This window comes from Lemur catta, chromosome 1 (assembly GCF_020740605.2).
Source record: "Lemur catta isolate mLemCat1 chromosome 1, mLemCat1.pri, whole genome shotgun sequence".
In the NCBI taxonomy this organism is placed as follows: Eukaryota; Metazoa; Chordata; class Mammalia; order Primates; family Lemuridae; genus Lemur; species Lemur catta.
The window spans coordinates 206,133,263-206,277,441 of record NC_059128.1 but is presented as its reverse complement, the minus strand read 5'-3'; the positions used below and the strand labels follow the sequence as shown (position 1 = coordinate 206,277,441).

The 144,179-nt window shown below is 36.1% G+C and overlaps 3 protein-coding genes across 3 annotated transcripts; 1 reads left to right on the top strand and 2 right to left on the bottom strand.

Annotated features, from left to right (window-relative positions):
* Positions 1 to 40,327: 40,327 nt before the first annotated feature.
* LOC123630295 (40S ribosomal protein S4, X isoform-like) lies at positions 40,328 to 41,201 on the bottom strand. Its single transcript, XM_045539742.1, has one exon. It carries the CDS (start codon positions 41,167 to 41,169, stop codon positions 40,378 to 40,380), a length of 792 nt encoding a protein of 263 aa, XP_045395698.1. The 5' UTR covers positions 41,170 to 41,201; the 3' UTR covers positions 40,328 to 40,377.
* A 345-nt stretch (positions 41,202 to 41,546) lies between these two features.
* CCDC39 (coiled-coil domain containing 39) lies at positions 41,547 to 117,378 on the top strand. Its single transcript, XM_045539740.1, is given in 21 exon segments — positions 41,547 to 41,758; positions 53,631 to 53,750; positions 55,349 to 55,495; positions 57,007 to 57,165; positions 58,492 to 58,584; positions 58,681 to 58,752; positions 58,754 to 58,810; positions 70,585 to 70,776; positions 76,499 to 76,602; positions 79,233 to 79,365; positions 82,186 to 82,380; positions 83,319 to 83,483; positions 86,774 to 86,911; positions 88,897 to 89,105; positions 95,278 to 95,401; positions 108,466 to 108,625; positions 109,064 to 109,170; positions 111,315 to 111,455; positions 111,586 to 111,765; positions 111,916 to 112,001; positions 113,674 to 117,378. Coding segments are annotated over 21 exon segments (2,826 nt in total). The 5' UTR covers positions 41,547 to 41,668; the 3' UTR covers positions 113,828 to 117,378.
* TTC14 (tetratricopeptide repeat domain 14) lies at positions 116,910 to 127,117 on the bottom strand. Its single transcript, XM_045539741.1, has 12 exons — positions 126,821 to 127,117; positions 126,233 to 126,357; positions 125,917 to 126,116; positions 124,605 to 124,689; positions 124,317 to 124,446; positions 123,834 to 123,989; positions 123,351 to 123,422; positions 122,826 to 122,945; positions 122,599 to 122,721; positions 120,210 to 120,327; positions 119,158 to 119,267; positions 116,910 to 118,342 (listed from the first exon to the last, which is right to left on the bottom strand). The coding sequence occupies exons 1-12, from the start codon at positions 126,979 to 126,981 to the stop codon at positions 117,421 to 117,423; spliced, it is 2,322 nt and encodes a 773-aa protein (XP_045395697.1). The 5' UTR covers positions 126,982 to 127,117; the 3' UTR covers positions 116,910 to 117,420.
* Positions 127,118 to 144,179: the final 17,062 nt, after the last annotated feature.

Genomic DNA, 144,179 nt, shown 5'->3' with positions numbered 1-144,179 from the left:
TGGAGTGGTTTGGAAAAATGTAGTGGGAAGGGAAATACAGCTCTCTTTTTCTCATCTCTGTTCCGAATCCAAACCAGTCATTTCCCTTCTTTTTTGGGAGAATTCTTTCAAACAAAGGTAATGAATGTATTTAGGGTATTTAAAAACCGACTTTTAAAAACAATACCAAGTAAATAAAACCTAGCACCACAACTCAAAAGGAATATAAATGATTATCAAAATGATGCTGCCATAAGATAGAGTAAAATATCATTTCATATTTGTCCATAGCAATTTTCAAATATTGTCATCTCTCCTTCTGGTAAAGTTTAATGACAAAATATTTGTTCCTTGAGAGCACTGGATGAAAAATGCTATTTATATATCCAGTATTATGACTTCTAAAATTTCATTGTATAATTATATAGTTTTATGATGCTTTTAAAATAAATCTCTTCTGAAATTTGCAAGTTGAAATTTACCAGCACTAGAGCTTTGTCAAACGTCTCAAAAAGACAGAATACAGAGTTTTGAGATCAGTCACCTACTTAGACCATGATACGTGAGTCCTGTTCATAAAATGCTTAACTAACTGAAGCTTCTTAGATGTCTTGTTTTGATCTTGACAATGGTGATTTGAGCCAAGAAATCCCATGAAGACAAATAATTGTGGTTATTCCGAGACGTCCACACATAGTCTAGCACCTGTGTGAAAAGTGAGACATCCATTCCTTTAGCTAATTTAAGGTATCAGCATGGTTGACATTGCATAGACACAGCTTCTTATTAATTCTAAGGGTTGTGGAAGAGGAAGAAACTTAAATATAAATTAAAAATAGAAAATGAATCAAATTATCAGGATAATTCAGATAAAAAGACAAAATAAAATTTTGCAAATAAACCAATCACATGCTATTCCTGAAATCTTGATTTTTATGCCAGATGGTTTACTTTTAATTAGTTCATCATTTAATTGATCAGTTATGTCTCTGTAAATTGCCTGAGAAGCAGCATGCATGGAGTTTTGAAAAGTTATAAACTTTTGAAGCTAACAGACTTAGATTTGAAATTTATCTATGGCTTTACCTAGCTGCCCTATTTTGGCTAGATAGGTAACCTCCCTTGAGCTTCAGTTTCTTCATTTATAAAAATGTAATGACAGTAGCTTACTCATAGTTTGTTGTGAAAATTGAATGAAATCACGGGTGAAAATGATTTACAAATATGTAGGTATTCAATGAACAAGAGGTACATTTAATCAACTGTAGGTATTTAAGACTTTTTGTGTGTGTGCTTCAGATTTTATATATTTTTTGTAGTATTATTGGTATGATTTGCACACATAACTCTTTAGTTAACTGTAGGTATGTGAAACTATTTTTTTGTTATTGTACTTTAGATCTTATATGTTTTTGTAGTATATTGGTATGATCTCCACATGTAACTCTTCAATATGTACAACATGAGTGATACAGAGAATGATTTGTTTCTCAAAAGAGAACTGGGACTTTGAAAATATGAAGCATTTTAATATCATTTGAAACAAGAAAACCCTTGGGATGCCATTGTAAAATATTTGGGAAACCCAGAACAATATAAATTAAAAAATAAAAATCTTTTTTCCTTCCATACATCAAAGATATTTGAATGTGCTGTATTCCCAGCTTATTTCTATACATATACCCATATTTATTTTACAAAATTGAAGTCATATGGTATTTGCTAAGATATGATAGACATTTCCTTTCCTTTTTTTTTTTTTAGAGACAGGGTCTTGCTCTGTCACCTAGGCTGGAGTGCAGTGGCCTGATCGTAGCTCACTACAGTCTTCAACTTCTGGGCTCAATGCAATCCTTTTACCTCAGCCTCTCGAGTAGCTGGGACTACCGGCACATGCCACCATGCCCAGCTAAGTTTGAAATTTTTTTGTAGAAATAGGGTCTCACTCTGTTTCTCATTCTTGTCTTGACCTCCTGGCCTCAAGCAATCCTCCTGCCTTGGCCTCCCAAAATGCTAGGATTATAGGCGTGAGCCACCACACCCGGCCTGCATTTCATTTAATAATATATTAGTGCTTTACCATGACTTAAATATTTTTATTTTAAATTATATTTATATTATTATGTTTATATTATTATATTACTACATTTATATAATGTTTTTATTATCAAAGCATCATTTTTAATGGCTGCAAAAATATTCAATTGAGGGAACATACAATAATTTATCAAACAATAATGTACTATTTTTGGATGCTTAAATTGCTTTTAATTTAGGGCTACTATATAAATTTAATTAATGACGTTCTTGTCTGAATTTCTTGTTATCTTCTTGGATTAGATAGTTGTCAACAAATACAAACATTTTTAGAGGTATTTAGGATTCAATAATAAACTCTAGAAGAGTTGTAGCACTTTACATTCCCATAAGCAAAATGTGAGAATGAATAGTCTTCTCAAATTCCCCTTTTGTAAGTTGAACATGTTATTTTTCAAAACTCTTCTAAACGTAATAATTAAAAAATTCAATTTCTACCAAAAGTGTATGAGTATCAGTGTTCTGTAAACCACATCAGCACTGAATATTATAAACAAAACAAGATATTTTATTTGTTTTGACAAAATTTATTTTTAAAATGAAAGATTTTTTTTTTTATTAGGACTTTTTTATTGCTAGTGAGTTTGAACTTTTTTCTTCTGTGTTTATTGAAACTGGAATGCCTTCTTTGGAGAAATCATGTTTTCTTACCCTTTTTTCATTTATCTTTTGGTGTGTCTTTCTTTTTTTATTGACTTATGAGAACTATTTATATATTAAATATAAACCCTTTATCATTTTACACTTTCTGGTGTTTTAATATTATGATGTTTTAAAATTTACATAGTTTTATATTTTTATAGTGAAAAATAAGTCCTTTCCTTTATTTTTTAATGTTATAAATTTTAGTACTTTTATAAATATTACTTCTAAATATTTCACTCCTAGACAGCAGAAAATTATTGCTTAAACTTAATTCTAACTTTTTATAGTTTTTTTTATGTTTTACAAAAACCGTCTGAAATTTATTTTTGAATTTAGAAAGAGATAGGATGTTAATTTTATTTTTCCACATAGTAGGCCACTTTTTCCAACCCCTCATATTGGATAAGTTTCATTGATTTATGATGTTTTCTGACTTCTTGGCTATTTGGATCTATTTATCTTTAGGTATTTTCCCCTAATATTGTGCTCTTTTATGTAGTACAAACCTTAGTTATTTTATTACTATTTTGGCAATAATAATAATGATTATAATAATGATAAACATGATGATGACAAGTATTATTTCAGTCAAATCAATGACCCAAGATAATCTTGGGTAAGTTACCTTATTTGGGTAAGTAAAATGGAAATGACCTGTAAAATGGGGAGAATATTATCTAGTGAATGTTCTGGTTGAATTCTCAATAGTCATTCCACCCCAACTCTTTAGTGGCCAATTATGATAGTTTTATCACACTTAACAGAAGTTGGCTTGGATAAGGTTCTGTCTAAGCCAATTTGAGCCAATAAAACTTGAGAAAAGTCTTGCTCAGGCCTTCTGGGGACGAAGCTTCCTGTATTTTAAAAGATGGGCAGGAATGGTTTTTCCTATGTCTTTCTGGCACACACATGCACACATCTACACACTTCCCTTAAACATGAGCAAGTAATCCTGTTGCTCTGGCTACTATTGGCAACCATCTTAAGATCGCAGGACAAGCTTTGAAGACAAAGCTGACTCAAAGAGAAGAAAAAAGCTAAGAAAATAACATGAAGTGGAGCCTGGAGCCTTGATATCCCTTTGCCTGAAGCGTGCATTACGTCTGGTTGGTTACTGTTATTTACAATTGAAAACATCCTGACCGATACATATTAAGTCTTCCAAGTCTAGTGTGATAATAAAATAAGAGCATGATTCCATTGTGCTATGAAATATTGCCAGGAACCTGGTAACATATGGTTGTTGTCATTAAGATGTCTCTAGGTACAAAAATGTTGCTGTCATTATGCATGAGTTAGTTTATCACACATCTTGATTAGCAAAAAGTATTTGAGTATGCAGCTTCAATATATTTATTAGGAGTATTATCATACACAATATATAGATATAATATATGTAATGTATTAGATTATATATTATATACATTATAAAATTCACAAAATAAAATGGAATAGGAAGAGATAAAAATGAAATAATTAATTTAAAAATAATTTTATTTTGTTCACTTATTTGTTACAGAAAACCCTTTTTCCCCACTAACACCATCATCAGCATCATCATCATTAAATTTATCTATTTTATAAAAATACCTGCTGGGTCACACCCCAATGCCACTTATCATCTCAGAAAAGGTCAACAAATTTGGAACAGTTGTTTGAAAAAAAGTCACAACTCATTTTTAAGTCGAACTACTCTTTTTTTTTAATTTCAAATTATTATGGGGGTACAAATATTTTTGGTTACATGAATCACTTTTATAATGTTTGAGTCATGGTTATAAGTGTGCCCATCACCCAGATAGTGTAAGTACTTTTTGAAGAGACTACTAGCAAGCATCTGCAATATATCAGGACTTTCATGATCACTTGAATGTAATTCTAGATATTGTAAAGATTCTATTGTTTAAAATAATATCCGTATGTACATTTAACCTCATGCATAGACTGCAATAGATCATAATACACTGAAAGCTTGTAGATGAATTAGGGATCTACTGTCAACCTTCTAAAATCACACACTTCCCTCAGCCAAACTGACAAAGCTTTTATGACAGACTAACCTATTTTGGGTGCCAGTGTCAATTGCATATTAAATGTTAATAGAGTTTATTTTATTCCTTTTTAAGATAAAAATAAAATATAAACTCATGATTTCTTTCCACATGTCAATGAATTGTCTTGCGCCCTCTTGGCTTGTGAGCACACACAGTGGAATCCATTGATTAAATATCAATTGTGAGCTGCTTAAAAAAATTAACAAAGCTTATATACAAATCTAATTTTTTTTTTGAGACAGAGTCTTGCTCTGTCATCTGGACTAGAGTGAAACTATAAATTATTCTTTCTAAAAATAGCCATCATGAGACATGTCAAAAAATTGGAAAAGCAAATCCTAAGGAATATACTATTCTAGCTGATAAACTGTTATGAATGTAGTGGGTCTCATTATTCTAGCCATAGTATTGATTACAAACCTTGTAATCATAGTCACAAGCACAAAAATAAGAGTAGTTGATGATAACATAGAAGTTGGAGAAAAACAATGTTAAATCAATGATCACTTCTGCTAATTAGGGGATAGAGCTAGGAATTTATCATGGTGTAACAAAACCACATAAAATATTTTCTTAAATGCTTTCAACAGAGAACCAATAATATTTATTTATAGAAAGTTCAGCTGGTTTTAAAATTAAGGCAAAAATATAGTTACACTTGAGTACTTGGAATTCTTGGCAACAGAGATGTTCTACAAAGCGAAACTGTTGATTCTTAAGGATTAAACTCTCAACAATCAACCCTTGAAATGTATTTTAATATAATTCTTTTTTTTTTTTTTTTTGGAGACAGTCTCACTCTGTTGCCCGGGCTAGAGTGCTGTGGCGTCAGCCTAGCTCACAGCAACCTCAAACTCCTGGGCTCAAGCGATCCTCTTGCCTCAGCATTCCAGGTGTGAGCCACCGCACCTGGCCTATTTTTAATAATTCTAATCAAAAATTTTTCTAGTATGAGTTTCAATCATTTATTTACTAACTACACAAGCCTCAGTAAGTATAGAGGGCTCCTTTGAGGTCTAAAGACCATTTACCACATCCTTAAATGACTCCAACACCTGCCCTTTTTGAGCTCTTGCTTTACATTTTATGTTTCTGTCTTTTCTTTTTCTTCTATGCTGTCATTTCTTGTACCAAAGTATAAGAATATACCAAAGTCTCTTTGTAGGAGATATCCTTCTATAGCCCTTCTCTCCTTTCCTAATTTGCTGCTTCAAATCAGTTTTGACCCTGAAACAAGTTAGAAATGTTGATTAAGAACTAGATTGGTTTTTGATAACTGGCATAAGGTCTCTCCTATGAGCAGAATATGTAAATTCTACTGTGTGGGTGTTATAATGTACATTTCAATTACTTTATTATTTATTTATTTATTTATTTATTTATTTATTTATTTGCTTTGGGACTGTGAGGAGGCCAGAGAACCAGGCTTCAGAGTGGATAGACTGTTACTTAGGCACACAGTGCTTCCTGCTCTTGCTTTTGACTTTATGTCAGTGGATCCCTTCAACCTTGTCATGTCACTATATTGATTGGTAAGCCTTAATTCTTGCAGAATAACACATTTCCTGTTTTCCCAGGAAAATTCCAATTTTTTTTCTCAGATTTGGAAAAACATACAAACTTCCTAAGAAATGCCAGGAAGGAATCCCACACTGAAGCACTGACATGGTATGCTATGGAATTTTTGTAATTTCTTCAGTCTTTTTTTTCCACTTATTTTTTGTTTGTATATATTCATGGGGTACAAGTGCAATTTTGCTACGTTGATACATTGCGTTGTGGTGAAATCAGGGCCTTCAGTGCCTACATCACTGAAACCACACACATGGTACCAACCAAGCAACCTCCTACCATCCACCTCTCCTCCCTCCACTCCTCGGTGTCTAAAACCAAATTTACAGAGTATTAATTGACTAAGAATTGTTTCTGTTTTACTTCTAGAAACTCAGGGTGATTGCCTAAATTTTTGGCTGAAGTAGAGTAAGAGGTAAATGATTGAAATATTAAACAAATAAAATATATTTATTGTTTGTCCCATAATAACTTTCAAATTATTTGAATATTTAGCAAAATTAGAGCTGGCAGTGCTCAGTTGATATTTGAAACACCTTTTGTAATAGATTTTATTTTTTTGCAATTTAGAAATTGAGAAAATATTTCTTTGGGAAATTATAGAAATATATATATATATATATATAGGGAGAGAGAGAGAGAGACAGAGTCTCATTGTGTTGCCTGGGCTAGAGTGCCGTGGCATCAGCCTAGCTCACAGCAACCTCAAACTCCTGGGCTCAAACAATCCTCCTGCCTCAGCCTCCCGAGTATCTGGGACTACAGGCATGCGTCACCATGCCCGGCTAACTTTATACATATATATATTTTTAGTTGTCCAGCTAATTTCTTTCTATTTTTTAGTAGAGACGGGGGTCTTGCTCTTGCTCAGGCTGGTCTCAAACTCCTGAGCTCAAATGGTCCACCCGCCTTGGCCTCCCAGAGTGCTAGGATTACAGGTGTGAGCCACCGCGCCCGGCCAGAAATATATTGGTCATACAGAATAAAGTCCAATAATACTACTACTTTCTGTCTGCTTAGTATTTTACAATTTCCAAAGCATCTTTTTCATGATTTAATTTATTTAAGTCTTAGAACAATGCCAAGAGGTAAATGGGGGCAGTGATCATAACTATGTTACAGATGAGCGAACTGAGACACATTAAGGCTGTGTCTAAGAGACTGACTAGGTCATGTTAGACAGCTTGTAATTGGCAGAACTGGGTATGAACACTGACTGTAGTCCAGTGCTTGCACTTTGGATACAGTTCATAGAACTCCAGATTTGAAAATGAATGTTTAATAAAACTTGATTGATTGACTCATTGATAAACGAGCAAGTCTTCACTAACCGAAGTAAAGAGAGACTGTCAAAGATCTCAGAATAGACCTGGAGAGTACCTGGCATGTGCCTGTGTATTTTTATTCTCAGCCACTTTTAGCTCCTGTTTCTACCGTCCACAAAATGGGACCAGGAATACTCCTTCCCTGGCAGTGGCACTAGCATTTGCTATTATATGTGGACAAACTCTCCATTTAACTAAGATTAAGGAAGGACCATAAGAATGTGTAAAAGGGAGTTATCTCCCTACTATATAGGCTGAAAAAAATGTTAAAGACTCAGGGTAGGTCTTTGGTGTCCTATCCATGTGGAAAAAGAACACTGGACTAGACAAGGAAGTCTACCTTGCCCCTTTGAATCTTGGGAGAAGTCTTAAGGATGATATACCACATATCAATACATATAGCGTACCAGTCTCTTGTCCTCAGAAGCTAATTTCCCTTTTTTTTTTTTTTAGCACAGGACATATCCTAGAAACTTAGTAAAGGGCATGCTACAATATTAAGAATTCTATAATTAATGTTGGACAGGATTTGAATTTAAATCCTTTACTTTTCAGGGTCTAATTAAAGTCAGACATTATTGTGAGTAGAATGAGACATTTTCCTGACCAACCGTATATGAATGGTTTAATGTGTAAGGGTTTTATGTTAAAAGTTTAAAATATATTTGAAATAATGTGTTTCCCTTTGAAGTCAGGAAGAGTGAAAAGTTATCTTGTCTTAACATAAAAGGAAATCACCTTTGATAAAAGTGGCCTTATAAGGGCACATATTATTTTATCTCTTTACAATTCTTAGTAGCTCTAAAATACACTGCAAGATTGTAAATATAATTATAGACACTATACCAAGATAACTGCTGTAGTTTAGTGGCCTTTAGTTCTAAATTATTAATTCATTGTAGATCATGTTTTAGCTGTTAAATCGAACTCTTTAGGGAATGATGTTAATATCTGCAGATAGCTTAACTGCAAAGCTGTTGATATGACATAATTATGTACTCAAGTGCTTAATTTCAGGTTTTACTTGGACTGTAAATGGTAGTTTAATATATATCCTAGAAAGTAAGCTATGAGAAAATAATCATCTGTTGATGTGTACAGTGGAAACTAGACAGGAAATACTGTTCATTTTTAGTCAATCATTTTTTTCAGAATTATAAATTATATGTGTTAACAGCATTAATACTTGAAATGCCTATGACAACTTTTCCCCCAATAATTCAAGTGCTTTTATATCTATTATTTCATTGTATCTTAACACCACTATATGTGCTTCATTATATTTCAAACCCACAAATCAATGCTCATTGAAAATAGCACTATTAAACTGAACCTAAAAGAGAAACACATAATCTTTGAAATCTATAAACTATAAAAATTATAAAAAAGCAAATCTCCAAAATTATTGTTTCATAAAAGAATATTATTCAAATTCCACAAAGAGGAAAACATTAGTTGGATTACTTAAAATCCATCCAACTAATATTGAATGAAATCATAAGGCATAAATAAAATAGCCAAAATACCATACAATAAGCTTTCAAGTTTTATGTAAAATAAGTGTGTTTTCATGCTCATGAAATCTTATAATCTGCTGCCCCACTTCTTCTCTGCTCTTAGGAAGAAAGGCTCAAGTTCTTTTGCTTTTTTCTCTGTTTTGTCAAAATAGAAATCACAGGTCTTAGGAGAAAGGAAGCAAGGAAGGAAATCCAAGGACAAAGCTGAGGGCCAAGGAGACTGAAAAGAAGGTGAAATACATTTTCCCAAACACAAGTGTTCTCTGGAGTTGGCTTATCAACGTCTTGTGTAGTAGTCATATAATTGTCACTCATTTCTATATTCTTCCTGAAACTAGAGAAATGGTCTATTAATTTTAGGAAGTGTATAACTGTCACAAAGCCCTCAGATTAAGGCCCAGGGCACTGAATGGAATGTATGAGTACTCAGAAATGTGTACCTTAAGACTGAACTTGGGCAATTTACCTTTTGATTGTCACCACCAGCAAATCCTAAAGTTTGATCTCTTGAAACTTACTATGTTTAGTTTTAGCAGCACAGGGGTTAAGTTTCCTTCCAACTTGCCGTAGGCTTTTCTTAGGAACTGGGAAAGCAGTTCTCCCAAATCCCAAGTAAGTTATTCAAGACAACATAAGGCATAGCTAAAATCTTCTGCTGAAGAATTTATCATGACTCAAACCATAAGGAGATCTAAAGAAGGCTGCCAAACTGCTTCGGTGCTGCCCCCCGCCACCAAGAAAGAAAGATAAAAATGGAAGATTTGCAAAGCAAACTACAGCGTATGGAATATATACATACACACACACAAAATTTTTTTCAACCCACCACTTTGTCTTATTTGCATGAGCACAAATCACTTTCAACTTAATGCCAGAGAAAAAGGCAACATTCCCTGTGATGACTTGCTGAAAAGCTCACTGTATTTGTTTGATAATGGATTTTAGTTCATTGTCATGTACTTCACTCTTCATCAGCAGGAGCACTTCAGGGTAAAGAAACAGGCTTTTACCACACTGGAACAAAAGCTATATAAGGGGAAAAAAATCCTGAGCAGATGGAATATTATTTGCATTTGCACAAATAGTGCTTTTTAGCACAATTCATATTACTCCATTGTGAGCTAAAGTAAGCCAGATGTGTCTACAGCACGCTGCAGACGCAGAATCGGCTTTTTGTTTGTCAGACTCAGAGGTCCTAACCTTATGATATCTTTGTACTTGTATATCCATTAGTTTTATTTCAGTTACTTATCAGAAGGGAAAAGAAGAAAATGGCACTATGCGGTTATGAGGACCATTGCATAGAGGGCCAAATTAACTATTTTTTATTTTCTTGAATGGGGATCAAATAGGTTTCAGGTATCTGAATGTCCATCTGGAGATCTAGATGGTGATGTAAAATTAAAATGCAGAATGTAAGTGTTAAAAAAATTGTTTCTCCATAATTACATTAAATAATCTTTGACATGCATTGTTTTTTTAAGTTTTTATAATGCAAAGTAGATCAGCATGTGATCCGACGTGATTAAATAGACTTTTAGATTTGACAGGGATTTTCTACGCTATCTAGTCCAACTTTCTTATCCCAAAGATCAGGAAACTGAGGCTCTGGAACTGAAGTGACTTGTAGGGAGTGGTCTAGACATGATTGGAGCCTGGTCTCCTGACCTTGAATCCAATCCTCTACCCATTTTGGTAAATTTTCTAAAATGTTTTACTTGGGCTCCAAGTAAAAACAGGTTTGATAATCCAGGCTTCGAAAAAGTTAAACTAACAAATTTTTCTCAGCCTTTAGTATGTGCCATTTGTATTGTACGTCTCCAAGGGTAGGAAATAATAACCATACTTCCCAAAGTTACCTAGATGTCCTTTTTTCGCAATACACACCAAGATCCACTTGTTCTATAAAATGTCCTTTTGGGGATTACAGCAATGGAGTACGATACCTCCTACAATGGAAAGGTAAGGAACAAAATTAAGGAAATCACAGGGAAAAAAACATGGATGACTTCAAATTCTGGTAAAGATAAAATAAATATCCTCAGTTGAATTAAAAACAATGAGTGGTATTTTTAATGATTGTTAGAAATTACTTAATTAACATTTATTTATTTCAGTTCTTAAACAAGCCTCCGATTTCCAGGTTATATAGTATGCTTTACGTAAAATAGTGTCTCATACTCCATAATGATAGTGAAATAGTAGATATCTTCCATCTGTGCCACTGGTGGAATAGTGGTTGTTCTCTGCTTGTGCTAACCCAGGGACTAGCAGGTAAACCAAGACCCATTTTTATTTATATTTGAGATGCCTTCATTCATTTGTCCATTTAATCTTTCAATCATTCTATGGTATGATTGAGTCCCTACTGTATATCAGGCACTGTGGTAGGCATTGAGTCTATAGAAGTAAATAAGATAGGGAATTTCTCCTTAAGCAGTTTAGCCCAGTTAGGTAGAGGCCAAAAAACAATCAAATGAAATGCAAACAAGTAAATAAACATATCAAAGAAAAGTAGTTATGGTAACATGCTATACACTATACTCCATATCATATCTTATTGTAGCATACTTTATGATATCATAATTTACATTGAGTGCCTATGATAGGATGCCATGGGAGCAGGAAGGATATTACACAGACCAGGAGGCCAGGACGAGCTTCCTAGAGAAAGAAATATCCATGCTAAGACCTGGAGGGCAACCAGATATCAGCTATTGCTAGGCACAGAGGAAAGAGGCAAAAGAAAAGCACTCTAGGCATTAAGAACTCATCAAAAGGTGAGGGAGGTCATAGCATGTTCTAGGGGTTCTGGTACAAGTGTTTCTATGTCTTGGGGCATGAAGTGTGACAAGGAAGTAAAAGCTACAAGGCTGGAGAAATAAGTGGATCTCCAAAGATGAGGCTTTCATGAACTGTGTTAAGGAGTTATCCGCTGAACAGTGGGTATGGGAAGTCTCTGAAGGTTTTTGCTTTGTCAGATTTGCACTTCAAGATGACCATTTTGCTTGCTACATGAACTAAAGGTGGTGAGGGGTGGGCAAGGCTGAAAGCATGCAGACAAGTTCAGGAGAAAGGTGGTGGTGAACTGAACTAGCATAGTAGTGGTGGCAATGAAAAGAAGTAGACAGATTCAAGGACTATCAAGAAGGGAATATGTACAGTTCTTAGTGATGGATGACTTGTATGGCCCAAGAAGAGACAAGACACTAAATGACACACATGATTGGGGCATTGGCAGATTACTTAATTATTAGTTATATTTGGTTTAGGTTATTTCTCTGGTCATCTGATAGCAAAGGAGAAAAAGAACCTTTTAATTTAGCAGTGCATTTTAATTTAGCAAATGTGCATAATTGTAAAAGTAGAAAACAGAAAATTAAATAATCTCTCATCCCGCAATTCAGAGATAAGTACTCTTGTTATTTCAATATACAGGTATTTCTAACTGTTCAAATTCTTGTTATTGAATTCAGGAATGGAGATGGATTTGGATAGCATGGAACATTTGTATTTCCTTCCAGTCTTTTTATGTATACATTTCACAAATTGGCTACAGACTGTTTGTGTAATTGTGCTCTGATTTTCTATTTAACATTATGTTGCATACATTTCCTTATGTTCTCATGTAATCTTTAAAAACATGATTATACTGACTGGACAGTTATCCCCTATACTGTAATATGTTGAACCATTTCTCTATTGAATAACATTTAGGTTATTTTTGTTTTTTTCACTATAATGTAGCAAGGTACATGTTTTAATGCGCTATTAGCCTTTGATTGTTCCTTAGGGTAAACTTCTAGAAGTGGAACTGCTAAATCAAGTTATTCACATCTTATAGTCTCTTAATAGATAATGCCAAATTGACCTTAAGAGTTTACATCAATATTTCAAGTGTGCCCTATATTCCCAGGAAACTGTGAAAACAGAAGCATTTCAGAAAATGTCCTTAAGTCAGAGATACATACTAGATATTTGGAAAAAGAGAAAATGTGACCATTTCCTCTGTTAGTCATTTCAAATAGGGCAGTAGTTGTACCTGTCATAATAAGCCAGTGCTTAGTGTCTGTTCACACCAACTGAACATGTAGTACCCTCACAGCACAACAGGCTGGGATGGCCAAAGAGACGGAGTATGAGAGGAGCTCATCATTTCGTGATACAGTTAGTGGAGAACAAATAAGACAATACGTGATCAAGCATTCTGACTTCTTATCTACTCATGTGTTAATTCAGCATACATTTCCTGAGTGACTGTCAGATGCCAGATACTTTGTTAGAGAACAGAGATGTGAAGATGAAGTGGACAGGACCTGCATCCAAGAAGTCTGGTAGGAAGAAGCAGACTCATAAACAAATAATATCTACAGTATTTTCTGTATGTCAGTCACTATACCAAATACTTTACAACCTTCTGAAGAAGGTATTATTCCTTTTCCTTTTTTTTTTTTTTTTAAATAGGAGAAAACAATGGCTCAAAAAAGATTAGGTAATTTGCCCAAGGCCACATAACCAGTGAATTGTAGAGTGGAAATTCAGTCCAGATCTGTACAAAGTCTGAAGTCTCTTTTCTGGTTCCCAGTGCTATAGAATAAGAATATTACAAGAACTATAATAGGAATATTATTGTACAAAGACCCAGGGGCCTAGTACAAAGGCCGAAGTGTCCAGTTCTACTAGAGGATGAAGAATAGAAGATCCAGCAAAGCCTTGTGGAGACACTATGATTGTTTGCTGTCATTTTAGATGAATATACATTCACAAAATGGACAAAGGGCAAAGAGTACTCCAGTTTGAGGGATTATCATGAACAAAGGCCTACTCTTTAAATGCTGACATTTCAGAATATAGAGTCCATCTTCTGCCGTCTTTTACTTCTCATTTTATGGGCTGTGAACAATCTTATCTACTCCAGGTATAGATTTGTGATCTCAAACCTATATATTTATTGTGACCCTCCTAACAGCCCACTGGATGGCTCCACTTAGATATTCAACAAGCACTTCAAATAAAACATGGATTGTTCCTTTCCAGCCAGGTTTTCCTCTATACTTACTTAAATTAACCTGATTTCAGAATCTTCTTAGAATTCTTACTGTTCCTCAACATGTAAAATCTTTTGATAAAATCACCAGGATCTATTGCTTCTCTTTCTTAAGTTTCTCTTGAATCTGTCTTTTCTTCATATCCTCACTGCTGTTGCCTTAGTTTAGGCTTTTGTTGTTTCTCACCTAGAATACTGCTTTCTAAAGGTGCTGAAACAATGTGGCATCGAGATGGTAAAGTGGAAAGAGCATAGGCTTTGGATTTGAATAAACCTTTAGAATATCATTTCCAAATTTTAACAGTTAATTAAACTTTTAGAAGTTATTTGACTCATGGTTTTTCCCTCTGTAAAATGGAGGATCATAATATCTACTTTTCAAGGTCATCTTAAAGATTTAATATGATAATGTGCATAAAGTACCCTGCATAATGCCTGGTATGTAATAAATGTTTAATAAATGGCAGGTACTTTTTTTTATCAGTCAGGACTTTTTTTAGTTGTTGAATCAAAGAAATGCAGTTCAAATTAGCTTGGGCAAAACAATGATACTGACATGTGTAACTGGGATTTTCAAGACACCATCAATCCAGGACTGAAGCAATGTCAGTAGAGCTCTGCCTTTCTTCTTCCTTTCACTTCTGTGTTTCTCATAGGTTAGCTTCAATTTTACAAAGACCCTTTCTAGTAACGGCAGGATGGCTGCTGGGAACTCTTAGCCTACATTCTTAGAGTATGCTGTCTGAAAGGATTCAGGTGTTAAACCTCAGAGGGAGCTCAGAATGGCCCTCTTTGAATTATGTGCTTACTCATGAACCAATTACTACATCCTAGGAAATGTAGCATTAACACAGGTCCAGCCTTGTGGTTATAGGGGACACTGTGATTGACACTTCCACCAGAACTCAACAAAGTGGAGAAGTTCTTCCCAGGAATTAATGCTTTTATACAAAAACAACATGCCCGTCATAACTTTCCTACCCAACTCCTTGTCTCCAGCTTTTCTGTCCAGTATATCCTTGACGGTATAATTAGAATTATCTTTCTAAAATATAGAGTATATGGTGTGACTCTCAAAACCTTAAAAACCCATACCTTGCTTAGAGAACATAGTGCCAACTTCTTTATAGGTCTAAAAGATGTACATCTATCTGACCCCAACGAACCCTCCATCCTTTCCTGCTGTGTTTCACCAAAATCATCCATTCCCTCAACACTCACTGAGCTTTCCCTTTTCTTGTCTTTGCTCAAACTCTTTCTTCTGCTTGGAATGACCCTTTTCTCCATGTCAGCTCAATAGTGGCCAATCTGTCTTTGCAGACTGTAATGGAATTCATTCTTTTGGTTTACCTAAGCCCCTCTTCCTTTGAGAACCTGCTTCTCTCCCACTGCAACAGTGTGTTTCTAGAAGTTTTGCCTATCACCATAGTGACCCAATTCTGGCTACATGATCCAGACCAGACAAATCATCATGTTTGCAGCCACAGTGATTGATCCAATGATAAGCAAGTAACCCAATGGGGTCAATTGGAGTCCTTCCTAGATTGAAGGTAGGCAAGAGTTACACTTTCCTTCTGAATCATTAATTTGGAATGATGTTAGCCCAAAGCTGCCAGTGACCATATTCTCCAATACAAGGAGAAAGCCCACATGCAGTAGGAGACAATGAGGCCAACACGCAAGGAGAATCAGAGAGATAAGAGAGCCAAAAAGACTGAGAGAATCTGGGTGTTTCAGACCTTGTTTCAACGGCACCAATCCATAATCTCTGTTTTGTTTTGTTTTCTCTTAGACTACTTTGAATTGAGCTTCTGTCACTTGAAAGAAATAGTCTTCCAGATCCAACTTAAATATTTCTTCCTCTAGGAGGCCTTTCTGGACTGTGTCCATATAGTCCTCTTTTATTATACTTATTTCTGTCTGTTTTTTATATCAGTATTTACCCATTCCACTAGGTTCATTCGTCCAGTAACTCTGGCCAAATGTTACCATGTTTATGACTGTGCCAGACTGAGGGTTTGATTCCTACTCCACTTAGCACAGGGCCTGATACATAGTAGAGTTTTGAAAAAAATGTTCATTGAATGGAATTGTCATCGAAAGAAGGATTTTCTTCCCATTGTGCCTGATGACATGTATTTCACTCTCCATTCCAAACTCTGCACTGATAATAGAATCACAAATTATTTAAAATATATTACTGAAAATGTAAGTTTTGCAAAAATATGTGAACAACTGGAGAACGCGAGCTACATTTGAAGCGGAAAAAGGTTAGGTTTTCAAATAATGAACTCAAGCCATTTCTGTGTCTTACCTCTAAATAGCAGGTACAAATGGGTTTATTTGCATTTTCTTGGTTAATTACACATTTTGGAATGATCTTTCCATGTGGAAGTCATTGATAACAGGATCTAATTCCAGAGACCAAAGTGCCATTAGTTTCATTGAATTGAAGCATTTTCCGAGGTTGGAGTCAAAGCCTGGGAATTAGAAATCGTGGGTCTTAATTACATCTTGGTCACAGATTGGTTGTTTTCTTGGAAGCACACAATCTCAAAAAAATTCAAGTGCCTGTAAAATGAAGATGAAAATCTTTGCTGCCTTCAACATTAGACCTTTATGTAGTTTAGTGAAATTTAGCTATAAACACCTTTGAAATCCTAGGATGGTATGCATTATTTTCCTGAGCCCTTAAATAGTGGGCTATTTTAGTATCATGGACCAATAGGTAAATTGAACTGTGCTATTACAGACCTCTTTTATATACTGATTACTGTTTGCTCTGATCAAGGTCTCTGGTCTAATGGTATATAAAGTCTAGTTGTTTGTAAAGGAGGCATAGGAATAGGGAAGGAAAAGAAGCTGACCTGAATTGGGTGCCTACTTTATATTAGTTAGGTGTTGGGCTAGGCTCTTTACCTACCTTTAATCCTTAGAAAATTTTTATGAGATAGATAAAACATTTTACCCATAATGAAACTCAGCCTCAGATACCTTGAATAATTTTCTTCAGGATCATACAACGAACAACTGAATGGTCTGTGTGCTGTTCTTTTGACGAATTCATAATGATGTAAAAAAGGGCTATGTGTTTGGTTCTGGCCGACTAAGCCACTTACTTATAACATTTAATAACAACTAGGCACCCATTATGGGCATCTTATCAAAAGTAGTGCTATACATTTTATTGTTAATTATTGTCGACTATAAAAGAAATTTGAGACTTTAGGGTGTTTTTGCTTTGTCAGAGTGGCTCACTAACTAGGAAAGTTAGCCTTGAGTTTGTCTCTAGTTGGGACTATAAGAACACTGTGGGCAGCCATTTTCAAACTACAGATTAGGCTCCACATTCACTTTTGAAGCTTGTGGAAAAACCCAAGCTTGAATCCATTTCATGTAGACTCTGACTCTGAAGTGTGTGTGTGTGTGTGTGTGTGTGTGTGTGTGTGTGTGTGTTTATATAGTCTCCTCCCTGAGATAGGAAATTATAACCCAAGAATGAAAGATTTCTTTTGCCTCCCCTGGGAGACAACTAAAGCCAGTCCTGTGTAGGTGCATGAGTGTATAAAACCTAAGTTCTCTTTAAGATAACCTGGATTCCAGTGGCAGGTATTTCTAAAGGGACTTCAGAATTGACTTGGTGTTCATAAAACCCATTTGGCAGAGTCATCACTTGGTCCTGACATGTCCTGGCCTTTCATTCTGGAGCAGGTTGGAACAAAAACAGTTAACAGAGGCGAGGAGGCAGCACTCTGGGTAAATATGTGAAGCAGCTAACGTGAGAATCCTCTGGCAACAAGCCAAAACCTTACCATGAAGGAGGCTGCACCCCATTCAACCACCAGATAAGACAGGATAATACCTTCATGTTTCACTTGGCCAGTTCATAATGTGCCACTCAAAAGGAAGCAAGTCTGTCAAGCTTGTGCCTGCATTATCTGATTTTCCCCACACTGCTCCTGCCATGCCCCCATTGTGTCAGAAGTGCATTACTTGTTGGAGCAGTGAGGCTCAACCAACATGGAGAGTGGGTCTGGGAGGATTATGGTGAAGGGCAGTGAGGCTCAGCTAATGTGGGGCGTGGGGAGAGGTAGAGCGATGTCTAACAACACAAGCTCTGCTTTACCTCACATGACCAGACCGGGTTGAAAAGCTGGTTCAGATTTTGGTGTAACAACTCTATTGGCAAAAGACAGCTAGAGTTTTTCCAAAGCTGTTTCTTTTGAGCTTGGAGGAAGAAGTGTTAGAAAGAGGTGAATGCCACTCTCTTGATTTTATTTATTGAAAAAAGGTTTGTGTATATGTGTGCATACTTGTGTGTTCATTCATTATTCCATACGCTAGCATGAAAACATGGAAGAAGTCTCTTTTGGAAATAGCCATAGAATGCTGTGGAATAGAGCTATTTCACTGATATTTTTTCTTGCCTATAAGACATATAATTTAACCTGGTAATCCTTTCCCATTGAAACTGGCAATAGTCAAACAATATAACATGGGTGTCTGATGAGGATTAGGAAGTGTGAGGGTCCACATCTTGACTTGAGACTTTATCTATATGTAAAAGCAAACAGTCTATGGCATAGTTAAAACAACACACACACACATATATATACCATAGGTTCTAAATAGTTTCATTTCATAAAAATTATTATTTCTTTCTTAATCAAAATAGGTGTACTAATCACACTGATCATGAAAACTGGCCTTAGGAAACCACAGGATCATGTAAAATATCAAAAGTTTAACAAATTTAAATAGATCTGTTCATAGATGATGACCTGCTATTCCTTATCTCCCTGCCAAAGAAAAAATTTTAATTCTTCAGTCAAGAATACCAGGTAAAAAGTGCTAGAGAACTTCACATTCACTTTTTAAAATGAACATTGAACAGCAGCAATCAGTATTAATAAAAATAGCTACCATTGACTAACTACCAAGTGCCAGACACAGCAGTGTTTTACATGTGTAATCTCAGTTAATTGTCTCAAAAGCCTTATAAGCTGATGAAGAAAATAAAGTCTATGGAATTCAAGGTGACACAGCTAAAGTAAGTGGTAGATTTAGGAATGGAATTAAAGAGGCCTGGTGCCTGGAACCTGGCACTTAACCAGCACTCTATCCTAAAATCACTAACACCATCAACATAACCCAGAGATGTAGCAAGAGGAGATAAATGGCTTGTTGTATTGATGGATCTAGAGCAAGATTTTCCAAATTAATAAGTTAGGAGTTGTTTCCTAGGTCACATAGAATCTGTATCAAAACAAATCAGGTAATCTTCTTGTTTGCTAGCCTGATATAAATAAAAGATGGACAAGGGAGATTAGATTTCCAGTTAAAGTTTGTTCCAAACATGGATGTTCATATAAACTTATATAATGTGAACACCACCTCACTATCAAGAAGACCTCAGAGATACTCCATTATAACCTCCTTAGATTACTTTTTAATTAAGAATTGCATTTAGAAATATTCTTTCATTATTTAAAAAATATATATGTTTAGATACATTCAAGAAAAAAAAAACCCATCATCTCATCACTCAGAGACCACTGTTTACTTTTTTATTGTTTTTATATTCTAGTTTGTTTTCTGTGCCCATATATAAATATCTATTTTTAAAATAAAAATTAGATATGTCATAATATTATTTCATTTACTGTTTTTATTATCAATATATAATATTAATATGTTATGTTATTAATGTGTGTTTCCTCTACAAAAGTATTTATTGGTTACAGAGTACTATATGGAATTTTGACCATGTTTTTCCATGTTTTTGATTACATTAACAGAGCTATAATGATAACTTCTTGTGTATATACATAATTATTTCTCAAGAATTAATTCCTAAAATTAAAACAACTGGTTAGTGCAGTGACTAAGGGCATAGATTCTGCAGCCACAACACAGTTTCACACCTTATGAATTGTGAGATTTTGGGAACATTACTCAGTTTCTAAGTACCTCAATTTGCTTTTCTATAAAATAGAGATGTTAGTATCTACTTCACAGTGTTGTCATAAAGATTTATTTTTTAATATTTGAAAAATGCTTAGAGCAGTGCCTAGCACATTGTAAATGCCATAGAGATATTTATTAAATGAAAAAATTAAATACTGGAGCAAAGGATCTGAACCTCTTTAAGGACTCTGATATGTATTATCAAGTTACCTTCCAGAAAGACACTACCAATTTACACTCCTTACAGTGGCACGTAGTACCCATTTTCTTGCCCCCATGGCATAGTGGTTAAGAGTATGGGAGATCACATCACCAGATCTCGAAATCTGACTCTACTACCTAGTAGCTGTGTTATCTTGGGAAAGTTACTTGACCATGCTAAGCTTCAGTTTTCTTTTCTGTAAAATGGGGATGATAATAAATATCTACCTCATTGGATTGTAGAGAAGCAGAAATGAGATGATATAAATAAAGTGCTTAACACAGTGCCTAGCATAGAGTAAGGATTCAATAAATGTGGTTAGTATATTTTTGCAGTCCCTTCATTTTAAAGATGAGGAAAATTAGGACCAGAAAGTATGGCATTGACAGCTGAAGCACTAAGGTGGATCAATATAGATTTTTTAAAAGAAGCCAGGATGTGTTCCTTTGTTAGTGCTCAGTGTATATTAATTAGTGACAGGGACAGTGGAACTGGAACTTGCCAGTGGGAGTGTGAAAGGGAAGGAACTTCATCTTTAAAGAAAGAACCAAGAAAATACGATTCTATGAGGCAAATTAATAGTTGTCTATGTATCAGAGTCCTCTGAAGAAAAAAATCCATTGCCCAAGTACTAGGCGTGGAATGAGTGACTATGCTTAAGCCAGCCAGCAATAGTTGTATTAGTTGTTCTGCACAAAACAACAACAAAAACCACTTGACAACAAACACAATTCTGTAGAAAAAATTGACCTAGGATACTTGAGTAGATAGACTGAAACTAGGTGGTGTCCTGCTCTTTTGGGGCACCACTGGTCAGCCTTCTATGTAAGCTGACAGGCAGGACTAGATTTCCTATTTAGAGATGATCTTGCAGGGCACAGGACTCATCAGATGAGACCTACTCTACCAATGGCTGGAAAGATAAAAGAATCTAGCATTATTCACCTTGAGGAATTTAAGACAGCTAATTTTGTTATTTTTTTTCAAGCACAGGCAAGACTTTTAGGAAAGTATACTATTGTTTATTTCCCCTGAGAATAGAACTGTAGGAAGTGAATTTCAAGCTGCCGCATGAAAGAATTAAGTTAGAATGATTAAAAAAATTTATTTGCAGTATGCACTGAAAAACACTGCAAATGATTACCAAGGAGAGCTATGCAAGTTCTTCAGAAGCATGTAAAATAGTACATCTTTTTTGTAGTGGTTTCAAATTATTTTACTGGGTCCTAACTAAAGGCAGGAGAATAGGCTAGGTAGACTCTCAAGGTTCTTTTTTGTGATTTGATGATTAAAAAAAAACTTGATCCTATAAAGATTGCTCTGGTTTCTTTTCTATTGCAGCTACCCAAGGAACAGCTGTTGCCTTGACAACAAGGGACATTCTTAGGTTCCTCATATGCTAATAGGAAAACGGCCAATTTTCTTGTTCATAAAAGAAAACTGTTGGTTAATGTGTGCATCTTTCTCTCTGTCTCTGTCTCCCTCTCTCTTTCTCTTTCTCTCTCTCTCCTCTACTATTACTAGGTACCCTTCAATGAACCTTAGTGAGAGGCAGAGTTAAAAGAAAATAAAAAGGGCTAGAATAATTTGTATCTTCAGAAATCCTCATTGAAACTTAAGGGACTCATTCACAAAGGAGTTTGGAGTAAGATAGTAATATGGGAATAACAAGAAATCAGAATTCAATGTGGAGAGAAGAAAAACAATGGATAGCATAAAATTCTTAGTCCACACTAGGACATGAGCAGACACACTAAACAGATTCCAACAGGAAGGCTCAATACACTTTCACAGATATCTCAATATGGAATGGCATCCGTAAGACAGTTTTTCAAAAAACTACTTCTAACTATCTAGGTACATAGTATATAGACATCATCCGCTTTTAAATAAACTGACTGGATTGTACACAGATTTAGCTTTACACAGAATGTACGTGACTAATACCATAGAATATAATGGAATAGCAATTACTTCTACACACAATTCACTAAAGTAATAAGCAACAATTAGTTCCCCCAGGGCAAAAGCCATGGAATAATCCCTGCTTTCTCCTTTGCTACCTGAAATGTAGCCAAATGCAGGCTAAGAAGTAGATTGACAGCTGATAAAAAGTGCTTTGAGTAAACTTACCCATATATTATGTGGAGAGCTATAGCTCACAGAATAAAAGCAAGCCACCTCTCTGCAGTGTCTCTTAAAGCCTTAACTGTAAAAAAGCCAACTGTCTTAGCCCAGTGGAGGGGAGGTTTTTTTTCCATATAGCAGCATGGAAGTTTCAAGCTGCAGCCTCACATCAGCCTTGTTTTTGTGCTGTGCTCACATGGATGGTGTGTACAGTATCATGACAAGCACACATTTCCTTGTTTCTTTACCCTACATTTTTCTGTATAGTAGTTACATGGTGGGTATGTTTTTTTGTTTGCTGTTTTTACTATTCCTCATTACCTCTAAGGATTCTTTTTTTCTGGCATATTATTGTTGTTAAAAAAATATTTTTCTTCTGATTATAAGAGTAATTCATGCTCATTGCAAAGAATATGAAAAAAGTTCAGAAAAGAGCAAAGAAGGAAATGAAAGCCTATATTATTTTGAAGAGCAAAACTGAAGGCAAAGAAAGCCACTGCTAGTATTTCTTTTTCTAATTCTAGTACAGCATAAGACACAGGGTATAGACTTTCTGCCCTTTTTCTTTCCCTGTTTTCTGTGCTGAGGCCTATGCCTACCATGGATCCTGGAGAATCAGAATTACACTTTACAAGGTAATCTTAAGGAGGTTTTGAAAATTTTGCTATTTGTGGCACAATATTGCTGGCAGATTTGGGGGTTGGTTTCTTCCACCCCAAACCCACTGGTCCCCATTGTCTCCCACAGAATGAGAAGACCATCCTCTTGGTTGGCCTCATATCTAAATAGTCATAAAGTCTTATTAATACCTTCTGCCTCTTTTCTCTTACCCTATTTCATATCCTCTTTACTACTTATCTGTTTTTCCTTTCATCTGTCCCATTTTAAATTATTCAATTTATCCCTATACTGTACAAGAAAATATTTTTGTGATCTGGTACCTTTCAACTTTTCGTACCTCATCTCATGTCACTCTCCCAGGCAAATGCCACCCTGCAAAAGTTACCCCATGACCAGCAGTGTTGAACTTGTAATTCTGTACTAACCCCGCCTCCCCTTCCTCTACCAGCCAAGCTCAGGATTTTACGCATTGCCTTTTTATTTCACGTTCACCTCAACTTTTCACCAGCAACCCTTGTATCCCAACCTTAAAAGTTTCAGATGAGAGCGTTTTCTTCCTGGGTGGCTCCTCTGCCCTTGCCCACCTCCCACCTGGAGACATAGACACACTTTCCTTCATGAGTCCTGATAGCGTTGCCATAATGTGGGCACTTGTTCTGCTTTAATTCATTTAACAAATGTTCTGGAAGGCAGCATCCTAGTCATTTTTGCTCATGCATACATGTCCCCATCACTCACTGCAGAGAGCTTGTCACAAACTGGGTGCTCAGTGCCTATCAATACAATGAATGAATGAATGAATGAATGAATGAGTGTCTACTGTGTACCTAGTGCTGAGGAGCCAGTGCTAAATAAGTTACATGCTGTCTAACTTATGTTGCTCACAGTGTAATAGGGGCCCTGGAGAAATAAAAAGTTTAACAAGTGCTGTGATCACGAAAATATGATGCTAGAGGAGCATTTATAGTTAGAGAAGGTAAACATTAACTGGGCAAATATGGGAACAGATGTGTGAAAGCCTGAAGTGAGAGAGAAAGTGAAGAAAAGGAAACAAATTGAATTGGACTAGAATTTCCGGTATAAGGTGAAGGAGAGTGAAAGGTGGGGCTGTGGGGGACGCAGGGGCCAGTTCAGGAGGGCCGAAGCCTTGTTAGGCGGGCCATGGAGGAGCTTTCATGGGCAGGGGGTTGATGTTCCCAGACTTGAGGTTTAGAGAAATCACTTTGGCAGAAGTGTGGGGATGATATCAGTGAGATCAATTATGGAGGTCAGGAGATCAGCTAGGAGGCAGCTTCTGTGGTCAGTTTTCCACTTGCTGATAAACTGCTTGAAAGAAAAGATAATCATTTTTTCAATGTTGTAACTTAAGGGCTTAGGACACTGTCTTAACAAATGCGATGTTTCTTTTATAAATGAAGAACTCCATTTTTGCCAATTATCATACCTCAAAGAAGAAAAAATTCAAAAAAAGCCAGTTCCTTTAAAAAGTTGTGTCCCTTCTTGGCTCATCTAGTCATTGGGTCGGTGCTAATCTGATCTAATCAGCTACCTCTAGGTAGGCTAGTTACACAAAGGAGATGTTAGCAGCAGCCCACTCTGACCTCACCTCCCAAGAGATACTTTTTTTTTTTTTTTTTGGAAACAGAGTCTCAATCTGTTGCCCAGGCTAGAGTGCCATGGCGTCAGCCTAGCTCACAGCAACCTCAAACTCCCGGGCTCAAGCAATCCTTCTGCCTCAGCCTCCCAAGTAGCTGGGACTATAGACATGTGCCACCATGCCCGGATAATTTTTTATATATATATGTTTTTAGTTGTCCAGCTAATTTCTTTCTATTTTTTTAGTAGAGACGGTGTCTGGCTCTTGCTCAGGCTGGCCTCGAACTCCTGAGCTCAAACGATCTGCCGGCCTTGGCCTCCCAGTGTGCTAGGATTATAAGCGTGAGCCACCACGCCCTGCCCCAAGAGATACTTAAGTTGATTTATGTTGCTCACCTTGCCTATATTATAATTGACCATTCAAGTTATATATTTTTTTTGTCTTTTTCATTAAGGTGACATTCCCTAGATTAAGAACATGTGATTTTTCTATGCTGTATAATGTAGTTAGAAATAACCAATTCAATCCTGCCTCCTTGAATTTGTTCAAGGACTGGTAAAAGAGTTAATGAAGATAGGAATGAAAGAAAGCATAGATGACAAAATAGTCATCTGAAGTATACTTCTGACTTCCCTGTATTTGTATTAGAATCTAGTCCTAAAAGGGGTATAATTCATCGAATAAAACCATTTTATTGAGCCTTTGGCTAGCAGATCGTGAATACCTGTGTTATGTATAACATTCATTAGTGACCATAATTCTCATTTTTTTCTGATACAATGAAAAAAGTAAAATAATTTTCAAAGGATGTGAAAAGGCTTCATGAAATTGTGTCATAGTTAACTAAATCAAAATTTAATACAATAAAATAATACAGTAATGAAAATGTTCTAATTTTTGTATTAGCAGTTGATGTCACACTTATCCTTGATTTACAATACAATGTCACTTTCAAAGCATTTTGAATATGTGAGCAGACAGCGTGTTATAAATCTGCAGGATATAAGAAGGCAAAAATGGATAACTTCTGACTTAGATTATATGTCAAGTTTAGTTGCTGTATTTAGAATAAATAAGTAGCATAAATTAATTGTAAGTTGCTGGATGCTATGGGTTATTTGTGCTGATACCTAAATACAGTCCCTACTTTTCTAAAGTTTTCTGTCTAATGATTCATAAAGAAACATTAATTTATATGGTTAGCTTGATCACTGATTCAACAACAAACTTCATGTTTATAAATTTTCACATACCTAAGTTTTTAAAAATATATTTTATCTTCTTAAAAGGTTGATTTACATGTTGATCTATCCATTTCAATCCTAAATTTAAACTTTCATTGTTAATTATTATCATTATTACAGTTGCCTTGCAATAATAGTTACTAGCAGTGTTTAGAAGAATAAGAGGAACTATGATTTTGCACCTGTACATTTTTAATGGAGCAACACAGAGTTGTGTGTGAAGCCAAAGATTTTGTCATTTTAGAGGGAGAATGAGCTGAGGAAAAAAAATGTCAATAGATTGTTAGGTTGGTACTTGGTCCACGACTATGTCTGGGGTGTTTCTTCTTAAGTAGATCTTTAACACTGTACCCAGAGATTTGGCTCAGATGTCGGGAATAATGATCTTCATAATAATAGCAGACCTTGATGAGAGTTCTGGCTCAAAAAGGAAAAGAAAGGAAAGAAAGGAAGAAAGAAAGAAAGGAAGGAAGGAAGGAGAGAAAGGAAAGAAAGAGAAAGAAGAAAGAGAGAGAGAAAGAGAGAAAGAAAGGAAGGAAAAAGAAAAAGAAATAAAGGGAGGAAAAATAAAAAGAAAAGAAAAAGAGGGAAAAAAAGGCACTTGTGGTACTTTACATCTACAGACATGTAGCACCATCTACTGGATTAGAGTAAATGAATAAAATCAGAAAGATATGTTTTTCCACTAGCAAAAGTGTGGACCTCTGAATAGCAAAGCTTCTTAAAGTATTGGTCAAGCAAATTCTTTTGATTTTTAGTACTGTTTTACTTATAGGTGAGAATATTTTTATATAAAGGGCCTTCTTTGCTCCTTTGTCCTGGCTTCTAGAAAATAGTAATGGAAAATCGTTAGCTGTTATTTCAAGTCACCCATCTACAGCAATCAATTAGACATACACACACATGTACATGCACACGCCCCACTGTACCCAACTTAATTACATAATAACACACATATATACTATTGTACCCAACTCATTTAAATTATATTTTTTACAAGGTTGTTATGGGCAAAATAAATTTTGTGCATGTGTATTTCCTAGAAAGGGATATTAGAGAGTCTATAATTAGACAGGTCTTTCCTCTACTGTTCCTCTGCATTAGAGAAAATATTCCTAAAAATATAGTCCCTTGTTATCAGGAGAAATAAGTCTGTAAGAATAATCCATTCCTTAATTCATTAATTTAGCACGTATTAATCAAGAGATTACTATGTACCAGAAACAATAATAAAAACATTGAAAAAAACAACGATTTCAGAAATATTGCATAATATTTGGCTGTGAGCTCAATGTTTTTTTGGAAGGACTTACACTTACATCCGTTTCTTTCATTAGTGGTGCCCAATGGAACAGCCAATTATCTGATACAGCCTCATGAAGTATACAAGTTTTCAAAATATTATAGAAACTGGTCAAGATACTCACCACTGAAAACTCATTTTGTGTAAGTAAGGAAAATGTGAAACAGGACAACTATAGGACCCTTCTGACATTCTTCCTCTGAGACTTATTTCATTATCCAAGTCAGTATTGATTTCATTATCTATTGTAATAAAATGCATTTCCTTAGAAGGTAACAATTACCTAATCAGTAGAAGTGTAAAAGCACTGCATGTTGCTGATGGACATCTTGTAGTGAGGGACAATCTTAGAGATTTCTTCTAATTCTGAGGTGAGGTTGAATAAATGCTCTGAGTCTAGTCATATGACTAGATTATATTAAGAATTAATTACATAAAAGAAGATCAGAATAAATTGAGACATTTATAGTATTTCTTGGTAGGAAGACAGTAAAATAAAAGTTTCAGTTCTTCTTAAATTTTTCTGTATATTCAAGGAAATTTTCATGCAAATTCCTCGGGCCCTTAAAAAAAAATTGGCAACTTGATTCTAAAGTTTCAAACTTCATCTGGAAGTTTAAATGTTTGAAAACAGTCAGAAGAATAGTTGTGATGGTGGTGCTAGATGGCCCTACCATACTAAAAAGCTATGCTACTTGGAACCTTGTGGCACTTTTGTAGAGATAAATAAATCGTTGAAATACTAGACATCTGGAAACATAACTTTGCATATATGACAATTTAATATAAAAAAGAATGAATTTCAAACCAAAGGAGATAGACTATTTAATAAATAGTCTATTGATACCTGTTTTAAAAAAGAGTTATGAACCTACTTCCTCTCACACACAAACTTAAATTTTATGTGCATTAAAAGTTTTAATGTAGAATATATAATTATAAAAGTATTAGAAGAAATTATTGGAGACCTTTTTTCTAGTCTTCTGGGAAAGGCACCAAACATAAAAGTTATCAAAGACTGACAGATAAAACTACATAAAAATTTAAAACTCTTGTTATTTCTGTATCTAGTCTCACAACACATTTTTATTGAGCACTATCATGTCCCAGGCATTGCTCCAGTTTCTGAATATAGGGTGAACAAAATGCATATGTTTTCTACTGTCATTCATCTTATAGTCTAGTGGCAAAGATAGAAAACAAATAAAGCAGCAGATAAAAACATGATTACTAATTGTATTGAGTTGTTTGAATGTAAATACTAAATGTAAAAAGGTTGTCATGAGAGAAAATAACGGGGAAAAACTGTATTGGATTAAATAAGCAGGGAAGGCCTCTCTAAGTTTATATGTAAACTGAAGAATATGGAGCCCTAAAGAATAATATAGAACTAGCCATTAAGGAAGGAAAATGTTCTAGGCAGAGGGACCAGCACATCTGAAGACCTTGAGGCTGGCAGACTCCTTGGTTTTTTGAGGCTCTGGCAAAACAATTTAAAAAATCCAGGGTGGCTGAAACATAGTGAGTGAGGGGAAAGATGGCAAGAGATGGGGCTGGAGAAACAGGTTGGAGTCAGATCACATAGGACTTTGTAGACCAGCTAGGGAGTTTGGATTTAATTCTAACTAAAATGAGAATCCACTGAAGGGTTTTAACCTGGGAGGAATCTGATTTAAGTTTTTAAAAAGATAACCCTTAAAATGGTACAACTATTTTAGAAAAAGGTCTGGCATGTTTTTATAAAACTAGACATACACTTATGATCAGTAGTGACACTCCTTGATATTTATCCAAGAGAAATAAAAACATATGTCCATGAAAACACTTGTACTGGGAGCACAGGTTAATAATTTTGAAACGACTAGTGTATAATGGGGCCGAAGAAATAAGTAAATGGATTATGGATGGTGGGAGTGAGATTTCTCATCACTGGAAGGAAAGTTACAAATAAGTAAGAAGGAAAGGCTAGTGTGAGCTCTCTGGTACTGGGTCAGAGTCAGAAACAGCAGTATGTGCTAATGTTTAGTTTATACAGATAGAAGCAAAACGGTATGAATTCATGGGCTAATATACATACACATGTTATGTAGCTCTGTCTCCTGAGAGGACTCAGAATCAATGACACCCCCATAATGATAAACATGTCCAGAGCCCAGATCTTGGTTTCTAAACACCATCCTCCAATAAAAGGAATCAGGGCTCCTTGGAGAAATGGATGATTTTGGGACTGGGTCAGGAAAAACACAAGATGAACCTGGAAAGTCTTGCAGTGCCAGAAAGTAAGAAGGTGCTCAAAAAAACATAAGGATGGAGGCATGGCAAGGACACACAGGGGCCAATGGCCAAGGCTGGAACAAATTGAACAACAAAATAAATAGTGCTGTTTAGATTATAACCCAAAGTATAAAATGCACATGAGTCTATAGTGACATTAAAATGATTGAATAAATAAGTAAGTGGAGAAGAGATAGTCTTACTTGCAGAAAAACTTCAAATAATATATGTAGATACTCTCCCTTTAGGAGGTAGAACTTGATCTCCCTCCTTCAAGGGCAGGCTGAACTAAGTGAATTTTTTCCAAAGAACAGAATATGGAAGAGGAAAGATAGTAACTTCAAAGTGGAGAAATTTGGCAAACATTACTGTAACAAAACGACTGAGGGTAAAGTCACCAGTGGTGCCATGGGGACATTATATGCCCTTTATATAATGTGATGAGACGAACACTTCATCTCAGTGGTTTTCTTTCCAAAAACCCATCATTCCAGCCTAATCATATGACAACCATCAGAGAACACCAAATTGAGGGACATATTATGCAATATTTGGCCAATAGTCAATACTGTCAAGGTCATGAAAAACAAGTAAAAACTGAGAACTTATCACAGCCACAGGGGAGATGAAGGAGACATAACAACAGAGTATAATGTGGTTTGCTGGATTGGATCCTGAAACAGAAAAAGAACATTAATGGAAGAACTGAAAAATCTAGAGTTTAGTGTATAGTAATGAATGTATTAATACCAATGCTGGCTTCTTTCTTTTCTTTCTTTCTTTCTTTCTTTCTTTCTTTCTTTCTTTCTTTCTTTCTTTCTTTCTTTCTTTCTTTCTTTCTTTCTTTCTTTCTTTCTTTCTTTCTTTCTTTCTTTCTTTCCTTCCTTCCTTCCTTCCTTCCTTCCTTCCTTCCTTCCTTCCTTCCTTTCTTTCTTTCTCCCTCTCTCTCTCTCTTTCTTTCTTTCTTTCTTGACAGGGTCTCACTCTGTCACCCAGGCTGGAGTGCAGTTGCCCAAACATAGCTTGCTGCAGCCTCAAACTCCTGAGCTCAAGTGATCCTCCCATCTCAGCCTCCTAAGTAGCAGGTACTACAGGTGCATAGCATTGCAACTGGCTAATTTTCTCATTTATTTCTTGTAGAGATGGGATCTCTCTATGTTGCCCAGGCTGGTCTCGAACTCCTGGCTTTAGGTGATCCTCCCACTCTGGCCTCTCAAAGTGCTGGGATTACGGGTGTGAGCCACTGAGCCTGGCCAGCTTCTTCATTTTGACAAATGTACCATGGCAATGTGAAATGATACTTGGGGGAAAACTAAAACTGAGTGAGGGGTGTACGAGAAATCTCTGTACTATCTTTGCAAATTTTATGGTAATCCAAAATTATTATAATATAAAAAGTGTATTGAAAAAACTTGTACAAGAATATTATAATAGCTTTATTCATATTGCTTGAAACTGGAAACAATCCAGCAATAAAAAGAAACAAACTATTGATGTATACCACAATATAGATAAATATCAAAAACATTATGCAGTCTCTTTTGTGCTGACATCATTACAAATAAAAAAAATTTTGAACACATTATGCAGAGTCAAAAAAAAAGGCATCTTATATCAAAAGGTACATACTGTACTTGTATCAGTCTGGGTCCAGTCGGGAAAGAGAAACCACACAGTAATTTAATAGAGAAAGTTTAACATAAAAACTTGCTAACTATAACAGAGAATTGGAGTCACAATGCTTGGCTGTTAAGAAGTAAAGAAAACTCATAAGAATATAGAAACAGCAGATGTAAGGAGCAGCCATTATCTTGAAAGCTGAAATAGAGAAACCAAGAAGAGGCCTCCCTGGGGCTCACCGAAGGGCAGAGAAGTTGTTTTGGTGCCGTGGAACTTGCTGAAAATCTGTTCTGAATGGTGCCAGGGAAATCTGTTAATGAGGAGAAGTCTCACTGGAGGCAGTCTGCTATAGAACTGCCCAAGTGGAGGTCCGAGTGAGGTGGGGATGCTAAGAATAGCTGCTGGGTGCTGCTGGCTAATGTGCACTTCAGGAGCTGGGAACTGGAGAAGCCACAGCATTGCAGGAGCTTGATGCTGGAGAAACTGCTCATGATGAAGGTGCTGGACGTTGAAGAAATTACGTGAGCCAGAAGGCGGAGAAGCTGTGCATGCTACAGGAGGCTGCCAGCGGGTCTGAGCTCACTGGAACCAAAAAGAAAGAAAAATAACTGCTTTCTTCCTGCAATGTCTCCCCTATGTCCTCTACTGCTAAAGCTTGATGTTATGCCAACTGTCAAAGGACTTTTAAAGAGCCCATACTGTTTTCACAGAATAGGCAAAGTAAGTAAATTCAAAGCTGAGATGCAATAGATTGTTAACTGGTACAGTATGATACCTTTTCATTTATTTGGAATTTTAAAAGAAATGCAATTATGATAGAAATACAACTTTGTGATAGGAAAAAAGCTGAAACAGTAGTTGCCTCTAGGGATCTGGGAGGTGAGAGCAGGAATTGACTGAGAGAGGCAAGAAGGAATGCTTTATGGTAATGGTAATGTTCTATATCTAGAGAATAGTTTACGTTAATCAGGTGTATGCTTTGTGTATTTCTTTGTTAAATTTTACTATACAGAAAAATGTAAGCAAAAGTAAACATAAGCACGGTGAAGAATTTAGGGGGAAAGTGTATTGATTCTTGTGATTTATTTTGAAATGCATCAAGAAATAACATGAATTGATCGATAAACAGAGAGATAGATGTATGGTATCACAAAAATAGTCAAATGTTTTTTTTTCTAGTACGTTTATTTTTAAAATTTTCTCTCTTTTTTACTTCTTATTTTAATTTTTTATTTTTATAGATTTAGGGGGTACAAGTGCAATTTTGTTGCATGGATATATTTTGTAATGGTAAAATCTGGGCTTTTAGTGTACCCATCACCTGACTAGTGTACACTGTATCCAACAGATAATTTTTCCTCCCTCACCCCTCTTGCACCCTCCCAACGTTGGAGTCTCCAACAACCATTATTTCACTGTATGGGTATCCATAGTTTATTTCCCACTTATAAGTGAGAACATGCGGTATTTGGTTTTCAGTTCCTGAGTTACTTCACTTAGGATAATGGTCTTCAGTTTGATCCAAGTTGCTGCAAAAGACATTATTTTATTCTTTTTGTATGGTTGAGTAGTATTCCATTGTGTATGTATACCACATTTTCTTTATCCACTCATTGGTTGATGGACACTTAGGTTGATTCCATATCTTTGCTATTGTGAATTGTGCTGCAATAAACATACGAATGCAGGTATCTTTTTGATATAATGACTTATTTTCCTTTGGATAGATACCCAGTAGTGGGATTGCTGGACTTAATGGTAGTTCTGTTTTTAGTTCTTTGAGGAATCTCCATACTGTATTCCATAGAGGTTGTACTAATTTACATTTCCACCAACTGTGTATAAACATTCACTGCATCCATGACATCTATTGATTTTTGACTTTTTAATAATGGCCACTCTGACTGGAGTAAGATGGTATCTCCATGTGGTTTTAATTTGCATTTCTCTGATGATTAGTTATGTTGATCGTTTTTTTCATATATTTGTTGGCCATTTTTATATCTCTTTTGGAAAGTCTTTTGCCTACTTTTTAATGGGGTTATTTGTCTTCTTTCTTGCTGAGTTGTTTGAGTTCCCTGTAGATTCTAGATATTAGGGATTTTTTTGGTTAGATACATATTAGGTTGGTGCAAAAGTAATTGTGTTTTCAGACAGCAAATTTTAAATCATTTTAATGGGCTCGAACACATCTTTATTAATCAGAATAGGAACTATTACAATCGACACATTTTTGCCAATGAGAAATGAGTTTGTTCATTCCTGTAGCATAAAAATCTGTGCTTTGGGATTTGAAGAACTCTTGGAAAGCATTTTTTGCATCCTGCTGGTTGTGAAAACGTTTTCCCTGCAAAAAGTTGTCAAGATGCTTGAAGAAGTGGTAGTCAGTTGGCAAGAGGTCATGTGAATATGGCAGATGAGGCAAAATTTAGTAGCCCAATTTGTTCAATTTTTTTTTTTTTTTGAGACAGAGTCTCGCTCTGTTGCCCAGGCTAGAGTGAGTACTGTGGCGTCAGCCTAGCTCACAGCAACCTCAAACTCCTGGGCTTAAGCGATCCTACTGCCTCAGCCTCCCGAGTAGCTGGGACTACAGGCATGCGCCACCATGCCCAGTTAATTTTTTTCTATATATATTTTTAGTTGGCCAGATAATTTCTATTTTTTAGTAGAGACGGGGTCTCACTATTGCTCAACCTGGTCTTGAACTCCTGACCTCTAGCGATCCACCCGCCTCAGCCTCCCAGAGTGCTAGGATTACAGGCGTGAGCCACCGCGCCCAGCCCCAATTTGTTCAACTTTTGAAGCATTGATTATGCAGCATGCTGTCGGGCATTGTCGTGAGAAGAATTGGACCCTTTCTGTTGACCAGTGTTGGCTACAGGCATGTGGTTTTCAGTGCATCTCATAGATTTGCTGAGCATATTTCTCAGATGCAGTGGTTTCACGGGGATTCAGAAAGCTGTAGTGGATCGGACTGGCAGCAGATCACCAAACAGTGACTATAACATTTTTTTGTTTTGTTTTGTTTTTGGTGCAAGTTTGGCTTTGGGAAGTGCTTTGGTGCTTCATCTCAGTCCAAACACTGAGCTGGTCCTAGCCAGTTGTCAGTTGTCATATACAATCCACTTTTTGTCGCATGTCACAATCCAATTGAGTAGTGGATTGCTGTTGCGTACAAGAATAGAAGATGACACTTCAAAATGACAATATTTTTGATTTTTGGTCAGCTCATGAGGCACCCACTTATCGAGCTTTATCACGTTTCCAATTTGCTTTAAATGCCAGAAGACCACAGAATGGTTGTCATGGAGTTGTAAGAGGATCAGCTTCAGTGATTGCTCTCTATTAGTTGTTGTCAACTTTCGATGGCCAGCCACTGCACTCCTCATCTTCAAGGCTCTCATCTCCTTTGCAAAACTTCTTGAACCACCACTGCACTATATGTTCATTAGCAGCTCCTGAGCCAAATGCGTTGCTGATGTTGTGAGTTGTCTCCCTTGCCTTATGACCCATTTTGAACTCAAATAAGAAATTTGCTTGAATTTGCTTTTTGTCTAACATCATTTCCATAGTCTAAAATAAATATAAAATAAACAGCAAGTAATAAGTCATTAACAAAAAAATAAAGTGAGAAATGTACATTAAAATGATATATAACATAACCACATTTATTTGAGAATGTATTCCAATCTCAAATGGCAAATTTCAACAATGCTAAAACCGCAATTACTTTTGCACTAACCTAATAATTTGTGAATATTTTCTCCCATTCTGTAAGTTGTCTGTTTACTCTGTTGATTATTTCTTTTGCTGTGAAGAAACTTTTTAGTTTAGTTAAGTCCCATTTGCTATTTTTGTTTTTGTTGCATTTGCTCTTAGGGTCTTAGTTATAAATTCTTTGTATAGGTTTTTGTCCAGAAGAGTTTTTCCTACGTTTTCTTATAGAATTTTTATTAGTTTCAGGTCTTACATTTAAGTCTTTAATCCATCTTGAGTTAATTTTTGTATATGGTGAGAGACAGGGATCCAGTTTCATTTTTCTGCATATGGCTATTCAATTTTCCTTGCACCAGTTATTGCATAAAGTGTCATTTCCCTAGTGCATGCTTTTGTCTGCTTTGTCAAAGATCAGTTAATTTTAAGTATATGGCTTTATTTCTGAGTTCTCTATTCTGTTCTGTTGATCTGTGAGTCTATTTTCATGTTACTGAACAGTACCATGCTGTTTTAGTTACTATACCCTTGTATAATTTGAAGTGAGGTAACGTAATACCTCCAGGTTTCTTCTCTTTGCTTACGGTTGCTTTGGCTATTTGGGCTCCTTTTTGGTTCCATATGAATTTTAGGATTGTTTTTTCCAAGGGAATTGTCAAATAATGGTAGGATCTAGGTACCAGCTAGATCTGGAGGACATTGGCACTTATGGTAAAATTATTTTAGCCTTTATGTTTTAAACATTCAAAATTAGATGTTGGAAAGAAAAGATAACCTTAACTGCTGAGGGGAGGATGGATTTTAGGAGAACAAGAGAGAAAATGGGCAGACTGGTGGGAAGGCAATCTTGATAGAGCAGTGAGAGATGATGAAAGCCTGAATTGGAGGAGTGTAGTGGAGAAGCAGAGAAGTAGAATCGGCATAGCTTTGGCAGGTCAAAATTAGATGTAATAGTGATGTATCAGAAATAGGAGGTGAGGAAGAAGAAGAAATCAGTAATGACAGTCAGGATTTGATTTTAGATGGTGGTGCTCTTGCTGTGGTAGAGAAAACTGAAAGAGAAATAGATTTAAAATATGTATGAGATGAAATTAAGGATTCCATCTTAGACCTATGTATCAGGCTTAAGATATCCATGAGACATCTCAACGGAACTCTAAGAAAAGCAGTTGGGTATATGTTTGGAGGGCAGAAGAAAGAGCTAGGCTAGAGAAATGTTAATGGGAACCATTAAGAAAATATCAGCTGTTTGACCTCTCTCCCTCACTTAAATTCATGTATTGAAGCTCTAACCCCCAATGTGACTATATTCAGAGATAGGGCCTTTAAGGAGGGAATTAAGGTTAAATGAGATCATCAGGGTAGGGCCCTAATCTAATAAGACTGGGGTCCCTATAAGAAAGGGAAGAGACAACATGAATGCATGTACATAGAGAAAGGGCCATGTCTGGGCACAGTGAGAGGGTGGCCATCTGTAAGTCAAGGGTAAAGGCCTCATCAGAAACCATTCATGCCAGCACCTTGGCCTTCTAGAACTGAGAAAGTAAGTTTTTGTTGTTTAAGCCACCTGATTTGTGGTATTCTGTTATGGCAGCTCTAGTAAATTAATATGCCAGTCATGGTATTTAAAATCATGAAAATGGATATGATCACTTAGGAAGCAAGTAGAAGAGAAAAGTAAAGGGATCAGTCTTGGGTCTTGAGGACTATAAATATTAAGTGTCCAAACAGGCCAAGATAAAGCAGCAAAGGAGATTGAGAAAGTTAACGGGAAACTGGCAGAAAGGGTCATAAAATCCAAGAGAAGAAAATGATTTAACAGGGAAGGAACAGCTGTGTTGAATGCTGCTGCTAGGTTGGGTGCATTGATGATGAAAGAGTCCATTGGAGTAGGAGGCATGCTGATGGCAAAAAGGGCAGTTTTTGAGGTGTGTATGGCAAAATACACTAAAAACAAAATTAAAAAGAGAGGCTAAAAACAGATTGGGGGACAAACATTATTTACACACACACACAAACTTACACAAGAATACTATCTATAACATGCAAAGCACCACTATAATTCAATAAAACAACCAAATAAGAAAAAAGTGGGCAAAGAATATGATAAGGAAATTCTTAGAAGAATTATGATGCTCAATCTCACTGATAATTAGGGAACTATCAATTAATAATGAAATACTTTATTTTGCTCTTTAGATTGTAAAATATTTTTTTTTTTTCTGAGACAGAGTCTCACTCTGTTGCCCGGGCTAGAGTGCTATGGCGTCACCCTAGCTCACAGCAACCTCAAACTCCTGGGCTCGAGCAATCCTCCTGCCTCAGCCTCCCGAGTAGCTGGGACTACAGGCATGTGCCACCATGCCCGGCTAATTTTTTCTATATATATATTTTTTAGCTGTCCATATAATTTCTTTCTATTTTTAGTAGAGATGGGGTCTCGCTCTTGCTCAGGCTGGTCTTGAACTCCTGAGCTCAAACAATCCGCCCTCCTTGGCCTCCCAGAGTGCTAGGATTACACCGCACCCAGTCTAGATTGTAAAATATTTAATATTTCATAATATCTAGAGTAAGGATACCCTCATAATGTTGGTAAGTATGTAAGGCCTTTTTGAAGGATAATTTGGTGCTATCTAGCGAAATAAAATTGCTTATACTTATTTTTCATTAATTTTACTTCTAAAATTATGTCCTTCAGAAACACTTACACAGGTGTGCAAGATTATATCTTATTTCAACAAATCTGATACCATTGATTAAAAGATGCATCCCAATTTCAGAGATATTAAAATGTGAAAATAAGTATATGTAGAATTGATGAAACATAGTATTACAAAGAAGTTTATTGCAGCATTGTTTAAAAAGTTATAATTGACTGATAATACTGAATTTTAAGCTTTTATAAAAAAGACCAAGGTATATCTAAATGTACTGACATGAAAACATGGCCACTATATTTGGTGAAAAAATGAATTTATAGAATAATATTTATAATATGATTCTATTTCTGTAGGACAAATATTAATGTATGTATATATTTATAGTTTCATTAAAAATGCTGGTAGGGTAAACAGAAAACTGTGGTAATCTCTTGAGAATAGGATTGGCATAAAGTTGAAGTATATCTTTTTTTTACTGTGTACATAGAAATTCTTTTCTATTTTTACAACAAAGATCATACTATTTTTGCAAAACATAAGATTCATTTATATTTTAGCCTGAATAATCTGATTTGGGTGCAGTTAGCTACTTGGAAATAAAATAATAAAAGGATAACACCTTCTTTAGCATTTTGGGATTAAATTGAGTATTTCAGTAACAAGGCTTGTAAAATTGTGGGTTTTTCCCGAAATCTAGATCTGAATAAATTCAAATAGAGTTATGATCTAGAACTTGTAGAATTATAAGAGTAAGAACAAGGTGTTATGGGATACTGTGGTCATAAGGTTGAGAAGCAGAGATATCATTTTCAGGCAGAATTGTATTACGGAATTTTGAGAAAGCGTAGATGTTTCATCTAGGATTAAATATCCTATAATTGTCATCCTCAAATTTGGGAAATAGAATCCTTGAGATATGGGACATAGGACTCTTCATGGGCCTTCAGCTGGTAGACTTCTTATGCCTACGGGGCATACAGTAGTGTCTACCAAAGACAGACCAAAGCCCCCCTCTGAGTGTCAGAGGAGAACACCCTAATACTGAATGGAGTGGATCAACTCATTGGCACAAGTTAAGGCAGCTGTTTCCGTATTCATATTAAGAACTGGGATGGGAAATTAGTAAGGTAATCTTTAAGATACATGGGCAGTAATAACACCAATAATTTTATTTTATTTGCTTTATTAAAATTTTATTAAATGTGGCTGGTTTCCTCAGCTCTAGTACAGGTATTCTGATAGGTGGATAGTTGTTTTAAATTACTGTTTCTGCACTGGATGATTGCTGGGGAGTCCTATTCTGCCATCTTGCTGCACCCCTTAGACCTAACACCAATTATTTTAAAAAGCAGCATTGCCACAACAAATCTCAAGTATAAATCATTATGTACCATCTTAACATAAACTTTATACTGTTTTCATCAGGAGTGACTAAACTGTTATAAAATAAGTGATGATCATCTATAAGATATTCGAGCTCTAAAATTCCGTTATTCCACACAGGTCAAAATTCCCTCTACATGATGAGTTTTCTTTCCCAGCCACTTTGGGGATTGTTGAAGTGGGAAATAAAATGCCTTGATAATTCTAATCTTTAAGACATTATTTCTAAGTCCGCAAGATTAAATTTATGTAAAACAATGTAGGCACAAAGAGACAAAGCTACTAAAGGAGGATTTCAAAAATATAGTAACAAACCAACTGTAAAAATATATTTTCAGGACAATTGAAATATGAATATGAAATGGTTACTAAATGATATTGAAGAATTGCTAATTTGGTTAGGTGTGATAAGGATATTGTGCTTATGTTCAAAAACATTAACCGCTCACTCTTCTAGCAATGCATACTCAAGTATTTAGGGATGTAATGTAATAATGTCTGTGGTTTACTTTAAAGTACTTCAGCAAAAGATATAGATGATGCTAATATGAGAAATATGAATGTTAAATCCAAATCATGCACATATGGCAGTTCTCTATGCTCTGCTTTCTATTCTTATATACATTAAAAATTTTTATAATAAAAGTTTAACAGAGTACAAGTAAAATAAAATTTGAAAGGGCAAAAAGTTCCATATTATTGTTTATTGGATATGCAAAATTAATTGATGTTCACGATGCCTACTTAAATCACTTCACCTCTGGGAGTCTGTTTATTTACCTAGAAAATAAAAAAATTAGTTGATTGTTTTGTCCTTTCCAATTCTCAGATGCTATACAACACAGACCGTAACTTAAATGTCCACCCGTGCCAAGTAGGTAATTCACATTAGTGTATTGGTGAAGTGCTTGCCGGTCTAAGGGGTGCGCCTCTCCAGCCGAATACTGCCTTTTGATAATGTGGGTTCTGTGGTTCGAGTGGAGGAAATGCAGATTTTTCTGTGAAATTCTACATCTTTAAATGTTAACAAATGAAAAATAAAAGTATAGGAGTGATGCAAGAGGGACCACCAAAGTCTGCGCTGCAAGTTTACCGCCTCTGCGCGGTCTGCCACCTGCTGTCAGCTAGGACACCTGCAACGGGGTGGATGAGCACTGTGAGGAAGGCCAGAAGATTAAAACAGACGAAGAACAGAACATTCAGCCAGCAGTGATTCTAGAGAGTGAATTCTGTTTCAAAATACCAGTCTACCTCGTCCTATTTTCACCTACAGTAGTAGTTGAAGTCTACACAACTCAGTAAACACCACTAGAAGAGAAAACTCGGGTTTTTATTATCTTTTATTTATTTATTTTTTATTTTTATTTTTTCAAGCTGTAATCTTTTATTAAGTACAAACACCCTTTTAACATGTGACCTAGAGACCATTTCAGCCACTGCTCTGTTTGGCCGCCAGTCTCTTATCCCTCTCTTCAGCAATGGTGAGGCGGATACCTTTTCCTCGGGGAAGAGAAATCCATGGTTTGTTGCCTTTGCCAAAAACAAAAATGTTGGAGAGCCGAGTGGCAAAGCTGTTGCCATTGGCATCTTTCACGTGAACCACATCAAAAGACCCAGGATGTCTTTCTCTGTTGGTGATTACACCAATTCTTCCCAGGTTAGCACCTCCAGTCACCATACACAGGTTACCAGTGTCAAACTTGATGAAATCGGTAATCTTGCCAGTCTCCAAATCAATCTGAATGGTATCATTCACTTTGATGAGTGGATCAGGATAGCGGATGGTGCGAGCATCATGCGTCACCAGATGAGGGATTCCTTTTGTGCCCACGAAGATTTTTCTCACTTTGCACAACTTGTACCTGGCCTCCTCAGGTGTGATACGATGAACAGCAAAGCGACCCTTGGTGTCATAAATCAGACGGAAATTCTCTCCAGTCTTGTCAATGCTGATGACATCCATAAACCCAGCAGGGCAGGTTATATCAGTTCGGACCTTTCCATCAATCTTAATGAACCGCTGCATGCAGATCTTCTTCACTTCTTCTCCTGTCAGGGCATACTTAAGCCTGTTTCTTAGGAAAATGATGAGTGGGAGACACTCTCTCAGCTTGTGGGGACCGGGGGATGGACGAGGAGCAAACACACCGGTCAATTTATCCAGCATCCAATGCTTTGGGGCTGCCACACGCTTCAGATGCTTCTTGAGACCGCGGGCCATGGCTGCGCTAGGAACGGAAAGAGGACCGCCTTCTCCCGGTGCTCCTATTGTCTTTTATTATCTCTCTTCCTCAGACGATCGGAGCGCCGTGCAGTACAGTCCTATTCGGATACCATGCGGTCCTCTGCCGGCTCCTGGGGCCACAGATTTTGTACCGTCCCGAGTGCCCGGGGAGCACTGCGGGGCCTGCCTTAAAGCTAGACTGCCGCCTGGCAACGCCCGCGAACCTCCAGAGAGGTGAACTGCTTCGCTTCCCTCAGCGATCAAGAAGTTCGTTCCCTCCGGCTTGAGGCAGGGAGTTCTCAACCGGAAGTTTAGCCTTGCGTCCTGAGCGCTTCCTGTTTGGTAACTAAGGGCGCGGGATGGTTGCTAGGGCTCCGGTGGCGCTGCCGCGGAGCTTTGCCTGCGCCTGGGCTGGCTGTGGTGCCGCTCACCCGCGGCACGAGAAGGCGCGTCTTTGCTCTGCACCCGGGCTCGAGTTTCCTACGCGTTTGCAGTCATGAGTAGCGAATTCCTGGCGGAGCTGCACTGGGAGGATGGGTTCGCCATCCCGGTGGCGAATGAGGAGAACAAGACACTGGAAGATCAGGTGAGGATCAGATGAAGAAGGCGGTGGGGTGAAGGACAGGGTCTTTCAGGGGTGTTTTCTGGTTGGCAGCACTACCCCATCCCTTTTATTTCTCTCCTTTCCTTTCTTAATCCCGTCTTTTCTCTGTCTAACGCTCCCCTGCACCATCTCCTTCCTTCCTCGCCCTGACTGCCCTTTTCGGTAATCGTGAAGCATTTAAAAATTTTATTGAAACAATAATTGACATTCAGGGCTATAAAGCCCGAGTCGTTACTCTCTTCCTGCCCCCGCCGCCTTACTCGTGTCTGGCCTCCTGGGCAGGAGAGGAAAAGGGTGCTTCCCGCGCCGGCTTTTTCCTTCTTCGAAATTAAGCGCTGCTTGGAAAGGGACTTCTGAGGTTTGAGCATATTTGTAAACAAAACACGTTCTCGTTGATATTTCTTTGTAAGTTTCCGTCTATGATGTTTAAAGCTGAAAGTGGCGAGATGTTTTCAGGAGGGACATTCCAGTAAGAATATGAAATGTGCAGTTTACAGTTTTTCAAAGTGAAGATTAATTTGTCACAAACTGACGTAAAGTATTTTATGTTTTAAGGACGAACTTATGCCAACTATAATTCATAGAAGTTCTTGAAAAAAAATCGCATCCGGCTCAGCAAACTTTAAAAAAAACCTTTGGCAATCCATCTAAAGTTCCATAACATGGTGGTATGTTGTGCAGAAGAGGGTCCAAGAGTAACAGATGATGCTCACACTACTTCATAAAATAGAACAGGAAGTTATCTCATCTGTGAAAGTGAAAATGAAAATCCTTTGACTCTACCTTTTGAAAAGAATGGAAACACTTTTTAGAATATTCTGACCTATTTACTCATGTCTAATTTAGAAGTCTGCATATTTTTTTTCAAAGAAGGGCAACATTAGGAAATATAAGAGATCTAGCACTGACTACTGTGGAATAATAATATTAAGTGTCCAGCCTTGGATTCAGATCCTGCTTACCAGCTCTGATCCTGTTTCTTATTCTGTAAAATGGAGAATAAGTAAAATAATTACCTCATAGGATTCTTATAAGGCTCTAAGGACATAATGAGGGTTAAAGTTCTATTCAAACATTAGTTCTTAGTATTACTGCCATAACATGGGTCTCACAGGATTTTATATACATATTACTTATATTAGATTTTTTTTTAAAAAATTAGAGCAGTAAAAAGAAAAATGAGGGCTATAATTGCTCTACCTGAATAAATTCTGACATTAAAAACAACTCTTAATAAGTTTAAGATACTCAAACAGGGCAGCCCGGGTCCCGCCGGCCCCGCCCGGGCCCAGCCCCTGTCCTGCAGCTCCCAGCGGGGGCTCCTGCGCCCGCCCCTAACTCCTCGATGTCTTCCTGGGCGCTGCGGAGGTTAAAGCTGTGCCCCCGCGTCCTGCGGGTCTCCAAAGCAGGAGAACGCCCTGGCGGGGGCAAGCAGTGCAGCTGCCAGTGCCTGGCTCCTTCTCGTCCTGCGAGTATCTGTGCTGGGCATCCAGGATTATTTTTGGTGCTGCGAGACATTTGGAAGGAGCAGAGGACGTCTGTGTTCCTTGCTGTCCTTGGCCCTTGCCACCACAGGGCCTTTGCACAGACTGGCTTTTGTGGCAGAAATGCTCTTGTTCAGGCCCATCTCATGCCGGACCCCAGCATGGCAAACATTTCCTAACATGTCTGACTTTCTGCCACTTGCTACAGTGTTCTCTCCCAAAGACCCCCTCCTCTTCCTCCTCCTGTGCTCCCTGCTAGGTGCTCCCACTGACTTCCCTGCTCTTGTCCCAGAGCACGTTGTCTTCTGACACCATCAGAACATACACTCCCTGAGATTTCGGGCTCCACTTGGTCCTCCGTGCAGCAAGTTCAAAGCAACTGCTTTTCATGGAACAAAAATGTTTTCAGATACGCTGAGTAAAAATCTCAGGGAGCTTGAATAGGTATTTAGTGAACACTTGGAAGTGTTTCCCACATCCCTAATCTCCAAGACCCAGTTCTCCAACCCTGGGGCAGAGACAAACCAGTTCCTTATGGGTCAGGAAGGAAAATATATGCATATACAGCTACATGTGTTTCTACAAGGCCTTGGTCACTTTACTTGGGGCTCTTTTACTTACCATAGCTTGGAGAGTGTTCCATACAATCAGATGTATAGATTGGATTCATATTCAGTCAGCAATTTATAGTCCTAAAATTTATTTATCTCATTTCCTGTTGGTAGAAATTTAGGTTCTTTGCAATGTTTCATAACAAACAATGGCAGGTTGACTGTCCTAGTACAAGCGTCTTTGCACCCAAGCAGGACTATTTCTGTAGGCTATAAATTCCTTGATGCAGAAGTGCTAGGTCTAAGGCAGGGGTGGGGAAGCTGCAGCCTTAAGGCCAACATGTGGCCTTCTAGGTCCTTAAGTATGTGGCCTTTTGACTGAATCCAAATTTTACAGAACAAATCTTATTTTTATTAATACATTTTTGTTCATCTTTTATGTTTTTATTTAATTTTTAAAATGAATGTATTTAAAATACCAAAGAATAACAGAAGTTTCAATGAAATAATCCTCCCAGATTTACCGGCACAATTAGAACATTAGTAAGCCATAAGGGCTAAATTGACAGCTGCTATGCTCATGATTTAGATCTAACTTCTCCTGCCTGACTGGTGCCACTACCATTTGAGTCTGGTTGGTGAGACTTTATGGGGATCTAGTATGCCACTCTGTTACCAGACTTTGACAACGGTGCACTGTGTTTCTGTTTGAAGTGGAATTTGTGAATAGTTGCACAGTCGACAGTATTTTTTAATTCTGTCTGCTAACAGCCCATCATGTCAAAGAAGACCAAGAGAATGCTGAAAGAAAAAAACAGATTTTTTAATTAGGATTGGGAATTGTAATATTATCTTGTTTCTGTTAAAGATAAGATGATTTGGTTGCTTTGTGATACTGCAATATCAACATTAGAGAAAGTCAATGCTCATCAGCATTATAGCAATCATAAGGACCACAAATATTTTAAATTAGAGGGAGAGGCACAAAGAGTTGTATTGCAGAAATCGAAAGATTAAAAGCAAAGACAATTCTTTCAAGCAGTAATAAGACCTGGAAATAAGCCACTGAAGCACTTATAAAGTAGCTTATATACTCAGGGAAAAAAGGGAAGCCGTTCAGTGATGTAGAAATTAGGAGAGAATGCATTGTTAAAGTTGTAGGATCCTTAGACCCTGATAACATTTCAAAGTACAAAGAACTGCCTATTTCAAGGAGAACCATAACTGATGGGCAGCATGAATTAGGCTTCAACTTAACAGAAAAACTTCATGCGATACTTCAAAAGGAAAATATATATTTTTCAATTGTGTTGGATGAATCAGCTGATACTACTGATTGGGAGCATGTTTCATACTTCATTCGGGTCAAAACAAAAGATTTTCTTTGCTATAAGGAGTTACTCTCTTTGGGTACTCTTGCAAACAGAACATGGGAAATAGATATCTTTGCCAACTTTCAAGATAAATGTCATGAAATTGTACCAAGTTGCCCTCCCCCACAAACACAGGAGGGTCTGGTATCCTCCTGCCCAAGCTTGATTTGGTAGTCCTGGTAGGCATAAAATAGTATTTCACTGTAGCTTTATTTATATTTCCTAAGTATAATCTAACATTTTAATGTTCTGTTAGATTTATTTCATGTTGTTTTTACCACTAATAATCATTTTGAAATTGGAACATATATGGTTATTACAAACATTTATATATTTCAAAGCCTTTTATATTAAATATTCTTTGCTCATTTTCCTAAAAAAAGATATTCCAATGTAATAGAAGGGTATAGAATAAAAATACAAGATGTTCCGTACCAAAAGTGCCCAGTCTTGACCGTAGGAGTGACCATCATGGCATTGAAAAAACATTTCAGACATCTGATACATAGATCTACATAAAGAAGACACAAGCAGAGGTATTATGAAAATAGAATCCTAATATATATGCTGTTTTTAACACAAAATTTTAATTTTAGTATTTGAGAGAAGAAAAAGAAAGGAATTTTTGAATTTTAGGTAAATATGACTTAATCGCAAGAGATAACAATTGCTAAAAAATTCTGCTAAGAAAAATAATTAAGAAAAATTAAATTGTTAAATTATTGTTTTTAAAAACTGTTTCAATTTATAGACAGTACTGATTGACTCTGCTTTTAAAGATGAAGAAATTAGCACTCTTATACTTTTTCCCCGTTTCTTCCCCTATTAAAATAGTGGTCTTATTATTTTTATATTATCAAAATGTAATATTTTATATTGTATTTTTATGTTATCAAAAATATAATATTTTATATTATATTTTTGTATTTTGTTTCATTTGCATTTGATTCAATATCCTTAATTTATCCCAAGTGTTTGGTGTTAGTTTTATATTTAAATTGATTTAATGGTCCTTACTGCAACGACTTTTACTCAGTTTATCTGGTCTTGAATTTTTCATTTTAATTTCCCTTTTGGCTGGTTAGATTTTATCTTCAAATGGTTGTCTCAAAAAAGGCCTATAGTACTATGCTTTTAATTCCTTGCATCCTAGATTGCCAGTCTACTTTCTTACTTTTCCTGCTTTAAGCTTATGTACGTTAAATCAGAGTATTAGATCTTCAGGATACTCCTCCCCTCCCTATTTCCCACTCTCTTCCTCCAGAGTTCCGTGTTTTCCAAGAAGAACGGATTTCCCCACAGGCCTATTTCACAGCTGTTAACTTTGAAATTCCCTTTATTTCTCTACTGGTTTGAGGCTCTATTTCCTAGATCACATACCTTCTTTCTCATACGAGGCATACCTGAGAGATCTTGCAGGTTTGGCTCAAGGTCACCTCAATAAAGTGAATATTGTAATAAAGTGAATCACACGAATATTTTTTGTTTCCCAGTGCACATAAAAATTATGTTTACACTATAGTATAGTCTATTAAGTATGCAATTGCATTATGTCTAGAAAACCAATGTGTATTCCTTAATTAAAAAATACTTTATTGCTAAAAAATACTAACAATCATCTGAACCTTCAGTGAGTTGTAACCTTTTTGCTGGTGGAGGGTCTTGCCTTGATGTTGATGGCTGCTAAGTGATCAGGGTGACAGTTGCTGAACAGTAGGGTGGCTGTGGCAATTTCTTAAATTGGGACAATGGCAAAGTTTGCCACATTGATTGACTCTTCCTTTCATGAAAGATTTTTCGGTATCATTCAATGCCATTTGATAGCATTTTACCCACAGTAGAACTTTTTTCAAAATTGGAGTCAATCCTCTCATACCCTGTGGCTGCTTTATCGAATAACTTTATGTAATATTCTAAATCCTTAGTTGTCATTTCCACAATGTTCACAGCCTCTTCACTAGTAGAGGTTTCTTGCTTCACTAGCAAGAAACCACTTTCATTGCTCATTCATAAGAAGTAACTCTTCATCTGTTCAAGTTTGATCATAAGATTGTAGCAATTCAGTCACATCTTCAGGCCTACTTCTAATTCTAGTTTTCTTGCTCTTTCAACCACATCTGCAGTTACCTCCTCCACTTAATTCTTGAACTCCTCAAAGTAATAAATGAGAGTTGGAATCAACTTCTAAACTCCTTCTAATGTTGATATTTTGACCTCCTCCCGTGAATCATGAATGTTCTTATGGCATCTAGAATGGTAAATCCTTTCTGGAAAGTTTTTGATTTACTTCATTGAGATCCATCAGAGGAATCACTAAGGCAGCTATAGTCTATCTAACAAAATGTATTTCTTGTAAGACTTGAAAAGTCGAAATTACTTCTTGATCTATGGCCTGCAGAGTGGATGCTGTGTTAGCAGGCATGAAAACAACATTAATCTTGTACATCTCCATCAGAACTCTTGTGTGACTAGGTGCATTGTCAATGAGCAGTAATACTTTGAAAGAAATTGTTTTTTTTTTTTTTTTTTGAGCAGTAGTTCTCAATAGTGGGCTTAAAAAATTCAGTAAATATGCTGTAAACAAATGTGTTGTCATCTAGGCTTCGTTGTTCCATGCAACAAGCAGAGTAAATTTAGAGTAATTTTGAAGGGCCTTAGGATTTTTGGAATTATAAATGAACAATGGGTTCACCTTAAAGTCACCAGCTGCTTTAGTCCCTAACAAGAGAATCAGCCTGTTCTCTGAAGCTTTGAAGCCAGGCATTGACTCTTCCTATTTAACTGTAAAAGTCCTCGATGGCATCTTCTTCCAATATAAGGCTGTTTTATCTACAATTAAAATCAGTTATTTGGTATAGCCACCTTCATCAGTGATCTTAGCTAGATCTTCTAGATAACTTGCTTTAGCTTCTACATCAGAACTCGCTGCTTCACTTTGCACTTTCATGTTATGGGGATGGCTTCTTTCCTTCAACCTCATGAGCCAGCCTCTGCTAGCTTCAGAGGTTTCTTGTGCAGCTTCCTCGCCTCTCTCAGCCTTCATAAAATTGAAGAGAGTTAGGGCCTTGCTCTGGATTAGGCTTTGGCTTAAGGAAATCTTGTGGCTGGTTTAATCTTCTGTCTGGACTACTAAAACTTTCTCCGTATCAGCAATAAGGTTGTTTTGCTTTCTTTTCATTTGTATGTTCACTAGAGTAGCATTTTTAATTTGCTTCAAGAACATTTCCTTTGCATTCATAACTTTATTAACTGTTTGATTAGTAAAGAGGCCTAGTTTTTGACCTGTCTCTGCTTTTGACATGCCTTCCTCCCTGTTTCGTCATTTCTAGCTTTTGATTTAAATTAAGAGACATGTGAATCTTCCTTGGACTTGAACACTTAGAGGCCATTGTAGAATTATTAATTGGCCTGATTTCAATATTATTATGTTTCTGAGGAGAGGGAGAGAGAGATGAGGGAGCAGCCAGTCAATGATGCAGTCAGAACACACACATTTATTAAGTTCGCCCGCTGTCTTTTATGGGCACAGTTCGTAGTGCCCAAAACAATTACAATGATAACATCAAAGATCACTGATCACAGATCACCATAACAGATATAATAATAATGAAAAAGTTTTGAAATATTGTGAGAAATACCAAATATGACATGAAGGCACAAAGTGAGCCTATGCTGTTGGAAAAATGGAGCTGATACACTTGTTCAACATAGGGTTTCCACAAACTTTCAATTTGTAAAAAACACAGTATCTGGGAAGTGCAATAAAGGAAAGTAGGATAAACTGATTTATGCCTGTAGTATGCCTTTATTTTGATAGAATGGTTTCTTGCATTTCCCTTAGAAGGGTGTATGGGAGGTAAAGATTCTGAATCTTTGAATCTCTGAATTTGTTTTTGCCCTCACACTTGGTGGTAGTTTGACCAGGTAGACGATTCTAGGTTGAAAATAATTTTTCCTTGGAATTTGGAATACATTTCCTATTATCTTCCAGCAGTAGTGTTGATGAGTAATCATATTGGTCTGATTTTCATTTTCTTTGTAGGTTACCTTTTTAAAAAAAAAATCTTTGGAAGTGTTCAGGGTTTTGGTTCATCTTTCCATTGCATGTTTTATTTTGGCAACCATGTTGATCAACTATATTTTCAAGTTCTTTGCTTGTTGCTTTTTTTGTAGCATTATGGTCTTGTTTTAGGGATACAGTATTTTCCAATCTCTCTGATTTTGTATGTATGTTTGTATGTGTGTTTAGTTCTTATCTTTAGTATCCTAATTGTCTGTTTCTTCTGGGACCTTGTTTATTTTGGTATCTGGCATGTGATATAAGTTTTCAATAAATATCTGGTGATTGTTCTATGCCCCTTTATATTTAAGAAAGAAGCTATAAAATGTTTGGGGCCTCTATGGGGAAGGGCTTGTCAACTTGTAGAGTTAATCATTATTCTTTCATTCAAAAATCAGAAGTTCGCTCTGGGGACATTATGCAATGATAAAAGGCATGAAGCAAATATTTAATAAATCTTAAAGGTGTATGCATCAAACAGCATAATAACTACTTACATAAAAGTGAAAGCTATTGTAAATGCAAGTAGATCTTGACAAAAATGTAGTTATAGTGAGATACTTCACTAAAGAGCTTCTCAGAATTAAACAACTCTAATGACAAAAATAAAGATATAAAGAATATGATAATACAATAAAAAACATAGAGAACATATGTCCCTTGAATAGAGAATATGCAAGGTCTTTCCAGAAAGTATCCAGCCATGTAATACAAAAAATGGAGACATTTGTTGAAGAAGATACAAGATACAAGACATAGGACAATGATGCGTCAGTCTGCTTTAAAGTGGGCACCTTGGGACCTCACACAGTTCTCCTACTGTCTCTTCCGCTGTTCAAAACACTCTGCAAAATCTTTGTTGGAATCATCATCAGCTGCCTGGTCATGTTTTCCTGAATCTCATTGACCAGTCTGAAATCTCTTATTTTTCAAAGGTTATTTTGGTTTTGGGAAAACCAGAAGTTGCTGGGTGCCAAATCTGGGCTGTAGTGGGGCAGAGACACCTGGGTGATTTGATGTTTTGCCAAAAAACTCTGCATGAAACGTGATGTATGGGCCCCCAAGTTGTGGTGATGAAGTTGCCAAACACCAATTCCCCATGGCTGTGGCCATTTTTGTTGCATTCCATCTCCTTGCATCTCTCAACCAATGAAGAACATTGAAGTAGCATTCCTTATTAATTGTTTGGCCTGGAGGAGCATACTCATGATGGACAACACCTTCCCAATCAAAAAACACAGTTAACACACCTTCTTCAGGCATGGAGAAACCAGGATGACTTCCACTGGGGCAACTGGGCCTTCGAATCTGGATCATAGTCATAGACCCACGATTCATTTCAAGTTATGGCTTCTTGAAGAAATCTGGTTCATTGGTAGCAGTTTGAAGCAAGTCATTAGAAAATACAGCATGATGATGTTCCTTCTGCTCTGGTAGGAGAAGCCATGGAATGCATTTTGCCATGACACATTTTATGTCAAGATCCTATGTCAAAATCTCAGACACAGTAATTTCTGGAATCCCCAGATCAGCTTCTAGTTCTTGTACTTTCATGTCAGTCACTGATCTTTGTTGATTGCAGCCTGTACACGTTCAGCATTCTCAGGTGTTCTATGTGTTGCAGGCCTTCCAGAATGTGGATCATGTCTAACAGATTCTCTACTGTCTTTGAAGCATTTGTGCCACACTTTTATTTGCACTGATCTCATTGCATCATCCCCTAAAGCCTTTGGAATCATCCAAATAGTTTCTGGATAGGAATGTTCAAGCTTAACGCAAAATTTGATGCACAGTTATTGCTCTACTTGCCCAATCATTTTGAATGTGAGGGCTATGCAGTACACATGCTCACTCAAGGTTGTCTAGTGCCCCACTGACTAGTACAGTGAAGTCGTCATTGTTCACGCATTATAGTCCCCTTGCATTGTCTGCAAGGTTACATTGATATCATGCACACCATTCTCGTTATATTAACAATGGCTGAATACTTTCTGGACAGATCTCATATATCTTAAAAAATATGTTCATAAAACATTTACAAGAGTGGGTCATGTACTAGACCAAAATACAAACCTTAGTGCATTAAACTTTGGAAGCATTATGCTAAGTGAATAAGCCAGATGGAAAAGGACAAATATTGTATGATTGCACTTATTTGAGGTACCTAGAGTAGTCAAATTTGTAGAGACAGAAAGTAGAATGGTGGTTGCTGGGGGCTGAGAGGAGTGAGGAATGGGAAGTTAGTGTTTTATAGGTATAGAGTTTCAATTAGGGAAGATGAAAAAGTTCTAGAGATGGATGATGGTGATGGTTGCACAATAATGTGGGTTTACTTAATGCTACTGAAAGGTACACATAAAAATGGTTAAAATGGCAAATTTTATGTTGTGTATGTTTTATTTATACCACAATAAAATAATTTTATATCCCTAAAATGCTATACAAATAGAAATTTTATAGATCACATTCTTTGATCTTAAGCCAATAGAATTTACATTAATTTTTAAAAAGTTTTATTAAATAATTAAAAAATGATCCTCCATCTTAAATACTTAGGTATATTTCTCAGAAATATATTCCTGAGTGGCCTGTCTATCAAAGAGAAATTGAAAAGGAAAAAAAATCGCCTTTTAGATGATAATAAAAGGAGACTGCCTCATGCCCAGATCCACGGGAAACAGCAAAAATCTTACTTAGAGAAAACTTATAGCCTTAAATGCCTTCCTCTAAATTATTTTTTAGAAACAGGGTCTCACTCTGTCACCCAGGCTGGAGTGCAGAGGCATGATCATAGCTCACTGCAACTTCCAACTGCTGGGCTCAAGCAATTTTCCTGCCTCAGCTTCCCAAGTAGCTAGGACTATAGGCATGTGCCACCACACCCAACTAATTAAAAAAAATTTTTTTTGTAGGGGAGGATCTTGCTATGTTTCCTAGGGTGGTCTCAAACTCCTGGCCTCAAGAGATCCTCCCACCAGAGCCTCCCAAAGCACTGGAATTACAGACATGAGCCACCCCCAAGCCAAATGCCTTTATTATTAAATCAGTAAGACAAAAAGTAAAGAAACTAAGAACTCATCTTAATAAATTTTAATAACCAGCAAAGTAAACAAAAGAGGGAATTAAATATTTTCTATCACACTTCAGTGGATTTTGTTGTGCAGCCTCCGGAGGTATCCCTAACTTTGGGGACTACAGCTCAAGACTATAAGGAAGGATATTTTTATTTTGTTGAGCTTTTATGCTGCTTTGAGGGGTGACATATTCTATTGGTCCTGAGAATCTGTCTTGTAATTTCCCAAAGGTTTATTTTGTTTGTTTAACGTTTACACTATTTTGTTTCTACTCAGAGTTCTAATTCAAAGGTAAACAAAATACATTAAGAAACAGATTCTAAAGACATAAATTAGTCGTTCTGTTATGCTTAGCCTAAATCTATGGGTTTTGAAAAGGAGTTCAGGGAGAAGAAATTATACCTGGTATCTAGCCACTATTCAAATTTATAGTTCCCACTCTGTGTTTTTGTTATGTGTTGTTAGTATGCTCTTGTTTGCATAAGACATCTTGTAGTTTAATTATGGAATAGAATCTCATTTTTGTCCTATAAAAATATGGTACCACTGTATGAAAAATGCATCTTAGCCGTGGATCCTGCTACTGCTGCAAATCTAAGAAAGATTTCTATTCTGTGAAATATGGTGCTAAGTTTCCCACAATAATCTCCAAATCATAACACTATGTTGTAATATTTAAAAAATCAGTAGATTTTAGAAGTTCATGTGCGTATTAAAAGAAGCAGAGTGCTATGTACTGAATGTTTGTGTCCTTCCAAAATTCATATGGTGAAGTCCTAATCCCCAATATGATGGTATTTGGAAATTGGGTCTTTGGGAGGTAAATAAGTCATAGAGGTAGAGCCCTCATCAATGATATTAGTGCTCTTGTAAGAAAAGACAAGAGAGAAATGACCTTTCTCTGCCACATGAGGATACAGTAAGAAGGCATCTGTCTGCAAACCAGGAAGAGGGCCCTCACCAGGAACCACATTGGCCACCATCTTGATCTTGGACTTCCCAGCCTTCAGAATTGTGAGGAATAAATTTCTGTTGTTTAAGCAACATAGTCTGTGGTATTTCTGTTATAGCAGCCCAAATTGACTAAGACACACAGTAAATGAAGATTTGCAGCAGTAGCAGGATCCACTGCTAAAATGCATTTTTCATATAGTGGTACTATATCTTCATAGGGCCAAAATTAGATTCTATTCCATAACTAAACCATAAGATGTCTTAAGCAAACAAGAGTACACTAACAACACATAATTTTAGGTCCTTTAATATGGTAAAACTTAAGACTTTGGTTAATCACAGCATTTATTATTTACAGTTGTCAAAGCTACAGAATGAAAGAGCATACTTACAAGATCAGTTACGTGACTATGAAGATCGAATTAATGCTATGACTTCTCACTTCAAAAATGTCAAGCAAGAGTTATCATTTACGCAGGTATAGTAATATTGAAATTTATGTTGATTATATCATGAGTAGTCATAGAACATTTCACAGTGCATTTACATCTGTGATTTTATTTTAGAGCTATAACAGGAAACTTTAGTATAATTAAACTATTGTGAACATAATCTTGAACCTGAAAGTAGGTAGAAAAAAAGGTTTTGAGAAACTAACTACTGTCATCAATTTTAAACAAAAAATTAATTCATATGAAAGGGGAAATCATCATTCAAACAATCTAATATAATGTTAGGCAGCAGATTATTTGAGAAGGGTACAATGATAGCAGTGAGAAATGATGGCTATAAGCAGAAACAAAGCTAATTTAATACATGATAGAATTTCCATCTCCTTTTTAATTTTTCAGCACAACCCACTGGGGCCATTTTGAGTGTACGCTAATAGTCCATACACATGATATTTTAGCATAGTTCAGTAATTGAAATTTATAATAATAATCCTGAGATAAAAAGTTAAATTATATTTAAGATAACTGGGGGAAAGTATAATGCATTTTAGAAATATTAACACAAATATAATAAAAATTAAAACTTGGGATTATTAATAATCTTCTATTTTATGAATAATATTGAGGTATAGAAACTCACTCCCTTATCATGCCCAGCAAACTAGACAGGTTGGGAAGTCAGCATTGGGAAGTTTATTAACTGCTATCTCAAACTATTTTTTTTAATGCATCTACTTTTTTAAGAAAAAGTTTGTAATTTAAAAAAATGAACAGAGCCATGTTTTTAAAAGCAATTTACAATCAATATAGGTTAAGTGTATTTCATGGCTTACAAATGAACTTTTAAAAATAATGCTTAGGATTCTTGAATCCTGATATGATTGAGTAATTAATAAACTATTTGGAATACCAATTTTCCTCAAATTATTAAACTACTGAGTTCGGGATTTCAGAGACAGAGATTCTCTACAGTTATATCTTATTACCATCAAACCTCGATTAAATAGGATAATACAGACAAAAGACAGTAAGCCTCCTACAAAACTAGTAGCTTTCATACTGTAAAATTAATACTGAGACTGATAATTTTGAAGCACTGTAAGATCAGTAGTCAACAAATACTCTTTTATTAAATAAAACTTAACACAAAGGCATGATTATATACTAATTTATTCTAGGGGATATTTATAACCATCAGTATTTAAATAATTTTTTTAAAATTATGTCCATCAATTAGAATATATGATCAATTCTTACAAACATCTCATTTCTCAATTATTTTTTAATCCATATTTATATGTAGATAAGCAGTGAGTTATAGCTTTTAAGTCTTGCCATATAAACTTTGGTAACTTTGAGTTTTTTTAGTTTTCCTAGATCAACATAATATCTGAAAACTGCTGACAATATTTTCTCCTAGCACACTTCATTGACTTTCTTACAACTAGTGAGCAACACTAGTGAGCAACTAACTGTAATAACAGTCTAATGTGGTGTAGTTTTCAGAGTAGTGGAATTAATAGTACTTTTGTGGGAACTTTTTTTTTTTGTCTAATGGGTTATTATAAATATTTTAAAATACTAAAGTTTTAAAAGTCTTTCTATCATGTGTATTGTTCTGTAGTCTCTTTACAAGGCAAGGGAGCATGAGATTGAAAGTGAAGAACATTTTAAGGCTATTGCTCAAACAGAATTGGGACGAGTGAAAGAGGAAATCCAACGACTAGAAAATGAGATGTCTTCTATACGGGAAAAGAAAAGTGATAAAGAAGTAAGTATTGAAATCTTACTTAAAATTCTGTGCTACTGCTCCTTCTTCCCTCACCAAATGAGCATTGCTTTTTTTCTGTGTAGGAAAGGTATTCATTACTTTCCTGTTATTTACTTAAATTGTTTTTTGAACAATGAAAGGTATATGGAGTTGTGATTTGAACGAAACAGTAATAGAATATTATATTTTTCCTTGTTATTCATTCACCAGCTACTTATTGAGACTTAATATGTGCAAACTGCTGGCTGCCTATTGTAAAATATGGAGAATGATTTATATGTTAAGTGCTACATTTTTAACAGCCACATTTTTTAAAAAGTCACTTTTAGTTTTGAATTTCATTAGAAGGTTTTACTTTTCATGTTAATTTGTCAGCTTTATGACTCTAACATTAAACTACTTTAACCTATTTCTCTCTTTTCTTTAGTTTTTAGTTTTAGCTTGATTTGGGAGCTCTTTCCAAATTCTCATTCTTCTCTTTACACATATATATGCATATGTATATGTATGTATACATGTAAATATATACTACTTCTCTTTAAAAATACATATATACATGTATATTTATATACAATACGTACATATTTTATTATAATTTTATAAAGTAATATTTATATAATAATAATTACATATTTATTAATTTACATTAATTATTTGTTTATCTATTCCTTTTTCTTTCATGAGTCTAGATTTTTTTTTGAGACAGAGTCTCACTCTGCCACCTGGGCTAGTGTGCCGTGGCGTCAGCCTAGCTTATAGCAACCTCAAACTCCTGGACTCAAGTGGTCCTCCTGTCTCAGCCTCTAAAGCAGCTGGGACTACGGGTGCACACCACCATGCCCAGCTAATTTTTCTATTTTTAGTAGAGACAGGTCTCACTCTTGCTCAGGCTGGTCTCAAACTCCTGACCTCAAGCCATCCCCCTGCCTTTGCCTCCCAGAGTGCTAGGATTACAGGCATGAGCAACTGTGCCCTCTTTCATGAATCTAGATTTGTTAAATGACCAAATTTACAGGAATATTTTTATCTACTTTACTATATTTGCTTCAATTGGGAGTGCTTCTAAAATTTCTATATGAGACCTCTCAGTGGCAGTAATATGATTGGAAATAGGACTGACAGGAATTTGTCTTGGGTTTGAGTTAGCATATCAAACATTATTTTAACTAAGATTGCATATATATTTAAGGTGACTTTGGTGGAGTGACTAATGCAATTGCTTGTAAGGGAGCTACCCTAAAGCCTAAAGCCTTTTTAAGTGACCTTTGGCTCAACTACTGTTCCTGACTTTGTATAATCATTTTTCCTCTATTTTACAACCAAAGAATTAAAATACAAGTATGATAGTTCTATAATTAAACATGGTATATTATAAACATCTAGAAGGCAGAGATGGGACTTCTTCTTTCTTTTTAATATGTTTTGTCACATACCATGTTATATTTTATTTTAATTTATTTAGTAAATAATGTTTTGTACTCTCCTTTTTTCTGTCTTTCTTTGGAAATTAGAATGGTATATTTAAAGCTACTCAAAAATTGGATGGTTTGAAATGTCAAATGAACTGGGACCAGCAAGCATTGGAGGCCTGGTTAGAAGAATCAGCTCATAAAGATAGTGATGCCCTCACTCTTCAGAAGTATGCACAACAAGATGATAATAAAATTAGGGTGAGAAATTATAAATTCTAATTGTTAGGTTTTCTCTGTAGTTTGCCAACTTATTTACCTAAAATTATACTTTTTAAACAGCAATTTTTAAACTTTTTTGAGTCTGGGACTTGTTGAGGATTCAATAAAGCAAATTATCCTCTCTATAGAAAAATATACTCAAATACCCATAAAATTTTCCGGACTGTTTGTCACAGGTCCTCTGAAGCCCTTTGACCATTTTGGATCCATGAACCCCAGGTTAGGAATGTTCTGATTTATCAGGATTCTCAAAAGCATTTCAGAAAAGAAGTTTTGTACGAGGACTATTTATATGTATTTTAACTATGTTGTTTAAAATATAGTTTGAATATGTTACTGAAAGCTGAGCACTTGTACTCGAGGCCAAATCAGAAGAGAACAAGAACAAGTGGTTAAGGAGAAGGAAAGAAAAGTTTTTCACTTTGCTGGCAAAGGAAGAAAATAGTAGATTTTCTCATCTCAAAATCCAAATTCCTGTCCATAAGCAGAAATACAGAGCTTTTAAAGGGAAGGCCCTCAGTTCTAGGGTATTGTCATTAATGGATTGGATTCTTATTGTCCTATCTCTGGAGAAGATAAAGCCTGTGACCTCTGCCCACCTGGGAGACTGGCCCAAGCCTGCTGGCTGAGCTATCTCCTGTAACACAAAGAACAAAAGCCATTCCCCTGCCCCTCCTGACCACCTGCCTGAGGCAGAGATGAAGGCCAGGTGGCAGTTCCCAAAAAGAGTGGGGAAAATTTTAAAGAGACAGAAAACATCTTTACTGTTTTTTTTTTTTTTTTACCCCTGGCCATTCCCTCTGTTACATATTCCCCACTCTCAATTTTACGCTTCCATACCTATAGGAGGAGGGGCGACTACACTGTTACAGATGTTACATATAATTTTTGCTGATTGGAGACTAGAGTGCTATTGATTGATAATTATGAAAACTGTCAGTTAAAATCCACTTAAAACTACATTTGGCAATACTAAGTATTATAAAACATGCTATTTTGTGTTAGGCTTAATACCAAATACATTATTTTAAATAATTTCAAATGGCAAATTATAATTTAATCTTTTTTCTAATTTACTTTAAAAAGTGTTAAAAGTCATTTTAGAAACAATTGAGTTTTCATACAGCTATATTACAAACACATTAGATTAGCCCTTTGGGGTTAAAGGATAAGGAAAGTGGTAGTTGTTCTAGATATCAAAAAAAATATATATAAAATGTAAAAATATTTAGTATTAGATAAACTAACACTTTACAATTTATAAAATGATAACTATAAATATTTTTGTATGTAACTACATCATAGGCACTGACCCTGCAATTAGAAAGACTAACTTTGGAATGTAATCAAAGAAGAAAATTACTTGACAATGAACTTACAGAGACTCTAAGTGCACAGGTTAGTTTAATGAAGATTTTTATTTCTTAATTTTCAAGATGATGTTTGCAAAAGCACTTAAATTCACAAAAATTTTGTTTGCTTTCTCTTTGACAGTTAGAATTGGATAAAGCAGCACAAGATTTTCGTAAGATTCATGATGAAAGGCAAGAACTCATTAAACAGTGGGGAGAATACAATAGAACAGATGCAGAAGAGGGATCAAGACATAGATAACTGTGCTTTGGTAAAGTAGCTGTTTGTTCTTTGTAATATGGAGCTGTATTTGTCTCTTTTGTATTTAACTCATGATTTCAAATGTAAATCACATTGTTATTTGAAAGTTACTTTTGTAGCAAGATTCAATAGTTTTGGTGCTTTTGAAAGCCGACTCTATATCTATTATAAATGTGATTTTATGAAGATTATTTGTTTATAGTAGTATAATCCCTAAAGACTGGATCTTGCCATCTCTGAATTGTGGAACAAGAGAAAGTCAACAGATAATATTATTGCAATAGGCCCGGCGCGGTGGCTCACGCCTGTAATCCTAGCACTCTGGGAGGCTAAGGTGGGAGGATCGCTTGAGGTCAGGAGTTCAAGACCAGCCTGAGCAAGAGCGAGACCCCGTCTCTACCAAAAATAGAAAGAAATTAGTCAAACAACTAAAAATAGAAAAAATTAGCTGGGCATGGTGGTGCATGCCTGTACTCCCAGCTACCTGGGAGGCTGAGGCAGGAGGATGGCTTGAGCCCGGGAGTTTGAGGTTGCTGTGAGCTAGGCTGATGCCACGGCACTCTAGCCTGGGCAACAGAGCAAGACTCTGTCTCAAAAAAAAAAAAAAAAAAACAACATTATTGCAGTAAAACTGATGCTCTGACTTACACATGGTTGCCCAAAGTTCCTTGGATTTAATATGTATGCTATTTGGCAGTAAGTTACAGATGTAGGGAAATGAGCCTCCTTGGATAACCAAAAAACAAGGAAAGAAAGTCACAAAAGAAACCTACACTGCAATAAAGTTTCACGTTTGAAGCTGGGGCACCAATACTGATGTAGAAGATTGGAAGAGGGAAATAGTGCACTGATAACACAGACTGACTTTATCTCTTGTTACTTTCAGAGGTAATTTAGGAGAATGTTCTTGGAAAATCATTAAAGAATAAAATGATGGTGACTAGAAATAGGAAGATTAGAAGGAGTTGGGAAGGAGAAGGAATTGAGGAGGAAAGGAGACAGGTGAAAAGATGTGTTAAATTCCATTCTGAGTCTGCTCCATGGAAAGGCATTTGGCAAGCAGCTAAGGCCACTGGGGTTTGGAATTCTGATATCTGGATGTGGTTTACTTGCAATTTTTATATTTTAAATATCTGTAAATAACCAATATTTTATAAAAAAAATGGGTTATGCCTCCCTAGGAGGGATAAGGGGGAAGCAGTCTTAGCTATGAGGTACTCTTAATTCTTTTTTTTGTGGGGGGAGGCAAATGCTTAAACAACAGACATTTATTTCTTCACAGTTCTGGAGGCCCCAAGTCTGAGAACAAGGCATCAGAAGGGTTGATTTCTTTGGAGGTCTCTCTCCTTGGCTTGTAGATGGTCATCATCTCCATTTGTCTTCACCTGGTCTTCCCCCTGTGCCTCTCTGTGTCCTAATCTCTTTTTTTAAAAAAAATTTAATTAATTAAGTTTTTATTTCAAAATATTACAGGAGTACAAATATTTTGGGTTACATGTATTGAGTCGGGTTGTAAGTGTGCCTATCACCCAGGTAGTGTTTATTGTAACTGTTAGGTAGGTTTTTTGCCCATCCCTTTTTACTGCCCTCTGTGCATGTGTGTTCATCAATTAATTCCAATATAATAGCGAGTATATGTGGTGTTTGTTTTTTCATTCTTTAGATAATTCACTTAGGATAATGGTCTCCAGTTCCATCCAAATTGTTGAAAAAGGCCTTAATTCATCCTTCTTCACGATGGAGTAGTACTCCATAGTATACATATACCACATTTTGTTAATACACTCATGAATTGATGGGCACCTGGGTTGATTCCACATCTTTGCAATTATGAGTTGTGTAGCAATAAATGTTCAAGTACAAGTATCTTTTTGATAAAATGACTTCTTTTCCTTTGGATAAACACCCAGTAGTGGGATTGCTGGATCAAATAGTAGGTCTACTTTTAGTTCTTTCAGGAATGTCCATACTGTTTTCCATAGAGGTGGTACTAATTTGAAATCCCACCAATAGTGTGTAAGCGTTCCTTTCTCTCTGCATTCACGCCACCATCTATTGTTTTTGCATATTTTAATAAAAGCCATTGTGACTGGAGTAAGGTGATATTTTATTGTGTTTTTAATTTGCATTTCACTGATAATTAGTGACACTGAGCATTTTTCCTATGTTTATTGGCCATTTGTCTATCTTCTTTTTTTTTTTTTTTTTTTTTTTTTGAGACAGAGTCTCGCTCTGTTGCCCGGGCTAGAGTGAGTGCCGTGGCGTCAGCCTAGCTCACAGCAACCTCAAACTCCTGGGCTTAAGCGATCCTACTGCCTCAGCCTCCCGAGTAGCTGGGACTACAGGCATGAGCCACCATGCCCGGCTAATTTTTTGTATATATATATTTTTTTAGTTGGCCAGATAATTTCTTTCTATTTTTAGTAGAGACAGGGTCTCACTCTTGCTCAGGCTGGTCTCGAACTCCTGACCTCGAGCGATCCACCCGCCTCGGCCTCCCAGAGCTAGGATTACAGGCGTGAGCCACCACGCCCGGCCTCTATCTTCTTTTTAAAAGCTTCTGTTCATGTCTTTTGCCCACTTTTTAATGGGGTTGTTTTTTCCTTGCTGAATTGCTTGAGTTCTTTGTAGATTCTGGTTATTAGCTCTTTATCAGATGCATACCTTGCAAATATTTTCTCCCATTCTGTAGGTTGTCTATTTGATCTGTTGATTATTTCCTTGGCTGTGCAGTAGCTTTTTAATTTAATCAAGACCATTTAATTTATTTTTATTGTTGCTGTGATTGCCATTGGGGTCTTCTTCATAACCCTTTGCCTAGGCCTATATATAGAAGAGTTTTTCCAACATTTTCTTCTCGAATTATCATGGTTTCATGCCTTACATTTAAGTCTTTTGTCCATCTGGAATTAATTTTTGTGAGTGGTGAGAGATATGGATCCTGTTTCATTCTTCTGCATGTGGCTAACCAATTTTCCCAGCATCACTTATTGAATAAGGCTTCTTTTCCCCAGTGGATATTGTTGTCTGATTTCTCAAATATCTGTTGGCTATATGTGGATGGTTTTATATTTGGGTTCTCTGTTTTGATCCTTTGGTCTATGTCTCCATATTTGTGCCAATACCCTGCTGTTTTGGTTACTAGCCTTGTAGTATAGTTTGAAGTGCGGTAATGTGATGCCTTCAGATTTGTTCTTTTTGCCTAAGGTTGCTTTGGCTATTTGGTCTCTTTTCTCATTCCAAATGAAGCATAGAATTATTTTTTCTAGATCTGTGAAATATGATGTTGGTATTTTGATGGGGATTGCATTGAATCTGTAAATCACTTTCAGTAGTATGGACGTTTTAGCAAAGTTGATTCTACCGATCCCTGAACATGATACATTTTTCCATTTGTTTGTGTCATCTGTGATTTCTTTCCACAGTGTTTCATAGTTCTCTTTGTAGAGATCTTTGACCTCCTTGGTTAAGCATATTCCTAGGTATTTTATTTTCTTGGTAGCTATTGTGAGTGGTATTGAGTCTTTGATTTGACTGTCAGCTTGACTGTTATTGGTATATAGGAATGTTACTGATTTGTGAACATTGATTTTATAACCTGGGACTTTGCTCAATTTATTTATCAATTCTAAGAATCTCTTGGTGTAGTTGTTTGTTGGGGTTTTCTAGATAAAAGATGATATCATCAGCAAAAGGCGATAGTTTGACCTCTTCTTTCGTGGTTGAATATTGTTTATTTCTTTCTCCTGCCTGAATGCTCTGGCTAGGGCTTCCAGCACTATGTTGAATAGAAGTTGTGACAGTAGGCACCCGTCTTGTTCTAGTTCTCAGTGGGAATGCTTTCCACTTTTCCCATTCAGTATGATGTTGGCTGTGAGTTTGTCATATATAGCTTTTATAATTTTGAGATATGTTCCTTCTGTGCCTAGTTTGTTGAGGATTTTTTATCATGAAAGGGTGCTTAATTTTTTCAAATTCTTTTTCTGCATCCATTGAGATGTTCATATGGTCTTTGCTTTTATTTCTGTTTATGTGGTGAATTATATTTACTGATTTATGTATGTGGAACCATCTTTACACTCCTGGGTTGAATCCCACATGATCATGGTGTATTATTTTTTTATGTGCTGTTGAATTGAGTTTGCTAGTATTTTATTGGAGTTTTTGAATCTATATTAATAAAGGATATTGGTCTATAGTTTTGTTGTTGTTGTCATTGTGTCCTTTCCTGGCTTTGGTATCAAGGTGTTACCTGCTTTGTAGAATGAGTTGTGGAAGATTCCCTCCTTCTTGAAGTTACAGAATAATTTTGGCAGTATGGATACCAGCTTTTCTTTGTGGGTCTGGTAAAATTAGTCTGTGAATCCATCCAGTCTGGGGCTTCTTTTGTTGGAAGGTTTTTTTTATTACTGCTTCAATCTTCTTGCTCATTATTGGTCTGCTTAAGAGTTCTATTTCTTCCTGAATGAGTCTTGAGAGGTTGGTTTTTCCAGAGATTTGTCCATTTCCTCTGTGTTTTTGAGTTTATATGTGTGTAGATTTTCATAGTATTCTCAGATGATATTTTGTATTTCTGTGGTATCAATTGGAATATCTCCTTTTTCATTTCTGATTCGGCCTATTTGAGTCCTTTCTCTTTTATTTCTGGTTAATCTAGCAAGAGTTCTATCAATTTTGTTTATCTTTTCAAAGAACCAACACTTTGTTTCATTGATCCTTTGTAGTTTTTTTGTTTGTTTGTTTTCCCTTTTGTTTAGTTCTGCTGTGACCTTAATTATTTCTTTTCTTTGCTGGCTTTGGTTTTCTCTTCCTTTTCTAGTTCCTTGAGACATGTCATTAGATTGTTAATTTGTGATCTGTCTTATTGATGTAGGCATTTAAGGCTATGGTTTTTCCTCTAGGACTGCTTTTGCTAAATTCCATAGATTTTGGTAGCTTGTATCCCCTTTGTCTTTCAGTTTGAGGAATCTTTTGATTTCCATCTTAATTTTCTTATTGACCCAATAACCATTCAGCAGCATGTTAATTTCTATGACTTTATGTAGAATTGAGTGTTTCTCTTAAAGTTGATTTCTAGTTTTATTCCACTGTGGTCTGAGAAGATATGTGGTATGATTTCTAATTTTTTGGGTTGCTTGAGACATGTTTTGTGGCCTAAGATATGATCAGTCTTGGAGAATGTTCCATGTGCCGATGAGAAGAATGTATATTCAGTAGTTTTGGAGTAGAATGTTCTGTGAATGTCTGCTAGTCCCATTTGTGCTAGTTCCTGTTTAAGTCCAGTGTTTCTTTATTTATTATCTGCTTGGATGATCCATCTGGTTCTGTCAGTGGGGTGTTGAAGTCCCTGGAAATTATGATGCTGCTGTCTATCTCTTTGCTTAGATCTAGTAGGGTTTGCTTTATGAATCTAGGCATTCCTGTGTTAGATGCATAAATATTTCAGATTGTGTCTTCTTGTTGAATTGCTCTTATTATCATTATATAATGGTCATCTTTGTCTTTTTTTTACAATTGTTGATTTAAGTAAATTTTATGTGATATGAAAATGACTACACCTGCTTTCTTTTTGTTTCCATGTGCATGAAACATTTTATTCCATCCATTCACCTTGAATCTGTATAAGTCCTTGAGGGTTAGATGTGTTTTCTGAAGACAGAAAATACTTGGGTTTTATTTTTTCATCCATACAGCCAGCCCATGTCTCTTGAGTGGGACATTCAGACCATTCACATTGATTGATAGAATTGATATGTTGGATGCTCTTTCATTCATCATGTTGGGTAGTACCTTATTGCTTTGTTTTATCTCTTGTGCTATTGTTTTATATGACCTCTGAGTTTATGAGTGGTTTTACATTGGTGGGTGTCTATTGTGATGATCCATGTATATAACCTAGTTCTATGCATTTCCTGCAGAGCAGGTCTGGTCTTGATATATTCCCTCAGTGTTTGCTTGCCTGGAAAGTCTTTATTTCTCCTTCATATGCAACTTAGTTTTGCAGGATACAAAATTCTAGGAATTCTAGGCTGGCAACTGTTCTGTTTAAGAAGACTGAACATGGGGCCCCAATCCCCTCTGGCTTGAAGGGTCTCAGTTGAGATGTCTGGAGTTAGCCTGATATGTTTTCCTTCGTACGTTACTTGGTGTTTTAGCATCATGACTTGTAGGATTTCCTCCTTCATGTTGACTTTGGCCAGTGTGATGTCCGTGTGTCTTGGTGATTGCCTCTTTTCAATGAATGTCCCCGGTGTTTGTTGAAATTCTTGTACCTAGATGTCTAAGTCTCTAGCAAGACCAAGGAAGTTTTCCTCAATCATTTCCTCAAATAGATTTTCTAGCTCTTGTACATTTTCTTCTTCATCCTCAAGAATGCCTATGATTCTCATATTTGGCCATTTTACATAATCCCATATTTCTTGTAGGCTTTGTTAATTCCTCTTAATTCTCTTTTCTTTATTTTTTTCTGACTGAGTTAATTTGAAAGTATTGTCTTAAAGTTTTGAGATTCTTTATTCTGCCTGGTCTAGTCTATTCTTAAAACTTTCTACTGTGTTTTGTGTTTTCTGAAATGAATGTTTCATTTCCACAAGTTCTGTTTGTTTTTTTGTTTTTGTTTTTTTAATATGTCAATCTCTTCTGTAAATTTTTTATTCACTTCCTGAATTGTTTTTATTCACTTCCTGAATTGTTTTTCTGTTTTGTTTTTTTTTTTTGAGTTGGTTTTCCATTTTCTCTTGGATTTCATTGAGCTTCCTTACAATCCATATTTTGAATTCTCTGTCATTTTAATATTTTCCTTTTTGGTTGGTATCCATTGCTAGAGAACTAGTGTTCCCTTTTGAGGGTGTCGTTTTGCTCTGATTTTTCATACTTCTGGAGTTCTTTTGCTGATTCCTTCTCCTCTGTGACAGCTGTCACTTCTTATTTTTTGGATTTTCTTTTGTTGAGATGGGGCTTTTTTTTTTCCTTCCCCCCTCACTCTTAAGTGAGTACCTGTAGCATATGTTTGGCAGAAACCTTGGCTTTGCTTGTGAGTTCTTTGACTGGGGTCTAGGTTCTGTATGGGTGCGTTGGTTATATATATACTTTGTGTGGTGGTTTTCTCAGTTGATAGTTGTTTGTAGGTTGTAGCAGTGGTGAGCTACCTGTGTGGATAGATTACCTGTCACTGTTTGGTGAGGGAAGATGGAAGTCTTTGAAATCCTTTCTCTTTCCTCAGCCCTCTGGTCTTCTTAATAGTGTGAATTGTACTGGCATGCCAAGTTTAATCTCTGAGACAGTAGGTGGTACTTGTGGGTAAGAATCAACCACACCCTGTATGACTGAGTCAGTAAATGATGTAAAGGGCTGTGCAAATTTACCTCCTTATCAGTAGGTGTTGCTTGCCAGAAGGAACAAGGTGCAGTGTTGTTTTGGGGACCTATGACTGGCTCTAGCCCCTCAGGAGAAGCATTCGAATGCCCCATGTGCAGGGTGGGGCCCTGTAGCTTCCAGGTGAGTCCTTATTCTTCACCACAGCAGAGCTGGGTTGGGGAGGGAGGCTGGGCAGGGCTGGGTTGAGTGAGCCTGCCCTCAGTCTCCACAAAACCTGATACAGTAGCTGTTTGAGCAGAGGTCAAAGGTCTGCTCTCAGGCTTCATTTCTGCCCATGTGGGCTCCTTTCCCTTCCAAGATTAGTTCACAAATCTCCCCTCCATGCTCCCAAGCAACACAATTGAGTCCTGGGGCTACAAGATCTGGCCTATGGTCCATCCTAACCCCTGAAGTTCAATCACTGACCATGCCAGCGAGAGGCATGCTGGTCCTGAGTTGCTATGGGGTGGCTCAAGCAGGTTTGATGTCCCTCTGCTTCAGGATGTGCCCTGCTCTGATGGAGTAGTCAGGGAAGCAGCACCGAGGGGGGCTGGTGTGCAGGGAGCTCACAGTCCAAGCACTCCTCAGTCTTCTTCAGGTCTTTGAGAGGAAATGTTTGAGCTCCACTCTCTATGAAAGCCCCAACAGAAGGAATGCAGTGGCTCAAGCATCTCTCTTGGCAGACATGGGTGGTGGAGAGGAATAGGAGGCAAAGCATCTGGAGGGAAGAAATTAGTACTCTGGTCATCTCGGTCCCTCTCTCTGGAAAGCAGCTCTCTCAGAATGTCCAGGCTCTAGGGTCATGCAGATTCCCCAGGACCCACTGGTCCCCTGTGGCTCCCACAGGCTGGGCCAGAGTTGAGAAATGTTTGTCTGGGATAGAGCCAGATGAAAACTGAGGGGCTGAAGCCCCCTCAGGAGGAGAAAGGCACGCAGTGGGTGGAGAAGCAATATGGCACCTGCCATCTTGGCTTGGGTCTGTGGTGACGGGAAGTAACCCCAAGGCAGCTGGCAACTTGGTGCTTTATCTTCAAGAAGCTCCCAGTTCACTGGCGGTAGCAGCTTTTAAGCTCATGAGGGTACAAAGGCTCTGCAGCAGCTTGGGAGTCTGTTGGCTGCCAGAGATGTATGGGAGAAACAAATCACTCCACCTACCCTTTTTGCTGGACTCCAAGCCCCTTGGGGGTTGACCTCTGCTGATACTTTGCTCCTTCTTGTTCTGCTCCACATCTTTTTCCCATGGAATCTCTTAGAGGTTCTGGCACTTTTCCCTCAGAATTACACCTGATCTATGATTGTTTGTTTGTTTTGTTTTTTTCTTTTTCATCTGAAACTTTTCGTTCTTTTTTTTTTTTGAGACAGAGTCTCACTCTGTTGCCCTAGCTAGAGCGCCATGGCATCAGCCTCACTCACAGCAACCTCAAACTCCTGGGCTCAAGCGATCCTCCTTCCTCAGCCTCCCGAGTAGCTGGGACTACAGGCATGCACCACCATGCCCGGCTCATTTTTTCTATATATTTTTAGTTGGCCTGCTAATTTCTTTCTATTATTTTTAGTAGAGATGGGGTCTCGCTCTTGCTTAGGCTGGTCTTGAACTTCTGACCTCGAGTGATCCACCCGCCTCGGCCTCCCAGATGCTAGGAGCCATGAGCCACCACGCCCAGCCTGAAACTTTTCATTCTTCCTGAGATGATTTGGTAGCTGGTGTCTCTGGTCAGCCATGTTGTCTCTTTAAACTTTATTCTTAATGGTGATATTAGTATCTATTTCTGAACTTCTTATTGCTTTCAAACATCAAGTCATAATTGCATCATCTATGTAAATCAATGTGCCAGGTCCAAGATTAGAGGTCCACAATAAGTATTCTCATACAACCCCATGGCTGAGTTGACTCAGTCTGTTGATTTGGCAGAATATACAATTACCAGCTTCCTAGTTATATTCATGGTGGTTCCTCATTTACAGGTTGACATCTCTTGACTGTACTATAAGAGACTAGGGAGGGTGCTAAGAGGTGGTTCCATTAGGCAGTGGGATGCTTCTTAATGTTCAACAACTCTTCTCTGAGAACAAAACAAAACAGAACAAATAAAAAGAAACCCCTGATATATAGTGTTTCTGATTTCTATGGTGTAACTACTTCCATATAAGCATGACTCCACCGAACCTAGAGTTGAGAAAAGATTTGTAAATTAGTTCTTGTGAGTCAATGAGAGCTGGTTCATATCATTAGAGCATTTAGACTATAAGGGAGGTAAATTTTTTCTCTATTATCTTAGGGTTTCAGGCTAGGACTGATTAACAGAAGAAAAGCATACAAATTTTATTTACATGTACATGGAAGCCCTCACAGGAAAAATGAAGACCTAAAGAAGTGGCTGGGCCTAGGAGCTTTATATACTAGGTTGAACAAAGAGTGACAATTGTGGAAAAGTAACTAGGAAGATAAGAGTTGGTTTAACAAGGTGGTTTGTACAGATTTCTCTCAGCCTCAACTTCCTATCTCTGGCGATAAGACTGTCTGTCTTCTTCCTGGCACAGAGAGGGCACCTTTCAGAAAGGAGTTTTATCTCCTTCTTTCAGGAAGAAAAAGGAAGGGCAGAGTACTCATCTTGCAACTGCTATTTTTCAAGTGTCTTTAACTCAAAATGATGCATATGCTGAAGTAGCATATTTTGATCCCCTACAACTAAGATTGTACTTTTTTGTTCCTCTTCCTGCAAAACAATTCCTGCCTTCTCAGTGCCTTCTTAGCAGGAGTCTGGCCATACAATCCTGAAATTGTCTTCTTAAAAGAAAAACTATTTAGAAAAGGAAAATGTTTTTCTACTATTCTTTTATTTCAGTATAGAAATTTTGGGATATTACTTATAAGCATTACCTATATGAAAACCATGAATAACATTGGTAGGAAGTATGATGTTAAAGTAGGTATTAAAGCATCTAACTAAGTAGTAGAAAAATCAGTATAAGGTAAGAAACTCTAGAATGATCATTTGAAATATTTAAATTTATGAAGTTTTGACATATCTTTTTGTTGAATGAGCACAGTAAATATTAATATACAGAGTGCTACAATTATAGAATGTTAATTATTATAGAAAACATATAGGAATACTGAATCAAACAAATTCAAATTTTCCTTTTTAAAATATATCTTAGATATATATCCATTTAACATGCTAATATGTATAATATTACATGCAGTGTTTCTAAAACTTATTGATTTCAGAACACAACCACTTCCCTTAATCTCCTGTGATTAGTTGCTTTGTAGGACCTCATTTAGGAATGTTTGAAAGTAATACATTTTAGGGTAATTTTTCCTTCTAATTAATCCAAACTATTGTCATCAGAATCACTTGTAAAAAACACATCTGATCTTTTTATTCCCCAGCTTTAAACTCATCTTTGTTTTACATTGCTTAAAAATTGACCCTCACTTGCCATGGTGGTTCACACATATAATCCCAGTGACTTGGGAGACTGAGGTCGGAGGTTTGCCTGAGGCCAGGAGTTCAAGACCATCCTGGGCAACATAGTGAGACCCCATCTATAAAAAAATTAGTTGACCCTCTTTGACATGTCCTTTGAATTTCTTCTCAATTTGACCCTAAACCCTACCTTTCCAACCTCATCCCTTTCGTCTGAACCCCATCCCTTCTTAATATAGTCTGTTCTTATTCCTGCCCTTCTACCCTATGCTTTAACTACAGTAGAGTATTTATGCATCTCCATTCATGGTTCTAGCCCTGACTCAAATGAAGCCTCTTGGATAATGTTTTCTTTTTTTTCCTCTCCTGGGAAGCCAGGAATGGCTAATGTCTTCTAATGACTCCTCTTGGGTAGAATTCATCATCTCTTTGTTCCCATAGTACTTTGGCCACATTTCAGTTCCAGTACTTCGTGTATTCTATTTATTATTGTATCTCTAAGACCAGCAAAAGGCCTGAGTGAAGATATTCCTATTGAAACTAGTAACTAAAGTGTTATTTTTGAAAGATGAAAAAAACTGGTCTGTAAAGTACTTGGAAAGTTTTATTGAAACCCAACTTTCTATGTGAAAAATATTGTTTTAAATGTTAAAAGAATTAATTAATATTTAAATTAAAAATAGTCTGTTAAATTTCTTAGGTGTTACCCTTCATGTATAAAAAGCTTAACTGTTTTACTTATTTCTTTAGCGAAGTTCCATATTGATGAAAGAAAATATAGCGACCTTTAGCACTATGAATTTATAGATATTGGTGTGTAGCATATTAATGTTTTTATTAATATTAAAAAGTCTCTCTTTTAAAAATGTTCTTTTAAGAAGTTTTGGTAAAATAAATACTGAATATAATAGAAAAACAAAAACTAAATTTCTTTTAAGTTTAATTTTGTCATAGTAAACATATATTTAGGTAAACATGTTTGTTTTAATTCTAGGCATTAGCAAAGACAAAACAAGAAATAAGAGAAAAGGAAAATTTGATTAAGGAAAAGATCAAGTTTTTGGAAAATGAGATTGGGAATAACACAGAGTATGAGAAAAGAATATCTGTTGCTGATCGTAAACTTTTAAAATGTAAAGCGGAGTATCAGCACCATGAAACTAATAGAAGTCAGCTGAAGGATGAGGTATGTGAACTAAAGACTGGTTTGTGTGTTCATGACAAATTGCTGTAAAAAGTAAGCATACAGCCTTTCCTTTGATTAAGGGACTGCCTTCTAGTTCTTTCTGTTACTTTCCTTTGCTTTGTGGAACTTTTAGGATACTCTAATTGAGTCCCTGAGTGGGGAGGCATAGGTGTTGTGAAGGACTCCCTCTGGAGTTGTGCCCACCATCTATAGTGTTCTGTAAGGGACCTGAGACCAGATGCTCTCCAATGGTCTAGGTGGGAAACCATAGTGACAAGATAACAGGCAAATGCAAAGTTGAATATTGACAAATTATTATGAGTTAGTGATAACTTGAAGTGTCTTCCCGGTGCTGCATGGGTATGTATGGTTTTAGCTCTCACATTCTAGTTGTAGCTACTTGTTAAAGTTCAGTTTCTCACTTTGTTAAGGAATACTATTTCAATCTAGTAGTAAGATAATGTGGTGATAAAATAGCTTGAAATAGAATAAAAGAGAACAAAACTTTTCCTGCTTTCTTCTTTTCTTCTTCTGCAGGCATATATGTGAATTACATTATTCCATATGGAGAGTAAGTGTACCCCTTAGGTAGCAATAACAGGATCTTTATGAAATTTCTACTTGGAGGCCATATTATCTGAATTTACCAATGTTTAGGTAGAAAATTGGAATATTATAGAGCATTTTTTTCTATAAGGTATTATACTTTTTAATCTCTAATAGAGAAGGAAAGAATTTTTAAATAATTCTTTACATAGAGAATAATTACATAAAATACTAAAAAATTAAAACAAGGGAATTTCTTGCCTAAATTACATGTCCTGCTGATAGTGCATTCTTAAAAATGTCAAAGTTTAAACCAATTGCAGAAAAGAATGAAGGGATTGATTGATTAGTTCATTCATTCATTCATAATTTATTTATTGAGATATAATTCACATACCATAATTCACCTTTTTAAAATGTATAATTTAATGGTTTTTAGTATATTCACAGAGTTGTGCAACCATCACCACTATCTAATTTCAGGATGTTTTTGTCACCCCTAAAAGAAACCCATATCCGTTAGTAGTCACTCTCCATTCCCCTCTTCTCCTAACCCCTGACAACTACTAACCTACTTTCTGTCTGTCTGGATTTTTCTAATCTGGACATTTCATATAAATGAAATTATATAATATGTAGTTTTTTGTTTCTGGCTTCTTTAGCATAATGTTTTTAAGGTTCATAGATATTATAGCATGTGTTGGTACTTTATTCCTTTTTATGTAAAATAATATTCCATTTTGTGGATATACCACAGTGTTTATCCACTAATGAGCTGATAGACATTTGAGTTATTTCCACTTTTTTGGCTGTATTGATAAATATTTCTATGAACATTCATGGATAAGTTTTTGTGCGGAAGGAAGTTATTAATTTTCTAAATATTTTTCACACACTAGAATGTTAGAGCCTTAGTCTTACATTGGGATAGTTACCTCTCATTCTCTTTAATAGTTTGCAAAGGTTCTTTTTTTAAATACATGTGTCTCATTTGTTTAGCTTTATTGAAGAATGATTGACAAATAAAAATTGTATATATTTAAGGTGTAAAATGTGATGTTTATATATGTATATAAACATATGCACACACATATATATAAAATGTGAAATTATGACCACAATCAAGCTAATTAACATATCCATCACCTCACATAGTTACCATTTTTTTGGTGTGGTGAGAATGCTTGAGGTCTACTCTCAGCAAATTTCAAGTATATAATGCATTATTGTTAACTATAATAACTTTAAGTATATAATATATTATTATTAACCATGTTGTGTATTAGGTCTCCAGAACTTATTCATCTTATAACTGAAGGTTTGTGTGTTTTGACCAATATCCTCCCCCTGGCAACCACCATTCTAATATCTATTAATGTGAGTTTGACTTTTTAAAAAAATTCCACATATAAATGAGATCATACAATATTTGTCTTTTTGTGTTTGGCTTATTTCATTTAGCATAATGCCCTCAAGGCTTGTCCGTACTGTTGCAAATGGTAGTATTTCATCTTTTTAAGGGCTGAATAATATTTCTGTGTGTGTGTGTGTCACATTTTCTTTATACATTCATCTTTTCACAGATACTTAGATGGTTTTTCTAACTTGGCTATTGTAAATAATGCTGCAATAAACACTGAAGTACGGATATCTCTTAAACATACTGACTTCATTTCCTTTGGATATATTCCCATAAGTGGGATTGCTGGATCATATGGTAGTTCTAGTTTTAATTTTTTAAGGAAACTCCATGCTGTTTTCCATAGCAGCTGTACCAACTTACATGTCCATCAACAATGTACAAGGGTTCCCTTTTCTCCACATCACCAACATTTGCCATCTTTTGATTTTTTGATAATAGCCATGTTAACTGATGTGAGGTGATACCTCATGGTGGTTTTGATTTACATTTCTCTGATGGTTAATGATGTTGAGCATCTTTTCATATACTTTTTGGCCATTTGTATGTCTTCTTTGGAACGATGTCTATTCAGGTCCTTTGCCAATTTTTAATCAGTTTTTTTGCTATTGAGTTGTATGAGTTCCTTATATATTTTGGAGATTAACACCTTATCAGATATATGGTTTGCAAATATTTTTCTCATTCTCTAGGTTGCCTTTTTATTTTGTGGACTACAGAAACTTTTCTTACATAAACTTCTTAGTTTGATGCAGTCCCACTTGTTTACTTTTGCTTTTATTCCCTGTGATTTTGGTGTCAAGTCCAAAAAATCCTTATAGTGACCAATATAAAAGAGCTTTTCTCCTATGTTTTCTTCTAAGAGTTTTATAATGTCAGGTCTTACATTTAAGTCTTTAATCCATTTGAATTGATTTTTTTGTATGGTACAAGAGAAAGGTTTGATTTCATTTTTTTTTTTTTTGCATGTGGCTGTCCAGTTTTCCCAAAACCACTTATGAAGAGACTATCCTTTCTCCATTGTGTATTCTTGGCACTTTTGTTGAAAATTAGTTGATTGTATATGTGAGTTTATTTCTGAGCTCTCTTTTCTTTCCCATTGGTCTATGTGTCTGGTTTTTATTGCAGTATATTCAGTCTCCTTATCCATGTGTTCTGCATCTGTGGATTCAACCAATAGTGGATCAAAAACATTAAAGAAAAAAATCAATAAAAAATAATATAATAATAAAAATAATACAAATAAAAACAATACAGTATAACAATTATTTACATACATTTATATTTTATCAGGTATTATAAGTAATCTAGAAATGCTTTAAATTATACAGGAGGGTGTGCATAGCTTATATACAAATACACACCATTTTATATAAGGGACTTAAGCATCTGTGGATTTTGGTATCCACAATGGGTCCTGGAACCAATCCCCTGTGGATACTGATGGATGACTATACCATACTATTTTGATTATTATAGCTTTGTGATATAGCTTCATGGTGCCTCTAGCTTTGTTGTTCTTTCTCAAGATTGCCTTAACTGTAATATTTGGGGCCTTTTGTGGTTCCATATGAATTTTAAGATTATTTTTTCTATCTCTGTGAAGAATGACATTGGAATTTTGCTAGACATTGTATTGAATCTATCACCTAAATAACAAACAGAGGCCAGGCGCGGTGGCTCACGCCTGTAATCCCAGCACTATGGGAGGCTGAGGCTGGCGGATCGTTTGAGCTCAGGAGTTCGAGACCAGCCTGAGCAAGAGCAAGACCCCATCTCTACTAAAAATAGAAAGAAATGATTTGGACAGCTAAAAATATATATAGAAAAAATTAGCCGGGCATGGTGGCTCATGCCTGTAGTCCCAGCTACTCGGGAGGCTGAGGCAGGAGGATCGCTTGAGCCCAGGAGTTTGAGGTTGCTGTGAGCAAGGCTGATGCCACGGCACTCACTCTAGCCCAGACAACACAGTGAGACTCTGTCTCAAAATAAATAAATAAATAAATAACAAACAGAGAGAGGTTCTCTAAGAATATTAAGAATATTGAGTTTCATCTAGAATGAGTAGAGAATTTGCAAAGCCATTTTGCAAATACATGGACTGTGGCAGATTTTAGGCATATCCAGGGAGGTAAAGGAAGGCAAGAGTTTTTAAATGTAAAATGAGAAAAGTTACATAAATTGTTTTAAAATAATAAACCTTGACTACAAGGATCAATAACAAGGCTGCCGTCCGTCCAAGGTTGATCAGGCAGTTGCTGGACAGACAACTTTGTAGAAGTATTTTTGTGCAAGGTTGCAGTGACCTTCATGCAAGACTATGGTTCTAGAATATTCTCTTGGGATAGTTCTCGTTATCATGCAAATATGTGTGGGAACCCTCCCTTCATGGCCTTTCTGAGCTCCATTTTGTCGGAGTTTGACACAAGTGACTCCATTCTAATTTTGACAACTTTGACAAATTTGTAGATCACTTTGGGTAGTATGAGCATTTTAACAGAATTAATTTTTCCAATCCATGAATACAGGATATCTTCATTTATTTGTGTCCTCTACAGTTTCCTTCATCAATGTTTTATAATTTTAAGTGTGCAGATCTTTCACCCCCTTGGTTAAACTTATTCCTAAGTATTTTATTCTTTTTGATGCTATTATAAATGGGATTGTTTTCCTGATTTCTCTTTCAGAGAAACAAACTCTAGAGTTTTTGCAAAGATTATAAATAAAGGGGAAAATTCATGTCTGGAATTAATAATTTATATTAACAGTAAAATGTGTATCATTAGTTAGGAGGTTGATATATTAGAATCTCTTGAGATTTTTCTCTTTTTTTTTTTTTTTTATTTCAGCTCATCATGGGGGTACATAAGTTCAGGTCATATACATTGTCCCTGTCCCGCCCATCCCCCCGAGTCAGAGTCCCAAGCGCGTCCGCTCCCACTCTCCAGACAGTGTGCCTGGCACTCACCATGTATTCATACCTCGATCCCCTCCCCCCCCACCTCCCCGGGTCTGCACCCTCAAGCATGACCATTCCCCAGAGGGTGTGCAACGCACTCGTCATGTAGGCATACACCCATCCCCTCCCCCCACCCCCCCCATCCCAGTCTGATATCCAATTGGTATCATTCCCTGATGTACATTTAGGTGATGATCAGGGAAACCAGTTTTCTGGTGAGTACATGTGATGCTTGTTTTTCCATTCTTTGGATACTTCACTTAGTATAATGGGTTCCAGCTCTCTCCAGGAGAACCAAAGAGATGTCGTATCATCGTTATTTCTTATAGCTGAGTAGTACTCCATGGTATACATATTCCACAGTTTACTAATCCATTCGTGGATTGATGGGCACTTGGGTTGTTTCCACATCTTTGAGATTTTTCAAATCCATTTAAACTTCTTATGATTGTCATGAATACTTTATATTAATACATATACATTAATTTATCTTGGATCTTGGGATGTGTTCTTTCTGAGCAGGTTTAGTGATATTGTACGTTTCTGGATTTACTTTCAACACATGTGTAGGTCTCTATAATTTGCCAATATTATACAACAAAGCCAATTAAAATTTGATATCAGACTAATAAGAAAATCTGTTAATATGTATTAATTATAGAAAAAATGGTTAAGGTTTTTTTTGGGTGTATTGTAGGTTAGAACATAAAGTGGGCAGAATAAAACCTCTCAGAAATGAAATTAATTTATATAATATGGAGTAAATATGTAATTTCTATCTGTTAACTATTAAATAGCTGGATTCTTTAAAAGCCACTGTGAATAGAACTTCCAGTGATTTAGAAGCTCTGAGGAAAAATATTTCTGAAATAAAGAGGGACATGAATGAAGAAATTGTAAGGTAAGAAAAAATCTATTTAAATTTGTTTATGATTTTTTACTACATCTAGAAAATTATTAAGTACTTAGTTTTTCTGTTAAATAACTGTAAAATTATAGCTACTATGTTATTAAACTTAAAAAAATTTTCTAGCTTTTTCATCACAAAGGTTCAGAAGCAAAACTTTTATGGCCTATTAAATATATAGTGGTGCTGACAATATGGTTGTATATCTAGAAAACCCCAATGACTCCACCAAGACACTCTCAGAATTGATAAACAAATTGAGCGAAGTCTCTGGTTACAAAATCAATGTACACATATCAGTAGCATTCCTACACACCAATAACAGTCAAGCTAAAGCTGAAAGTCAAATCAAAGACTCAATACCATTCACAATAGCTATCAAGAAAATAAAATACCTAGGAATATGCTTAACCAAGGAGGTCAAAGATCTCTACAAAGAGAACTATGGAACACTGTGGAAAGAAATTGCATATGATGCAAACAAATGAAAAAACATCATGTTCACAGATCAGTAGAATCAACATTGTTAAAATGTCCATACTGCCCAAAGTGATTTACAGATTCAATGCAATCCCCATCAAAATACCAACATCATATTTCACAGATCTAGAAAAAATAATTCTATGCTTCATTTGGAATGAGAAAAGAGACCAAATAGCCAAAGCAACCTTAGGCAAAAAGAACAAATCTGAAGGCATCACATTAAAAACTATACTACAAGGCTAGTAACCAAAACAGCAGGGTATTGGCACAAATATGGAGACATAGACCAAAGGATCAAAACAGAGAACCCAAATATAAAACCATCCACATATAGCCAACAGATATTTGAGAAATCAGACAACAATATCCACTGGGGAAAAGAAGCCTTATTCAATAAGTGATGCTGGGAAAATTGGATAGCCACATGCAGAAGAATGAAACAGGATCCATATCTCTCACCACTCACAAAAATTAATTCCAGATGGACAAAAGACTTAAATGTAAGGCATGAAACCATGATAATTCGAGAAGAAAATGTTGGAAAAACTCTTCTATATATAGGCCTAGGCAAAGGGTTATGAAGAAGACCCCAATGGCAATCACAGCAACAACAAAAATAAACAGTCTTGATTAAATTAAAAAGCTACTGCACAGCCAAGGAAATAATCAACAGATCAAGTAGACAACCTACAGAATGGGAGAAAATATTTGCAAGGTATGCATCTGATAAAGAGCTAATAACCAGAATCTACAAAGAACTCAAGCAATTCAGCAAGGAAAAAACAACCCCATTAAAAAGTGGGCAAAAGACATGAACAGAAGCTTTTAAAAAGAAGATAGACAAATGGCCAATAAACATAGGAAAAATGCTCAGTGTCACTAATTATCAGTGAAATGCAAATTAAAAACACAATAAAATATCACCTTACCCCAGTCACAATGGCTTTTATTAAAATATGCAAAAACAATAGATGGTGGCGTGAATGCAGAGAGAAAGGAACGCTTACACACTATTGGTGGGATTTCAAATTAGTACCACCTCTATGGAAAACAGTATGGACATTCCTGAAAGAACTAAAAGTAGACCTACTACTTGATCCAGCAATCCCACTACTGGGTATTTATCCAAAGGAAAAGAAGTCATTTTATCAAAAAGATACTTGTACTTGAACATTTATTGCTACACAACTCATAATTGCAAAGATGTGGAATCAACCCAGGTGCCCATCAATTCATGAGTGTATTAACAAAATGTGGTATATGTATACTATGGAGTACTACTCCATCGTGAAGAAGGATGAATTAAGGCCTTTTTCAACAATTTGGATGGAACTGGAGACCATTATCGCAAGTGAAGTATCTAGAGAATGGAAAACCAAACACATGTACTTGCTATTAAATTGGAACTGACTGATGAGCACACATGTGCACAGAGGGCAGTAAAACTCAGTGGAAATCAAGCAGGGGGGAGGAGACATGGTAAAAGGGATTGGGCAAAAACCTACCTAACAGTTACAGTGAACACTGTCTGGGTGATGGGCACACTTATAACCCTGACTTAAGCATAACAAAAGTGATATAGGTAACCAAAACATTTGTACCCCTGTGATATTTTTAAATTAAAAAAAATAGGCCAGGTGCGGTGGCTCACGCCTGTAATCCTAGCACTCTGGGAGGCCGAGGTGGGTGGATTGCTCGAGGTCAGGAGATTGAGACCAGCCTCAGCAAGAGCGAGACTCCATCTCTACTAAAAATAGAAAGAGATTATCTGGCCAACTAAAATATATATATAGAAAAAATTAGCCGGGCATGGTGGCGCATGCCTGTAGTCCCAGCTACTCAGGAGGCTGAGGCAGAAGGATTGCTTAAGCCCAGGAGTTTGAGGTTGCTGTGAGCTAGGCTGACACCATGGCACTCACTCTAGCCCAGGCAACACAGCAAGACTCAGTCTCAAAAAAAAAAAAAAAAAAAGTAACTTTTACATTTAAAAAATAATAAATAAATATGTAGTGGTAATAAACACCTTGATAACAAAATAAATATTCATGTTATATAAAGAAATCTTAAGATAAACTATTTTTTGTTTGCATTAAATACTTTTTAGGCATGTTTTCCATCTATTCCTCCTAAATCCTCTTTAGGTTACAGAAAATTAAAGGTAATAATCAGAACGTAAAAAAGAAATTAAACCAGATAACTGAGAAAACCATGTCTGTAGAAGAGAAAGCTACCAATTTGGAAGATATGCTAAAGGAAGAGGAAAAAGGTGTAAAGGTAACATTTAGTTTTAATTTTTTTAAATTCACAGAAAATTTAGCAAGAGTGAATTAATGAGACTCTTGGGATCAGAGGACTAGGAGGTCTTGTAGGAGACTCTGCTTTTTGGTGTGATCACATTTATAATCTAGTTTTGGACCTCTTTTTATGTATTGCTTCTGAAGATGATGTTAGCCTCCTCTCTTCTTAAGCTACTAAATCTCCATTTTCTCCCCTTTCAGCATTTAACTTTGATGCCTTTTTGAAAAGGTAGCTCCTCCAACCCAGATTTCCATTCCTTCTCAAGATTACTGTGTCTATGTCCGTGCCATCACCCATATATTTGTTGGTATATTCCATACATATCTTGAAAAGTGCCTTTGTTTTACAACTGATTTCTACCTGATTATCATTTTATTTTATTTTTTTGTTTATAATGGAATCTCCCTGATTGTCTACATTCATTATCTGTATTTCTTCCTCATCTATTAATACTATCTCTTTAACTCCTTACATTCTGGAAACATTTTTTGATAAATGAACTTTAAAATGCTATCACTTTACTAACTCTACTGGAATTCCTGTGGTACTCCATTCTCTTTGACATGTTGTTAGCATTAAAACCAATTTTTTAGGAACTGGAAAAGGCTGGTTTACCATTTCTTCACTGAAAACTTCAAAGTGACTTTAAGTGTGACCTAACACTGTACACACCCTTTATTGCTTTTGCTGTTTGTGTGTGTGTGTGTGTGTATCTGAAGATGATGGCAAAATCCCCCAACATTTTCTGAGGTGGATCCACCTATATTTGGATGGAATCTAACTTGCTAAATGTGCTGCAAAAATTTCTGAGTAATGAAGTTTTGCAGCAGTCTTGACTTGAGTACTATTTAAGCCCAAATTGTATAACAGTATTTTCAAAAAGTTGTGTGGGTTTTTTTCCCCTGAGAGCATGATTTTCTGTGGTATATAAATTGGGATAGTATTAGAACTTATCAGAAACCTGCAAAGACTTTGAAGTTCATATGAAATAGACCTTTTGATCACAGAGAACTAAACACCTCAGATATTTTTGAAGAAATTAGCTGAATTAGGAAAAATTAATATTGGTAGTAGGTACACTGATCATGCAGTAGGGCTGTGTTCATAATTTTCATTTTTTTTTTTTTTTTGAGACAGAGTCTCACTCTGTTGCCCAGGCTAGAGTGCCATGGCGTTAGCCTAGCTCACAGCAACCTCAAACTCCTGGGCTCAAGCGATCCTACTGCCTCAGCCTCCCGAGTAGCTGGGACTACAGGCATCTGCCACCATGCCCAGCTAATTTTATATATATATATATTTTTTACTTGTCCAGCTAATTTCTTTCTATTTTTAGTAGAGACAGCATCTCGCTGTTGCTCAGGCTAGTCTCGAACTCCTGAGCTCAAACAATCCACCCACCTCGGCCTCCCAGAGTGCTAGGATTACAGGCGTGAGCCACCGTGCCTAGCCCATAATCTTCCTTTTTTGATGCTGTTGGGTTTTATATGTTTGTTTGAAAAAATCTCAACCTTATCTTTTTTGGAGATGTACTGTGTTATTCACAACCAAGCACTGACTTTAAAATTCTGCCTCACAATCTCTGAGAGGGTCTATAGACAGTGAATATTGTCTATTATATGAAAAATAATGTATTGGATATCAGATTATGTTTCTTGCTTTGTGAAGATTTAAATGGGCCAATCACAGATTTGTTTTGTTTCATATTGTTCATTGGTTGCCAAGGGGAAATATGCTTATGTGGGTATAAGAACACAGAGGCTAATTATTTCAGTACTTTAAAATGATAACTTTCAATTGATCTTGACGCAGTAGATCTTTCTGAAGCCTAGAATACATTGGTCGTGAAGCCTTGATGTCAAGACAGGTCTGTCTCCAGAGAGAGGAGCAGTAGGAATGGGGGACTTGTTTCTATTTCCTAGAGGTGTGCACATGGTAGAGAGGCCAAGTGGGGGCAAAGTGTGAGTGATGGATGGTGCCAAGAGTGTGCTGGGGCCAGTGCCTACCAGCTCACGAGAGCCGATAGTTACATTTTCAGGAATTTTGTAAGTTGGCTACTAAACACAGCTACTGTTAAAAATAAAATTACATAGACTTACAATTAAACATATTTACAACAAAAGTAATAAATACTCAGTATTTATCTTCCAAATTATTTTACTATTATCTGTGTTCTAAGGTTACTCAAGATAACTTACATCTGTTATACCTGTATGTTGGACATACTACATAATGATCTGCTTCTGTATATCTCTTCTCAACTTGCACTTAGCAGAATCATGTTAGTAGTTCGAAGGTGGCCATAGTGGGAGTATTTACACCATGAGAATCAGATTCTTCCCCAGATCCCTATTCACTGGAGAGCTGATGGTTAAACATTTACCTGCTCACCACTGGGTAGTGCCCCAAAGAAGATGGGATATTGGGTGATGTGGTTTCTTCCCTGTAGCACCCTCAAGACTTCAGTAAACTTTGTGAACTTACAAGCTGTATGTCTTCAGTAGATTTTATTTTCTGAAGAAACCAGTAGAGTGGACAAGTTCTGAGGAGGGTAATGTGGCGTGGAATTAAGATAATGGGTCAAGGTGTATGATACAGGAATAGAAAACTACTAGTCTACCAGAATAGACTATAGGAAATGTTGGGGATTTGTTGAAAATTTATGGGAAGGGATTTAATGGTGGGGACAATAGTGGGTGGATTTAAGTTTATTTATGAGCCTTTAAATTATAATGTTCACATAAATAAAAGATGTTACATTATTTTAATTTCACAAATCACTATAATTCTTATTATCAGGAAGTGGACGTTCAATTGAAGCTTGTAAAAGATGTGCTTTTTAAGAAAGTTCAGGAGTTACAGACTGAGACAACGAAAGAAAAAGCTGTTGTTTCAGAAATTGAAGGAACCCGTTCCTCTCTAAAACATCTCAACCATCAGTTACATAAACTGGATTTTGAAAGCTTAAAGCAGCAAGAAATTATGTACAATCAGGTAGATGTTAATTTTGTAAATATCTTCTGTATTGATTTGTTATAGTTGTGATAGTCAAGATACCCTAATGTCTTAAGAAAACAAATATTTCTACTCTTTTGGAGGATAGACAGATGCTGAAGGTTCTATCTATCTACTATATCTGTACATATGTCATGTTAGGTCAGTAGTAGGGTGGGGGAGACTTAAATGCTGTTTTTTTTCCTCAATCTGAAATAAACAGGCAAGAGGAGAGACAACTTTAGTGAGGGAGAACCATACATTAAAGGAACATGGGACAGCTGAACCCAAAGTAAAACAAAAGAAGTCATGGGATATCTGAAACCTAGAAAAATTATGTTGATTCTTAGTTGTTCAAACATAGCCACCCCCACCCACATCCCCAGGCCAATAGCGTAAAAGTATTTTTTCAGGTTTTCTTTATTTTGTTCTGTTTATATATTCATAGTAATTTCTTCATGTCTTTCCTCTCTAAATCTTTATTTGCTCATCTATTATATTCTTAGTTTCTCAAAATTACAGATGCTAAAGTATAATTTTAAGAATAATTCATTAGAAGTTTATCATATTTGAACCTTTCATGGCTAACAATTTGTAACTATCTCTTTTTGCATCCCTTAGAAGATGTACTCTGAAAAATTCATGTCCATGTAAATTCATGGTTCCATCATGGTAGCATGATGAACATCCCCTGAGGTATTACATTTTAGGGTTCTTACTTCTGTGTCTATCATGTACCCTACTTGTTGAAGAATAGTTTGTTTTTGTTCCCCCTAGTGTAAGAAGAATTTTATCCTGAATTACTGAAGGACTAAAGTGACTTTACTAAATGATGATGCCCAGACAAAATGCATAAAAAAGTATTTATTGTGGTTTTACATTTATAGAAATGCTTTTAATTGTTTCTTCCTACTAACTTCTTTTTAAAAACATAACAGGATTTTTTAATTCAACAAATGGAAAGGAGAATGTCCCGGTTAAAGGGAGAAATTAATTCAGAAGAAAAACACACCCTTGAAGCAAAAATTGTTGAACTTAAGAAGTCATTGGAGGAGAAAAAATGTACATTTGGCATTTTGGAAACACAGATCAAGAAGCTTCATGTAACTTAAATGCTTTTTATATTTCAAATATTCTAGCTATTAGTTATTCTGTTTTAAGTCAACATGTTCCTAAGACTACTTTGGTTAGGGTGAGTGCCAGTCTACCCACATATATAACAAATGTATGGGCTGGGTATGGTGACTCACGCCTGTAATCCCAGCACTTTGGGAGGCCGAGGCTGGAGGATCACTTGAGGCCAGGAGTTTGAGACCAACCTGGGAAACATAGTGAGACCCTATCTCTAAAAAAAGAAAAACTTAACAAATTAGGCAGTTGTGGTGTCATGCACCTGTAGTCCCAGCTACTTAGGAGGCCGATATGGGAGAGTTGCTTGAGCCCAGGAGTTGGAGCTAACAATGAGCTATGATTGGGGCACTGCACTCCAGCCTGGGGAACAAAGCAAGACCCTGTTTCTATTAAAAAAGAAGTATGAACAGATGTTCATATTTCTATACTGACTACTAGAATGTGATGTTATCATTGATTAAGCATTTACTATATGCTAAATATTGTATTACATGCTTCTAGTATTTTATTTCATTTAATCCTTGTAAATGTCTTGTGAGGAAGATACTATTGCCTGTTTTACAAATTAAGTAACTTGTCCAGTGTTAGACAGCTAGTACATGGAGAGCTAGGATTTGATCCCTGGTTCATTTGACTTCAAATTATTAAGAGTACCCTGTTTGGAACATTGATAAATTCTAGTTTTCTATTATGTATCTGTCTTAACAAATAACTTGATTTCCCTTTATCTCTGAATGCCATCTAAAAGAAGCTGCTTGTTTATGAGTCAGCTATTGTGTTATTCAAGTATTTACTTAGTTACTATATTTAAAATGACTCAATTCTGTTAAGGTGAGAATGTTCTTTATCTTTAGGAATTTTATTACTTTTGTTTACTACTTATTATTTATTACTTTTATATTACTTTTATGCTTGTAATATAAAACCTATGTTAAAGTTTGACTGGAGAATAAGAGAGCAAAAGTGGGAGTGTGGACCTGAATGGGGTAAGAACTCCCCAAGGTTTAAAGGTTGTTATTTACCACACAAAAGACTAGCGATGAGCGTCCTCTAGTGGTTTCAAGAAGAACTGCCCTGAATTCCTTGAAGGCTATAAAAGGTGAAAGACACCTGTTATTTTTTTTTTTCCTTTTTTTCTTTTAAGGCGACAAAATTTCGGTTTGGAATAGTTTGTCCTCTGTTGAAATATTTTTTTAACTGTTACTATAGTTTAAGGGAAAAGAACACATGCTTTGGGATCAGATAGAACTGGTTTTGAATTTCAAGGTTGTATCACTACTGCTGTTTTAACTTTTCTGAGCCCTAGTTTGCTCATTTATTAAATGGGGAAAAGATTGATATCATTTTAGGGCATTTGGGAGAACTAGAATCAATGTATCTTAGCACAGAGCTTTTAGTAGGCACTCAATATGTGGTATTGTTTTGATTATTTAGGCTATGAGAATATTAATGGTATAGAACGATAGGAGAATGACTTTTGAATCCGAACATGTTTCTTGCCCCTAGTCTGTTGCTGTGTGGAAATGGTTATAGTTTTTCTCCCTTTTAACTACCCTGACTGCCCTCTGCATTATACAGTTAACTAGTGCTTATGTCTATTCAACTCTGGTTTTTAACAGAGAGGTAAATAAATTAATAGAAATGCAAGTGAATTTTAAAAATATATTAAATCTAGTTAACCTAACAAAGATTTACTCTGTTCAATAGTAGCATCAGATCATAAAGTCATTCGGTATGCCCTCTCCCATGCCATTCCAACCCTATTTTACATAATGGAAACTAATTTCTTCAGGTTGAAAATCACATTAAATTTTAATTCTTTTGTTCTAAATTTAATTTTATGAAATCACATTTTTATGCAAAAAATTCTTCTTCTTACTATCTTGGTACAATCATAGGTCCTGCTACTTCAGGAAAATATAGGCAATGAGAATGAGAAGGAGAGAGGAAGGAAGGGAAAGAGAAAGAGAGAGAGAGAAGGAGGGAGGGAGAGAGAGAGAAATATCTTGGAACTGGAAAGCTTTGATTTAGGAAACAAGAAGGGACTAAGAGCACAAACCTTATTCTGGGTTCTGGGTGGGAAAAGGGACACAAACTGGTATAAAACTAGAAAATTGATACCTGGGTATGTGTGAACTATTTATGCATCTGATGGAATTAGATCTTATCAAATATTTTTTCTCTAGTAATATGTGGTTATATATGTAAGAATAATAATAATAATGATAGCTGACATTCACATGGAACTTTTATGTGTCAAGCACTGTTGTACACACTCTTTGATAGTAACGTCTTTAATCTTCACAACAATCCAGGGAGGTACGAATTGTTTTCCTCTCCATTTTAGAGATGAGGAAACTGGGAAGAGTAGATCACACCTGCGTCAGATGGCTAATATGTAATTAAGGCCATCTATTTCCAGAGCTTGTACTGTTAACCAGGACCCTATGCTTTTTCAGAATATTGATGTTTTTACCATCTGAGACTTGAATAGAATTAAACAATAAACTCCCCAATGGGAGTGTGAACCACGTAATAACCTAGAGTGTATGCTTCCTTCTCGTCATAAATAGCAGTCACCTAAATACAGTCAGCCCTCTCTATCCACTGATTATGCATTTGTGAATTCAAACAAATGAGGATTGAAAATATTCAGAAAAAGAAATGGATACAGAAAAAAAAGACAGAAAAAAGGAAAAAAATGGATGGTTGTATCTGTACTGAACATATACAGAGTTTTTTCTTGCCATTATTCCATAAACAATACAGTATAACAACTATTTACATAGCATTTACATTGTATTGGTATTATAAGTAATCTAGAGATGATTTAAAGTATACAAGAGGATATGTATAGGTTATATGTAAATACTATGCTGTTTTATATAAGGGACTTGAGCATCCATGGAGTTTGGTGTGTGTATGTGTGTGTGGGGGGTGGGGGCTCTCCTGGAACCAATTTCCCAAGAATACTGAGGGACAGCTGTAATTCATTAGGTTGAACTGGAACCATACATAATATTTCCTAGAATTACTGAACTCGTACTAAACCCAAAACATCAATAGATCATAAAAATGAAAATGTTTCTGTGTGAATATCCATGTACATTATATTGGAGACACAGTGTGAAGAGAGAGATTAAAATATCTGCTTATTATAAATATTTGAGTATATAATTTAATGTAAGATATGTTTAATATAGTATGTACTTAATATAGGTGTTATTTAAAAATACATTTATATACCTTTTTCTTTTCACAGAATGATCTTTATTTTATCAAGAAGTCAAACACTAAAAATTGTGATGAAAAGCAGTCCCTTATGAATGAAATAAATGGACTAAACCTTTTCATTGAAAGATCAGAGAAAGAACTTAAAAAAGCCAAAGCTTTTAAACAGGTACAATAAAATTATAAGCATGTATAGTATTAAAACCATATGTTTTATGTTAATTGTAGAAAATTTTTTTAAAATATAGCCAGTTATGAAGAAGAAAATAAGTCACTTTAATCACTGTACCCAAGATAAACAGTGTTAAAGTCCATTTCTTCCTTCCAATCTTTTAAAGAAAATTGGTCTTACATGTTATATTTAAAAAGTTTTTAATATATTATACACACTTCCTAAAACATTATTCTTTAAAAATATTTTTTAAAGGTTGCCTAAAAGTTCATTGCACGAAGTTATCATAATTTATTGAACCATCTTCTATTTTTTGGATATGTATTCCTTTCTAATATTTGGCTATTATTAACATAAATAGTACCATCATGTACAATGTACAAATATCATACTACAGTTGTTCAGTTAGTTCCTTGGGATAAATTCCTAGCTGTAGGCCAGGCATGGTGGCTCATGCCTGTAATCCTAGCACACTGGAAGGCCGAGGTGGGAGCATCGCTCAAGGTCAGGAGTTTGAGACCAGCCTGAACAAGAGCGAGACCCCATCTCTACTATAAAATAGAAAGAAATCAACCAGACAACTAAAAATATATAGAAAAAATTAGCTGGCATGGTGGCGCATGCCTGTAGTTCCAGCTACTCGGGAGGCTGAGGCAGTAGGATCGCTTGAGCCCAAGAGTTTGAGGTTGCTGTGAGCTAGGCTGACGCCACGGCACTCTAGCGTGGGCAACAGAATGAAACTCTGTCTCAAAAAAAAAACAACAACAAATTCCTAGCTGTATGGTTATGGTTCAAAAGGAAATGAATATTTTTGGTGTCTTGAAACTATTTTTAAGCCCAATTGCCTTATGAAGGGTTCCATTAAAATACTCCCACGAGCAGTATTTAAGCATTCTATTTTATTCACCACCACCGAGGCTAGATATTCTAATTATAAAATTGTTGCCAATTTGGTAGGCAAACACAGTTTCTCATTGTTTTAGTCTATATTTTTTAAATTGGTGACCATTTAAAACATTTGGTTTAAGGATAAAATTTAAAACATTTATGTTTATATAAAAATGTTTAAAACATTTTTTCCATTATGTCATGTTCCATAATTTTTCTTTTTGGGTTTCTAGTTTATATTCTTGGCCCATTTTTCAACTAGGAGGTTTATATTTTTAAATTGCTTTGTAAAAGATTTTCATATGTAAAAATATTATCTTCATCATAAATATTGTCAATATTTTACCAATTTACCTATAAATTTTTATTCAGTGTTTTTGTAAAATCTTTTTTAAAAATCAAATCTTTAGGTTTTTTCCATTTATAATTTTTATGCTTAGAAACTTTTTTGTCACACTAAAAATTAGACAAATATTTACTACTTCTAGTAGTTGCATTGATTTCATCTCTTCTATTAATTTTTTTTCATTCATCTGGAATATATTTTTGGTTCATGTAAGATGTAAGGATCTAATCTTTTCTCCAACTGAAAAGCTATGTTTATGAAACAGTAAAATCTTATATTCTGGAGTGTTCATTTCTGGAGTTTCTATTCTGAAAATTGGTCTATTTGTGTACTCTTACATCAGTACTTGTGACTGAATTGTTTTAAAATAAAAATTTATTTCCACATTATTTTGTGAGATTCAGAGTATAAAAATGCTCATTCTTAGGACTTTATATGTTTTCTAGACATTGTAAGTTTTAATTTCAGGAATAACTTTTTCTTTATGTTTTTTAGTAAAGCTTGAATTTAAAATTGAATTATAAGAAATGATCTGGAATAGCCATAAGCCCCTTTGTTTTAAGAGAAAAGAAAAGAAAAACTAGAGTCATGACTCCAAGCAATCTAAATTTAACCCTAGTTGATATCTTAGTCAATAGTCAAGTTAGAAAAACATATTTTCATGTTTGACTTTTACAGCAATAAAAATATTTTAGTTTTGGTATAAAAATAGTAGTTTAAATATTTGACAATTTTTTTATGTGGATAGGATTTGATGATAGAGGACAATCTTTTAAAACTTGAAGTTAAACGTACTCGAGAAATGCTTCATAATAAGGCAGAAGAAGTTCTTTCCCTGGAAAAAAGAAAACAGCAGTTATACACAGCTATGGAAGAGCGAACTGAAGAAATTAAAGTTCACAAAACAATGCTTACATCACAAATAAGATATGTTGATCAAGAACGGCAAAATATAAGGTAATTGTTAGAGTTTTAAAACTCTGCTAAAGGAATTTTAGGCTGGTGCAGTGGCTCACGCCTGTAATCCTAGCACTCTGGGAGGCGGAGGCGGGTGGATCGCTCGAGGTCAGGAGTTTAAGACCAGCCTGAGCAAGAGCAAGATGCCATCTCTACTAAAAATGGAAAGAAATTAGCTGGACAACTAAAAAAAAATATATAGAAAATATTAGCCGGGCATGATGGCACATGCCTGTAGTCCCAGCTACTCGGGAGGCTGAGGCAGGAGGATCGCTTGAGCCCAGGAGTTTGAGGTTGCTGTGAGCTAGGCTGACGCCACAGCACTCTAGCCTGGGCAACAGAGTGAGACTCTGTCTCAAAAAAAAAAAAAAAAAAAGAATTTTGAAAAAAATATATAAGGGTAATGTCAGGAGAACTGGCTGCTTCCTCAACTATCCTGGATGTCCATCTTTTTCTTATTCTTTTGAAAAGGCTTTTAATATAAGATATAGAGCATATTATAGCCATAAATCTAAGCTCTTTCCGTTGATTAATTCTTTAATCTCTAGATTCTTCCTTTTGCATTAAGATTATTAATCTACTTGGAATTGATTTTTGTGTATGGTTTGTGGTAAGAGTCAGTAATAACATGCCTTTCCTTATAGATACCCAGTAGCTGCATCTATTGAAGCAGTTTTTACATAGAGGTTTTGCCTACCTTTTAAAAGATTATTCCTGACTACATGTTATTTTTTTTATATGATTGTCAGTGTTATCTCTTTTTAAAACATCTTATTTTTGGTTTGTTACTGGTATATAGAAATACATTTGATTTCTGTATATTAAGTGTTCAGCAACCTTGCTTAAACTCATAATTAATTCTAACAATTGATCTGTAGATTCTGATTTTCTTGGTACTGTATTTTCATTCATAGCATTTTCAAATAATAGTTTCTTTCTTTCTTTCCAATCTTTAAAATTTTATTTTTTTCCAGTTTAATACTGAATAGCAGTGGTGATTATAGTTACCCTTGTCTTGTGCCTGGTCTCAAAGGGAAAGCTTTCATTGTTTTATCATTAAATATAAAGTTTGCTGTATGGTTTTGTGTTTTTGAGATATCCTTTATCATATTAGGTGAGCTTCCATCTATTTTTATTCTTTGCTAAAAGATTGTTTTAATTTGTTTAATAGGGAATAAATGTTGACTTTTATTATGTGCTTTTTCTGTATTGGTTAACATGGTATGGCTTCTTTAATCTGTTAATGTAATTAATTATATTGATCAATTTTTCAAAGTTAAATCAGCTTTACATTCTGAAATGAACCCAACTTTTGTCTGTTACATTATCTTTTGTATATCTAGATTTTGTTTGGGAATATTTTTACAGTTTTTGCATCTATGCTCATGTGTACAAATGACCCACAATTCTTGCCCCATTGCTCCATCGTAAGGTTATCAGGTTGTTAAGGTTATGTCTGCCTTCATAAAATGATTTGCGTGTATTTCTTATTTTTCTATACTCTAGATAAGTATATAAAAGAATAGAATTATATTTTTCTTGAATTTTCAAAGACCTAACTGGTAAAGCCATTGAGGGCCTGGGGTTTTCTATGGGGGAAGATTTTCAACCTTTGGTTCAATTTATTTAAGGGCTATAGTACAATGCAGATTTTCTATTTCTTCTCACCTTAGTTTTGGTAAATTATATTTTTTCCCAGGAAAATTTTTTCATTTTATCGAAAACTTCAAAGTTATTGCCATAAAGTTGTTTATAATATCATTTTATTATTTAATAGCTATGGTGTTTTTAGAGATAATCACTTTTTAATTCCTAATATTGGTTATTTGTGACTTCTCTTTTTTGGGTAGGATATTCTTAGTGGAAGTTAATCAGTTTTATCAATGTTTGAAAATTATCAACTCTTATTGATCTTTCCCCTATTGTCTATTTATTCATTATTTTGTTAGTGTCTGATCTTACCTTTACTATTTTTTCTTTCGTTTTGTGTCTTTCGTGTTCTCTTTCCAAATTCTTGAGATAGATGCATAGCTTATTAATTTTCAGCTTTGATGGTTAAAAAATCCCTCTGAGTATTATTTTAACTGTGCCTCACAAAAATTGATATTGCCATGTTTTCTTTCTATTTTTTGCCTTTCCTGCTTTTCATTGTCTTAATTGGAGTTTTATTTTAAAAAACAACTTTATTGAGGTATAATTGAGATACAATATATTGCACATCTTTAAAGTGATCAATTTGATATGTTTTGACATATGTATATACCTGAGAAACCATCCTCACAATCGAGATAGTTAACAACATATCCATCATCCCCACAAGTCACCTGATGCCCCGCCGTAATTCTTCCTTCCAGTCCCTCCCCATGTTTCTCTCTCCAGACACCTGTTGATCTGTTTCTTATCTGTAATTGATTGCATTTTCAAGAGCTTTATATACATGGAATCCAGTAGTAGGCACTCTTTTTTCCTGGCTATTTTCATTTGGCATAATTATTTTGAAATTCATCCATGTATTGTATATTAATAATACATTCCTTCTTCTATATGGGCTAGATAATGAATATTATAGTTCTTTGCAGGCCATATAGTCTTTGTTTCAATAACTCAATTCTGCCATTTTAAAGTGAAATCAGCCATAGGCTATATGTAAATAAATGAGTGTGGCTGTGTTCCAATAAAATTTTATGGGCATCAAAATTTGAATTTCATATAATTTTCATTTTAATGAAATATAATTCTTTCATTTTAAAGAACCATTTAAAAATGTAGAAGTCATTCTTTGCATGTGGGCTGTACAAAAACAGGTGGAGGCAGGATGGTTTGCTGATGCTGGCTTTCTATTGCTAAATAGTAGTATTTCATTGTATGTGTTTACCCCAATTTGTTTATGTGTTTACCTGATGATGGACACTTGTTTCCAGTTTTTAGCTATTATTAATCAACAAAGCTTCTATGAACGTATGTGTTCTTGATATGGACATATACTTTCTTTTCTCTTAGGCAAATACCTAGGAGTGAAATTGCTGGATCATATGGTAGATATATATTTAACTTTTCAGGAGACATAAGAAGTTGCCGTTTATTCATTCTTTCTTTCTTGCCTTTCATTGTTTTTACGGAATTTTGTTTTCTATTTTTTCGTCTTTAATTATTTGGAAGATATACATTCTAATTTTAGTTGTTTTGTTGCTTATTCTTAAATTCAAAAGAAATTTTAATCTTTCAATTTCTTTATAAATATTGAAGAATACTTAGTTCCCATTACTTTCCCTTTCCTAAAAAAATAAGACTTCAGGATCTTTTACTTATACTTTCCCTCTTCTGATCTTTCATTTATTGTTGAAATCACTGATTATAGTATCTTCTTCTTGTTTGTTGTTTTAAATATTATGTCTCTACTTTTTAAAGAACTCCTTTCCTTAACTTGCTCTAAGCTGCACAGCCAATTGTCAGCAATAATTTCAACTTACCTATGTGTTTTACTTATTTCCTAATTTAACATTCTTTCGTATGTTTCTTGTCATCCTGTTTTCCTGGAATTTCTTTGGAGTATGATTTTTAATTTGTTTTTCAGAATTATATTTTTCTGAAACTTTTTAGTCCTCAAATATTTGAAATTACAGTAGAACAGCGTAAAGCATTGTTTCATATTCTTCTATATTATGTTGTTTATGAGATGTCTGATTCTAGGTTAGTTCAATTTACTTTGTAGGGAACCTGGTTTTTGTTGTTTTTTTTTTTCTTTCTGGAAGCTTTGGGACAGTCTTTTCATCCTTGGTGTTTCATAATTCCCCTGTATATGTCTGGGTGTTTTGTAGTTTTTTGTTTTTCTTGCTTGACCCTTGATGAGTGAGCTCTTACAGTTATTTCATTGAAGTTTTTCTTCAGGTCAGGGGAATATTTTTCTATTACCACTCTAATTTTTTTCTCACCACCATTCTCTCTGTTCTTCCCATTTGTTGCTCATTTTTAGTAGATATTGGCTCTCCTAGATCTGTCCTCCAGGTGTCTCATCTCTCATTTTACTTTTTTTTACTCTTTTTTATTGTACTTTCTTCGATATACTCATTCTCTCTCTCTCCCTATTCGCCTTCCCTCTGCCTAATCTCCCCCCTTCTCCATCTGTCCAGATTACTTATTCAATCTGTATTCTTCACTGCCATTACATTGAAAAGAAAAACTTATTTGCAAGAATTGTTGTTCATTCATTGGTCCTTTCTTTTCATAGCAGCCTATTTTGTTACATGGTGTTATTGGAATCAATATCGTCTTATTTTTTAGAGGATACTAATCAAAATACTTTTAAAGAGAAAAATACTTTTTATCTTCTTTTCTGTGCATTATCTCTATTTCTCCCAAGGTCTGTTCTTTGTTCATTTTGTTCTTTCCATTTATGCCTTTAACTTCCCATAAATGTCTAATGGTCCTTGACCTTCTTTTAATATTTATTAATAAATAATTAATAATCAGTGGATATTGATAGTGAGCTGGTAGAGGTTTCCTCTGCAATTAGGCAGATCTCTGTCTCCAATAGATCTCTCCCCTGAATGGTAAGCCTGACTGTAGGCTCTGGGCTAGTTTGTCCTGTAAGGAGCACAGGTAGGTACGAAGCTTACGAAAGTTAGGAGGTGTTTATTTGAGTGATGAAGACTTTATTTCATTCCTAAGTGGAACTGCCTTTCTTTTTCATTTATTTCCACTGTTGTAGAAGCCTGGAATTACTTTATGTTCTTTTTTCTCTTTCCAGCTCTAACATACATGGTAGGAACTATGGTGATGTTTTGGTTATCATTCGAGTAGAAAACATTCCTGCCAACATCTCTGTATATTTTAAGTGCTTCAGAGAAGTGGCACAAATGATCTGTAGATAGTCCTTTTATTAATTACCCATTGATAATAGCCTCACAGATAACTCTTGCTCTTTTTCTTTCTTATTCTTGAGTCTGGATTTTCTCTAGATTTCTTTGGTAGAAAATGGCTCTTGCTTCTGCAGTAATCTTCTTCTGTGTGTGTATCTATTTTTTCCCCCATTAATCTTATCCCATCTATTTTCCATTTTTCCACGAATTCATGAAAAAATTGTGTCTTTCTTGTTCCTGAAGCTGTTATGTTTTTTTAAAAAATCTTTTCCATTTTAGAAAGGAGGAAAAATTTACTTGTGCTCAGTCTGCCATCTTAAGCTTGAAAGCCAGTAAGTCTTTTATGATTAGATAAAAGATGAGTAAATATTTTCTGATGAAATAATAATGATAATTAAAAATAAGGAAAACTGTAACTTCTGACACCAAATATATTTTACCATTAGTTCTCTCTAAAGTAGAAAAACAGGTAGTTTGAAGAATTCTTTTTGCCATGCTTGGATAGCTTACTTTCATGAAATTGTAGCACACAAATGAGTCACCTTCTATATTGCTATGCATATATTTGCATTACTAGTATTATTATAAAATAAGTTCTAAACAATTGCTCATAAAATATGAATTTACTGAAATAAAAGGAAAACCTAATCAACAGATTCAAGAATCTGAATTTGTTTCTGCAGAAGAATGGGCTAGAAAAAAAAAAAAGAAAAAAAGAATTTGAATGCTGGAAGACAATTCTCCATGAGTTTCTCATATTTTGTCATACCTTGCAAAGACAGGCACTAACTTTCCTGTTCTGGGCTGTCTTTTTAAAGATGTTTGAATAGCAAATAGCTTCAGAAACTAGACCTAGTTTCTCCCTCTGGAGCAAAAGTTAGGCATGTTTGCTTATTTCCCATTGTAAAATATTTGGGTTACCTGAGCTTGAGGTTCGTAAGCTGTGATGCAAATCTACTCTGTGTGCAACATCCACTTGAGCCCTTTCTTGACCCCATGGGATACGGGGAGCAAAGGGAACCAATACAGACAGGAAGCTTATACCACTTCCTGCATGATGAGTAATAAAGTCCTTTGTCTCTGACACAGAAATTGTGTCTTTCTACCAGCATCCATGAGACTGTGGCAGGCTAACTCATTAGTCTTCAAGTAGGGTAAAATCTGACACATTTTACACTGTATCATTAAATTTAAAAGTCAGAACACATTTAAACTGCCTGAGTTCAGCAGTAACACAAATCCAAATGTCTTCAATAATAACACAAAGTTATTTGTTTTTCAGTGTTTAATTTTTCTTTTTCTTTTCATATTAGCACTGAGTTTCATGATCGGCTAAGTAAAATTGATAAGCTGAAGAACAGATATGAAATTCTTACCATTGTTATGCTGCCTCCTGAAGGAGAAGAGGAGAAAACACAGGCCTATTATGTAATAAAGGTAATTTTAATTGATTTACAGTTGTGATAGTATGAAGTATCCTTTCTTTGTTAACTCATAGGAATCCTCTGGGTTTAAAAGAACAAAAATGGCAATTTTTTTCTCCATGAAATTTAGCAACTATTTTACTTAATTAGGGCCATTAACTATTGTACTTAATAAGGGCTAAAACATTAGTGCTAGATAAAGATACTGAAGCATTATTAATTCTATATACCTCCAGTCTATTAGGCTAAAGTACTGCCCTCTGGTTCCCAAAACCTATTGCTCATTTGTTCCAAAACCCTTCCTCTCTTGAGTTCAGGTTATTCCACACGACCATATTTTTTCTTTTCTCTTTTTGGGGAGAGGGGTCTGAAATGCCCTTTTATTTATTTTTTCCTTTTTTCAATTTTTTATTTCAAAATATTATGGGAGTATAAATGTTTTTGGTTACATGTATCAACTTTGTTATGCTTGTTATAAGTGTTCCCATCACCCAGATAGTGTTCATTGTATCTGTTAGGTAGGTGTTTGCCCATCCTCTCCTCTAGCCTGCCCCCTGAATGAATTCTGTTGAGTTTTACTTCTCTCTGTGGACATGTGTGCTATTGGTTAGTTCTAATTTAATAGTGAGTATATGTGGTGTTTGTTTTTCCATTCTCTAGATACTTCACTTAGGATAATCGTCTTCAGTTCATCCAAATTGTTGCAAAAGGCTTTAATTCATCCTTTTTAATGGCTGCATAATATTCCAGAGTGTACATATACCACATTTTGTTAATCCACTCATGAATTGATGGGCACTTGGGTTGATTCCACATTTTTGCATTTGTGAATTGTGCTGCAGTAAATGTTCAAGTACAAATGGCTTTTTTCATAAAATGACTTCTTTTCTTTTGTATAAATACCCAGTAGTGGGATTCCTGGATCAAATGGTAGGTCTACTTTTAGTTCTTTCAGGAATGTCCACACTGTTTTCCATGGAGGTTGTACTAATTTGCACTCCCACCAACAGTGTATAAGCATTCCTTTCTCTCTGCTTCCACACCACCATCTGTTTTTTTGGACTTTTTAATAAAAGCCATTCTGACTGGGATAAGGTGATACCTCATTGTGGTTTTAATTTTCATTTCCCTGATGATTAATTATGTTATTGAGCATTCTTTCATATGTTTATTGGCCACTTGTCTATCTTCTTTTGAAAAGGTTCTATTTATGTCTTTTGTCCATTTTTTAATGTTTTTTTTTTTTCTGGCTAACTTGCTTGAGTTCTTAGCTCATTAGTGGATTCTCGTTATTAGCTCATTAGTGGATGTGTAGCTTGTGAATATTTTCTCTCATTCTGTAGGTTATCTATTTGCTCCATTGATTATTTCCTGAGCTCTACAGAAGCTTTTTTCTATTACTGTAATCAAGTCCTATTTATTTACTTTTGTTATTGCCACGATTGCCACCAGGGTCTTCTTTGCAAATTCTTTGTCCAGGCTATATCTAGAAGAGTTTTCCTGACATTTTCTTCTAGAGTTCTTATGGTTTGATGCCTTACATTTAAATCTTTTATCCATCTTGAATTAATTTTTGTGAAAGGTGAGAGATATGTATCCTGCTTCATTCTTCTGCATGTGGCTATCCAATTTTCCCAGCACCATTTATTGAATAGAGTTTCTTTTCCCTAGGGTATATTGTTGTCTGCATTGTCAAATATCAGTTAACTGTATGTGGATGGTTTTATATCTGGGTTCTAAGTTCTGTTCCATTGGTCTATGTCTCCATTTTTGTGCCAATACCCTGCTGTTTTGGTTACTATAACCTTGTAGTATAGTTTGAAGTGTGGTAATGTGATGCCTACAGATTTGTTCTCTTTGCTTAAGATTGCATTGGCTATTTGGGCTCCTTTCTGTTCTAAAGGAAGCATATAATTATTTTTTTCTAGATCTGTGAAATATGCCATTGATATTTTGATGAGGATTGCATTGAATCTGTAAATCACTTTGGGTAGTATAGACATTTTAACAATATTGATTCAACCAATCTATGGGCATGGTATATTTTTCCATTTGTTTGTGTCATCTGTGTAGTACTCTTTGTAGAGAACTTTCACCTTGTTGGTTAAGTATAATCCTAGGTATTTTATTTTCTTGGTAGCTATTGTGAATGGTACTGAATCTTTGATTTGACTCTCAGCTTGACTGTTACTGGTGTGTAGAAATGCTACTGATTCGTGTACATCAATTTTGTAACCTGAGACTTTGCTCAATTTGTTTATCAATTCTGAGAGTCTCTTGGTGGAGTCTTTGGAGTTTTCTAGGTATACAATTGTATCATCAGCAAAAAGTGATAGTTTGACCTTCTCTTTCCTGGTTTGGATACTCTTTATTTCTTTTTCTTGCCTGATTGCTCTGGCTAAGACTTCCATCACTATGTTGCATAGAAGTGGTGACACTGAGCATCCTTGTCTTATTCTAGTTCTCAGTGGGAATGCTTTCCACTTTTCCCCATTCAGTATGATGTTGGCTATGGGTTTGTCATGTATGGCTTTTATAATCTTGAGATGTGTCACTTTCTATGCTTAGTTTGTTGAGAGTTTTTATCATGAAAGGGTGCTGAAGTTTTTCAAATGCTATTTCTGTATCTATTGAGATGATCATATGGTCTTTGTTTTTGCCTCTGTTTATATTGGTGAATCACATTTATTGATTTATGTATGTTCAGTCATCCTTGCATCCCTGGGATGAAGCCTACTTGGGTCATGGTGGATTATTTTTTTGATGTGCTATTGAATTTAGTTTGCTAGTATTTTATTGAGGATTTTTTCATCTATATTCATAAGGGATATTTGTTTGTAGTTTTCTTTTTTTGTGTGTTTTCTTAGCTTTGGTATCAAGGTGATACTGGCATTATAGAATGAGTTGGGGAGGATTCTCTCCTTCTCAGTGTTCTGGAATAATTTCTGCAGTACAGGTACCAGATCTTCTTTGTAGGTGTGATAAAATTTGGTTGTGAATCCATTTGGTCTGGGGATTTTTCTTTGTTGGAATATTTTATTTTTTATTACTGCTTCAATCCCATTTCTTGTTACTGGTCTATTCAGGAGTTCTATTTCTTCCTGATTAAGTCTTTGGAGATTGTGTATTTCTAGGAGTTAGTCCATTTCCTCTATGTTTTCTGTGTGCATAGGGATTTTCACAGTATACATAGATGATTTTTGTATTTCTATGATATCAGTTGTAATATTTCCTTTTTCATTTCTGATTAAGTTTATTTTGGGTCCTTTCTTTTCTATCCCTGGTTAATCTAGCAAGAGGTCTATCAATTTTGTTTATCTTTTCAAAGAACCAACACTTCGTTTCATTGATCGTTTGTATTGTTTTATTTTTGCTTTCCCTTTTGTTTAGTTCTGCTGTAACAGTAGTTATTTCTTTTCTTCTGCTGGCTTTGGGTTTGGTTTGCTCTTCCTTTTCTAGTTCCTTGAGACATTGGATTGTTAATTTGTGATCTTTATGTCTTATTGACATAGGCATTTAAGGCTATGAATTTTCCTCTAGGATTGCTTTTGCTGAATCCCATAGATTTTGGTAGCTTCTGTCCCCTTTGTCTTTCAGTTCGAGGAATCTTTTGATTTACATCTTAATTTCATTATTGAACCAAAATTGTTCAGAAGCATGTTGTTTAATTTCCATGACTTTGTGTAGAATTGAGTGTTTCTCTTGGAGTTAATTTCTAGTTTTATTCTGTTGTGGTTTGAGAAGATACATTGTACAATTTCTGATTTTTTGAATTTTTTGAGACATGTTTTATGGACAAAGATATGATCAATTTTGCAGAGTGTTCCATGTGCTGATGAGAAGAATGTACATTCAGTAGTTTTTGGGTAAAATGTTCTGTAAATATCTGTTAGTCCTATTTGCTCTAGAGTCAAATTTAAGTCTGGTGTTTCTTTCCTTATTTTCTGTTTGGATGATCAGTCCAGTTCTGTCAATGGGGTGTTGAGGTTCCTGACAATTATGATGCTGCTGTTTATCTCTTTGCTTAGATCTAGTAGGGTTTGCTTTATGAATCTGTGTACTACTGTGTTAGGTGCATAAATATTTAGGATTGTTATATCTTTTTGTTGAATTTCTCTTTTTATCATTATATAATGCCCATCTTTGTCTCTTTTTACTATTGTTTATTTAAAGTTAATTTTATCTGATATGAGATTGGCTACACCTGCCTTCTTTTGGTTTCCGTATGCATGTATTATTTTTTTCATCTCTTCACTTTGAATCTCTGTAAGTCCTTGGGGGTTAGATGTGTTTCCTGGAGATAGCAGATCCTGGGATTTATTTTTTTCATGCGTTCAGCCAGCCTATGTCTCTCTCTCTTTTTTTTTTTTTTTTGAGACAGAGTCTTGCTTTGTTGCCCAGGCTAGAATGAGTGCCGTGGCATCAGCCTAGCTCACAGCAACCTCAGACTCCTCGGCTTAAGCGATCCTACTGCTTCAGCCTCTCGAGTAGCTGGGACTACAGGCATGCGCCACTATGCCCGGCTAATTTTTTCTATATAGATTTTTAGTTGGCCATATAATTTCTTTCTATTTTTTTAGTAGAGACGGGGTCTCGCTCAGGCTGGTCTCAAACTCCTGACCTCGAGCAATCCACCCGTCTTGGCCTCCCAGAGTGCTAGGATTACAGGCATGAGCCACCGCGCCCGGCCAGCCTATGTCTCTTGAATGGGGAATTCAGACTGTTTATGTTGATTGATAGAATTGATATGTGGGAAGCTGTTCTGTTCATCCTGTTAGGTAGTACCTTGTTGCTTTGTTTTACCTCTTGAGCTATTGTTTTATTTATTTATTTCAGCATATTATGGGGATACAAAAGTTTAGGTTACATATATTGCCCTTGCCCCCCGCCCACCCTGAGTCAGAGCTTCAAGCATGTCCATCCCCTAGATGGTGCACATCGCACTGATTATTTATATCTACACCCATGCCCTCCCCACCCAACATCTGCCCAACACCTGATTAATGTTATTCCTAAATGTGCTCTTAGGTGATGATCAGTGAAACCAATTTGATGGTGAGTACATGTGGTGCTTATTTTTCCATTCTTGGGATACTTCACTTAGTAGAATGGGTTCCAGTTGAGCTATTGTTTTATATGAGCTTTAGCTTTAGCTCTGAGCTTTAGCTTTAGCTTTTGGGTGGTTTTATACTGGTGGGTGTCTATTGTGCTGATCCATGTATAATGCAGTTCTGTGTATTTCCTGCAGGGCTGGTTTGGTCTTGACAAATTCCCTCAGTGTTTGCTTGTCTAGAAGTCTTTATTTCTTCTTTATATATGAAACTTAGTTTTGCAGGATACAAAATTCCAGGCAGGCAACTGTTTTAAGAAGACTGAAGATAGGGCTCCAGTCTCTTCTAGCTTGTAAGGTTTCAGTTGAGATGTCTGCAGTTAGGCTGATGGGTTTTCCTTCATAAGTTAGTTGATGTTTTCAGCTCATGGCTTGCATGAGTTCTATGTATCTTGGTGATTGCCTCTTTGTGATGAAACTCCCAGGTGTTCGTTGAGCTTCTTGTACCTGGATATCTAAATCTCTAGAAAGACCAGGAAAGTTTTCCTCAATTATTCCCTCAAATAGGTTTTCCAACCCTTGTGCATTTTCTTCTTCATCTTCAGGGATGCCTATGATTCTTGTATTTGGCCATTTTACATAATCCCATATTTTTTGTAGGCCTTGTTCATTCCTCTTAATTCTATTTTTGACTGAGTTAATTCAAAAGAGTTGTCTTCAAGCTCTGAGATTCTTTTTTCTGCCTGATGTAGTCTATTCTTAAAAATTTCCATTGTGTTTTGTTATTTCCTTAAATGAATTTTTCATTTCCAGAAGGTCTATTTTCTTTTTAATATATCAATCCCTTTGTGAATTTTTCATTCATTTCCTGAATTGCTTTTCTGGTTTCTTTGAGTTGGTTTTCCATTTTCTCTTGGATTTCATTGAGCTTCCTTACAATCCATATTTGGAATTCTTTATCTGTCATTTGAATATTTTCATTTTAGTTGGTATCCATTGCTAGAGAGCAGTGTTCCCTTTTGGAGGTGTCCTTTTGCTCTGATTTTTCATCCTTCCACAGTTCTTTTGCTGATTCCTTTCCCTCTGCAGCAGCTGCCACTTCTTATTTTTGGATTTTCTCTTGTTTAGATGGGGCTTCGCCCATACACACACACACACACACACACACGTAAGGGTGTGACTGTAGTATATGTTGAGTAAGAAATGTTGGCTTTGCTTGTGGGTGCTTTCATGATGCTCTAGGTTTGGATGGGTACCTTGGTTATAGATATCCTTAGCATGGTGATTTTTCTCAGTTGCTAGTTGTTTGTAGGCTGTAGCAATGGTGAACTATGTCTCTCTTTTTTTTTTTTTGTTTGAGATAGGGTCTCACTCTGTTGCCTGGGCTAGAGTGCTGTGGCGTCAGCCTAGCTCACAGCAACCTCAAACTCCTGGGCTCAAGTGATCCTTCCGCCTCAGCCTCCCAAGTAGCTGGGACTACAGACATGTGCCATCATGCCTGGCTAATTTTTTCTCTATATGTTTTTAGTTGTCCAGCTAATTTCTTTCTATTTTTAGTAGAGACGGGGTCTCACTCTTGCTCAGGCTGGTCTCGAACTCCTGAGCTCCAACAATCCTCCCGCCTCAGCCTCCCAGAGTGCTAGGATTACAGGCATGAGCCACCACACCCAGCCTCTTGTCTCTCTTTGATGAGGGAGGGTGGAGGTCTTTGAAATCCTTTCTCTTTCCCCAGCCCTGTGGTCTTCTTAACAGTGTGAATTATAATGGCATGCCCAGTTTAATCTCTGAGACAGTAAGTCATGCTTGTAGGTAAGAATCAACCACACTCTACATGACTGAGTTAGTAAATGTTATAAAGGGCTATGTAAATTGACCTCCCTGTCAGTAGGTGGTGCTTGCCAGAAGGAACAAGATGCAGTGTTGTTTGGGGGACCTGTGACTGGCTCCTGCCCCTCAGGAGAAGCACTTAAATGTCCCAGGTGGTTATTGGGACCCTGGAACTTCCAAGTGAGTCCTTATTCTCCACCATAGCAGAGGCAGGTGAGGGAGTGAGGCTGGGCAGGACTGGGTTTGGTGAGCCTTCCCTCTGGCCCACCAAAAGCTAATAAGTTAGTTGTTTCAGCTGGGGTCAAAGTTCTGCTCCCAGCGTTCTGGGAAAAGCTGCCAGAGGGGTGAGGGGTGAGGTGGCCCCACCCAGGGAGAAAGTTTGCTTGTGCAGGCAGGGCCAGCTGAGATTCATAATCTGGCTGTCACTGTCAGTTTCACTCTTCTCCCGCCTGCCCTGCTCTGCAGTCTCTCTCAGGCGTCTCTCAGCAGGTAGGCACTCAAATTAGCTCAGCTCCCCAGCGATGGTGCTACAGGCTGGCAGCTTCCATTTCCAGGATCCCACCCTGGCCTGAGAGTGTGTCCTTTCTGTGGGGGGAGGTATGCTCCATCCCCCAATATTTGTGTGGGAACGAGCAAGAGGAAAACTGAGGGGTTGAATCCCCCTGGGAACGACAAAGGTACAGGGTGGGTGGAGAAGCACATGGCACCTGCTGTCTCGGCACGGGTCTGTGGCGACAGGAAGCAGCCCTGTGGGTGCTGGCAGCCTGGTGCTTTGTCCTCATCAAGCTCCCAGTTCACTGGTGGCAGCCGCTTTTGGGCTTCTGAGTGTGGAGAGGCTCTCCAGCAGCTCGGGAGCCTGCTGACTGCCAGAGATGTGGGGGAAGGAGAAACCAACTGCTCCACCTGCCCCTTTCGCTGGACTCTAAGCCTCTCGGGAGTTGACCTCTGCATGTGTTTTGCTCCTTTTTCTTCTGTTTTGCAACTTCTTCCTGTGGAATCTCTTGTAGGTTTTGGCACTTTTCCCTCAGAATTTCACCTGATCTACGTTTGTTTGCTTTGTTTTTTCTTTTTCATCTAAAACTTTTCCTTTTTTATGAGATGATCTGGCAGCTGGTGTCTCTGGGCTGCCATCTTCTAGAATGCCTGACTATTCTTTGACACTGTTTTTTTGCTATCACTTGTGTCTCTCCCCGCCCCCCACTTTTTTTTTTTTTTGAAGAGACAGAGTCTCACTCTGTCACCCAGGCTGAAGTGCAGTGGCTGGACCATGGCTCATTGCAATCTCATATTCCTTGCCTCAGGTGATCCTCCTGCCGTGGTGTCCCAAGGAGCTGGGACTACAGGCACATGCTATCATGCCCAGATAATTTTTAAAAAATATTTTGTAGAGACAGGGGTCACACTATGTCACCCAGTCTGGTCTCCAGCTCCTGGCCTCAAGTGATCCTCCTGCCTTGGACTTCCAAAGTGCTGGGATTACAGGCATGAGGAACCATGCTTGGCTTTCCCCTCCTTTAGTCAAGATTCATCATCTCTTTCACCGTAAGACCTGTGATCACTCTGGGTGCCTTCAGCATGCACGTGACAACCTGCTGAATACGTTGTGCTCAGAGCTTTACTTCTCCATAGCTACTCACTCCCATTCTGCACCCTGGACCTTATAATCCCCTGGGAGCTACCCCACCTCTGAATCTTAAACTCCAGTTTACCATTACAATCCTGGTAGGGCAGCTGTTCGGAGAGGAAGTGGACTGCTCCCCTGCCCTCATATTATATGGGAGACAGGTGAATCTGTTTTTTCTTCTGATGTTTAAGTGTTGTCTTCTGCCATACCATGGTTACCTTTACCTAGTAACCCATAAGGGGAAATTCATAACTGATCAGGAATTAGATGCAGTTCCCTTCCTGAGTACTATTACATTCACTTTTCCCATGTAGAAAATTCCCTAAATAGGTGTGATTTCCTTTACCGAAAAGTCTGGGAAATTACTCAAAACACTACAAACAAGGAATGAAATTGTAACTTTGAGTCATTTCCCTGTACCACACATGGATAAGGGTGAGAAGATCTTCCAATTCCCAGCTTCAAAGGATGGCCACTGTGGATGCTTGCTCCCTCTGACTTCTGTTTAAGTCTCCCAAGTTTTCTTCTGTAGCTCTGCTTCAAATCTGCCTCTAGCGCATACACTATGTGTTGTATGTCTGCCACTTTGCCTCTGGAAATTCTGCCTAACCCATGAGAAATCAGTCCCAGCTCTCAAATCGTTCTTGTAACTTGTCAGTCTGTAGTACCTCAGGCTTCTGCCCAGTACTAATGGGACTTTCTTCCTGGGTTTTAAAAGTTCCTGGAGGGTAAAGGGTCAGCTCTAATCTGTTAGATGTTAGGAAGTAGATAGATGTTATAATTCCAATTAAGTTTCTCTACCAACAAGGGCTGATGGGTTACCTGAAAAGTATTGGTATTTAGAGTGCCTTTGTCCATATCCTGCTTTTACTAAAACACTGACTAGGTAGGTGAGCTTGAATAAGTTCAGATTCCTCACTTGCAAAATGAGGATGATAATATTGTTACTTTTGTTGGGAGAAATGAGAAAATATATGTAAAGCCCTTAGTATAGTGCCTAGCACAACAGTCATCAATAATGTTAGTTGTCATTATTGTCATTGCTGTGATGATGCTGATTAACCTACTTCTTAGGAAAGCAGGCAGGTTTTATGAGGAAAGAGTATTTCCTCTGTTCACAGTGAAAGTGCTGGATAAATTTTATTAATAATATAATGACTGTGTTAATGAATTGAGGCTATCAGTTACCTTTCTCAATTTCCTGATGCCACACTCCTTTACCTTCCATCCTCTGTGGGATCCACAGCTTGCCACAGTTATTCCCATTTTTTTTTTTTTGTATAGCACGTTTAAACTTTTTACTCATAACACAAGTCTCACCTGTGTAAAAGTGAAAGTATTTCTTTATAACTAAATTCAGTCTAGTTTATAGTGGGAAAATTACGTATGGCCTGAAAATGGAGAAAAGCACTTACTGGGTACAATGATGCCATTGCTTGGTGACACCAGGCTTGGCATTTTCTAGTGGACCCTCTAGGGATTATCTGATTCTATACGCATGCATGCCATTGGCTTTCTATTGATTTATTTTATTAATACAACTCTGTAGGTACAGATGATAACATGTAGATAATACAAATGATTCTTGTTGCTAACAATGCAAGTGAATTTTGGCCAATAGAAATATAACTCTGCTCTGTAGAAAAGATAAAGCAAGCATTGAAGTTTATTACCCTAAAAGATATTAATCTGTTTTGCATCATCAGCAAATTTATTTCAGCATTTCTGACTGTGTGTGTCCATCTTATAAAATTTGTTCTTCAAATTCTCCTTTGAACTAGTCTAAACGTCCTACTGGCTCCTTTATTAATAGCTTGAATAAATTCTTTGACAAATGTTCATTTTATGTTTGTTTGAGAATTTTTAACTATTAGTAAACTGCTGGGAAAAACAAACTTGTCGATCAGAAGCTGATTTTTGTTCTTGGATGTGGTTCTGGTTTTCAGTGTGGTAGATTCTGGTTCTCAATGTGGTAGATTTAGGATTTAAATTCAATCCAAGATTCTTCCCTTATCCTTCTTACATTCTCTGCAAAGAGATCTTTTCTAGCTCAAAGAATGTGGTTACAGTGCCAAATTCTACCTGTTCTGTTTTCTACATGTTGTAGATTGGGGTCAGCAAACAATGGACTCTGACCAAATGCCGCCCACTGCTTGTTTTGTAAATAAGCACTACAAGACACAATACATAAACTCGTTCATTTATGGATTGTCTATGGCTGCTTTCATGCTACAGTGGTGGAATCAAGTAGTTTTGGCATAGACTGAATGGCTCATAAAGTCTACAATGTTTATTATCTGGCTCTTTACATACAAAGCTCATTGACCCCTTCTATTAGGGTCTTAGGGTTGCTGTAACAAAATACCATAAACTAGATGGTAGATGGTTGAAATAACAGAAATGTATTGTCTCATAGTTCTGGAGTCTAGAAGTCCAAGATGAAGGTGTTCTTAGGGTTGTAAGGGAGAATGTTCTATGACTTTCTCCTAGCTTGTGGTGCTCTGCTGGCAATCTTTGGTGTTCCTTGGTTTACAGATGCATCACCTAGATATCTGTCTTCATCTTCACATGGTTTTCTTCTCGTGTCTCTTCACATGGTCATCCCTATGTTCAAAGTTCCCATTTTTATAACGACATCAGTTACATAGGGTTAAGGCCTACCTTAATGACCTGATCTTAACTATATCTGCAAAGACCCTATTTCCAAATAAGGTCAACTTCTGGCATACTGTGGGTTTGGACATAAACATATCTTTTTTTCAAGGACACAGGTCAACCCATAGCCTCCTTGGTTTTGGTCTTTCAGTAGCCTCTGGTCTACTGAAGGACCAGAGGGGCACACATGGTTTGTTTTTCCTTTCATCAACCCTAGCACCTTACAGTATCTGACAAAAGCCAGACTGAATAAGACAATGAGTAACCAATGAAGCCCTGGTATCTTTCAAATCTCATTTCCAAGTTCCGCTTAGTCTTTATAAGGAAACAATCTAGTTCTGACCACAATTTAAAGAAACTGTCCAACAGTTATTTGAAAATGCTTTAAAATGTCAGGAAGTATTAATAATAAAAATTTATTCCAAATACCAGCTTTTCTAATCCAAATTAAAAGGCATACATTATATAATCTCTGATTTAGAAGAGAATGGAATCAGAGTTTTAGAACTTCAAGTTACCCATGGAATTAGATCAGGAATTTGTATAAGAAGAACAAATATGAAGAGACTGAGCTCAGAGAAGTGATTTAATGTGACTCAACTCACTGATAAGCCAACCTACAACTAAAATGTTTTCATTTCTGCTTTGTCCCACTACACTATATTTCAGATAAAATAGGGTCGTCAATTCCAGACTCAAAGGAATTAGATATAGTTTACCTAGTAACTTTTTTTCTTTACTGAGCTTTATTATATGTTACAAAAATGTGTAGCTCATGTTTTTAAGCATAAGAAACAAAAATGAAAATGCTAACTGAAACATTACTAATAAAACTTACCTTTCTCATTGACTACATTCTGGTTTCAATACACATACATAGGGACTGAATAACATTATTAGTTGGTTTTGATTAAAATGGCTTTTCTGGCATTTTTAAACATATATATATATATATATATATATATATATATAAACTATCTCTCTGTCAACCTTTAATCTGAGTTGTTCTTTGGAATTCTTTGAGTACAACTCTAGAGAGCATGACCCAGTAACAGAGTTACCGTGGTGAAAGTCACTGAGTATGTCCACATGGAGGAAATTTTGGTCTTTAGTAATTTGTAGACTTTCATCTTTTCTAGCCACATTTATCACAATGATCTTTTAAAAAAATTATTATTATTTTTTCGGATACAGAGTCTTACTTTGTTGCCCTAGGTAGAGTACAGTGGTGTCATAGATTACTGCAACCTCAAACTCCTGGGCTCAAGTGACCCTACTGCCTCAGCCTCCCAAGTAGCTGGGCTGTGCACGACGCCCAGCTAATTTTTCTATTTTTAGTAGAGACAGGGTCTCACTCTTGCTCAGGCTGGTCTCAAACTCCTGAGCTCAAGCAGTCCTCCCACTTCGGCCTCCCAGAGTGCTAGGATTACAGGCGTGAGCCACTGCACCTGGCCTACAATCATTTTTTAAATTTAAAAATATATACCTGGTAGTAAACTATGTATCTTGTTCACTAAGATTTGAAATGAGAAATTGTTCCTGAATCTCTCAGTCCAGAAATGTTCTTCTGATTTAATATCTAGTTACAAACCTCCTTCTAGTTAATCTGGTTCCTCTTCCAAGTTTATACCTGATAACTTTTTGGCAACTTTTGCTGGAGAGTTTACTGTAAACTTTGGTTAGTTATTACATCTCTATCATGGTCACATGGGTCCAACTATGTGCCACATTTTGAAGGCCTGAGGCTTTGGTCTTTTACTCTAAATCAAGTGCAAGAATTAAATGCTTGGTGTAATGTGTAGGCCCCAAGGTTAACTGATATTGTTGCAAGTTAACTATTTTCTGCCCCAAAGACAGACATTAAATATTTCCCCCCATGATAAATACTTTTATTCAATCAGTTCCATTCTATACTTCATAGGCTGCTCAAGAAAAAGAAGAACTTCAAAGGGAAGGTGACAGTTTGGATGCTAAGATCAACAAAGCTGAAAAAGAAATCTATGCTCTAGAAAACACCCTGCAGGTGCTCAACAGCTGCAACAACAATTACAAGCAATCTTTTAAAAAAGTGACTCCATCTAGTATGTAGGAGCGTTAAAATTTTTTTTTATAAGTACATATAATGAAAATGGTATAGTTAAAAGGAATACCGTGGGACATGGAGAACAAAGTATATCATGTTTGATTGGGTCACAAAAACTGATCACCTTTCCTCCCCCTCCCCCTCGTTTGTAAGTGGCCTGCTAAGGTGTTATTTCTGTTATTAGTTCTAGTGGTACATGGCATATCACTTCTCTAGGGGATAAATTTCAAATCTGAAAAAAACTGTAGTGTACTGCTGCTCTATGTTGACAAAACAAGAAATGGCTACGACATGCCCATATTGTTTTTCTACAAGGAGATAAAGGAAATTTAACTTTTCATAACAAAAATATTACATGTTTAATTAATATAATACTTTAAAATTGATTTATAAATAGTATGTTGAAACTTTAAACTAAAAATTTTCTAAATTCTAGGTGAGGAGTATGAGCTAAAAATTCAACTAGAAGAACAAAAAAGAACTGCTGATGAAAAATACAGATACAAACAAAGACAAATCAGAGAACTTCAAGAAGATATCCAGGTAAATTCTACAGGCTATTTAGTAATAGGCACTCAATAAAAGTCTACTATTATTTTTACTACTTCTATTCCTTGATCTTGTGCAAAGAAAGAAGACAGTTATTTAGAGCCTCTTTTTGGGATGTAGATAGTAGGAGAGAACAGTCTCATTTAAAGGAGAGAAAAAAAAGTGATCAAAGTATTAACTAGTTAAAATCCCAGTACTAAGTGCTGAAAAGTACTTGTTATTTGTTGATAGATCATAGTTAATTATGATCAATCCACTAACTCTTTAATAAACTTTTATTTAATTCCTTAAAGATCACATTAAAGGCCGGGCACGGTGGCTCACGCCTGTAATCCTAGCACTCTGGGAGGCCGAGGCGGGTGGATTGCTTGAGGTCAGGAGTTCGAGACCAGCCTCAGCAAGAGCGAGACCCCATCTCTACTAAAAATAGAAAGAAATTATCAGGCCAACTAAAAATATATATATAGAAAAAATTAGCCGGGCATGGTGGCACATGCCTGTAGTCCCAGCTACTGGGGAGGCTGAGGCAGGAGGATCGCTTGAGCCCAGGAGTTTGAGGTTGCTGTGAGCGAGGCTGACGCCACGGCACTCACTCTAGCCCGGGCAACACAGCGAGACTCTGTCTCAAAAAAAAAAAAAATCACATTAAGATGGCTTAAAACAAAAAAGTTTGAAAGATAAAAATAATCTAGTGAAAAGTAGTCACTAAAGCAAATCACTGAAAGGCAAAATAACATGATTTTGTAAGGAGGCCCTCCCTATTTGTTTTTTACGAATAAAGCTGAAGAGACGATATGCACTGTAAATCTTTGAAAACAGCATAATTTCAATAGTTTATATTGTTTATTTTTTCCCAAGTGCCATAAAAATATTTTCCAATGGACTTATATACAAAATTTAATCCATAAGAGCAACAATGCATCCCTTAACAACAGAGATAAGGTCTAAGAAATGTGTCCTTAGGCAATTTCGTCATTTTGCAAACATCATACAGTGTACTTACACAAACCTAGATGGTATAGCGCAGCCTAGTATAGCCTTTTGCTTCTAGGCTACAAACCCGTACAGCATGTTACTGAATACTGTAGGCAACTGTAACACAATGGTAAATGTGTACCTAAACATATCTAAGCATAGAAAATGTACAGTAAAAATATGATATAAAGGATAAAAAGTGCCTGAGTAGGGCACTTACCATAAATGGAGCTTGCAGGACTAGAAGTTGCTCTGGTGAGTCAGTTGGTGAGAGAATATGAAGCTCTAGGACATTACTGTACACTGCTGACTACTGTAAACTTTATAAACACTATACAGGTAGGCTACACTAAATTTTTTTCTTCAATAAAAACACAACCTTAGCTTACTGTAACATTTTTACATTATAAAAATTTTAATTTTTTAAGATTTTGACCCTTTTGTAATAACACCTTAAAACACAAAGTGCAACTCTATAAAAATATTTTTTCTTTTTATCTTTATGCTGTAAGCTTTTTTCTATTTAAAATTTTTTTTTTTACTTTGACAACTTTCTTGCTAAAAACTAAGACACATTAGTCTAGGTCTACACAGGATCAGAATCCTCAATATCACCATCTTATACCTTCATATCTTGTTCCACTGTAAGGTTTTCAGGGGCAATAACACACATGGAGCTGTTGTCACCTATGATAATAATGCCTTCTTCTGGAATACCTCTTGAAGGAACTGCCTGAGGCTGTTTTACAGTTATCTTTTTTTTATATAAGCAGAAGGAGTACACTCTAAAATAATGATAAAAAGTTCATAGTAAATACATAAATCAGTCACACAGTATTTTATTATCAAGTATTAAGTACTATACATAATTGCAATGTGCTAGACACAAACATGTAACATGTTCTGCTATGTTACAATGTCACTAGGTGGTAAGAATTTTTCAGCTTCATTATAATCTTACGTATGAGATCACCATCCTGTATGCAGTCTGTCATTGAACAAAACGTCATGTGGGACATGACTCTACTTACTATCCACCAATAGAATGTATATAATATACAGAAATACATGAATTAAAATTAAATGAATATTTGACAAATGGCAAGTTATAAAACTCAGTTTGATTCTAACCAGTAAGTATGATAATACTTTATTTTCTACAGAGCATGGAAAATACTTTAGAAGTTATTGAACATGTAGCAAATAATATCAAAGAAAAATTATCAGAGAAGCAGGCTTATTCGGGTCAACTAAATAGAGAAACTGAGGAGCAGAAGCCAAAATTAGAAAGAATAACTAAACAGGTATTGACATTTTAAAAACTCACCTGTCATATTTACATTTTATAAAGTTCCAAATGGGACTTCAAATCTTCCTACATCCATTAAAAAATATTAAGTTCTGAAATAGGTTTATATAATTATTTACCAACAGTGTGCAAAACTCACAAAAGAAATACGTCTTTTGAGAGACACAAAAGATGAAACACTAGAAGAACAAGACATCAAACTTCGTGAAGTGAAACAGTTTCACAAGATCATTGATGAAATGCTACTTGATGTCACAGAAGAAAATGCTGACATCCGTATTGTCCTTCAAACATACTTTCAACAGGTAATACAGTGCCTTCTATGTATATTTTTTAAACACTTCGTGAAAATAAAAATTTTATGGCATTCATCATAAAGAAGAATCTAACTAAAAATATTTTTCTTCTAAAACACAGTAAGCAGTACTAATGATTGCTATTGAATATTCCTCCAGAGTGGGCTGGAACTACCTACAGCTGGTACTAAAGGCAGTCGTCAGAGTTCTAGATCTTTTTCACACACTTCACTGTTATCAGCAAGGTAAGTGGGAAAGTCAAACATCTCCTTAACTCTCATAGGGACTAGCCTAAGATAATCAAGCCACTTCCACATCACCACAACCATTGGACCAGCCAGTGCACTGCCAGCGCTCCCCTCACCTTCAGCCACCTCACTAGGGCAGCATCACATATGTAAAATGCAGAAACAGCCAGCAGAGCAAGACTTTCCTTGTGACTTCTCCTGGTATCGCCATTTTTACTATGGCACAAGTGCTTTGTGACTGTCAGCCTTCAGTAGGACAAAGCAGAGATAAAGTAAAATTTGTGAGTTACATCTGGCATTTGGGGGTGAATCCTAAGTTGGGGGAAATTTTTTTAAACCATAAAAGGGAAACTTAGATGTATAGACATATGGAGTAAGATTTTTGTGATTAAAACATTAAGAAATTTTTGAAAATCAGAATTTGATTTTATTCATGATGCTTTACTTTGCTGAGAAGGAAACTTTTTTCCTTCTGCAGTTGTTATCCAGAATTCTATCATCAGGGATGCTTAAATAAACCCTCTTGTGCTTTGCTGACAAAATAAAACTAATGATCCTGATTTTAGAATTCCCAAACTCCTGCATTCAGCAGCTTCTTACTAAATTACTTTTCCTTAGCCCATTTAGAGATTTCATGAAGAAAAAGGGAAGTCCTAAAAGGTAGTGTTTTTCATCAAGTAAAACAAACTGTTTCTGCGTAAGTGTAGTAAGTAGATAATTGAACATCCCTGTACTCGCATAAAATGTCATAAAAACTTATCGTTTCAGAATTGCGTGGCTAGTTTTTTTTTCAAGTGACCTCACCAGTTTATCCCTCAGTCAATACACTTTTCTCGCTTTCCTTTTCAGCTTAAATTACAGAAGCTATCCTTTTAATTACTCTTGCCAGCACCAAATCCCCTTGATCCTCTTTTGTTACTGTCTTGGAAACCTTTATTGCTTAATGATTCCAACTGCAAAATATTGATTATAGTTGAAAACATTTTTCTCATATAGAAACATACTTATTGAGCTATTTTCCTACTGGTTTGAAACTATGGTCATCTTTCTTTTCCTCTTAAAATTTTTTTGTATCTATTAATGGTCCTATTTTAAAAACTTCTTAAAATTTTTTAAATTTTAATTTTATGGTTACATAATAGTTGTACATCTTTATACACATGTGTTTTGATGCAAGCATACAATATGAATTAATAAAACCAGAGTAACTGGGGTATCCATCACCTCAGGCATTTACTATTTTTGTGTTTGGAACATTCCAGTTCCACTCTTTTCGTTTTTTTAAAGTATACCCTAATTGATTGTTGATTATACTCAGTTTGTTGTGCTATCAAATATTAATTCTATGTAACTATATTTTTGCCCACAGTAACTATCCCCACTTTATCCTCCCCTTCCTCACTACCCTTCCCAGCCTCTGGTAACCATCATTCTACACTCTGTCTCCCTGAGATCAATTGCTTTTAATATTTAGCTCCCACATGTAATTGAGAACATGCAAGATTTGTCTGTCTTGGCTTATTTAAAAACTTTGTAACATTACGAATAATATGTACTGTTTGATCTCTTTAATTACTTATGGAATTATGTTATCTTTTACCCAATGAGGGGGAGTCTATACTTAAATATAAATTGTGCATTAAATTTATAATTCTGATTTTTCTTTTAGGTCATCTGTGAGTACAAATACTTCTGCTTCTCAGGCTTCAATTAAAGTATTAGAGCTCAACTTGCCGGCCTCTTCACTAGTAGACAATGCTTCTAGGCCAACTAGTGCCAGTAGTAGCTCTAGTAATGGTAAAAGCAAAAAGACCAGCAAGTAAATATTTTAACCTCTTTTGAACACGTTGTAAACACCCAAAAATTTTATACTTTAAAATACAAAATGACCAAACAGGTTTTATCCAGTGCAAAGTGAAAAAACTGATAGTTAAAAAAAGTCAAGTGATTTTCTTAGTTTTCTTATATTCTTCATACAGATGGAAAACAGTAATAGCAGATTCTTGACAAAGCTACATGTTATATACACATAGGGAAAATGGTGTCTTTCACTGTAGTTTTGATGTTTGTAGTGTTAGAAACTTCACTGTTTCATGAAACTACTCAGTTCTAATTTAATAATCTTTCAGGAAATTTTAAAAAATTCACTCTACTATTAAGAGCTTGTAACAGTATGAAAATTCTCACTTACCCTAGAAGATCCCCAAATTAGGTTTTCTTTATTCAAAAAAAGAAAAATTTTCCCCCAGACTTTTAGGGAAAAAAATCTGTTAAAGGCAATTCCTTCTTCTGGTATAATTTTTAACCAAAAAGTAGCATTACCTCCTCCCCTCAAAGAAAACAATAAGAGAAACACTGCATATCAATAGAAAGTACAACTTAAATTTCTAAGAATTTCTTAAATCCATTCTGACCTTGAAAGAAATCATACACATTAAAGATTTCCTCACAGATACAGCCAACCATATAGAACATTTTTAAAATTTTCTTGATTTAATAAACAATTTAAAGAAAGCTAGATATGATTTGCAATAGGAATTTCATACATTTACAGTGGAGGTAGACCACCAGATTTAGAATTAGTTTTTCCAGTTAATACTTTATATAACATGTACCCAACACTGTGAACTTTTGGAATAGAGTATGGAAAGTTATATTATAAAACCGGATTTTCAAATAAACGTATTAGAATCCATGTATTTGTTTCCTTGAAACCTTGGAAAAAATATTCATTACAATTGTCATTTAGAACGGTCATTTTCATTTCCTTCTAAAAATTAGTGGTAATGAATGTTTCTCCTGATTATTGTTTTAGAAACAGGAAAAGGCATATCAAAGTCTAATGGATAAGATGGCTAGAGAAAGCTGGATAATGTAATTTTTGGCTAAAACACTGCTCTAATACATGAGATTTGTAAGATACAAAAACTGATTAACCTCAAAGTCACTTTGTTCACCAGTTTTTTTCCTTTGTTTTACTGTATTTTCTCTTTTCGTTCTCTCAATCCTCCTTCACAGAACGCCACAGTTCTTATTCTCAGTCCTATATTAGTTTGTAAATTACTTGGAACTTGAAATAATATTAAACACTGTGTTCTATGAAGGCAGAGGTTGTGTCTTAGCTCTGCGACTTTGGGCAGTTACTTCTCTATGCTTTTTTCCCTCATTTGTAATACAGAAAGGTATCCACAAGTTTACTGAAATAATTGGATTAACATATGCAAAATGCACAGGGGTTAACATGTGGTAACTGCACTACAACTTTTACCTATTATTGAGTCAACCTCCAGAAGCTAACACAGTATTTGTGGAATGGAATGGTCAGGTCCCTAGGCCAGCACACACGTCTACCTTTAACCCTTAAGTAACAGTTCTATTTTCAGTGTAATCAGGCCAAATGGTGAGGCAGGGGATCAACCTCTCTATCTTCCAAGTCTGGAGTTATCAGAACGTCCAAAAGCCGTGCTTCATCTACTAATGGAAACCAAGTCACAGTCAGCCTGTAGACATACTGATGTTGAGGAAAATTGTTGAAGTTACCAGTCACTAGGAATTCTTGACAATATAAATCCCCAATAATAATTTTTCCTGTGATGGGCTTCCTGAACACATCCTTCAAGTGGTTTATGTACTCTGCTTAAATTTAGTATTTCCTAGTGGAGAGGTCCTGGGAAAGATGGAATTTTTCAATTCAGGCAGCCTGCAGGATAAGGTACTATCCTAACTTTTAAATAAAATGGTGTGTAAAATTGTAAGCTATACTAGGGATTCCAAAAGGTCAAGGGCTATGTCAAGAGGTAGTTTTCACTCTCTAAAAACGCCACTGTGTAGGACTATGTAAAGATGATACTAAAGCTATTAATACATGGAACCGAGGACTCTTTTAAGATGAATTTCTTGGCACAAACACTAATGCCTGAGTGATGGCCCATTTCTACTGCCATTATCTATTGCTCTTAACCAGGATCTTTTTCCTGTTCCACTGTAAAACAAATTTCCGATTTTCCACTAGGCTCCCATCATTGGAGTTTGCAGGACACAAATAGTACACACACGTACTTAAAGCGTGGATATTTTACTGTTGGCAAGAACTACAAGACAGAATAGGGAAAAAAAGTCTCTTCTTCCCCTATCATTCTCTCTTACTTAGACCTTTGTAGATGGATACTCACCTACCCACCTACCTATACCCATCCAGTGTCATCATGAGTGACAGTATTCAAATCATTTACTGATTCTAGAATCTTAAACTGGAAAGATCCTAGACATAAACCCAACACCTACGACTCCTCTCTCTATCTCCCAAAGAGTACATTATACTGTTTTTAGTAATTCTGGGGGATCTTTACAATCCAAGTCCCTTCCTTCTTCAGCTATAGAAGCTGGAACTTACACCATGTAAAACCAGGCTCTGCTTGGTTTATTTATTCAGACCCTGAGAAAGGAGACATCAGGGAAGCATCAAGAGAGTGGAGGTAGTAAGAAAAGTAGAAATGCAGGCCAGTCCTAGGTTATTTAAAAACATGCCTAGTGTTTTCTGGATTGAACATTTGCAATACTAGGACAGTTTCCTAATTTTCTTTCCCTAGAGAGAAATGAGATTTACAGTGTACTTCTCTGCCTTTGCCACCACTTTTTGCCAAAAGATTCTTTTCTATTCTGATTTATTCTTGCCTGGAATGTAGATAGTCTCTAAGGGTTTGCCAATATTTAAAGTTAAAAAATTTCTTATGGCTATAATGATAGCAGTAAGATAAAATAATAATGAAGAAATAAGCAAAATGGGCTCCTAGTCAACTTTCACAATCTTATTTCTAAGGTACTTGTTAAGCTGGCAATGACCATTCACAAACCATTTTTAATTAAATCAGACTTTAGAAGCAAATTAAGACACGTAATCTACCATTTCAAATAAAACTGTGTAAAAAAATTTAATATTTAAACAAATGATACACATAATCAAGAAACATTCAAACATAATCTCTTTCTAAAGTTGAGGGCTTTTAATTTAACAGAAAGGAGAATGAAATAATTTTTGACGAAGATGATCTAAGTGTTCAACGCATAAATTTGTTTCTCAAACAGTAGGATGTGGTGAACCCGGGAATTCTTGTATACCATAATACAAGGAAGAAACAATACTTTCAGAGAATTATCTTTAGGTGAAGAAACTCAAATTGTCAGAGTAAGAAGTATACTGTACGTATATACATGAAAGGGCTAAAAATCAAGCCGTGACACAGGAACCTACAACTGAAACCAATCAAATTTGAGAAAAGCTAAAAAACATTTGCTTTCTGTAATCTCTATAAATAATTTTAAGAGCAGAGATTTTTACACTGGATGGTTACGAACAAAACATCTCAAAATTTTAATTAACAGCATTTAGTGTAATGGTGCTGATTTCCTTGGCATATTAATTTTTTGGCTTACTTCCTTTTTCTTTCTCAAATTCGGCTATCTGGTTAAATATATTAAGTAAATTTGGAGGTAAATTTTTTTTAACTCTGCTTTCTGAGTGCTCTTTCCTATTTAGTCCATCTTCTTCTGGAATCTCTGTTTTGATATCCTCCCCATAATTGTCCTCTCTTTCATATTCTCTTTGATTTGTATTTAATCGATACCTTTGTTCATGTCTACTGAAATCACGTGATCCAGGGTAAGTATATTTTTTATATTTTTCAACTGACTTCCAAGAGTTGTCTGAGCTTGCTGGTGAGGTGGAATATCTCACGGAACCTGGCTCCCACCTTCTATAGTGCTCTTTTCGTCCCTCTATATCCTTTTCAAATCTCCTATAACCATAAGTTTTTACCTTATCCTCTGAATTTCTACAGAAAGAATCCGAGGAATTTCTTCTACTGGAAAAATGTCTTTCTGATTTATATGGCTTTTCTGTTTTGCTACTACATGGTTGGGTTTTATAGCTATTATAAAAATCTCTTGGATCTTCAGACCTACCTCCAAGATCATCCGGTATTTCAACTGAAGATGAAGAGAAAGGGCATCTATCTTTCTCTTTTACCTGTGTCTTTTGATACTGTAACCTATCCTGCTTTTCCAGTAGTTTTTCCACTTCTTGTTTATGGTTAAGAAAAGACGCTGAAGTATTAGGTGGAACCAGGTAGCACTCATCTTTCCTATTCTGATCTATCTGACTTGAGGATGCCCTAGATGAATGCCTTTTGGAACTGCGAGAAGACTCTGAACGGTTCCTCTTACGTTTCTTATGCCTTTTGTGGCCAGAAGAGGAAGAGGATGATGAAGAAGAAAGTGATTCATCAGCAGACGAGACACTTGAAGAGGAAGAAGTTGATTTTCTTCTTTTCTTCTTTAGCCTAAAAAAATGTAGTTAACTCATCAGATATGTTAAGTACAAAAATGTTACTAAGTTATTTATAAAGATTTTGGTTCTATTTGTTTCCTTTAAGATTTCATTTAATCTCAGTTACTACAAGATCTAATTTAACTATCAAGCATGACTTTTAGGGAAAAATGTTTACGAAAACAGGCATCACTGTAAGCAAATCCATCATTTCTGAAAGACACAGCAGACTTTTCCACCATCACCTTAAAAACTCAAAACTACCTGAACACATAAAGGAGAGAACTAAAGTTTTATATCTGGCTACCTCTAGAGTTCATGGTTTTGCCACCTCAGCACTATTGATATTTTGGGCCAAATAATTCTTTGTTGGGGGTAGGCGTGGGGGCTTCCTGAGCACTGCAGGAACATCCCTGATCTTTACTCACTAGATGCTAGTAGCACCTCACCCAGTTATGACAACCAAAAATATCTCCAGACATTGCCAAATGTCCCCTGGGGAACAAAACCACTCCTAGTTGGGAATCACTGCTCTAGTTCTAAAACATTTCCTCCCCAAAATACAGTCAATTAAAATAACTTATTCTATATTTTAATTCTAAGATAAATTATTATTTTTTTTTGGCAGAATTCTAGCCTTAGATTCCATTTTACTTTATTATCTCTTTAATACAAAAATGTGTGGAACACATACTTGCTAAAAATTCTTATCAGTCATTGATTATCACGAGATGCTTTCATTTTTTTACTTACTTTACCTTACAATGGCACTTTAGGTTCAACTCAGTAGTTGCCTTAGGTTAAAAAGTACTGAATATTATAGTTTACCTTTTCTCCTCTTTTAAGAGCTTACGCAACTTTTCTGCACTTGTTTCTATTTTCTTTGTTTTCTGCTTTTCTTCCTTTTCAGCTTGTTTTTCTCTTAATTCCAAAGATTTCTTTTAGAACCCAGATATCGAAAAAAACCACACGTTAAAAATAGCAGAATATATAAAACCCAGTATTCAAAAGACCACCCCAACCAGAAACCCAATTTAGTAAAACCAAAACACCATATAGGCAGCATTAAACAAGTATTTTTTTAACATAAAAAAATTAATCATACAGATGTTTGGCATTAATCATTGAAAATGGCCAGAACAGTATTGAGGACCATATTGCAGTTGATATCCCATGAAAAAAGGGGATGCCATTGCAGTGGTACCCATAACCCAGAGTGCAAGAAAGGCCAAAAATAAAGTATATGAAAAATTATTTTAAAAAATTGAAAATTTAAACAGGACACAAATTTTACAAATAAAATTCAAATAAACACATTTCATTACAGTGAAATGAGGGGGGAATCACCATGTTCAAATACAAACCATTTTAAAAATAGCACAGCCCAGTTGAATGCATGATTACATAAGAAATCATTTTCCAGTTTGTGGATGGGGATGAGCAGCACCAGATGTCACAGACACAGCAGCAATGGTCCAATTCAGAAGAAAATGCATGAGAAAACATCATCATCAGTATTACAGGAAAAGACAGTTTAAAATATGTCTCAAAAGGTTTTTATAATTAGCTTAATTATAGCAACACTAATAATTTTATAGCCACCAGGTGAGCTCACTACCAGAACAGTTCTCAAAACCAAGTACCAAATTTAGGCAACAGGAATTTTCTCATAGGAATATTTTTACTTTTGAGTACAAACAGATAAAAAAGAAGAGGCACTATGAAGCAATGTCAAACTCAATTAGGAAAAGCTGTAACTAGAAAGAAATTTTTCATATTGCCTCATTTAAGTAATCTAGCATAGTTTTCCCTAGAAAGAAATCAAATTTTGGCATTAATTTTAAATATCACTAAATTTCTAAGAGGAAATAAAGAATCACCTGCATGTATTTATGAAGTTTCTGCAAAGCATCCTCTGCATCTTTAAATGTCTCATCCAAAGCCAAAGCTTTCTTATAGTAACCTTCAGCATTTAAAAACTTTTCTTCTTCTTCTAACCTAAATTTGAAAGGAAAATTTAGCCTTTTTCAGAAAACTACAAAAGTACCCAAATACGCATATAGATCAGAAGCTTATATAAGAAAACTTATTGGGGAAAAGCCACATTTAGCAAATTATTTTCCAAAATGAACAACAGCTATATCATGTGTTTTTTATTACAATTTATTTGGTAAAGAGACTGCATAAAACAAATTCATTACTAGTAACTAAAGCCATACTGTAACTCTGCTATTTGCTTTATATACATGACTGCTCCAACATTGGGTGCATATATATTTATAACTTCTACATACTCTTGATGAATTGACCCCTTTAACATTACATAATAACCCCCTCCTTTGTCTCTTTTTTTACAGTTTTTGACTTGAAATCTATTTTATTTGATAGAAGTGTAACTACTCCTGCACTTTTTGGTTTCCATTTGCATGGAATATCTTTTTCCACCCCTTTTCAGTCTACATATCTTTATAGGTGAAGTGTGTTTCCTGCAGACAACATATAGTTGGCTCTTGTTTTTTTAATTCATTCAGCCCAACAATAAGTTAGGGTATATTTTAAAATATTAAATAATTAGAACAGTGGAACTGTAATGTTCCTAACACAAAGAAATGTTAAATGCCTAAGGTGATGGATGTCCCAATTACCCTGATTTGATTAATTCACATTGCATGCCTGTATCAAAACATCACAAGTACCCTATAAAAATATTCAACTCTTATGTACCTGTAATAATAAAAAATTAAATAAAATGAAGTAGAAGGGAAATGCTCTTCTAATAAAGAGTTTAAGAAATCTATTAGGGTTCCTAGGTTTGGAATGTGTTGCAAAAGAAAAATAGGAGAGGAAAAGCAAGAAAACAAACTATATAAAGAAATAAAATAAAGCCATATCATATATTCAATATCAGCATATTTCTGTTGCAATACATGAAAACAAGTAATAAACTGATATCCACAAATTTAGTACTATCTTGAATTTCGGCACTGAATTATATAGGCTGGGTTTTCCTAACAGTTTATAAAAAATTTTCCTTCTACAGAAAATTTTTCCCAGAAGATTCACTCTTAAAATTTCTTTGGAAATACCAACACATATGTATATCATAATCAGCCTATAGATAGGATAATCATTAGATGAAACTCACAAGTTTATGCTATGAAAAATCAGAACTAGAAAGTCTGGATATAGAACAGTGAAAGGACTTTACAAAATGCTTTTACTTCTTAGAAGGAAAAAGTAACTGAATAAACACAATGGGATAACTTTTGTGTCAGTAGACTGGATATGGGGAGTTAGAGACAAATCAAAGATGACCATAATTTCTGGCTAGGATAACTGGATGGTGTTGCCATTCACTGACGTAAAAGACGGCAACATGTGGGTAATACTACAACCACACCTAAGTAGGTACTAGCTATCTACTTACTGAGAATGTAAACAAGCTGCTCTAATCACTAATTAGAAGTTCCCAGGAGTTAAAAGAAATATTGCAAAATTTCATTAACTTGGAATTTGTGATCAATCGAACTTGAGTGACCACAGAAGTAGAAATGATTAGGCAAATTCATGAAACAGAAAAGAGATGACTCTATTTTTAAAATTTAATAGCAAAAAGATGCTATTAATTTTAAACTGGCTTTTAATTACTAAAGCAGGTTGTTACCAAACTATTTAAAGTATTGTATTTCTTCAAAAATACTTTATAAACTGATCTGTTAATCACTAAATATTTATGATACAACTACCATGCCAGACATTATGCCTGCATCTCAGGATAGTAACAGAATTATAGGTTTGTTCCTGCTCTTTAATTTGTGGACTTTGCTGGAAAGAGTGGAATAACAAGGTGAATATAATAGCAAAATCTTATTCACAATTAACTATACAATATGCAATTCATATTTCTGACATTATACTACTGGAATGATAAAATGAATTAGAAATTAAATTCCTCACTATTAAAACAAAAGCTTTAGAAAACAATACTTACCTAATCTCTTGTACTTTTAAATTTATATTTCTATGTAATGAGAACAGATATTCAGAACAATGAACTCAAAAACAGTAAAATATCTCCAATCATAAAGACCTCAGTAATAAGGCAGAAAAAAGGGACAAGATTTAAAAAGGAAGACTATATTTATACTAAAACTGAAATGAAGAGTGTTCTAAATTAAGTGAGTTAAAGATTCTGTTTCCTTATATTAAAATTTTATAGTGACTGGCTGAATATTAGACCTCTGCTATTAAACAAAATCCAACACTTACTGCCCTCCTCTTTCTACAAGTGTCTGGCAGAGGTATTTTCTTGCATTCCTGTGAGTTGGACAGTTTTCTAATGCAAGCTCAAAATCTTCTATTGCTTTGTTCAGACTTCCTTTTGTCGCATATCTAGAGTCATGAAACAAAATTAGAGGAATTTATCTTGTGAGCTATTCATAAATCTTGTTCACATTTATCTTGCAAACATTCCTTAAAATCCCTAATTCACTTACAATGCTCCACGTGCTACCAAAGCTTCCACATTTTGTTTATCTATTTCCAGAGCTTTATTGTATTCATTCATAGCATCCACATGGCGTCCAACCTTAAAATAATCAACCCCAATCTTCACACTAAAAAAGACATTTGTAAAGTATCACAAACACTTCACAGAATATCTAAATAAAATGTTAATGTGGATAATTTTAAAAGCAAATGTTATCAAATTTGGGAAATATTTAGTTTTCAAAATACTCTCAGTATACTTAACAAGAAGTATGCCTTTGGATATTTCATAACATATTTGTGAAACTAAGTTATCAATAAATTAATTCCTTCTGAAAAAAATTGGAAATGCTGGATAAAACTTAAGTCTGTTAGGTGTACAATGTAAGACTACTTTTAAAAAAGCTAATGTTAAAAAGACATCACTTTAATTCATTTTAAAGAAATTTTGTCTTAATAATGATTAAGTATGCTTGCCTTACCCTGACCTCTTAGACTAGATAATATAAATTGCTGAAAGACAGTCTTCATACCATTTTAAAGCCCAAGATGCCGATTGTTTCTTTCTCAATGCAGAAGCAAAATCATCTTCGGAGAAATTCTTGCTATTAAAGAAAAGTTAAACCAGAAATACTTTTTAAATAACTGTACTTCACTCTGCCTGACAGACACTCAACACTGAAAGAGAGAATCCCAAGCAAGAAATCTGTACTTCATTTACATAGCAAAATCCTTGCACTGTCAGACATTACTATTATTGGTGAACAGTATTTTTCTTTAGCATATATATAAAATTCGTATAAAAAGTTTCTCGTCCTTCTCTACTTGGTCACACGGCACATATTTAATCACTGATAAAAAGAGTCCAGTCCAAGAGGAGATGGAATCACTTGGTTTATTCAACCTTTGGCATAGTCCTGCTACTAGGCTTAGTATGGTCAAATACGTCCTTCAGCTATGAGCTTCTGAACTTAGCATCACTCCCCTCACTACCTAAGAGAATAATACTGATTTACCTTTGTAGGCCTCTCATTAAAGATGGTGGATTAGATTCATCTATTCCTAGTTTTTCTAGAAGGAATTCAACTACGCCTGGATTAGCAAATCCCAAGGAACTCTGCATGATATTTTCATAGGAATCCAAAGAATTGCTATTTAGTTCAATACTTCTCCTTTAAAAAAAAAAAAATACACACAAACACAAAAAATATAGAAGTGACTAATATAATTTGCACATCCCATTTCTATTAACGAAATAACATCATATGAAGTTTAAATATCAGTATCATCTTTGTAAACAAAGGTGTGGCAATATTATGATATGGTTCCTTTTACCAAGTCAGAAATAATTTAAGAGTTATAAAAATCAAATGAACACATTTTGCAATAAGAGAAATTAAAATTTCCTTTTGTTGTCAAAAGTTTGACAAAATTTGCAACTTTTTTAAACCAAGAAACTTTTGTAATGAACTGTTGTTGAAATAATATGGATAAATTACCTGTAGTACAAAGGAAGCTCTTCAGCACTAATTACACCTAATTTAATACCAGATAAATGTGGTGGAAGAGATGAGCTATACAGAGATACTGCAAGCTTTCCATGGTATCTGTCAATATCCTTGATTCCAGCTTAAAAGAGAGAGAACTAAGCTGATTAATAAGAAAATGTAAACTAACATAAAAAAACCTTCCCAAACACTACCCTCATTACACACTTTATTTTCAAAATTAATAAAAGCAAAAATTCAACAACTTTTACGTTTTATTAGTATGATGAAACTCATCACCTCGAATGATGTCACCAGTTTGGTAATATGATAAAGGATCTCCGTGGTTACTATGAGAAGGCACATCTCTTAATGGACAAAGAGCCTGCAATGATAAATATTTTAAAATACCAGACATTTCAGTATTTGGTGTGAACAGTGTCTTCTTTTATCTTAGTTGTTCAGTATGGACAGCTAATAGTTGACATGACACTGAAAAACAACTAACACCATAAAGTCTAAATTTCAATAACGATTTTAGTTAAAAGTAATTTCTGTGTCCAAACACAGTAAACTTTGTTTTCTGGTTCAGTTCAAAAACTCACCATGGGTGAAATGGCTCACACCTGTAATCCTAGCACTTTGGGAGGCCAAGGTGGGAGGACTACTTTGAGGCCAGGAGTTAGACACCAGCCTGAGCAACATATTGTACCCTGTCTCTACAAAAAATTTAAAAAGTTAGTTGGTGTAGTGGCTCAGGCCTGTAGTTCCAGCTACTCAGGAGGCTGAGGCAGGAAGACTGCTTGAGCCTAGGAGTCTGAAACTGCAGTGAGCTATTACGATGCCACTGCACTCTAGCCTGGACAACAGAGTGAGACTGTCTCAAAAACACAAAAAACTCATGAAAACTTCCACTAGTGTCAGGAACCAAGTATAATTATGGATAACCAAAAAAGATATTTTGCATGCATCAAACATAAAACTAAAATTTGTCCAGAAAGTATAGGGATTCCAATGAAAATGAAATGTGAATTCTCCAAACTTTTGTCCATTATCCAGTCTGTGATACCTTCTGCTTTTCTTCCTTCTCATCTGCCTTAATAGACAGCAAATATTCAATCTTTCATAGTGACAAATTAGTTCTAATTCAGGACTATTCATCTTGGGCAAAGTATCTTCTGAAAACGTACAAATCACTTAAATTTAATTATTATAAATATATAAACGACAGTTTTTCTTTAAATTACCGACATGCAAGTATCTCATGCCAAATATTAAATAAGACTACGTATGTTCAACTAGAGGAAATTAGTCCAGAATACCAATTAACCTCACCATGTCTATTGATATCTCTTTGAGTATTTAAAAAAGGACACTGTGCCTGCCAATCAAAGAGTCCAAAAAACTCCCAAACCCAGAAATGGAAGAAGAAACTGTGTAAGTAACTCTTTCATAAGTGATTTTTTAAAAAGAATACTTTTCTTGAATTAATATTTAATTCCCAAAAGCATCTTGGCAAGTATATTTAAGCCCAACTGTATGCAAATAATTTCTTGCCCTGAGATAACTTTTCAAAAATAGAAGCAATCCAAATAACCGAAAAGTAACTTACGGAGATTTCTAAGTGGGATATATCTCTCATGATACCACTTCCTAAACAGATCAACACCATGAAGAAACCAAATTCCCGAATGGAACTAATTCTTCCAATAACTATATCACCACGCTCAATATCTCTGAAAAACAGCTCTCTCCGATCCACACTAGGTATCTCCATGAATTGCTCTAAAGGTGGCATGACTCCATAATGATCTGAAAAAATAATTAACAAAATCACTAACGATAGTGCTGAGTTCCATTCCATTTGAAGTGCTGTTAAACCAAACTGCAAATCCGTAATCTTAACAAGATATTAAAGTTAAACTCACCTTCGTTGTCTTCATTAATTTCAGAAGTTGCAGATGCATCTGATTTCCAGGAAAGCGCAAAAAGCAAATCCGCTTTTTTAGAGATAAATTTTTGTATTTCTATATTGTCAACTCTCTTCTCTTTCCTTAAAAAGAAACAAAATTTATAAACATTGGTTTACTTACGAAGCCTTTTTAAGTACAAGCTTCTACGACAGCTTTCATCGCACAATCCACTCCATCCTGAGCTTCCCGGCTTACATCATTAGAGAAAAAGTTTTAATTTTGCATTCCCTCATTCACCAACCTGGGGGGGGGGCGGGAAACTTTAAAAAGTGACTCCTCCAGCTCCAGACAGTGAAACCCAAGGAATTTTACTTAAAGAACCTGAGACTCTGCTAAGCAGTACCAGAGAAGAAGTTCAACCCGCATCCTGCATTGCACACGGTGGGTGTGCGGACCCCTCCCCCGAGCCCTGCGCAGCAGCGCGCAATCCTCACGCGCTCACGGCCGCGGCTCCACTCGTGGAAGGAGCCGCCGGGCTGCGGCAGTGGAGCCCCGGGCTGCGTCCCTTCCCCCCGACTCGCAGCGGCGCCGCTTTCTCATTACCTGCCCTGTAAATGCTGCTGGGGTGGCGGGCCCCGGGCGGGCTCGGCCGCCGACCCTAGGAGGCTCCGGAAGTGTGGATTGTCCTGCTGTTCGCTCCGGAGCAAGGAGAGTAATGACGACCCGTGGCAATTCAGCGACTGCCGCAGAAGGTCCCGGTCCATGGTTAGAGATTGCTGGACTCGACGGCCGACGGGCTCCTAGTCCCCGGTTCCGTCCTTGAGCCGGGCGGTCCAGGAGGCCGAGGGAGCAGCCCGGAGGCCGCCGGAAGCTCACAGCGCCGCGGCTTACATGGTTGCCTCCCGGAAATGTTATGCGGCGGCCCCCGGCGGCCGCGCGGCGGGCTCGGCGTCGGTCTCGCGAAACCGAGCGAGACTACGGAAGCCCGAAGGGGGGAGCTGAGAATTTCCTCAACTGAGAGCGGACTAGGACTTCAAGGTGGTGATGTGTGTGAGAAGTTTGCTTTTTAAAATTTACTGGGTGTCGTTATTACGTCGAAAAAGCCTGAGCTCTAATCTAGGGTAATTAACAATTCCTTCTCATGTTCATTGGGGCGCTTCTAAGTGCCAGTGCCGGGGTGAGAATCCCAGACGAGTCGCACAAGGTTCTTTGCTCAAAGCACACCCTGGATGAATCAATGCCTATGCCAGCGGGCATCACCGCGCTGAAACGGCTGCTCCGGGAGGGTGTCCCGCTAGTCTGAAGGGCAGAAGGAAGAAAGGACACGGACATTTGTTAAGCAACTGGAGTGGTGTTCTCCATCTATACCGCATCTAGTGATTTTAGAGTTATAAAGCCAGAATGGCTTTAATGTCTAGAGATAAGCATATGCCATTCTAGTTTTATAATAAATAATAATATGTCATTCTTTTTATTTCTTTAGTTTATCTTACTGGTGGTTCAAAATTTAGTGGCCCTAAGACTTACTGTGTAATGGTTTGTACGCAAAACTCAATGTACTTATGGATAATTCAAGTGATTTTCAAAGGTAATTTCAACTTGGGCCCCACTCCCCCCTTACTTAATGACTTGAGAACCTAACCATTGTGCCTCATTGTATTCTCATTTTAGAGAATGAGGAAACAGGCCCAGAGAGTCTCAGTAAATTGCTCAACGTTACCCAGCTTGTGAGAGGCTAGAGTTGGGATTCCAATCTAGGTCTGATAGATCTTGACAGGCAGAGTTGCCAGACAGTATTTTATCATATAAAAGGTCTAACTAACCCTAATTTTGAGATAATATCCCTTTGTTTTATTCCAATATAAAATCTGTACCATTTAAATGTGTGGTTTAGTATAGTCTTCTTGAACAGAAATAAATGGTAGCAGTTAGTCTTCTCCCTCTCAGGCCATTTGTCTTTGTGAAGATCAATATGCCCTTAACCATCTCACCACCTGTATAGGAGGCCTAGCCCAGAACATAAAGGATGCCTCCACAATATTTTGTGGAAAATTCAGGCAAATAGATAAAAGAGTTTATTAAGACTTGAGAAAATGCAACAAAGAAGAGTGCAAGTTTAAAAGATAATAAATTTCAAGCCACCATAGTCATACCAAGAAACTCTCGTAAATGGTACAGACTGATTTGTGTTAAGCCATAATTCTAGAGAATGGTTGTTTTTAGGAAAGGATGCTGTTACTGAAAAGGAAAACTGACCACTAAAAATAATCTATGTAGACATTTTGATAAATATTTGACTTTGGTTAGAATCAACCTGTCATCAAGGATCTAATTACTTGGAGGACTGAGGAACCAGTATCTGAGAACAGGATGCCAAATAGTGACACTTACCCTGGGAGTGTCACCTTGTAAGGCCATTTTTGAGAATCGCATGCTTTCATCACTATGGGATCTGTCTGTTCTTCCTAATTCCAACACTAGAGTAATCCACAACTACCCCATATCTTGAACATCTAAAATGGCCATGAAAATAGTCAACAGCTGCTTTTAGAGGGTAAGCAGCATTCATCAAGAGAGACGTTTATTGGATGCCTGCTGTACAGAGTAGAGACAGAAGAAATGAACTTCAAGCAAGTGTAATCAAAACTCAGGATGGGGTTTTCTACCTTTGGTTAGTACTGGTCTTATATGGAGGTAGCCACGTTAGTTAGGTGCCAACTTCCTAAATACTGCTCTCACTGAGGGGGATAAAGCCTTGTACAATTACAGGTGTATTTAAACTCATTTTCTGCTGGAACAGATAATCCTTTGACTTTGAAGGAAGGGAACAGAGCACTGGGTCTTTGACACAGGACTGAAGGAGGTGAGGAGAGAAAGTAAGGGGATTAGTTTTGTTTCTCACTTTAGAGAAACCAGCCCTATATATGGGGCTTCTCAAGGTAGGTACAGAAAGAATATACTTTTTTCTTTTTCACCTCTTGCTTTACCTTTCAAAAAACAACCTTAAAAAAAGTCTTTCCCAAGAAATTTTTCTCAATTAAGCAATATGAATAATTAAATGAAAATGTTGGGGGAAGGGGCAAGGCAGAGTGTGGGGTGGGGGAAAAGAAGTCAGAACATCTGAAACAGGCAGAACTTTGATGTCTGCCTCCTGGGCCTATTTTTATTGTGATGTTAAATTCCGTTTCTAAATAAATGCATATTTACATCCTTTAACAAACACTCTGGACCCTGGAGATATAAAGATAAAGAAGATGATGGAGATACAAAGATGGTTCTTGAGTGGCTCACAGTACAACAGAGGAGTAGACATAAAAAGAAACAAATATGGCGCAGTGGTAAGTATAATACTGTTGTTTTGGACACCTACTAACTAGGGTGTCTGCTTAGAACCCTCTTCTCTGTGAAGTGAGGTAGGGTGAATTGCTGGGGGTAAAAGAAGGGAGGGGGAGGCAAGTATATGCAGTTCAGGCAGAGAGGACAGTATAATTAAAGAAATAGGGATGTGAAAAGCAAGATGCATTCTGGAGACAGCAACTTTAACCTTGAGGTAATTAGGGATATTTTAATTATAGACATTTTGGTTATGTAAGTGTGTTACTTCAGGTAGGCTACAGATTGGTAGGAAGAAATCCCCTGCATCCTCTATGCACACACATACATGCACACACACATACAAAAACACAGAACAAATTCCTGATTTATTTGGCAAAGAACACAGAAACTTAGGTGAAGCAAGGTAGTCACATGAAGCAGTGGCAGAAGTAGCATATATCAACATAGCTTTTCCTGGATCTCCCATTTCCCCAAATAACATGTACAGCTGCTAGTGACACCATCTGCAAAAGATAGTCTTTTTTTAGTCTTAGAAACTTTTATATTCCCAATTATGAAGGACATACAAATAATCTATGACTTTATAAGAAATATTTGTAGGCAGTTTCTTTCTGGTTCTTGACCTGATGCAGACAATTTCAGCAAGGCCTCTTCCTCATCTTGGGTTAAGGATAAGGTGTCAGGGAGAGTGGGTACCACATGAGACCCAGAGGTCTGTTGTGATTCCTCTAACTTTAATTTTTCAGCATCTTTTTTAATGATTCTCCTGTTTTTTTAAAAAACAAACTTTATTCTTTAAAGCAGTTTTGGGTTCACAGCAAAAGTGGAAGATACAGAAATTTCCCTATGTTTCCTACCCCCACATAAGGATAGCCTACCCCATTATCAACCTTTTCCACTGGAGTTGTACATTTGTTACAATTGATGAACCTACATTGACACATCATTATCATCCGAAGTCCATAGTTTACTTTAGGCTTCACTCTTGGTATTGTACATTCTATGGGTTTGGACAAATGTATAATGAGAGAGTTCGTGTTGCTCCACATCATCACTGACATTTAATATTACCAGTATTCTGGATTTTGGCCATTCTAATAGGTGTATGGTGGTATCTCATTGTTGCTGCAATTTGCCTTTTCCTGATGACATTTGATGTGGAACATCTTTTCATTAGCTCATTTGCCATCTGTTTATCTTCTTTGGTGGTGTCTGTTAAGGTCTTTTGACTCATTTCTTAATTGGGTTGTTTGTTTTCTTGTTGTTGAGTTTTAAGAATTTTTTATATATGTTTATTGGTAAATATTTTCTCTTAGCCTGTGGCTTATCTTTTTATTGTCTTCATGGTATCTTTTTCACAGTAGAAATTTTTAGTTTTAATGAGGTTCAGCTTATCAGTTCCTTCTTTTATGAATCATGCCTTTGGTATTGTATCTAAAAAGCTATTACCAAACCCAAGATCATCTAGATTTTCTCATATGTTATTTCCTATGAATTGTATAGTTTTGCATTTTACATTTAGATCTATGATCCATTTTGAGGTACTTTTGTGAAGGATATAAGGCCTGTGTGTAGATTCATTTTTTTACATGTGGATGTCCAGTTGTTCCAGCACCGTAGGCTGAAAAGACTGTCTTTTTTCCATTGTAGTACCTTTGTACCTTTATCAAAGATCAATTGAATGTATGTGGGTCTATTTCTGGGCTCTCTATTCTGCTCCACTGATCTTTCTGTTCTTTTGCCAGTACCACATTGTCTTGATTACTGTAGCTTTATGGCAAGTCTCGAAGTTGGATAGTGTCAGTTCTCCAACTTTGTTCTTCTCCAACTCCCCTGTTTTTTTTCCTTGAAAAAAATCCCTTTTTGTTGCTTAAGCCAGCTTTAGTAAATTTATGGTTTGGAACCAAGAGTCTTGACAAATATACTAAGAAGCTACCAACTAGGAGTCTCTTCCCTTTCTACTCTGCTGTTTTAAAAATGAAGAAACAAATATGAAAAGGTTAATAAATGTTTTTGTTGTTAAAAAACTAACTTTAGAATATATGTTGTCTAACTGTATATGTAATAGTCTTTCTGCTGTGCCATGCAGTTTATAGGTCAGCTGAAGCAATGCTTTTTAAGGATGTAGTTTTTAAATATATATGTATGAAACTTATTTTATTTTTAAAATATTGTGATACAGGTCATGTATCGCTTATCTGAAATGCTTGGGACCAGAAGTGTTTTGGATTTGGGTTTTTTAAAAGATTTTGGAATATTTGCATATGTATAATGAGATATCTTGGGGATGGGACCCAAGTCTAAACACAAAATTCACATATATTTCATATATACCTTATACACATAGCCTGAATGTACTTTTATGTTTCCCTTGGGGACACTGAGTAAATAGTGTTAGGCACCTGTGTTTTGACTGCAAACCATCACATGAGGCCAGTTATGGAATTTTCCACTATTGGTGTCATATTGACATTCAGAAACTTTTGGATTTCAGAGAATTTTGGATTTCAGATTTTTTGGATAAGGAATGCTCAACCTGTGGTTAACTTTATGTGTCAACTTGACTGAATCAGGGGATGTCCAGACAGTTGGTTAAACATTGTTCTAGGTGTGTCTGTGAGGGTGTCTCCAGATGAGATTAGCATTTGAATTGGTGAATTCAATAAAATAGATTGCCCAACTAATATAGGTGGGCATCATCTGATCCATTGAGGGCCTGAATAAAAACAATAGACAAAGGATAGAGGAATTTGCCCCTTTATTCCCTGCCTTACTGCTTGAGCTGAGACATCTCATTTCATCTTCTTCTGCTCTCAGACTGGGATTTTTTTCATCATTGACTCCCCTCATTATTAGACCTTTGGACTCAGACTGAATTACACTGCCAGCTTTCCTGGGTTTCTGGCTTGCAGATGGCAGATCTTAGGTTTCTCAGCCTCCATAATCCTCTATAAATGTGTGAGCCAATTCTTCTTGAACTGTACATATGTATTGTCTATTGTCTCTCTGTTGAAGCCTAATACAAATATCCATTATTATGTTAATATTCAAAGATAGCCTTGAACCTTTTTTCCAATAATGGAGCCACTTGGTTTCAATCCTGGATGTGGTACAAGAGGTTTAGGTTACAGATTTGCTACCACATAAGGTAATATCTGTGTTCTGGTCAACATTCTATTCAAAGGCACCCTGAAGTGACTCAAGGAAGAATGAGGAACACTAAAAGTATCGCTAGATCAGCCAAAAAGCTATCCCTATTACTGAAAGAATAATTCAGACTACAAGCTCTTCCAGTAAGAGTTGGTACATCTTCATTCATTCCAATAGTCTTTGTTTGAAATGATTCCACCACCTTCTTTCTTTTTTATATCAAAAACCAACACCTCTCAAAAAGAAAAACGAGAAAAACATTGTCAGTTTAATCCACTTGAGGGTGCTATAAGATCATTGTGGTATCCAGTTTCATGCCTTTTACCAGAAAACCTGCCAACTAAACAAGGATTCAGGGATGGAGAGCTGTGACCTGTCATATACAGTCATTTTAGAATAATTGTGCCTCTCACACCTTCTCCATCTTTTAATGATGCTAAATGTTTTGAAGATATTATTTTAATGTAAATCAGTTCATATCTCATTGTCCAAGACTAATTAGCTTAGTCATTTTGAGTTTCTTTTTCCAAGAAGAAAGATTACTGATTTTAGTTCCAACGTAGAACAATTAGTTCTGAACAGACGTGGAGGTGAATATTGTACAACTCCAGGGCCAGAGGGCAGAGTGGTGGTGCATTTGCATCATAATCCACATATGATGTATGTGGCACTCCTGGAGATGTGCAATGCTTGACCATATGTAGTGACCATCTGCAGTGCTAATCTCAGCCAGCATTTCTGCTATGTTTGTGTTTATTTACAAAAAAGACTAGGAAATAGAGGATATTTCAGAATAAATCTATTATGATTATTGGGAAAGAAAAGTTGAAATATGTGTGCAATACTGATATGGAAGACATTACTGTGTTTACCTTCAGGTGCTTGGTCATAAAGATACAAACCCATATACATGCACACATGCACTTAGAATCTTAGATTCTCATCTTGTGGTAATTTCTCAGAATACTATTCCAGAGTACATATCAGGGTTATCATCAGAAGAACTGAAGGTTTAGTATTCTTTGTCAATACATTTTGGATTGCTTTGATACCCATCATTTTTTTTTTTTATTTCAGCTCATCATGGGGGTACATAAGTTCAGGTCATATACATTGTCCATGTCCCGCCCATCCCCCCGAGTCAGAGTCCCAAGCGCGTCCATTCTCATTCTCCAGACAGTGCGCCTGGCACTCATCATGTAGTCATACCTCCATCCCCTCCCCCGCCCACCTCCCCGGGATATATTTAACTAAAGAGGTAAAGGACCTCTATAAAGAGAACTATGAAACGCTAAGGAAGGAAATTGCAGAACACGTAAATAAGTGGAAATCCATACCATGCTCATGGATTGGAAGAATTAACATTGTTAAAATGTCTATACTACCCAAAGCAATCTATACATTCAATGCAATTCCTATTAAATTACCAACATCATTTTTCACAGATTTAGAAAAAATAATTATACACTTTGTATGGAATCAGAGAAGACCCCGTATAGCAAAAGCAATCTTAAGCAATAAAAACAAAATGGGAGGTATTGATTTGCCAGACTTCAAACTATAATACAAAGCTGTGGTTCTTAAAACTGCTTGGTATTGGCACAAGGGCAGGGACACAGACCAGTGGAACAGAACAGAAAACCCAAATATAAAACCATCCTCATATAACCATCTAATCTTTGACAAAATAGACAAAAACATACTCTGGGGACAAGAGTCCCTATTCAATAAATGGTGCTGGGAAAACTGGATAGCCATATGTAGAAGACTGAAGCAGGACCCACAGATTTCACCTCTCCCATCATTTTTTTTTAAGAGACAGGGTCTCACTCTGTTGCCCAGGCTAGAGTACAGTGGTGCAGTCATAGCTCACTGTAACCTTGAAATTCTGGGCTCAAGCAATGCTCCTACCTCAGCCTCCCAAGTATCTGGGACCACAGGTGTGCACCACTATGCCCAGCTAATTTTTAAAACAATTTTTCGTAGAGACAGGATCTCACTATATTGTTCAGGCTGGTTTCAAGCTCCTGGGTACAAGTGATCCTCCTGTCTCAGCCTCCCAAAGTGCTGGGATTACAGGTGTGAGCCACCATTGATACCCATTTTAATGCACTTTAAACATTTCTTTAAAATGAGAGTAATTGGTCACCTTTTGATTATTCAACAGTAATTTTAAAAAAAATGTTATCGATGGAAGCACAAAGGAGAATTTCTGGGAGTAGAAATGTCTTGATGGTTTAGTATAGTGCCTTCCTTAATGGAATTCATTGGAAGATACGGTATTTCAAGGAAAGGATTTAACTTTGATCCTAGCCATTTTAGATATGGCATTTGATTATCTATAAACATAGTGATCAGATTGCTAGATGCATAATTCATTCATTCAACAAATATTTGTTGAGGATTAGGCACTGTTTCAGATGTTAGGGATATAATAGTGAAAAAGTGCACCAAGATTCCTGCCTTCATGGAGCTTATTATCTGAAGGGAGACAGATAATGAGCAATAAACATAGTAAATAAGTAAATCATATAGTATATATATGTTAGAAGGTGATACATCGTTAAGAAAAAGAAGTAAATCAGGGTAAGCAGCATTGGAAGTGCGAAGAAATGGGCATAGTAGTTTAAAACAGAATAGTTAGGTCAGATCTCATTGAGACGTTGACATTTAAGGGAAGACTTGAAGGAAATGAGTTAGTTATTCAACTTGTTTGAGAGAAAAGAGTTCCAGCAGGGGAACAGCCAGTGAAAAAGTCACAAGGCAGGAAGGTTATTTAGTATATTTGAGAAATAGCAAGGAAGACAGTGTGGCAGGAACAAAGTGAGTATAGAGGTGCAGAGTTTGGTAGGCCATTGCAAGAACTTGGCTTTTACTATTAGTGTTTGGGGGTAGCTTCAGGGTTTTAAGCAGAAGGATACATTATGACTTTCATTATAAAAAGATCATTTTGGCTGCTATATGGGCTAGAATTGACTAAATACCTATTGCTCATAATAGGTGGGAGATAGTTTTTTTTTTTTTTTTTTTTGAGACAGAGTCTCTGTTGCCCGGCTAGAGTGAGTGCCTTGGCGTCAGCCTAGCTCACAGCAACCTCAAACTCCTGGGCTTAAGCGATCCTACTGCCTCAGCCTCCCGAGTAGCTGGGACTACAGGCATGTGCCACCATGCCTGGCTAATTTTTTCTATATATATTTTTAGTTGGCCAGATAATTTCTTTCTATTTTTAGTAGAGACGGGGTCTTGCTCTTGCTCAGGCTGGTCTCGAACTTCTGACCTCGAGCAATCCACCCACCTCGGCCTCCCAGAGTGCTAGGATTACAGGCATGAGCCACCGCACCTGGCCTGGGAGATAGTTTTATAGAAGACTAAATATCTCTTCTTACTTCTTAGGAAACATAATTGCATTTTAAAACTTACCTGTCATTGCATAGAATGAGAATATGAAGTTTCGGTAGCTACAAGAAGACTAAAAGTGTGAGCAAGGTAGATAGGTATCATAGCGGAAACAGCTTTAGCCCAAGAGTCCCAGGTGTATTTTGAGGAAATCATCTAATCTCCCATGCTTCTCTTGTCACCTTTAAAACTAAGGGGTTAGATCCAATGAACTTTGAGATATAACCCTTAACATTCTCTGTTCTATGATGAAAACAGTCCAAGTGCTAAAACTGCATGTCTCTCTTTAAGCCACTGTGTTTCTTTTTCTATGAAATCAGTATGAAGTTATTTTCCTATTGTATTGCAGTGCTGGTAAGTGTGGCTTCCTACTGTGGCTGGTCTCTTTAAGTGAATGAGATTCTCTATAGTTCCTTTAGTTGTAGTTAGAAAAGGGACCAGCCGCAGAAGTCACAGGGAGAGATTGGCTGGTCACTGTTAGGAAGTCTCAGTGTGGCAGTTCCATGAGGTAGACTGCATTCTGGGCACTGATCCTCAGTTTTCCAAGTGCAGAAATCCAAGTCAGGATTGGCAGAATGATCCACACTAACCAAACTACCTAGACACTGATTCGGAAATCACATTGATGGTCATGTTAACAGTGAACTATAAATGCTATGTGAATCAGAAACTCATATTGAGTCTCAATATATTCTTCATGGAAAGCCAACTTCAGTCAGAAGCTTGTTTGTGAGCCTAAAATAAGAGCAAAAACAATCTGTTGGATGATAATAATGACTAATTTCATCAAACTATGTAATCTTATGCATTCATTTCCTCTATATGGGTATTTCTGCTGAGGCAAGCAAATACTCGGCTTACCTGGGCACTCCTCCCTTGTTCTCCCTGCCTAACTCCCCTTATCTCTCTCTTCATTTCTCTCTCTTATCTCTCTCTGTCCATATATATATATATATACATATGCACAAATGTGTATTATGAACATAACATATGCATGTATACATATGTACATATAATACATATGTTTGTAGCATATATATGGAGAATATGACTGCTGATGTGTGTGTGTGTGTGTACTTGAAAACTGCCTTCAAATACAGTTGTCAAATTTTTTTAAAACTTTCTTAAAATGGAAGCCCAATGTACAAAACAGATGACAGTAGAGCTACTCTTGTTGAAGTGGTGACAGGAAGATACTGAGAACTCAACCCATTAATTCCCTTCCCCCTTTGTCACCATCCCCTTCTCCCTTGCACACATCAAATGATGGCTGGAGAGGTGCCTTTAAGGACTATCCCAGATTTGTTAACAGATTACTTCTTTTGGCAGGGTTCTGTATCATTGATTATGTTTCAGCTTAAGTTATAATTGTATGCTAATCGTTCTCCTCTATGTCTCTGTTTTAGTCATTCTGGAATTATGCATTTCTCCAATTCTCCACCCACCCACACATACCTTCTCTTCTACTTATAACCACTCCCACAGATAATGTTTCTTGTTTATTATGCTTTGATCTTTCCTGGTTTCACTTTCTCAGAAGCTAATCACATTTCCAAGTTTAAGAGGGCTCCTGGGTTCTTTGCCCAAGTAAATTCATTATAAAGCCCTTCATGATCTGGTCTCTGCATTTGTTTCCTAACTCACTTTCAACTCTCTTCATCAGTCATCAGAATTCAATCCCATACATTTTCTGCTATTTTCTAAATACTCCCGAATTTTTCTCACCTCATAGCTTTTGTACTTGTTTTCTAAATTGCTTTTCCCTCACTTTTCTTTAATTTCTTTTTATCTTCAGGTCTCAGCTTAAAAGATGCCTCTTCTCTTTTACAGAACTCCACTTATTTCCATAGTACATTTATCATAATTTATTTCTTTATTGAATGTCTGTATTCTGCGCAAAAATATAAGATTCATGAAGGCAGGAAGGACCATATGAATCTTGTTCATGACTCTATACTCTTTAACTAGCTCAATGCCTGGCACATATCAAATACCAAATAAATATATTTGAATGAATGAATGACTGCATACAAAATTTTACACATAGATATCACACTCATTCAGAGTAAAGGATGGGACACCCCTCATATATATCCTTCAGTCATATACATGGCTGAGCAAAGCTTGGTTAACTAGGTTGGATGGAAGGGGACTGGAATAAACTCTAGTTATGGGCAATGAGACACCTGTTGGCATGGGAGGTAGTTATGGCAAACAAAACATATCATTTGGAATTATAGCAACAGACAAAGGGTGGTATACCAAAAAAGTAGCCCCTCTTGCAGGTTGAAACTGCAATAAAAGTGCTTTCTAGACAAGTGCAGGAAGCACAGTGACTGGATGCTCCAGAAACAGGTAGGTTGAGTTTTTTTTTTTAGCTTGATTTTAAAGAAGGTTTTTTTTTTAAACATACTTAAATATGACTTAATGATCTGTCACCTAAAAAAACAAATGTAACTTTCTCTTTTACTCCTGTTATCCACCCCCCCTTCTCTACAAGGTTTACATTTGGTTTTTGTCTTTTTCTTGTATTAACAATTGTTGATTTCATTCTATCTGTGACTAGGGAGAGTCTCTCTGTGGTATTCCATGCTTGCAGGACAAATATCTGCCTATTTGTTGTATTAGTCAGGGTTCTCTAGAGAAACAAAAACAATGGGATACGTATGTGTATGTTTCAAAGGAGATTTATTTTAAGGAATTGGCTGGTGCAATAATGGAGGCTGGCAAATCAAAGTACACAGGGTCGGCCAACAGGCTGGGGATCAAGGAAGAGCCAGTGCTGCAGTTCAAACCTGAAGGCTCTCTGCTGGCACATGCCCTCTTGCTTGGAGGAAGTCAGTCTTGTTCTCTTCAGGCCTTCAGCTGATTGGATGAGGCCTTACCCAGATGATGAAAGGCAATCTGCTTTACTCAAAATCCATCAAGATTTAAATGTTAATCTCACCTGAAAACACCCTCACAGAAACATCCAGTATAGTGTTTGAACCATATATCTGGGCATCATGGTCCTGCCAAGTTGTCATAAAGTTAACCATCACAATTGTGTCCTACTTCAGTGCCACTTATTAAGACAATGAAGCCTATTTGGAGCACTACAACCCCATGATGCAAAGCAGCCGGAAACCACATTATTTGAGGAACAGGTGAAGGAATGGGGAATTTGTAGAAATTCTGCCTCATGCAATCTACTGGATTCTATACTCACCGATACTCAATATCAGTCTGAGTTGAATTATCATTTTTTTACTTATATCAGAGTTATAATATGAATTGTAGAGATTTCATAGTCCTTTGGTCTAAAATTGCTTTAATTTCACTTAAAGGCCTTTGTCAACAGAATTTCTAAGCTTATAATGCTTTTTTATTTTACGGCTTCCAAGATCTAGAATTTAAAGATCTTCTTTATTCTCCATGGTGATTTCTGAAAAATAACTTCTGTGTTGAGCACTGAGTAAAAAATTGTCCCTCATCATGGATCATTGACTACAGGTGACTTTCTTTCTTGAGGCATCAAACATCACTCCTAATTGTAGCAGCCTAGAGTTTTGCTGTTACCCATTTTATGCCCATTTCTGTGGCCACATTTCAAGTCTTCTACCCAGCAATAACATACAAAACAAACACCATCAGGTTAGGAAAGTTTTTTTAACTTTGTTTTTGTTGATATTTTTTCCTGTGACTTTTCATTGGATGGTGATCCAGAATTTATTGTGTTTATTTTCATTGGCATCTTGGCAACTAGCATAAATATGAGATTTGCAATTAATTCATTCATCTAATATTTATTTGAATAACTTGTTCTAAGCAGCTCTAGGTGCTGGGAATTCAGCGATAAACAAATCATAGAAATATCCCAATTGAAAAAAGGTAGCATGAGTGGTTATTGCTGATATTTTGCTTTTATCCTGAATAATCTTCCTTAATTCTAAGCTTATGGTCTTGGATATGAAAGTAAAGTAAATTATTTTTTATAGCTTCCATCAGATCCACAGAATAAAATATCTAGCACTCTTGTTATAACTTAAAGTTTTAGGGAAGAAACAAATTCACATTAGTATAGTGTAATTTCACAATAATAAATACCATCACATTGATTAGCTCTCAATAATTAAAATATTTCCAGGCCTTTGCCATTGCCTTTTATTTCTGGCCAAATTAAAGATAACTCATCCCTGAAGTATATAACAAAAAAGCCTCTTTAGAATCCTTGCAGTTAGTAGTATAACTATATCAGTGAAATTTTTATACTATTTACTAGGAAATTCATTTTCTGGAATATTCTGGGTTTACATAATCCCTTTTCTCAGTGCCCATGAAGCAAGAGAGTTGAATTGTGAGACAAGTGTTCTTATAATAGGTTCTATTAAAAATGATCAAACAAAATACATTTTATATAGAAAATCCTGAGTGGATTATTACTAAATAATTAGTACTAAGTGGTATTGCTACAGAGATTTTCTGGGCAATCTGTCTTTATAAACCTTCTTGTGTTTATCAACCATTGATGCCTTATCTGTTCTCAGAATTCACATGTGAGACTCTTTGGCATGCATGTCCATTTAGATTTTACAGCCTTTTAATTTTTCTAAAACTCTATCATAGGTGTTCATTTCAGTTTCTCCCAAGATACATGCAAGACCCATGTTCACCTGGGGTGGTAACACTTCCTCTCTAAGGCTAGCCCCACCTTATCACATATTAAGTCTCGGAGGGAACTATGAAAATCTTTTATTTTTACATTATTTTTTAGAGACAGGATCTCGTTCTTTTGCCCAGGCTGAAGTGCAGTGGCACAATCATGGCTCACTGCAGCCTCGAACTGCTGGGCTCAAGGGATCCTCTTGCCTCAGCCTCATAAATAGTTTAGGACTACAGGCACCCGCCACCACACCCACCTATTTTTCTAAAAGTGTTTTTATTTTAGAGAAGGAGTCTCACCCAGGCTGGTGTTGAACTCCTGGCCTCAGCCTCCCAAAGTGCTGGGATTGTAGGTGTGAGCCACCGTGCCTAGCCAGAAAATCTTTTAGATCTTTCTCACTTTGAGCCTCCCTTACCTTCTTCCATGTATTGTGCTCTGTTTTCCCAAAGACCATGCAGTAATCAAATACCAGCTCCCTAAGAAACTCTTGTCAGTTTAATTAGAAAAGAGGAATAGTTCATTCGTCCTTTGTTCTCCAGGAAGTCATTTCTAGTTCCCATACCCATCCTCTTTCTCTCTTCTACTAAGTTCTCTTTTCTCCTGATTTAGAGAAGGAATGGAGATGGAAGTAAGGGGAGAGAGCTTAGGCACTTTTTTCTGTAGGTTTCTTCCTTGGAATGAATTCTGGTACAAGTACAAGGAAGAAAGTCAAGATAAATTGCTTCTCCTCTTCTTTCTTTGATGGGTTTACACTTTGTGCCTTATAGTTTCTCTCTAGAGCTCTATTAGGCTTGCTGAGGTTCACCATACCATAGCAGCTTGAAAAAAATGAATCAGAGAATGCTGGAGGGATAGTTTGGCACAGTAAGTGCCTGCTGACAACTCTAGGACCCTGTGTAGTCCAAAAAATATGTGAAAAAGCAATGAACATTTTTCTCTGCGTCCACGAGAAAGAAAGGGCACAGAATGTAGGAGAGAAAAAGAGACTCAGCAGACTTGTAGGAGGATTATCAGTCTCTTAACCAGGTTGGGTAATCCGCTAGGGAAGATGAGGGGAGATCAGAAGAGAATGCTGCTACATCTCAGTAGATTATCAACTCAGTAGGGAAACATGATCTCCAAGGATACCGGCTCCCAAGAATGAGACCAGTTAAGATTCAAAGTGGAACTCTTCTATTCCAATGTCATGGTGGCATTTATTTAAGTCTCCCAGCTTAGCAACAACCAAGTGGGAGGAAGAGGACAAAGAGAAAGCAATCTTGAATAGAACTGCATTTTCATTTTGGTACATCTCAGTTTGTGTTTTGTTAAACAGACTGAAATAAAATGATATCCCATTCCCCAATTGCTCTTCAAGCATGTAGCTTTAGATTTATTACTGGATAATTTTAGAGATGTGCTTATTTTTGTAAAGGAATAAACATGAAGCCAGCCTGCAAACCTATGAGAAGCTAATGCACTTTGTGTAGGTAAGCAATTTAGAAAGTATTATGTAGGTACATAATTGAAAGGAAAGGTAAAAAAGCACCATAGGCAGCTAAAAATAAATGATCTTCTCTATCATTTTAGAGATGTGATGATTAAGTACTTGCATACTTCACTTTGTCTTATCAGCAAATACACAGCTGCAATAAAAAAACTCCATCTACCTTATCAACGGGATCTGAAAGAACTGAATCTTGTGTCCACTTGGTTAAAGCTTTCCGTCTCTAAACGTCAGGATGATTTAAGAGAAATATACATCTAGGCTCAGCTCTAATAGTCCCCTGCCATTGACTTGATAAAATTCACTGTGGGCTGCAAGTTCATGCAATGTCCCTGGTTAAAATATGGCAGTTCTACTACTGTTACCTTATCTTATTTTAATTTCTCTGAGACATAAACTTGCATTTCTTCAACATTTGAATATAAAATGCTGTCTAGTTTTGGGTAACTTGGACTTTGTTGATTCTTAGTACCTAAAATAATCTAAGCCTTTCCAGTTTCAAGTTTCTGTGACTGTGTGATTCTTCAAAACCATTTATCTTAGGAAAAAATTATACTTCATTTTCAGAGGAAAATATCCAAAAGTGTCATTTTATAATTAACATCAAATTGACTCATTAATTCATTCTCCTATGCCAGTAGTTTGGGAAGAAAATTTAACAACCAAAACAGAAATGGCTCTGCTTTTTCAGGGATTAGCAGCCTAAAGAGAATTCTTATGTTGTGGAAAGTGCTTATAGAGTCTAGAAAGCTAATATAAATATTTAATAGCACAACAAATCATATTATTGAATGATGGGAAGTTTTATATACATACATATATAGAGAAATGTATGTACATATATCTATGTATAACTGTGTAGATATAAACATAAATATTTCATAGCTTCATTGGCATACAGTGTGGAAATTAGAAAGTAGAAGTTATTAGTGTATTTTTTTCATGCTACTGAGCCCAAATTGGTAGCTTCGTATATTCCTGAACATCGTGATAATTAAGAGCTAAAAAGTGAAATGGATTATCAAATACAATATTATAGGCCTTAGTGGTCATTTTTTGTCTTTTGGCTGCCTAGCATCCATTTTTCCTAGTTTTGGTAACAGTACTCTAAATTTCTCTCAAGGGATCACCCTTCCCCCATTTTCTGTCCTTAGGCTTTGGGTGGCCTATAGCATTGAGTCTAAAGATAGGCATGTGACTCAGTACAGACCAATCATCATGCCTAGTTCCTATGATTAAATTGATTGGTTTAGGAATGGACAGGTTACTTGATTTAGGACAGTAATAGTCAAGTCTAGGAACTCTGATTAAACTGTTAAAAGGACTTTTGTTCTTTATTTTATTAATTTAATTTAATTATTATTTTATTGTTTTCTTTCTTTCTTTTTTTTTTTCCTTTTTATTTCAGCTCATCATGGGGGTACATAAGTTTAGGTTATATACATTTTCCATGTCCCACCCATTCCCCCAAGTCAGAGTCCCAAGCGCGTCTGTTCTCATTCTCCAGACAGTGCGCCTGGCACTCATCATGTAGTCATACCTCCATCCCCTCCCCCCCCACCTCCCCGGGTCTGCACCTTCAAGCATGACCATTCCCCAGAGGGTGTGCAACGCACTCATCATGTAGGCATACACTCACCTCCTCCCCCCACCCCCCATCCCCCAATTGGTATCCTTCCCTGATGTACATTTAGGTGATGATCAGGGAAACCAGTTTTCTGGTGAGTACATGTGATGCTTGTTTTTCCATTCTTTGGATACTTCACTTAGTATAATGGGTTCCAGCTCTCTCCAGGAGAACCAAAGAGATGTCGTATCATCGTTATTTCTTATAGCTGAGTAGTATTCCATGGTATACATATACCACAGTTTACTAATCCATTCGTGGATCGATGGGCACTTGGGTTGTTTCCACATCTTTGCGATTGTAAATTGTGCTGCTATGAACATTC

Coding starts and splice junctions, on each gene's coding strand:
- LOC123630295 (XM_045539742.1), bottom strand. CDS start 41,169: ATGGCCCGCGGTCTCAAGAAGCATCTGAAGCGTGTGGCAGCCCCAAAG.
- TTC14 (XM_045539741.1), bottom strand. CDS start 126,981: ATGGACCGGGACCTTCTGCGGCAGTCGCTGAATTGCCACGGGTCGTCA. Junction 122,722..122,825: donor TTGGTAGCACGTGGAGCATT/GTAAGTGAATTA, acceptor TCATGACTCTAG/ATATGCGACAAAAGGAAGTC. Junction 119,268..120,209: donor AACTTCATAAATACATGCAG/GTGATTCTTTAT, acceptor GGGTTCTAAAAG/AAATCTTTGGAATTAAGAGA.